We start from the raw sequence: 144179 nt of genomic DNA, 5'->3' as shown, positions 1-144179 counted from the left end.
CATTGGAAGGCTGCTGCACACGTCCACTTTCATGATTTTGTGGCTCTGACAACATGCAATCCATGGTAGGTAATCTGGGACACAGAGTTACCTACCACAATCAGATAGTCATCCAACCTTTACTAAGACCCAGGAATAATCCAGGATCTGCTTCTTAAAGAGGGAACAGTTGTCCAAAGGGACCACAGCCCAACCGTGTCACTCTAGGGACATGAGCTGTGATACTTTCCCTGGTCCTACCAGAGGCTCATTGCAGTGTCCCCGTCTGCCACAGACACTTCCACAGCCACCACATCTGCTGGGTTATAAGGATCAAGTGGCAGGGCATTGTATACCATAGTCTCGACTTGCTCAAGTCTTCTCTTGAGCAAGAGCTCAAGAGCTGAGCTCCACACAAAACTGACCCAGCGTCTGGGTCAGACCATCACCCCCAAAGGTGATAGATGTTGCCTCCAGAATCAAGAGGCCCTCAAAGCATGGTGTGAAGTTCAAAGTGAAGCAACTTTTCTCTCTCTTTAAGGGGGTTATCTGAACATGCACCGGTCCCCTGGATGTCCACAGGAGCATCAAGCCCCTTGCTGCATTTAATTCCCATCCTTTGACATGCGTGTTCTTTATCTAGGGTCCTGGCTACTGCTCAGCTCACCATGTCCAATTAAAATAACTTTATCAATATAGCTGACTAATAAGATGATCAAGTTCTGCCTGGACTGTGTCATGACAGAAACAGAATGGACACAGTCCCTTGGGTAAAACAGTTAAGGCACTAACCTCTCTGCTCCAAGAAGACAAACTGTACTCGATTATCTTTGGTGACAGCAATGTGCAAACATATATGATGAATCCATAGCAGGATAATGGTACTGGGTGGTAAGGTGCTCACCTGTGCCAGGAAAGATGCCATATCGAGAACCTCAACTGAGATTGGCACTACACCTGAATAAATAACCTACATTCTCCCAGACTCTCTGGCTTTTGTATTGCTCAAACAGATGAGTTACATGGTGAGATGGTAGGAATTACCCATTCCGTGTTTTTTCAAGATTTTGATTGAGTTACTCATCCCTCCCCCAGGGATGTGGTACTGCTTTTCAGTTGCTGTCTTGGGTTGGAGGTCTGGAGAAGAAAATGGCAACCCACTCCAGTATTCTTGCCTGGAGAATCCTGTGGACAGAGGAGCCTGGTGGGTTGCTGTTCATGGGGTCGCACAGAGTCGGACACGACTGAAGCAACTTAGCATGCACACATGCATGGGTTGCAGGTCAGGATGGGGAAGTTTTAGGAGATTTTATTTGACCCCTTTCTACCTAATGGCCTTCACTCTGTGGGTCAGGGAGCCAATATGAGAGTCCATCAATTTTGCCAAGTATATCTGTAACCACTCTACTACTTGGGACAAAGGAAATGAGCACAGGATGGGTCCAGGATGCCACGGGACCCATTTTGCAATATGTTTGGAACAAGATTTCATTGATCACCAAGACTCTGTAAGTCTCTTCTCAACAGGGGGACCACAATGACCTTTTCAGTCTCCAAAAATTAGCCTCATGTTAGAGCCAGTATTTAGTAACTCCAGGAAGGTCTGGGCATAAACTTTTTCTGTTGCATCATCACCCAATAAATGACTGCAGGTTTTTCCATGGAAAGTTTGTGGCCACATTTCTGAGTCCTTCTGTAATAGGTTTTAGGTCCTTCTCAATCAAGGGGTTCCAAAGCCTGTGGATTGTCTTAGATATGGAAACTGAACAAGAGACCAGGGCAGATGTCTGCCTACATTTTCAAGAATTTTTTTTTCTGCACATCAGGTCAAGCAGTACCTTAGACGTCTGTCCATCTATTTCACTCCTAAGGATACCACAATTGGCCACCATCACAGATCCCTAGAGGTCCTTGTTTCCTGTAAAGAGCCCTCCTGGCTTGTTGTAGTAATGTACCCTCCTTGTCTGTTGTTGCCCCCTTGCCCTCCATGTTCCCAGATTCCATTCTCCCCACTGCAACATCTTCTACCCTCATTTCCAGTCCACAGAGAACGGCCACCTCGGGACTTTTCAAAGATGCCGGTGCTTCTTTCACTAAGAATGTACTTCCTAATGTCTTAGGAAACAAGCCTCCTGGAGCTCTGGTTGCCAGTGGCTGTGTTCCTCACCCAAAGACCATAGCTCCTACTGGGTAGTGTTCTGGCAACATTGCCCCCCACCCAGGTCCAGTCGTAGAGGAAGCTGTAAATGTCCTGGGGTATATGATTAACAGGGAGATTCCCCATTGGCTCATCAGTAAAGAATCCACCTGTAATGCAGGAGACGCTGGTTCAGTCCCTGGGTTGGGAAGATCCCCCGGAGAAGGGCATGGCAACCCACTCCAGTATTCCTGGAGAATTCCAAGGACTGAACACCCTGGCAAGCTATAGTCCCCAGGTGAAGCAACTGAGGACACACACATCATCAACAGGTGGCTTTGTGGGTTGCACATAAACAATCTGTGGAAGCATTTCTCTCTCCGTAAGCCTCTGGGCTCTCTGTACAGTACTTCACAGAAGTTACAACGTATCATTCTCAGTGACTGCGTGTTGTTGATGAGTCCTGGCTTCAATAAATCATCACCACACACCAACAAGAGATGCTGCAGAATGCCGGCGACAGTGAGAAGCTTCCTCTACAACTGGACCTGGGTGGGGGGGCAATGTTGCCAGAACCCTACCCAGTAGGAGCTATGGTTTTTGGAAAGGAACACTGCCACTGGCAACCAGAGCTTCAGGGGAGAGAGAGCCAAGGAACCAACTCCTGCTGGTAATTCCACTGGGCCTTGACAATGCAGGGAAAGGGCAACGGAGCCCAGTAGATCCATTCCAAAAAAGGCAGCCTTCCAGGGACCAAAACAAGGCAGAGAGGGTGAATAGTGAATCTGGAGAGGAAAATAGACAATATTCAGTACATATGTCAATGTACAAAGAACTTCCTTTTTAACAGATGCATAGAATTTCACTGTAAGAATATACCAGTGAGCTACATGTGACCAGTCCTCTGCTGATGGTTATTAGGTTGTTTCCAATCTTGTTATTATAAACAATACTGTTATGGATACCTTACTGTAATGTGATGTAATATAAATAGTGGATAATATCATGAGTAACCTTGCACATAGGATTTTTTTATTGTGGTAGAATATACCCAACATAAAATTACATTTTAAGTGTACGATTCAGTGACATTGAGTACACTGACATTATTGCACAACCATTACCACACCCATCTCCAGACTGTTTCATTATCCCAAACTGAAACCCTATACTCATTAAACAATAACTCCTCATTCCTTCTCCCCAACAGGCCCCAGTAACCATTATTCTACTTTCTGTCTCTGTGTACTTGACTACTCTAGGTACTTTATATAAGTGGGGGCATATAATGTTTGTCCTTTTGCTGCTACTGCTGCTGCTGCTGCTAAAGTCGCTTCAGTCGTGTCTGACTCTGTGTGACCCTGAGACGGCAGCCCACCAGGGTCCCCAGTCCCTGGGATTCTCCAGGCAAGAACACTGGAGTGGGTTGCCATTTCCTTCTCCAATGCATGAAAGTGAAAAAATAAAGTGAAGTCGCTCAGTCATGTCCGACTCCCAGCGACCCCATGGACTGCAGCCCACCAGGCCCCTCCGTCCATGGGATTTTCCAGGCAAGAGTACTGGAGTGGGGTGCTATTGCCTTCTCCTTGTCCTTTTGAACCATGTCATTTTACTTAGCCATTTATTTATAAGCTCTGTGTGTGCGTGCACTTAGTCACTCAGGGTGTCCGACTCTTTGCAACCCCATGGACTGTAGCCCACCAGGCTCCTCTGTCCATGGGATTCTCCGGGCAAGAATACTGGAGTGGGTTGCCATGCCCTCCTCCAGGGGATCTTCCCAACCCAGGGATTGATCCCAGGTCTCCCACATTGCAGGAAGAATCTTTACCAGCTGAGCTACCAGGGAAGCCCATTTATAAACTACTTATGGCTAATGTAACTTACTCTATTGAGCCAGGGTTCATCCATGTTGTAGCATATATCAGAACTTCATTTCTTTTTAAGGCTGAACAGCATTTCATTGTATATGAATATGTGATATTTTGCATATGTTAACAGACAAATGATAGAAATGAAATGACTGGATCCAAGGATATATACAATCGTAATTTTTATGTTTATTGCTGAATTACACCCTCCCCCACAACCCACTGAAAAATTTGGACCAGTTTATACTCTCATCAGCAATGTGAAAGAGTATCTAATTCCCATATTCTTGCCAACACAGTGTGTTGACTTTTGGATACTTGTTAAGTGGATAGAGGAAAGAAAAAGAAAAGATAAAAAGATGGCATTAGAAGTCTCTTATTATCAGTGAAGTTGAGGATGGTACATTTTAGGTGGGCAGTGGGAGGAACTTTCAAGTACTAAATATTTACTAAATATTAAATAATGCCTGAAGGAAATTAGAAGAGGGCAATAAATATTTTAAAAATTCACCTTAGAGAGTAAAGATTTTATATGCTCCATTTGCAGGCTTCTGATTGTTCTATACTCCAACCCAAAAGGACTGGCACAACCCACAAGGCTTTCACACTGGTCCCTGACATTCTACTTGGGGGCCTGTCCACAGTGGCAAGTGCCTTCTGGGTAGCCCCCACCAGGGATCCCTCTTTTAGATATCTGACCTTTCTAAGGGAGAAAGAGTCTGCTGCTCCTTCCTAAAGCCTTCTGTCATGACTTTGGTTTCTGATCTGAAAAGCACACCATGACCAGGTAATCGATGCCATCAGCCTTCGAGTGAGAGGAGGGGAGTGGTTGGCAGCAGCTTCTGTCACCCCAGGACCACAAGGTTGATACTGCTGATCTAGCTCATACGATGCTATCGTCTTTCTCAAGGCTGCTCACGAATCTGCCCAAAGCTGGGCACGAACTTAGATGCAAGGGGTTAGCAGGGTAACCGTGTCTTAGCTGGAATCACAGACAACCCTGGCAGAGCAGTAATTTCATATCCTGTGTTTCCCAAACTTGCTTGATAATGAGAATCACTTGGGACATTTGTTAAAAATCCAGCTTGCCAGGCCCCTGCCTTGGAGATTCTGTTTTAGTAGGTCAGAAAGTGTGAGCAGCATGTCCAGGTCACGTGACTGGTGAGTGGCAGGGCCAAGATGCCGTGATTCCAAACCCCCACTCTTACACGCTCTTACTATCTATGTGTACTAGCCTATCACTTGTTGTTGTTCAGTCCCTCAGGGTGTCTGACTCTTTGCAGCCCCGTGGACTGCAACATGCCAGGCTTCCATGTCCTTCACCATCTCCTGGAGCTTGCTCAAACTCACATCCATTGAGTTGGTGATGCCATCCAACCATCTCGTCCTCTGGTCTATCATAGATGTCTACTATCATAGATAATAACTGGATAGATAAAAAAGTCTATCACTTGCCCAATTACTATCTACATTTGGGCAAGTCATTTAATAAGAAGAACAGCCATTTACAGCGAGCGTTGTATTTCATGAAACAATTTCACACCCATTATTATTTAATACTTGCAACCCTATGAAATTGATAAAATTATTCACATTTTATAGAGGCTCAGAAAAGTCAAGTGATTGGCTAAAGCAGGGGTCACATATTCAAATGCCTCTAGAGACCAGGCAGTTCCGTCCAGTTTTTAAATTATTGATTATTTATTCATCTCTGTAGCAAGGAAACATTCACTCATTCAACCATTTAAAAAGTACTTGCAAAGTACTGATGACCAGGCACACAGCAGTGAACTGTTTAAAATCTCTGCCCTCATGAAGCTTACATTTTAGGAGTGAAAACTAACAGTAAGCAATAAAGAACAATTAATAGGCTCATTTTAGACTGTGGTAAGTGCTACGAAAGCTATTAAACAGGGCTTTTGAGTTGGGAGGTGGGGGAGGCTTTGCCTAGGGTGTTCCAATATAGTAGTCACTAGCTTGTATGTGTCTATTGAGCATTTGAAATATGGCTCAGACACACTGAGATAAGTCATAAGTCAAGATACACACTGGATTTTGAAGACTTATTACCAAAAGAGAATGTAAGGTATCCTGATCATTATTTTTATCTTGATTACAAGATAAAGTTGAAGGGATATTTTAGACATACTGGGTGAAATAAAATAGGTTATTAAAATCAATTTCACCTGTTTCTTTTGACTTGTTGTTTATATGGCAATAGAAAAACTTAGAATTACATTTGTGGCTCCCATCGTAGATCTTTGAATGGTGCTGACTAGAGGAACCAAGGGAAGCAGCAACACTTGAGCCAAGACCTCTGTGAGGAGGAGGCAGCTGTAAGATCTGAGAGAGGAGTCTCCGCAGGAGAAGCTGGTGAAGTCCAGGTGCGAATCTGTAACAACAGGGAGTGAAGGAGTGTAGACAGAAGGAGAAAGTGTGTGCACCACAACCATTCCAACTCAAACTGTGAGACACTATGATGGACACCAAGGGAGTGGCTGAGTTATCTTCTCCCTGGGCCAGCCTGGTGTTTTTGCTGTTCAGTTGCTAAGTCATGTCCAGCTCTTTTCGAACCCATGGACCACAGCATGCCAGGCTTCCCTGTCCTTCGCTATCTCCCAAAGTTTGCTCAAACTCATGTCCATTGAGTAGGTGATGCATCCAACCCTCTCATCCTCTGTTGTCCCCTTCTCCTCTTGCCTTCAGTCTTTCCCAGCACCAGGGTCTTTTCCAATGAGTCAGCTCTTTGCATCAAGTGACCAAAGTATTGGAGTTTCAGCTTCAGCATCAGTCCTCCCAATGAATATTCATGGCTGATTTCCTTTAGGATTGACTGGTTTGATCTCCTCACAAGCCAAGGATTCTCAAGAGTCTTCTCCAGCACCATAATTTGAAAGCATCAATTCCTTGGCCTGGAGAATTCCACGGACAGAGGAGCCTGGTGGTCTAGAGTTCATGGGGTCACAAGGAGTCAGACATGACTGAGCCTGGTGTAGGTCATACCTTTCCCATCCTTAAGAGGAGGGAAAACCAGATCAGCCGGACCAACTCAGTCCACTCTGCTGAGGATCTGGGCAGCAGTCAGGCACCAAGTCTCCCTCAACCCCATCACACAGCCAGGAAAGATTTGGGTGCTTTTCTTTTGCTTCCAGATCCCACATTCTTTCCACTTAATCTATTTGGGACAATAGATCCCTTGGAGAATCTGATGAAACCATGGTCCATGTCTTGGAACTGTCATGGCACCTGTGGGTGTGTCACTTAGCTTGCTAATGTGTTACAGTGAGCATATACTGAGGTTCAGGCTCTTGTGGAAGTTGACATTCAGCCTGAAGCAGTCTTGTCAGGGTTGGAAATCAGTGGTGGGCACCGACATCATTTTAGTGACAAGTTTAGTGAGAGTGGAGGGGTGAGGATCACAAAGAAACAAAGGGAGCACTGAGACTAGTCCACATGGTTAGAGAGTCAGTAACCCAGGGAATCAGGCTTCCTGGGTGGCTCAGTAGGTAAAGAATCCACCTGCAATGCAGGAGTTTCAGGGGATGTGGGTTTGATCCCAGGGTTGGGAAGATCCCCTGGAGGAGGGCAAGGCAACCCACTCCAGTATTCTTGCCTGGAGAATCACATGGACAGAGAAGCCTGGTGGATTACAGTCCTTAAGATCACAAAGAGTCAAATGCAACTGAAATGACTACACATGCATGCATGCAACCCAGGGAATCACCTACTCTGCGTTGAGTCACAGATGGTTAAGTTGCCATTCTTAGTTGTAATGGCCTCTTCTCCAACTTGGCCAAGGAAAGGCTCTCTCCAGTGAAACAAGGTGACTGTGTGCAAACCCCAAAAGGCTTTTCTGCATCAGGAAGAGGGGAGTTTAAAAACACTGAATTAGCATAACCGGGCTCATCCACACACCGCTTCTGTGTGAGATCCTTGGAACACAAAGGACTTGAGTCACTTTGAGAATGAGGGTGGAGGTAGAGATGCAATTTGTTTTTGTTTTACTTTTCCGGGTTTTTTGTTATCTTTGGGGGGGGTGCGTTGTGCGTGTGTTTTTTTGTTGTTCTGCCCCTAGTTTGCCTGGCTAAGACCACAAGCTGAAAATTGTGGTCTTGACAGTCCCACTGACCTGACAATACAATCTGTAGTTATCTATAAACACTCCTCTGAGCACTTTCCCAAATCCCTGAGTCCTTCCAATCAATTTACTTCTGAAATATCTCTAAACGCCTTAAAAGTGTTACTTCATTTTCATAGATTTCCTAATTCAGATCTCCAGCAACACACACCATAGCCATCAACCTCAAAAGTTTCTTCCTTGTTTCTAGCTCTCCCCTCCACCTCCATCCAATGTGTCATTGACCTTCTATCAGAATCACCTAAGACAAGATCTGATCTTTTCACATCCCCAGTGAAAATCCCTCAGGGTCTCCCCATTTTTTAACTGATAAAGTAGTCCAAACCCTCAGCACAGAGGCACAGTCTGCCCCAAGACCTTATTCGGCCTCCTCCTCTCTCTGGCCCAAGTCCCTGTCCTGCCTTTGAGATGCCAGAGAGTTTCCATGTTTCAATTATGCTCAGCATCTTTGTTTCTCCACATCGTTATTTGTATGGTTATGCAATTATGCCTTCAATCCTTACATCTCCATGTCTGACCAGCACTCTTTGCATACTTTCAACTTGAGCTTAACTGCCCCTTCCTCCAGGAACCACTGCAACTTTTCGAGACCAAATAAATCCTTCCCTCCAGTCTGCTCCCCAGGCCCATCCCCCTACCGTAATTCTCATTGCTTTGGTCTTTATTGAACACTGTAAAGATATCATTTGCTTAAATAGTCATCTGTCCATAGAATTCTCCAGGTGAGAATACTGGAGTGGGTAGCCTTTCCCTTCTCCAGAGGATCTTCCCAACCCAGGGATCATACCCAGGTCTCCTGCATTACAGGCAGATTCTTTACCATCTAAGCTACCAGGGATGCCCTTTATGAGATTATAAAATCCTAATAATGAAGTTACACATATAATTCAACACATAATAATGTACTGCCTCAAACTATTTCCCTTTTTCTTATATCTTCTCCTTTCATCTTAGATTGTAACTTTAAGGAATCAAATCCTTCTATTCCTCCTTAACTTTTGCAGCTCTTGTGATGACCTAAGTTTACCTTTTATCTGTAAAGGATTGATTAGATCACCTAATGGGTCCTGTATCTTGATATAACATTTGGTCATTCTAAAAACAAACAGGAGGAACCCAAGAAGTACATTATACTGATTATACAAGGGCTGTTTAGGTGGTATTAATACTTCAGTTCAGTCTCTCAGTTGTGTCCTACTCTTTGCGACCCCATGAATCACAGCACGCCAGGCCTCCCTGTCCATCACCAACTCCCAGAGTTCACCCAAACTCACGTCCATCGAGTCAGTGATGCCATCCAGCCATCTCATCCTCTGTCGTCCCCTTCTCCTCCTGCCCTCAATCCCTCCCAGCATCAGAGTCTTTTCCAATGAGTCAACTCTTCGCATCAGGTAGCCAAAGTACTGGAGTTTCAGCATTAGCATCATTCCTTCCAAAGAAATCCCAGGGCTGATCTCCTTCACATTGGACTGGTTGGATATCCTTGCAGTCCAAGGGACTCTCAAGAGTCTTCTCCAACACCACAGCTCAAAAGCATCAATTCTTCGGCACTCAGCCTTCTTCACAGTCCAACTCTCACATCCATACATGACCACAGGAAAAACCATAGCCTTGACTAGATGGACCTTTGTTGGCAAAGTAATGTCTCTGCTTTTGAATATGCTATCTAGGTTGGTCATAACTTTCCTTCCAAGGAGTAAGCGTCTTTTAATTACATGGCTGCAGTCACCATCTGCAGTGATTTTGGAGCCCCCAAAAATAGAGTCTGACACTGTTTCCACTGTTTCCCCATCTATTTCCCATGAAATGATGGGACCAGATGCCATGATCTTCGTTTTCTGAATGTTGAGCTTTAAGCCAACTTTTTCACTCTCCTCTTTCACTTTCATCAAGAGGTTTTTTAATTCCTCTTCACTTTCTGCCATAAGGGTGGTGTAATCTGCATATCTGAGGTTATTGATATTTCTCCCAGCAGTCTTGATTCCAGCTTGTGTTTCTTCCAGTCCAGCGTTTCTCATAGCAGTTAAATAAGCAGGGTGACAATATACAGCCCTGACGTACTCCTTTTCCTATTTGGAACCAGTCTGTTGTTCCATGTCCAGTTCTAACTGTTGATTCCTGACCTGCATACAAATTTCTCAAGAGGCAGGTCAGGTGGTCTGGTATTCACATCTTTTTCAGAATTTTCCACAGTTTGTTGTGATCCACACAGTCAAAGGCTTTGTCGTAGTCAATAAAGCAGAAATAGATGTTTTTCTGGAACTCTCTTGCTTTTTCAATGATCCAGCAGATGTTGGCAATTTGATCTCTGGTTCCTTTGCCTTTTCTAAAACCAGCTTGAACATCAGGAAGTTCACGGTTCACATATTGCTGAATCCTGGCTTGGAGAATTTTGAGCATTTCTTTACTAGCGTGTGAGATGAGTGCAATTGTGCAGTAGTTTGAGCATTCTTTGGCATTGCCTTTCTTTGGGATTGGAATGAAAACTGACCTTTTCCAGTCCTGTGGCCACTGCTGAGTTTTCCAAATTTGCTGGCATATTGAGTGCAGCACTTTCACAGCATCATCTTCCAGGATTTGAAAGAGCTCAACTGGAATTTCATCACCTCCACTAGCTTTGTTCATAGTGATGCTTCCTAAGGCCCACTTGACTTCACATTCCAGGATGTCTGGCTCTAGGTCAGTGATCACACCATCGTGATTATCTGGGTCATGAAGATCTTTTTTTGTACAGTTCTTCTGTGTATTCTTGCCACCTCTTCTTAATCTCTTCTGCTTCTGTTAGGTCCATACCATTTCTGTCCTTTATCGAGCCCATCTTTGCACGAAATATTCCCTTGGTATCTCTAATTTTCTTGAAGAGATCTCTAGTCTTTCCCATTCTGTTGTTTTCCTCTATTTCTTTGCATTGATCGCTGAAGAAGGCTTTCTTATCTCTTCTTGCTATTCTTTGGAACTCTGCATTCAGTTGCTTATATCTTTCCTTTGTTCCTTTGCTTTTCGCTTCTCTTCTTTTCACAGCTATTTGTAAGGCCTCCCCAGACAGCCATTTTGCTTTTTTGCATTTCTTTGCCATGGGAATGGTCTTGATCCCTGTCTCCTGTACAATGTCACAAACCTCAGTCCATAGTTCATCAGGCACTCTGTCTATCAGATCTAGGCCCTTAAATCTATTTCTCACTTCCACTGTATAATCATAAGGGATTTGATTTAGGTCATACCTGAATGGTCTAGTGGTTTTCCCTACTTTCTTCAATTTAAGTCTGAATTTGGCAATAAGGAGTTCATGATCTGAGGCACAGTCAGCTCCTGGTCTTGTTTTTGCTGACTGTATAGAGCTTCTCCATCTTTGGCTGCAAAGAATATAATCAATCTGATTTTGGTGTTGACCATCTGGTGATGTCCATGTGTAGAGTCTTCTCTTGTGTTGTTGGAAGAGGGTGTTTTTTTATGATCAGTGCATTTTCTTGGCAAAACTCTATTAATCTTTGCCCTGCTTCATTCTGTATTCCAAGGCCAAATTTGCCTGTTACTCCAGGAGTTTCTTGACTTCCTACTTTTGCATTCCAGTCCCCTATAATGAAAAGGGACATCTTTTTTGGGTGTTAGTTCTAAAAGGTCTTGTAAGTCTTCATAGAACATTTCAACTTCAGCTTCTTCAGCGTTACTGGTTGGGGGATAGACTTGGATTACTGTGATATTGAATGGTTTGCCTCGGAAATGAACAGAGATCATTCTGTCGTTTTTGAGATTGCATCCAAGTACTGCATTTCGGACTCTTTTGTTGACCATGATGGCTACTCCATTTCTTAATTATACTCCATTAATACTTAGGAATTGAATAGTAATTACCCTTTTTAAGCAGGAAAGGGGCATAGAATCAATGAAGATCCTCCTCCTGCATGCTCCTGGTTACCGATGGCCAGGAGTGCCCAACACTGAGCTAGGCACCAGGGATACAACAGAAAACAGAGCCACACAAAGGCCTGCCTTCTGTGGAGCCTGCAGTCAAGGGAGGAGACAGAAAACAAAGATGTATATGGTACCATCAAGTGGCAGTGATGCTAAGAACCAAAGTAACACAGCCCCACTCTTAACAATAACAGCGATGATATAAAGCTGGATAAGGAGCTACAGGGTGATGAAAGATAGTGATATTTAGGAATGACAATCAGAGGGTCCTCTCCAAGGGATTGTTAATGTGTGCAGGAAACACCGCTGGGGGTACCCAAGACCATCCTCACCACTGTCTTAAGAGGAAGACTCTACAGTATGTATAGTTAGAGCTCAGAGCATGGCCAAGGACGGGGCAGACGAGATTGTGTGTCTAATAAAGGGAGAGCAGCCAAGAAGGTCAGTGGAGGGAATTCCCTGACTGTCCAGAGGTTAGGACACTGTGCTTGCACTTCAGGGGCACAGGATGAATCATAACCACTAAGAAGCGAGAGATGTGCATGCAAGTTTACCACTAGCGCCATCTGGGAAGCCCCCAGGGACTGGAAAGAAAACTCCCCCAGCTTTATCTCTCCTGCAGACGACTCAGAGGCCCAGCTCCTCCCTCCCTCTCCCTTCCCTTCCCTCCTCCTCCTCCAGCCTCAATGCCAGCCCAACCACCAGCTGCATCCCTTTGCACTTTATTTCGAAAGATCAGCCAGTGAGAATGGCTGTTGCTTCACAATTTTCCTGGCCTTACCTACCCTTTACTCCTCACCCTCAAGTCCTGGAAACTGCATTTCCAAATAAAGAGCCAGCACTTTTTTTTTTTTTTTTTGCCTCGGACTGCTTTCTAGAGGATCTGGGCTAAAATATATCTTAAAACAAAAAACAAGCCTTTTTTTAAAAAAAAATAAACAATTGCCCTGTAAGGTGGTTTTAGGAAGAATTCTCAGAAATAGATAAGGTCCTGTGTGTGTGTGTGTGTGTGTGTGCGTGTGTGTGTACATGTATGTGTATCCATGCTCACAACACATGAGTGTAACACCAACTTTAATTCCTCTTTTTCATTAAAAAATAATAAATGCTGGTTATAATTGTTTAAGCAATAAAAGAATCAAGGCTTAAAAACAAAAACCCTTGTACATACAGACGCCTTTCCTTCTGCAGACATACATGTAATTATATACGTAATTTGGTGCATGAAATATCCAGAGGATATTAATAGTGAAAATATTGGGTCAAGAGATAATGAATGTTAGATAAGTGTTACAATAAAAACATGCATATATCTCTTGGCCCAGTATTTATTTATCCTCTGGGTATTTCCTGGTAACTCAGCTGATAAAGAATCCACCTGCAATGCAGAAGACCTGGGTTCAATCCCTGGGTTGAGAAGATCCCCTGGAGAAGGGAATGGCTACCCACTCCAGTATTCTGGCTTGGAGAATTCCATGGACTGTGTAGTCCATGGGGTCACAAAGAGTCAGACACGACTGACTTTCACTTCACTCACCGAGTATTTCAAAACATGCACCAAATTATGCAGAAAGAGAAGAATGTGGCAGAGGATAAAATGATTGGATGGCATCACTGATTCAATGGACATGAATTAGGCAAACTTCAAGAGATGGTGAGGGACAGGGAAGCCTGGCGTGCTGCAGTCCATGCAGTTACAGAGTCAGACACAACAGAGCGACTGAACAACAACAAGAATATGAGAACTTCTATCACAAATAGATGCTGAGGACTTCCTTGGTGACTCAGTGGCTAAGAATCTGCTTGCCAGTGCAGGGGACACAGGTTCAATCCCTGGGTTTGGAAGATCCCCTGGAGAAGGAAATAGCAACCTACCCCAGAATTCTTGCCTGGGGAATCCCATGGACAGAGGAGTCTGGTGGGCTACCATCCATGGGATGGCAAAGAGTTGGGACACAACTAAACAAGAGCTAATCACCAAGAAGTGATGCACACAGCATAAAGCTTGACAGCCTGTGTTTGTAATCAAGAAGACCTGGGCTCAAGTCTTGGCTTTGCCATTATGGGCTCCATGACCTTGGAAAAGCCCTTAACCTTTCTTGTTCTACAAAATGGGGATTATCACTCTAGCCACCTTACAAGACTGTGATGAAGATGAAACACGATAAAGAACATTACAGTGGTTAACAAGGTACCCTGCATGTTGACATATTTGATTAATTTAGCTGTTATTATTGATTAATAGACAGCTATTGCTACTCTTCTTCACAATCATCTAAAGTAAGGGTAAAGAACTCTGAAATCCACAAGCTGTAGTTACCCCTACCCCCAAAGTGCTTATGCCCTCATCTTCTGACTCACCTTGGCTAAACATATCTCAAGAAGCAGGTCACAGATTCAGCACTAAGGCATTCAGATTCAGAAGTTTCAAATTTTAGAGAATATTTGCTATGCTCTACAATATTTTTCTGGCAGAAACTGAAAAACTTTTGAGAAAACACTACACAGCAAAACAGTGATTGAAACAAGAAATGTTTAAAACACATACCCAAGCTTTTCTGCCTAAATTAGCTATAAGAGTATTTAATGTCTACAACTGACAATTGAATTGACATGGGGTTGGGGGCCGGCTATGGATTTGGCGATGGTGGTAGTTGACATCAGAGTTAATTTCAGCTAATCAGGCTGTTCTTTACAGGACAAAAAAAAAAAAGTGTTCTGAATTTTCAGACATTTGTCTTTAATTATTGACCCATCTTACTTACTGAATTCCACAGATGTCAGCAAAGTTTAGAAATGATTTTTCTCTCTTCCCAGCTGACTCTGATAAGAACCTATCAGAGTGGCCACTTATATATGGTTTTCTAGAAACACAGTTGAAGTTGTAGGTCTGGGTTCCACTGACGTGGACATAAGCAATGTTTCAAAAAAGAAAGAAGGTGAGAGATGGTGGGTGATTTACTCTTTTAATTTCCTACTCCCTGAATGCACTAGTCTTTAATCCTAGCTGCAGCCAATCTTGAACCCTAGAAACATCTGGGTTTATATGAATATGCCTGCAGCAACTGGAGATTCTGAGCATTTGACCAAATGAGGATAAATTCTGTGAAAGTAATTTTTAAGGCCTGCATAGACCACTGCATGGATATATTTAATGGGAGGGCCGCAGGTGGGTCCAAGACTTTTATGAAACAGCTTCTGGCACAACTTAAAATTGCTCATTTCTATCCAGTCTTACATTAGAATAATCAAACTATACACTAGACTATTGAAATGAATTGGAAAAGTGGCATAATTCTCCCTCCTAGGCATCTGCTGTACTTAATGAAATGCGGCCAAAGGTCCATGCTGACCAGACACTAGGATTCTTGTATCAAGTAAATGTGTAACAGAGGGAAACACAAGCAACTCCAAAGTACAAGGCATTTGTTGTTTAAACATTAAAAATACACAAAATTTGCTAAGCAAAATTACAAAATTACAGTGAAAATTTAGTATGTTTTATATTTATAAACATACATACATGGGCTTCCCCAGTGGCTCAGCAATAAAGAATCTGCCTGCAATGCAGGAGACCTGAGTTTGATCCCTGGGTTGGGAAGATCCCCTGGAGAAGGGCATGGAAACGCATTCCAGTGTTCTTGTTTGGGAAATCCCATGGACAGAGGAGTCTGGAGGGCTACAGTCCATGGACTTGCAAAAACTTAGACATGACTGAAGCAACTGAGCATGCATAAATATATATATACACATATATATGTACATATATATGTGTATATGTATATATACATACTAAAGTAAATGTGTATAAATTATGTTTTTATAAACAAAAGAAAAAAGACAGGAAGGCAATAAAATAAAACATTAATAGTGAATTGTGATAGGATGGGCAGGTTGGGTTATTTTCTTCAAAATTTAACATTCTACAATTCTAGTTTTCTACAATGAATCTGTATTACTTTTTTATAAACAGAAACATACAAAAAGAAAGTAGAAATTTTTTTTAACTTAGATTCTTAAGCCAAACAGTTGGAACTAGCATACATTTAAAAGAAAACTCTTATACACTGTTGATGGGAGTGTAAATTGGTGCAGCCACTATGGAAGACAGTAGGGAGTGTCCTCAAAAAGTTAAAAATAGAACTAGCATATGATCTAGCAACCCCACTTCTGGGTATTTATCCAAAGAATACACAAACACTAATTTGAAAAGATATATCACCCCTATGTTCACAGCAGCACTGTTTGCAATAGCTAAGATATGGAATGTTCACCGACAGATGAGTGGATAACGAAGCTGAGTGAGTGGTAAAGCTGTGCTCTGTGACATCCTAGAGGGGTGGGATGGGGTGGGAGGTAGAGGCGGTTCAAGAGGGAGGGGACATATGTATACCACGGCTGACTCATGTTGCTATATGGCAGAAACCAACACAATATTGTAAAGCAATGATCCTTTAGTTAAAAATAAATAAAAGTCCAAAAACAACAACAATAGCAACAAAAAATAAGCTGTGGTATAAGGACCTCCCTGAGGGTCCAGTAGTTAAAACTTCACCTTCCAATGCACGAGATGCAGGTTTGATCCCTGTTTGGGAAACTAAGATCCCACATGCCTCAGGTGCAGCCAAAAAATAAATAAACAACATTGTAAATCAACTCTGAAAGAGAAGAAGAAACCGTAGTACATACGTACAATGGAATATTACTGAAATGAATGAAATCTTGCCATTTGCACACAACATGGATGAAACTACATGATGTCATGCTAAGTGAAATAAGTCAGACAGATAAAGACAGATACTGTATGATTTCACCCTTATGTGGAATATAAACATAAAAATGAAAAAAAATAATAGGGGGGTTCCTCAGTAGTCCAGGGGTTAAGACTTTGCCTTCTAATCCAGGCGTTGGTGCTTCAGTCCCTGGTGGGTAAGCTAAGATCCCACATACCTTGTGGCCCAAAAAATAAAACATAAAACAGAAACAATATTGTTATTAATTCAATAAAGACTTCAAAATGTGTGTGTGTGTTCCGTTGCTCAGTATCTGACTCTTCATGAACCCATGGACTGTAGCCCACCAGGCTCCTCTGTCCATGGAATTTTCCAGGCAAGAATACTGCAGTAGATTGCCATTTCCTACTCCAAGGTATCTTCCCAACCAGGGGATGGAACCCAAGTCTCTTGCATCTCCTGACTTGGCAGGCAGTTTCTTTATCACTGCACCACCTGGGAAGCTGGCTTTAAAAATGGGCCACATCAAAATCAATATTTAAATAAATAAACGAACAAACCAAACAAAAACAAACATGTAGATACATAGAATAGAGCAGTGGTTACAATGTAGGAAGGGACACAGAGGGGAGGAGGGGAGGGAGAGCCAAGTGGGAAGGCTACCAACAGTGGGTGACAGACGGAACTGTCAATAAATTTGGGGTGGAAAACATGTTATAGGGCATACAGAAGTAGAATATAATGTTGTAGACATGAAACTTGAGTCATAAACCAATGTTATAAGCCATTGTGACTGTAATAAAAAAATTTAAAGATAAGAGCAGACAATATCAACACTCTGTGTTGAGCAGATCCCATCCTGATCCTAGGTCATCTTGAGCATCCTCTCTGGGACACGGCAGCGGCTTTGGCTGAGAGATGCTGGGAAGTCTGCTTTGGCTTGTGGTTCCAGTTACCCTCCTAGTCCTGAGACAAAAAGCTGGAGAATACAGGTGTTACTGTTGAGTCAGAGAACGCTCATGTTGAAAATGATGACGCATCACTTCTCTTGAAGGGACACTGAGTCACACTTCCTAAGCTGTCTCACTCTGCAATTAATGATGTGCTGTTAGAAGCCAACCTCACAATTATTAAATAAAGCAAAGACAATGAAAACAAGACAAAGCTTATCATCGACCACAAAGAAAAAGAGCCAATAGAATCATGGGCCATAGTCCTAACTCTTATGATAAAAAACTCTTATGAAAACTCTTATGAAAAAAATATATATATACTGCCCAGCTGGGAGACAGGAAGCAGCTAGTTACTATGCAAAGAAAAGGGGAAACTGCAAAAAAGAATGAGAAGAGAAGAAGGCGTGTGGTTGAAAACATACGTTTGTGGTCAGAATGAGCAGGAGCTGGTGTAATACTTGATGCTGGGGGAGTATTTTCCTCCTCTGGGGCAATGATTGGATATTCTAAGGAAAAATGAAAAATTTTTTCATTTACAATTACAAACACGCACTAGTTGTAATTGCACCAGAGTCCACCAGGCATGAACTTCTTTCCAGGGGGAAAGAAAGGAAGATTTGCGCATGGGAGGAGATGGACACTGACCAGTTTGCTGCACAGCCTGGCTCTCATGTTCCACTTATCAGAGAACTTACCACTGACAGTTTGGAATAAAATGCATATTCGTTTTTATCAATAAACTAAAAAAGACAGTACTAAAAAATCAAGGAGTTGCAAAAGACATTTGTGAAAGTGCTCCCATTATTCACTGTAGCATTCACAGAAGCTGCACTTGGGACTTCCTGGAGGTTCAGTGGTTAAGACTCCATGTTTTGGGTGTGATCCCTGATCCAGGAATTAAGACCCCACATGCCCAGCAGTAAAGTCAAGGGGAAAAAAGAGAGAGGGAAGCTGACCTCAACTGGCAAGTTGCCTGGGAACTGATTGCGCCAGATAAAACCTACTGACTTGGTTATTTTAGATCATTCAGAAGCAGAAATGCTGCTGCTGCTAAGTTGCGTCAGACGTGTCCGACTCTGTGCGACCCCATAGACGGCACCCCACCAGGCTCCTCTGTCCCTGGGATTCTCCAGACAAGAATACTAGAGTGGGTTGCCATGCCCTCCTCCCAGGGGATCTTTCTGACCCAGGGATCAAATCTGAGTCTCCCACATATCCTGCATTGTCAGGCAGGTTCTTTACCATTGAACCACCTAGGAATTTCATATATAGTCTACAGTATGTCCAAATATTCCAAATAATCTTTGCCAATCTTTTTCTTCACTGTTTTTAGGCATGTATTTTCACCTACACATCTCATGTCATTCCCTAGGAATAAATTCACTAAGATTTTGGTAGTATATTCATTATACTTGGGTGCACATTGAGTTAACACTTACTAGATGTCTCTGAATTTGATGATTTCAATAGATATTTTTGGTATTTAAGAAACAAACATTTTTTAATTAAAAAAAATATTTTCCTAGCCTATCCTATTCTAACCATTTGGTCTCACCCCCAAAGGACTACAGTCTTTTCCTTCTTCAGGTCTGGATGGCTCCTGTACCTCTGTTACAAAATATTGTATTTCACCTTTTATCATTGCTTGTATTTATTCTCTTCATCAGCGTGAAAGCTATTAAAGGCAAGATTTGTCTTATTCATCTTTGTATGATCTCTAACACGTAACAAGTGGTAGGACCTCTGGAAATACATGTTGAGCTGAATTGAATATAATTACTTGGCATAAATGATGAGTTGTGCTGTCCTAGATAACTGGTACAAAATATCCAAAATTGCATTCATTATGTTCTTCACATCTGTCAAAAGCCTGCTTATTGCCCTGAATTTTTTTTTTTTTTTTTTTTTTGGCTGTGCCAAGCAGCATGCAGGATCTTAGTCCCCCAACCAGAAATCAAACATGTGTCCTCTGCATCGGGAGCACAGAGTCTTCACCACTAGACCACCAGGGAAGTCCCTGCCCTGAATTTTAGATAATGAATGCTACCAGACATTTCCAGATGCGCATCACTTTCATGAGTTCTGTCCTTCTGCAGCCACGTCATTCTGGGTGAATGGACCCACTAGCTATGGGTCCATAATTTCATTACAAATTCTGTGTAAACACCCTCTGATTCATCTTCTTCCCGTCTGGTGATTCCTTCTCACCACTGCCAAAGTAACTTCTTAATCCAGGTAGAATCTTATTTTTCCTCCTCAAAAACCTCAAAAAACTCTCAGTTACCCAAAACTTAAATGGCCTCTCCCGAAACCCTCTGCTCTGATCTCAAACCAGGCCTAAATGTGCAGCTTTCAGCTCCACGAGCCTCATTCTGGCCACATGACTCCGTGACCTGCTGTCAAAATTTTGCACACTTTTTTTCACTCTTTGTTGCCGAATTAGTTCCCTAAAATTCCAAAACTTCTTCTGAAGCTCAGATTTCTGCAGATTCAAGTTTAACAGAAAGAGGTAGAAGGGCCATATCAAACTTCTTTAGCTATTAGAGGTCACACATTTCTTTCACAGTAAAGGGACAGGACTAAAGCTACAAAGACACTTAACATCAGGCCTGGGGCATACTCCATAGGGGTGTCAAACTCCTAGAAAGAGAAAAGGTGCAGATGCATTTTGACTCTGGAAGGGCAGGCCTTTGTGTCTATTTCCTTCCCTGATCCCCAAACTCCGTGAGTGCCTTTGGTAAAGCAAAACTGGGTTCTCAACTCCCAGGACAGTTGGCCCTCAAACAACTGCCTTTAGCAGTTCAAACTGGGTCCACTTAAAGGCAGATTTTTTTCAATAGTCAATACCACAGTACTACCGATCTGAGGTTGATTGAATCCAAGGATGCAGAAGAAGCTGGGTTACAGAGGGCCCACTGTAAAGTTAGGTTTGGATTTTGGACTTTGGGGCATCGGTATGCCTGACTCCCTTCCTGTTCAAGGGTCAGCTGTATTTTGAATTCAATAGGTTTGGTTCAATGCCTGGACATTTGCACTGAGCACCAATGGCTAGGCAATGGCTGTGGTGCAGTCATTTAACAGACATTTTATAAAAAGATAATGTAGCAATGGAAAAACATTACTGTTAACTAGAAGGTTAAAAAAAAGTAGAGCCAGGGAAATCCCTGGCGGTCTAGTGGTTAGGCCTCAGAACTTCTACTGCAGGGGGCACAAGTTCACTCCTTAGTCAGGGAACTAGGATCCCACATGCCACGTGGTAAGGCCAAAAAAACAAAAAGGTGGAACTAAAATTGCACAACTGTGTAAAAGATGCATGTTCAAATTGAAAAGAAACATTCAGTTAGTTCAGTCGCTCGGTTGTGTCTGACTCTGTGCAAGCCCCTGGACTGCAGCATGTCAGGCTTCCCTGTCCATCACCAACTCCCAGAGCTTACTCAAACTCATATCCATTGAGGTAGTGATGCCATCCAACCATCTCATCCTCTGTCAGCCCCTTCTCCTCCTGCCTTCAATCTTTCCCAGCATCAGGGTCTTTTTCTAGTGACTCAGTTCTTCACATCAAGTGGCCAAAGTATTGGAGTTTCAGCTTTAGCATCATTCCTTCCAATGAATATACAGGACTGATTTCCTTTAGGATAGACTGGTTGGATCTCCTTGTAGTCCAAGGGACTCTCAAGAGTCTTCTCCAACACTACAGCTCAAAAGCATCAATTCTTCGGCTCTCAGCTTTCTTCACAGTCCAGTTTTCACATCCATACATGACCACTGGAAAAGCCATAGCCTTGACTAGATGAACCTTTGTTGGCAAAGTAATGTCTCTGCTTTTTAATATGCTGTCTAGGTTGGTCATGACTTTTCTTTCAAGGAGAAAGCGCCTTTTACTTTCATGGCTACAGTCACCATCTGCAGTGATTTTGGACCCCAAGAAAATAAAGTCTGTCACTGTTTCCATTGTTTCCCCATCTATTTGCCATAAAGTGATTGGACCGGAGACTATGATCTTGGTTTTCTGAATGTTGAATTTTAAGCCAGCTTTTTCACTGTCCTCTTTCACTTTCATCAAGAGGCTCTTTAGTTCTTCTTTGCTTTCTTCCATAAGGGTGGTGTCATCTTCATACCTGAGGTTATTGATATTTCTCCCAGCAGTCTTGATTCCAGCTTATGCTTCATCCAGCCCAGTATGTCACATGATGTACTCTGCATATAAGTTGAATAAGCAGGATGACAAAAAAGGTACAAGATCAATACAAAAGGACAGTTTGATTTGTTAATCTATAATATTGAGAGCGAATCATTGTCTTCCTTTTATATTGAGGGCTATAATGTTGCTTAGCTGATTTTTTAGACGTTTTTAATAATTTTATTTATTTATTCATTTATCCATTTTTGGCTGTGTCTTCATTGCTGTGTGGGCTACTCTTCATTGTGGTGCCCAGGTTTAGCTGCTTCGAGGTTTGTGGGATCTTCCTAGATCAGGGATCAAACCCGTGTCTCCTGCTTTGGCCCGTGGATTCTTTACCACTAAGCCACCAGGGAAGCCCTGCTTAGCTGATTTTAAAATCTGTATTCATTAAAACAGATGTGGATTTGGGAATTTATGAACACTTTAGGAAACAGAAACAGCCACAAACAATGGTTTCTGCCCTTCCTATTAAAGTTCTAATTAACACTGTTATGTAAATATTCACATGATTTTAGGAAGATGGCTTCTTATCAAGAGACAAAGACACAAGAAACAATACAAAACTATAACCATTAATTTTGCTCATAAAAATCAATAACTACAGTAACTACTACCACAAGTTTAGAACCCAGAAATGTTCACACCAGGACAGTTTAGTGTGAAGACACTGTAATCACATTACATATAATATCACTAGAGCTTTCCCAGAGCCACTTAAAAAGCTAAGGAACCTTGACATTTATATGACGTAGTTATTACTAGAATAAAAGGTTTAGATTATTCCATAGTCCCTTAGCATCTCTTGTTGAAATGTCTTCTCTGGCATTACAGATAAGAAGAAATGAGTCAAGAAACTTGCTGATTTATATAATAGTGATTTTTCATAGTCTCCTGTTTGGCGCCATATCTGTAAAGTTAATCTCAGACAATAGAAGCATTTAATAGGAATGCTTGTTCCCCATGCCTCATCGTTTCCCTGTAATGCTCACATCTTCCATTGAAGTGGGAGGTGATGGATGCTAGAATCATTATCAAGTTAAATTAAACCAATTGTTACTAAAGAGACTCCAGCCAAAGTTGACGCTTCTCTATTTTCAGATAACTACCTCTAATTCCCACATGGTCAAGAGCAAACATAGCCATGGAAGTAAAAGGGTTAGTCGCTCAGTGTGTTTGACTCTTTCTGATCCCATGGACTGCAGCTCACCAGGCTCCTCTGTCCACGGAATCCTCTGTCCAGGCAAGAATAGTGGAGTGGGTAGCCACTCCCTTCTCCAGGGGATCTTCCTCACCCAGGGATTGAAACCCCGTCTCCTGCATTGCAAGCAGATTCTTTACCGTCTGAGTCACCAGCCATGGAATGTCTTAAATAATGGACAGAAATAGCTTTCTTTTCAAAACTAACAAACAGGAATAATTCACATTAGTAACTCAAGGACTTGTGATATCTAAAAACATAATGCAAAGTCCTAGCCATGATCTGGCCATTACAATAGAAGTTAAGGGTAAAGTCCCATCAAAGACACGATTTTCATTGAGATTAGGATGTGAGAATTTGGGTAGTATTAAAAATATACTCCTTACCCATCCCCTCCATACCAGCAACAAAACAACGCTATAAACATTGGTCCAGGTACTGAATTTTGATAATTACTAAATAGTCAGACAAGGATATAATCTTAGACCGTACAGAGATCTTTAAAAAGAACTAAGCTACACTAATCTAAAAACAGCAATAGTGGCGGATTCACGTTAATGTATGGCAAAACCAATACAACATTGTAAAGTAATTAGCCTCCAATTAAATAAATTTATATTAAAAAATAAAAACAGCAATAAATATAAATTGAGAGGATAAAAACTTATTTGGTACAGTTTAGCATATACTATGCATCCGATTTCATTTGCACAGAGAATATCCCTGCATTTTTTTTGTAGAGTATTGAATTCATATTCTAGATGTAGAGATTTTTCTTCTGTGAACTTGGGTTTTCCCCCCCCATATTCCCAGGGTTAGAGTCAGTTTCAGCCCAACTCAGATGAAATTTTACTTCTGTAGATGCCTACATCATTCTGCACAGGCTGGACTTGGTGTCCAGCCCAAGTGATGGCCATCCTTAATCTGGGGCAAGCTCAAAGACTTGGACTGTTTCCTAAAGTGTGTGGAAGGCTGTAAGGATGTGCTGGTTGTTGTTGTTCAGTCGCTCAGTCCTGTCCGACTGTCTGCGACCCCACGGACTACAGAACACCAGGCTTCCCTGTTCTTCACCACCTCCCAAAGCTTGCTCAAACTCATGTCCAATGAGTCAGTGATGCCATCCAACCATCACATCCTCTGTCATCCCCTTCTCCTCCTGCCTTCAATCTTTCCCAGCATCAGGGTCTTTTCCAATGAGTTGGCTCTTCGAATCAGATGGCAAAGTATTGGAGCTTCACCTTCAGCATCAGTCCTTCCAGTGAATATCAGGACTGATTTCCTTCAGGATGGACTGGTTGGATCTCCTTGCAGTCCAAGGGACTTTCGGGAGCCCTATCCAACATCACAGTTCAAAAGCACGTGCTGGGGTCAGGCTTAAATCCCTGAGAACCCACAAGATCAGCCCCGCATCAGTTCTGGGCCTTGGCTCTCACACTGGCTTCCAAGTGTCAGCAATGCCCAACAGTGGAATTTGTCTTAACTGGTGTCTCTCCATCTTCTCCCATACCATTTGTCCTCAGGCCTAGTGCACATTCTGTGTTTGGGTCCTTACTTGCCCGGCTTCTGGGTGGTTGAAAACCTCACAAATAGGACACTGTTGGACACATGAAGACAGTCATTCTCCAAGAACATTCTTAAACTTAAAACAGTGCAATGTTTTGAAGAGTGGGTTTCTTTTCTCTTTTTATTTTGACCATGCCACTCAGAAAGCTTGATGTTAATTCACCAACCAGGGATCGAATCTGTGACTCCTGCAGGGGAATCATGTAGGCTGAACCACTGGACCACCAGAGAAGTTTGGAAAAGTGGGTTTCTACAGTTGAAGTATCAAGGAGTCATAACAAGTGAACCTTCTCACAGTTTTGTATAAAAGATCAAACATGTGGCACTGGTATAAATAGCCCCAAAGCTTAAGCTTCTCTTCAGAAGCCAGAACAGATAGAAAGCATCGCTATGATCACAGTGAAAAAGAAGCTCATGCTTGTGATTAACATTAATTGTGCCTCACCTATACCTCTCACCTCACTTGAGCCTCTTGCCTCAGATTAGAAAGCTCTTTCACCCTAGGTACTCATTTGATCCCATAACAATTAAGGAACATTACACTGGGCTTACTGTCAACTTATCCTGTTACAGTAAAGGAAATACTATCTGTAGAAGGTTCTCACTGCAGCCACAGAGGAAGCCCCACCTACATTAAATCTTACTGTGCATGCTCTCCTTCGACCCAGGCTTTTCCTCATATGCCTTTTTATACATAGCATATTCCACCAAATTCTAAATCCTTGGGTTCATCACTATCTGCTACCCTCCCGCCCTCCTTGTAAAACAGACTTCCTGGTGTCATGGACATTAGTGAACCCCTCATCGCAGAAATTTACTCATCCTCCCCCAGGGTTCCCAATTGTTTCACCTACTGCCATCTAATAGAACATAAGGAGAAAGCCACTTATATAATTTTAAATTTTCTAGAAGTCATATTCTGTGCGTGTGTGTGTTTTCAAATTAAATTGTAATTGGCAGATAATTGTTTTGGAAGCCACATTTTTTCAAAGGAAAAAGTAAAATCAATTTTTCAAACTGCATTGTGGTAAAGTATACACAAAATTCACATTTTGACCACTTTTAAATGTACAGTTCAGTGGCATTAAAGTACACAATGTTGTGCAACCATCATCGCTATCCATTTCCAGAACATTTTCATCATCCCAAACAGAAATTCTGTACTCATTAAATACTAACTCCCATCTCCCTCTTCCCTAGACCCCTATAATCTCTATTCTACTTTATGTCTCTATAAATTTGACTACTTATGTGAATGAAATCATATAATATTTTTCCCTTTGTGGCTGGCTTGTTTCACTTAGCATGTTTTCAAGGTTCATCTCTATAGTACCACGTGTCAGAACGTTATGCCTCTTTGAGGCTGAACAATACTTCATTACATACATCATATTTTGGTTATTGAGTCATCTGTTGATGGAAATTTGGGTGTGACCATCTTTTAGTTATTATGAATAATGCTGCTAGGAACATTGATATACAAGTATCTGTCTGGGTCCCATTTTCAATTCTTTAGGCATATTCTAGAATTAGTGAAACCAATTTTTAAAATATATTTTACTTAACCTACTATATCCAAAATGTTACAATTTCAAAATGTAATCAATAGGACAAAAGGAGATACTTTACAGTATTTTTGTGTGGGGGGGTTTCAAAATCCAGGGTATTTATCGTACTTCCCAATTCAGAAGACAAAATTTTCAACAAAAAATTGATCTCTGTTTAGATTTCATAAAATTTATAGCTGAAAAAGTAAGATTCACATACCCACATTGTTCTAAATATACTTTGTGTGTGTGTTAAGTCAAAATCGAATCATAGTTTGCTACTTTCTCCAAAAAGCATTCTGTGACCTAATTAACTCTTTGATCCAACTTTTCTGTACTCTGGTTGCCACAAAGACTGAAGTTCCTGAGCAAGGTCTGGGCAGTCCTCCCATATCCAGCCTGGCAATACTTAATTACGAAAAGGGATTTTGTTTCACGTCAGGCTAGGATCATAAAAGGCATCAGCTCACATGTGACCTAGTATTTCAGAGCTTCAAGGAACTCTCCTTCTACCTTTCAAAGTTCTGACACAGAAACTGTACTTCACAGAGTTTGCAAGCAATGAAAACCCAACTCTAAGAAGCGCTGGCACTGGGCTAGATGTGCCAACCTTAGCTAAGAATGCCAAAAGCATTAGATTCCTTTCTACCCTCCATTTATTATGGATTCCATCATCTGGGGGTGAAGAAGAGTGGAAAAGGGCCAGACTTTGTGACGTACAAACTGACTTTAGCCAGATTAATATCTGAGCCTGTTCTGATGTCTAAATAGGTGATAATATCTATCACAACAGACTGGTTAGGGGCATTAGGTGAGAAGTGAAAATATCTAGTGGCATTCGTGGTCAAACTGCTTTCTGTGCCTTAAGGTTTTGGGTGAGAGGGAGGAGAGAGGGGGAGGGAGGAGAGAGTGACCTTTGCCACCAACAGAAAAGCCACTGGGTTTCTTCCTAATTCTTCACCTAATGGTGAATAAGACATTACGGTAGATAGTTCAGAAGAAAAACAAAAGCCCATTTATGAAACATACTAGGAGAGATATTGTCAACATCATCAGTTTTTGAAGATACAAAAATAAATGTAACTTTACCTGAACAGAAGCAGCCTTTTGTTTTACCCCCACTTTCAGCAGCCTGGACAAGCATTAGCAAAGTCTACGATGCAGGCTAATTCCTGGGTTATAAAAGATGACTGTGAAAGATGCCTAAGAACTTCAGGCTTCTCCTCCACCCCTTCCCTAGCATCACACTTGGGATGAGCTGCCCAAAGACACGTTTTATTGTTCATTCATCTTCCCATTTTCTTCCGCTCCACGCAATTCCACCCAATGGCCCGTCTCAGGACTGGGAGCATCCTCTGTGCTAGTCTGGATGTTCCTCAGGGTTCTCTGGGTCCAAGGGGCATGGGACCACTGCAGTCAGGACTGAAGTAGGAAACAAATGGGACCCTGGGTGGGACAGCTGGTATTTAGTCAAGTGGAGTAAAACAAACTTTGTTCTCACCCAGATACTCCAAGAACAAAGAGAGTGGCAGAAGCCGAGCTCTGCTGAAGTAAAGAGATAAGATTACCACTCCTGAGGTCAAGGAAAACTTCCTTATGCATACATCCACAGGAAAGCTCCTTGGGGATCAAAATGGGAGAGGACACCACCCCATAATAATGGTGGACATACCTTCCCAGGCTTCTGTAGTGGGATCCATCTTAGCAAAAAGATTCACACTCATGTTGGCAAGTGTCCTAGGACTGGTCATGTGTGAAAAAGAAATAATTGGTCAAAGATAAACTAAGACCCAGAAGGATTATACTATATAAGGAATTTAAACCACCTCTTTAAGCTGCTGCTGCTGCTGCTGCTGCTGCTGCTAAGTCGCTTCAGTCATGTCCGACTCTGTGTGACCCCATAGGTGGCAGCCCACCAGGCTCCCCTATCCCTGGGATTCTCCAGGCAAGAACACTGGAGTGGGTTGCCATTTCCTTCTCCAATGCATGAAAGTGAAAAGTGAAAGTGAAGACGCTCAGTCGTATCTGAATCTTAGCGACCCCATGGACTGCAGCCCACCAGGCTCCTCCATCCATGGGATCTTCCAGGCAAGCGTACTGGAGTGGGGTGCCATTGCCTTCTCCGACCTCTTTATGGGACTACCCTAAAGATCCACTAGTTAAGACTCTGAGCTCCCACTGCACGGGGCATGTGTTCCATCCCTGGACAGGGACTAAGATCTTGCAAACCATGTGTCTCAGTAAAAAAAAAAAAAAATTTCCAATGTCTAACTGGGAAAATGAAATCCTTTAAAAAAAAAAAAGAAAGAAAATCATCTCTTTACTATGCTCCTCCTCACCAGAGAGGATGCCCATTCCCTTTTTCTCGGAGTATGTATTTCTGTCTTGCTTCTGACTTAAATAAATAAACTGCTTGTCTGTGTGCTCTCCCATATGTTGCACTGCGTCCCTAATAATAAACTTTGTACCTGTGTCTACAGTGTTTGCCTCTTTGAAACATTTTTTGCTTTGTGGGGGATGCGGGTGGGGGGACGAGGAGGCCAGGAGAGAGCCAGAACCACTGTTTCTAGCCTCCAGCCCTGGCGGTCCAGAGGCTAGGATTCCTGGCTTTCATCCAGGATGTCCATGTTCAACTCCTAAGAAGGGATCTAGGGTTTCTCTTGAGGGGCTGGCTGCTGCGAGATCAGGACCGCTTTCCATTCTTCCTCCGAGGCCCTAACTACCCTCAGAACCCAAGACCCCGCCTTCCAAGCAGCGCAGCTCTCCGCCTCCTCACCCCCACCCAAGTCCCCGCAGGGTCACCGAGGGGCGGAGGCTGGTCACTGCCGGGGAATGACCCCGGCCTGCACGAGCCCCGGCAGGGAGAGGACGAGAGCGCGCGCTGGGCGCGGCCCCGCCCCATCGCCAGATGTGGCGCCATGGGTGCGCGGTGATTGGCGGGCACGGCCGCTGGATGAATGGGGTGACCGTGGCGGCGGAGCTGGGCGGGGGATGCGGAGGGCGGAGGGCGCCGGGCGGGGGCGGCACCGCCCTGCGCCGTTGCGGGCAGTTAACAGTCCCCACGCCCTGCGAGTGGAGGAGGGGTCCGGGACGTGCTCTGGTCCCCGGGCCCGGAGAGGGTGTGGGGGCCCGGAAGTGATGGAGGATCCGGAGGGGGTGCGGTCCAGACTGGGGGGGCGGGATATTGGAGTAGCGGAGGAAAAGCCGCGCCCGCCCTCTTTGACTACACAGCGCCTGTCCACCCCCGAGGATCCCTCCTGGAGGCTCGGAGCACGTTGTGTAAAGATGGCTCGGACGGAGCTCTTCGGAGTTAAGAGCTACGTTAGGAGTCCATGTCCTGACACGCAGCGTTTTTCCATCCCTCCACCAGCACCCTGTTTTGACTTCACATTTTACACTGGGTCATCCAGCAAGTGTCTAATGAGCACATACTTTATGCCCGGCACACCCCAGTGAACAAGGCGGACTTGTTTCTGCCATCCCGAAGTTTAAAGGCTAATTGGGAAGGTAGGGATAAAATTAGTAAGCAAAACAATCGCAGGTTGTGTGAAGTGCTGTGAACTGAGTGTAAACTAGTGGCCGAGGAACAGCGACTCCTGAGGCGGGACTGATTTTAGCCGGGGTAATAGGAGAGATCTATCTGAAAAAGGGACTTATAAGTTGAGACGGGGAAAGGGGAGATGGGCAGTCTCTTAACTACAGCCTTTGCCAAGGCTCTGCTGCCTCAAGACCCTTTTCTCATTCTCTCCAAATCTGAATTTCTGTGGCACCTTTTTATGCAGTTCTTAAGGTACATCACCTTTTATTTTTAACCAAGTATTGTAGTTTTATTATCTCAATTTTTGGCACACACCATGTCCCCTAAAAACAATCAGTAAATATCAACTTAGTATCCACTGACTTTCAGATACCCTGATAAATGCCCCAGTTAATTTAAAAAGTGAACAGGCTATTCATGAATGTACCTTGAATATTCATTTTGTTCTTTCCTACTTGTGCTATACATTCATTATAGCACCCCCTAATCCCTAGTCTATGGGAATTTTTCCTGATTTATTTAACCACAACCCAACTTTCCAGGCTTTCAGCTTTCAGAGCTTAGTTACTTCTTAATTGACTGATCCAGTAAACTAAATGGGTACACTCATTAGTGAATGAAAGTACAATGCATTATTCTTTTTGGGGGGGGGGAGGTCTCAGATTGAAAACTTGAGATCATGCACCATCACACCCGCGGCTGCCGCTCGTCAAGCCCTTGTGTAGCTGGTTTTGTTGGATACTGGTCTGCTGTGCACTGCCGACTCTTCAGAAACACACTGACAGAATCCCATGTTGTCAGCTGCTCCATTACCCCATACACATGACTTCAATGCATTATTCTTACCATATAATGTTTGTGTTTGTTTTTGTGTTTTAATAGTAACCTGTAATGCCTCAATTCAAAGTTTTTGTTGCTCAATGGCCAAGTCATATCTGACTCTGCAACCCCATGAACTGCACCACACCAGGCTTCCCTATCCTTCACTGTCTCCTGGAATTTGCTCAAACTCATGTCCACTGAGTCGGTGATGCCATCCAAGCATCTCCTCCTCTGCCAATCCCTTCTCCTCTTGTCCTCAGTCTTTCCCAGCATCAAGGTCTTTCCCAGTGAGTTGACTCTTCGCATCTGGTGGCCAAAGTATTGGAATTTCAGCTTCAGCATCAGTCCTTCCAGTGGATATTCAGGATTGATTCCTTTAGGATTGACTGGTTTGATATCCTTGCTGTCCAAGGGACTCTCAAGAGTCTTCTCCAGCACCACAATTTGAATGCACCAATTCTTTGGCACTCAGCTTTCTTTATGGTCCAGCTCTCACATCTGTGCATGACTGCTGGAAAAACCATAGCTTTGACTATAAGGACCTTTGTCAGCAAGATGATGTCTCAGCTTTTTAATACGCTGTCTAGGTTTCTCATAGTTTTTCTTCCAAGGAGCAAGTGTCTTTTAATTTCATGGCTGCAGTCCCCATCTGCAGTGATTTTGGAGCTCAAGAAAATAAAACCTGTCAATATTTCCACATTTTCCCCAACTATTTGCCACGAAGTGATGGGACTGGATGCCATGATCTTAGTTTTTTTAATGCTGAGTTTTAAGCCAGCTTTTTCACTCTCCTGTTTCACTTTCATCAATAGATTCTTTTGTTTCTCTTTGCTTTCTGTCATTAGAGTGGTATCGTCTGCATATCTGAGGTTGTTGCTATTTCTCCCAGCAATCTTGATTCCATCTTGTGAGTCATCCAGCCCAGCATGTCACATGATGTACTCTGCATATAAGTTAAATAAGCAGGGTGACAATATACAGCCTTGACATATTCCTTTCCCAATTTTGAACCAGTCCCTTGTTCCATGTCTGGTTCTAACTGTTGCTTCTTGATCTTGTATGGTGGTCTAGTATTCCCATCCCATAAGAATTTTCCATGATTTGTTGTGATCCACACAGTCAAAGGCTTTAGCGGAGTCAATGAGGCAGAAGTAGTTGGGGTTTTTTGGGAATTCCCTTGCTTTTTCTATGATCCAACAGATGTTGGCAATTTGACCTCTTGTTCCTCTGCCTTTTGTAAATCCAACTAGTACATCTAGAAGTTCTCAGTTCAGGTACAGTTGAACCCTAACTTGATGGATTTTGAACATTATCTTGCTAGCATGTGAAATGAGTGCAATTGCACTGTAGTTTGAACATTCCTTGGCATTGCCTTTCTTTGGTATTGGAATAAAAACTAATTCAAAGTAATAAATAAAAATTGGAGGCACTTGACTAATCCCCTGATTTGAAAAAATGTTTATTGATATCAGAATGAAAATGAGGGTCTCTTTCCAGTAAGCCCTCGTTCAATGCAGTAGCAGTTTAATTTGGTTCCAGGATGACCTGTCTTGATCACTATCTCCTCCTTTTCAAATGTGGCAGCCTCTCCCCATATGTGTAAAATTGTTTTGTGTAATAACAGAAAACCATAATGGGAAAGGCAAGCTTTTGCAGCTGGAATATTGACCTAGTTATTAAAATGCTAGGCATACCTAGATTGTTCTGACAAGTAAAGTAAATAGATTTTATTTCAATTCTTCTGTCTCTGATTTCTGTTTTTAAAAGCAAACTACTGATGTTATCTTCACATGTACATGCTCAGTTGCTTCAGTCGTGTCTGACTCTTTTGCAAGCCCATGGACTGTAGCCCGCCAGACTTCTCTCTCCATGGGGATTCTCCAGGCATGAATAGTGGGGTGGGTTGCCATACCCTCCTCCAGGGGATCTTCCCTACCTGCGTCTCACGTCTGCTGCATTGGCAGGCAGACTCTTTACAACTAGCACCACCATAGGCTGCATACCTACTGCTTTGTAACAATTATCTCAAAACAGTGGTTTGAAATAACAGTTTTTTGGTTTTTTTTTTTTTCTTTTTTCTTTTCTGTCAAGCCACTTGGCTTGAGGGATCTTAGTTCCCCAACCAGGGATTGAACCCAGACCAGAGCAGTGAGGAAAAGAGGAAAAGGGGGTGACAGAGGATGCAATTGCTGGATAGCATCACCCATTCAGTGGATATAAGTTTGAGCAAACTCTGGACAATAGAGGACAGGGAAGCCTGGCGTACTGCAGTTCATGGGGTCACAAAGAGTTGGACATGACTTAGCATTTGAATAAAAACAACAATATGGCAGTGAAAGTGCCAAGTCCCAACCACTGGACTGCCAGTGGTCTCACATTTTTAATTCAAAGCTTCTATATAGGAGAAATCAGTGTGTTGCTTACTTAGGTGGGTTCTGTGCTCCAGGGCTTTTCACAGACTATACCCAAGATGCCTACAATCAGGATAAAAGATGCCCTCAGGGCCTGTAATCATCTCAAGGCTTCAGTGGGTAAGGATTCACTTTCAAGCTCACCCAAGTGGTTGGTGTCAGGATTCTGTTCCTTGTAGACTGTCACATCGAGGATTTGAGTTCCTAGTTGTCTGTTGGCTAGAGGCGACCCTTAGTTTCTTGTTATGTGAGCATTTCCAGCATGGTACTTGTTTCAACAAAGCCTGCAAGTCAGGAAGCTATATTTATTTATTTGGCCGTGCTGGATCAAAGTTGCGGCCCACAGGAGCTTCGATCTTCCTTGCAGCATATGGAATCATTTGGTTTTGGCATGCAAGGTCTTAGTTGTGGCATGTGGGATTTAGTTCCCTGACCGGGGATCAAACCCTGACCCCCTGCACTGGGGGCTTGGAGTCTTAGCCACCAGACAGCTGTGGAAATCCCAGAGGTCACTTTTTTCCTATCTAATCTTGGAAATGTCATTCCATCATTTTTGCCATGTTCTTTCTGTTAAGAGCAAGTTACTAGGTCTTTCTGTTAGGAGCAAGTTACTAGATCTAGCCCATAGACATGAATAGCAGGTGCCAGAGATTACTGGAGGCACTTTCAGAAGCTGCCTACTACATTATGACAGAATATTAAACTGCTGAAATAAACATGGGCCTCCCAAAGTCTCTCATGCATAGGCTGAAACAGCCTACTATGTTTTATTTGATGTCTTTATCATGAAGAAAGTAAACAGTCTTTGGAAATCTTGTTCAGTAAACATTGAATATCTACTATGTATCTGGCATAGCATAATGCTAGAGGAACAAAGATAAATGACACATCTTCTGGCCTTAAGGAAGAGAAGTATAAGCAAATGATTACAATATTAACATTATAAGTGATAAAACAAAGGCCTGTACAGAATGCTCTGATTACAGGGAGAATAGGAAAGAAACATTTTGTCCTAGGTCACATCAGAAAGTAAAAAGGGTGCAGGAAGGTGCAGAGAAAAATGAAAAGATTAGATACAGATTAAGACTATGTAGAAATTAATCTTACTGATCAGCAAAATACATAAATAACAAAATATTATTGCACTTCTAATTTTCTAGACTTTAAATAACTTTAAGTCTATAGGGTATCAATCTGACAATAGAATGTATTCATTCTACTGAAATACATCTGATGCAAGTCAATGGATCTTTTAAACATTCAGATCAGAAGACAATACTACAAAACCATTAAACCTGAAAGAGAATTGACTGAGTAAATCTGACATTAAGGAATATATGAAATTTTAAAAAAAAATATGCTTCAACACCAGATGCCAAGCAATAGTTTGCAGACATAACTACACAGCAACATATACTTAAGATGCCACATTCACTCTCAAGAAAATTCGAGATTGTGAAATGAAATGGCATTGCCAGTTTTTGACATGTTAAGAACACATCTAGCTCTGCAGGTACACAAAGGAATAAATTTTATGACATGTTATGCATAAAACTAATACATTGCATAACCTAGAACAATTAAACCAATTATAGCTAATGTTTGGGAAACTTGTTTTATAAATGTCAGAATTAGACCAAAGCATATACTATACTATATCACCAGCACCCAAGCCATCTAAAACACTTCTAGAACCCACTGCTCAAGTAGGACATAGTCCACACAAACATGCTCTTAACAACAAAACCACATCACTGCTCTTTGCCAGTTGCACATGGTTTTTAGCTAGAAGTGTGGTTATCATCTGCTTTTGTCTACTTTCTAGAATTCTTTAGCTCTTTCATATGTTGTAGAATGAAATATATCAATTAAGAAATTTCTCTTTCGATAACCAGAAAAGTAAAAGAGAAGCTTTTGAGAAGCTTTCCTGATACAAGATCGTGTCTTTAGCATAGCTCAGCTTGTAAAGATGTTGAGGACTGAGACCTGAATTCAATCTTAATTCTGCACTAACTGACTTTGCAATCTTGGGTATGTCACTTAACTCTTCTGTGGCCCAATTTTCTCATCTCATTATGGTGCTGAAAGGGTAAAAGGAGTCTTTAGGGCTTTCTATGTAGAGGATCATGTCATCTGCAAATAGTGAGAGTTTTACTTCTTCTTTTCCAATTTGGATTCCTTTTATTTCTTTTTCTGCTCTGATTGCTGTGGCCAAAACTTACAAAACTATGTTGAATAGTAATGGTGAATGTGGGCACCCTTGTCTTGTTCCTGACTTTAGAGGAAATGCTTTCAATTTTTCACCATTGAGGATAATGTTTGCCGTGGGTTTGTCATATATAGCTTTTATTATGTTGAGGTATGTTCCTTCTTTTCCTGCTTTCTGGAGAGTTTTTATCATAAATGGATGTTAAATTTTGTCAAAGGCTTTCTCTGCATCTATTGAGATAATAATATGGCTTTTATTTTTCAATTTGTTAATGTGGTGTATTACATTGATTGATTTGCGGATATTGAAGAATCCTTGCATCCCTAGTACATATACACAATGGAGTATTACTCAGCCATTAAAAAGAATACATTTGAATCAGTTCTAATGAGGTGGATGAACCTGGAACCTATTATACAGAGTGAAGTAAGCCAGAAAGAAAAACACCAATACAGTATACTAACACATATATATGGAATTTAGAAAGATGGTAACAATAACCCTGTGCACGAGACAGCAAAAGAGACACTGATGTATAGATCAGTCTTATGGACTCTGTGGGAGAGGGAGAGGGTGGGGAGATTTGGGAGAATGGCATTGAAACATGTATAATATCATGTATGAAACGAGTCGCCAGTCCAGGTTCGATGCACGATACTGGATGCTTGGGGCTGGTGCACTGGGACGACCCAGACGATGGTATGGGGAGGGAGGAGGGAGGAGGGCTCAGGATGGGGAGCACGGATATACCTGTGGCGGATTCATTTCGATGTTTGGCAAAACTAATACAATATTGTAAAGTTTAAAAATAAAATAAAATTTTTTTTAAAAAGGGTAAAAGGAGAGTGTAAATGGAAAAGGTTTTAGAAATTTATGAGTAGTAAAAAGAAAAAGAACTGGTACCAAATTTGACTTATCAGCTAAATGATTATCATAACAGTCTCTATTTCAAGAAAAAATACTTGATATTCAAGATAACTGATACATTTATAGAAGAATCAGTCAATCAGTCAGTTTAGTCACTCAGTCATGTCTGACTCTGTGACCCCATGGACTGCAGCATGCCAGACTTCCCTGTCCATCACCAATCCCAGAGCTTGCTCAAACTCATGTCCATTGAGTCAGTGATGCCATCCAACCATCTCATCCTCTACTGTCTCCTTCTTCTCCTGGCTTCAATCTTTCCTAGCATCAGGCTCTTTTCCAATGAGTCAGTTCTTCGCATCAGGTGGACAAAGTATTAGAGCTTCAGCTTCAGCATCAGTCCTTCCAATGAATATTCAGGACTGATTACCTTTAGGATTGACTGGTTTGATCTCCTTGCAGTCCAAGGGACTCTCAAGAATCTCCAACACCACAGTTAAGACATCTCAAATTCATACCAATTTAAGACAATGGTATGCCTTTTTCATCATAACCAGAGTTATAGTCTTTGTCCTCTTTTAAAAGGTTAGGTATTCTCATAGAATGTGTTAACTTTTCAGATTTTTAAAAATTTTATTTATTTGCTTATTTATGGCTGCGCTGGGTTTTCATTGGTGAGTGCACGCTTTCTCTAGTCGTGGCGAGCCCCAGGGGCTACTCTCTAGTTGTGGTGCTCAGGCTTCTCATTACGGTGGCTTCTCTTACTGTGGAGCACTGGCTGTTGACATGTGGGCCTCCGTAGCTGCGGCTCATGGGCTCTAGAGCACAGGCTAAATAGTTGGGGTGCATGCACAGGCTTAGTTGCTCCACGGCATGTGGGACCTTCCAGGACCAGGGATTGAACCCATGTCCCCTGCATTGGCAAGCAGATTCTTAACCACTGGACCACCAGGGAAATCCCTAACTTTTCAGCTTTTAACATTTCATAAAGGTGGCAGGAAAAAATTTCATAATGGGGAACAGAAAAATAATACCCATCAATAGTCATTTTAAAAATTATTGTACTTGGTATTTTTTTTTCTCTTAGACTTCATTTTTGGCCAAGTGGTAACCTAGTACAAACATATCTTACTGATCTGCGTTTCAGTTTTCTATTCATTTGTTTCTCAATTTATTCACTGAATAAGTGTAAGTGTTGCCTGAGGTCCTAGCAGGTGCCCAGCAGTGTTCCAAGTGCTGAGGTTTCAAGCAGTGGTGAAGAGAACAGTCTGTGCTCTCAGTAAGTTAATGGGGGGATGAGGATAAATAAATATTAAAAGTGAACCTATGCTATGTCTGATAATAAGTGCTAGGGAGAAAAAAAAAAAAAACAGAGTAAAAGCTTCCAGAACGGGAGAGGCAAAGAGGGAGATGTTACAAATTTAGAGAGTGATCAAGGAGAACTCTCTAAAAAGAGGACATTTAAAGAGATCAGAGTGAAGCCAGGGTGCAAGCCTTGGAGATTTCTGGGTTAGATTATTCTGGGCAGGATTTTGCTGATGCATGGAGATAAGATGTGAAACAGAGAGGAGTTAAACATAATTCTAAGGTGTTTGTTTTGAAAACACCCCAGAGGGAGCAAGTCTGGGGAAAAATCAAGAGCTCATTTTTTTTATTATTCTCCGTTTGAGATAACTTTTAGACAGACACCAAGAGAAGGAGTCACTAATAGGCAGTTAAGAATATAAGTCTGGAATTCAGGGGAAAGGTCCAGGCTGGAGAAAATACATTTTAGAGTTAGTAGCAGCAAAGCCATTAAAGGGGGAGTGAGTGATAACATCACCTGGGAAGTAAAGATAGAGATGAGGACACAGATCCTTTCTTTCATTATCCAGTTGCTCCTAGACAGAGTACTAAATACTCTAAAATGAAGTGGAGAAGACAAGACCAGAGAATCCAGAAATAGTTCAAATTGTTTACATTCGGCAGATATTTATGAGCATCTGCTATTTGCCAGAGGTTCTGCTAGTTGTTGGGTAGCAACATGGTAGCCAGGCATGGGCAGTGCCTTCCAGTAGCTCACATCCATCAAGATGACAGGAATAGAGATAAATCTGGGTACATGTTGACTAGCAATAAAGAGGAGTGGCAGCAAAGTAACAGTGGAAGCACGGAACTAATTCCAAGGTCTGAGAAGGAAAGGAAACTGCCTTTTAATCTCTCTCTCCAGCAAAGACAAAGCAGGCCAATGGGAACCCCACAAACAAGATAACAGAAAACACAAATTAGAAAAGAAGAAAAAAGTAGGATCACAGGGAAGAAAAACAAAAGGCAGAGATTGAATAGCGTCAACCTTAGCTATAAACTAGCTTATGAAAGTGAAAATATTAGTCACTCAGTCATGTCTGACTGTTTGGGATGCCATGGATTGTCCCTGCCAAGTTCCTCTGTTTATGAAATTCTTCAGGCAAGAATACTGGAGTTGGTTTCCATGTCCTCCTTCAGGGGATCTTCCCAACCCAGGAATCGAACCCAGGTCTCCTGCATTACAGGCAGATTCTTTACCATATGAGCTACCGGTTAACTAGCTTAGTGGCCTTTATTTTAACCAGAATTCAAATGTCTAGAGGCAAACAGGGGCTTATATTTTATTACAAAGGACAGGTTTCACTGAGTTGTGCAAATACCTTCTCAGCATATATAGTATTTCATCTTTAAATCAAACAACACTCCTTAGAATGGTATGCTGATGAAACTTTCAATCATATTTCTTAATTCAACTTCAGATGTTATAATAATAGAAAAAAATTTCCAGTATTTCTCAATACTGAAGCAACCTTCTGATACAAATGGAAGTGTATGGTTGGAGGAGGTCTGGGATCACTGAAGGAAAAATGTTGCCAGAATTTTAAAAATAGAGAAAAGCAGGAGGAGGAAGAGGAGAAGGAGTAAAATAGTCAACTATTACATGAAGGTAATTCAACAATCCCTTTTGGGGGTACTCCATGGATGCTTTATGGAACCAAGCAAGAGTTACAGGGCTTTGTATGGCACCTACTTAGGTTCATTTTTGAAGGGTTGGTTGTCAAGTTTGGAATGACTTCACCAAAGGGTGTAGGACCCAACCTGGCCAGGAAGTTGATTCTGACACTCACTAACATACTTTTCTTGAACCCTGGCATGGAGTCCTAGCCATTCTTTTGATTTTGGGGAAAAAAAAATATAGCCACAGTTAAGTTGGAGAGCCATTTCTTACAACTTTATCCATGAATGTGATGGTGCAACCAGAGGGAGTAACTCATACTGAAGTCATGGTAGCCAGTTTACACTGCACGGCATAAGATGAGTTAGGTGAGGGCAGAAGTTCCTCCCTGAATTATATATGTATTGGGAGCCCTAAGTCTTTGGATGGGGAGAGAATGAGAACACGACCTTACTAGCTTAAGTTTGAGAGGAGTCAACAGTCTTGGGACATATCTGTCTGACAGAGTTTTGGAGTTCAGGAGCAGGAAATGGAAGTAAGTACCAGTGTGATGATGGTGAGGCAGGGATAAGAGCTCACATACTTATTAAAAACATATTTACTAAGCTCTTATTATATATCAGGACTGTAGTAATATCTAAGAAAAAATAATGATCAAAATTCAACACATAGGAAACTCCCTTCCAATAGACTTTACAGTCTAAAGTAGGGGTCTTGAAAGTGGAGGAACAAGCACCCCACAGACTGAACAAGATGTGACAATCAGGAAGCTACAATGCAGAGTGAAAAATGCCCTAATGGAAACCAAGATACACAGATAGTAACTAAGGCATGTCTGTCAAGAGCATGTGAAAAGACATCCTTTGGGAGATAGGAATAAAATAAACTTTATATTTACTTTTGTCTTAAAATGAGAAAAAATATTTAATATTTAATGTATGACAATGGTTATATAAGTTCATGTGCATGCGTGCTAAGTCTCTCCAGCTGTGTCTGACTCGGTGTGACCCTATGGACTGTAAGCACATCAGGCTCCTCTGTCCATGGGATTCTCCAGGCAATAATACTGGAGTGGGTTGCCATGCCCTCCTCCAAGGGAATCTTTCCAACTCACAGATCAAACTCAGGCCTCTTATGTCTCCTGCATTGGCAGGTGGATTCTTTACCACTAGCACCACCTGGGAAGCCCATATAAGTCCATAATTAAAAATAAATACAGATTTGGTGGCTCAGATAATAAAGTATCTGCCTGCAATACAGGAGTCCTGGGTTCGATTCCTAGGTCAGGAAGATCCCCTGGAGAAGGAAATGGCAACCCACTCCAGTATTCTTGCCTGGAGAATTCCATGGACAGAGGAGCTGCGCAGGCTACAGTTCATGAGGTCTCAAAGAGTTGGACACTGAACGACTAATCAACAACAGATATTTTGATAGTATGGGTTTAAAACATTTTATTGATAGGTAAACACAATAAAAACAATTCTGTGTGGTATAAAACTTGAGATTTTTGGAATAGCAAGTTACATTTGAAAATTTTAAAACCTGGAAAGATAGATTTGGATAGGGTGACAGAGAGTTGAACCAGCTCTGGCCTTGAACTTCCAGCAGAAGAATGAAGAGTAAGGGATTCATCTTTGCTCAACTCTTCTATGCCTCTGACAGATGCTTTTTCACATGCCCCTTGACAGAAAGTGATTCATCAATTTATGTATCTTGGCTTCTGTCAAAGCAGTTTACCGTTCTGTACAGTAGCTGTCTCCTGACTGTATCATTTTACTTGGGGAGGGAATTCTTGCAGTTTTTTACACCAAGCATAATATTGCAAACTGCAGTCAGTGTTTGTGGAGTAGGATGGCAATCAGATATTAAAAAATCTTAGTTATTTGTGTATGTTTACATTATCTAATTTGTGTATAGTTTCAACATCTTAATTCTTAAGGCAATGGGCAATGGCTCAGTGCCTGGAACACACCTGGCACGTGATAAAAAGTATGTAAGATAAATTTGCCTGCATTAAATAGTTGGCTATGTCGGATCCATGGGCTTTGGGTAACAGAAATACAATTAGAGTGCACTGGGAGAAAGGTTTAATTTCTGAGACCTGACATGAAGAAAGTATAGGATACTAGGATGATGAAGGCCTTAAATTATCCAAATATCAATTAAAAACAGCAAGGATCTACTCATGCCCCAAACACAAAGCACTTTGTCTTATGTGCTTGTATTTGTCTAGTTGAAAAGATGTCACTTACTCCCTCACCTTATTTCCTACAAAAAGTCTTGAGGAGAAATGGAGTTGGCAGTGATCACTAAGGGAAAATCAGAATCCCTAAGAAAAATCACGGTAAATCTACCAACAGGGAGTTAAGTGCAGCACCAGTTTCCAGCGCTTTTTTTGTTGTTGTTGCTGCCCTATTTCGTTAGCTCTAGTACGTCCGTAGGCATTTAACCCTTTCATCTAAAACCAAGAACTGGCTCCCTTCCAGAGCCCGCGAGGAGACAGCACCACAGTGGGCGTCTGCCGTCCAAACGCAGCCACACAACCCTGCCAGGCCTGGCACTGAGAGAAACAGAGTTCAGGGCATCGGGAACTTCACCGGTGCTATTGCGCAGGCTCTGCGTTCCACGCAGGCTTATTAGGAAGAAAGCGGATAAAATTGTCCAGAGACACGTGAACGAGAGGGGACCAACCCGGACCACTGCTCTCCACTGCATCGGATTCTGGAATTTACAATCACGAAAGTTCTATTGTTTCACGATTGGCTCCCGGGCCGCATGACATCATAGCGCTAGATTCGGCCTCCGGACGGCGATTGGCTGGCCGCGCCATTGTGACGTCACGGTCAGCCCACGTTCTGATTGTAGATACCCGGCGCCTTCCTCTTCTCATCGCGGCTGCTCCTGCTGGCCGGTACCTCCCTCCAGCCTCCTCCTGGCTCGGCTGGTCCCGGGGCTCCGCCGCCACCTCCGCCTAGCCGCTTCTCCGAGCCGCCGCTGCGCTCGGCCTAAGAGGTAAGCGGGCGGCTCCGGAAAACTTTGGCTGGCCGCCGCTCGGCCATGACACCCGCGCCGGCGCGCAGCCGGGACCCAGGGATGCGACCCCGCTGTTGGGTTCTGAACCCGGAGCGCACGAGCGACTGCCGGCCCGGCCCGCGCTGCGCCCGCGTGGCGAAGGAGCCCGCCGGACCCGGGTCTCAGGGCGCGACGGCAGGCGCCCCGGCCGTTTCTGCGAGATGCTGTCTCACCTGTTTAGCGGTGGAAGCCGCCGGTAGACGGTGTGCCCACTGACTGGCGCGGCGGGAACGCACCCGGCTCGCCTACGGGAGGCAGGGCGGGTGGGCTCTGAGCTCGAGTTCACCCGCCCGGGTTAGATGAACGCGCGGCCGGAGATTCAGGGAAGAGCCCGAGAGCGATCGCGCTTCCTCGGAGAACAAAACCCGCGTGAGCCGGGAGGACCACGGCGGGGCCAGGAGGTCGCAGCGCGGGTCGGTCCCCTCGGGCCTTTCGTTTTTTCTCTTGCCCTCCCGCCTCTGCCCCCGCCCCGGAGGCGAGCCCGCTAGCCTGGGAACACTTCGGTTTTTATTAAAACCAGATAACTGTGGCCAGGGGTCCTCGGAGAGGATGAGGCCGGTGGGGAAGCGCGGGGGCGGAGACTCGGGAACCACCTGGGCTACTCTTGAGGGAATCGGGGCGCAAGGGCGGTGGGGTCGCGGGCTGGAGCGGCTCGCAGCCGGGTCGTGTCTGCTGTGAGTAGCAAGGAAAAGTCCTCTTTTACAGTTTAAACGCAGATAAGACTCGCCCCCCACCCTACCCCAGCGTTCGCAAGCCCGCCTCGGGGTGGTGGGAGTCGTGCCTGGAGCAAGACTTGTTCTTCAGAACTGTGTCTTGCCACCAACCGTTCCGTGCCCTTGCACTTTTAGGGTGATGGTTTCCCCTGCTCACGACTGTAGTTGAGCTCAGCTCTTGGCTTCTTGATTGCAAATGTGGATAATGCACTTGGCCCACTTTGGGGTGGGGGTGGGGAGTCCCGAATGGAAGAATCCAGTGCATGACCTACGAACTGGGCTGCGGAACCTAGGGTTGCGACGGGAGAGTGGTGGGGAGCCTTAATTCTTTAATAGCGGGACCGGTGGCAGGAAGTGCTTTCTTTATAGGGTGGCACGGAAGAGCTCGTGTTCCTTGTTAGGTTTTGTAACTTGTTTCCCTAACCACTCAGTAGATAACCTGTTGGGTGCGCTTGTTTTGCTTGCACCTCTCAGCCAACAACACTGGGGCAGAATCTAGAGATACGGACACAACCGGTTTGGCGTTCGGTGGCTGTGGATGAACAGTTTAACTTTGCATCCGCGGTGAGGGGACAAGCGCATCACTGTTTCAGTCCGCTTGGATGCTGCCTGGGATTCTCCAGGGAAAGCTCAATATTTGGAAGAGAAAAGTCATTCATGTCCCTTTTGCATTCTTACCCTAGATTATAACTTCTCATTGACAGGAAGTTTTTCCGGACAGATTCTCTTTTTCGCATTTCTTTTTTGTTTCTAACTGAAGACAAAAGGAGAAATGTTATTGATGGTTACTGATGGCTAGTTTTACAGAATATAGAATAGAACTTAGCTGAAAGTGAAAGTAGAAAGTGTATTAAAATTTGACGGTCAGATTTTTTTTCAAGAGAAGTACATTACTTCAGACTCTGTCCTCAGCTTCTTGACTCAATTTCGAAATCATTTCTGTTCAGGGTTTCATGTTCCAGAATTGCTAGGGATTCCATGAGATGATACAGCTGAAAGTGCCCAGCATGGGGGCTTGCCAAATAGTGGTTTGATAAATGTTTCTTCTTCACTTATTTTTCTTCTTGGGGAAGGGAAGTGAGGTTTAGGGGATGTGGCCAGGAATAAAGCTGGAGAATCTCAAATAACTGGGAAAATATTTAAAATTAGGTTTTCACAGACACTAATTCCAGTATTCCAACAAAGCTGTTTTTGAAAATGAGGTGAGTTATCTCTTTGCCTGGGATCTACTGAGCTTTTTCTTTGGGGGGAGTGGTGTCAGAATTCTTAATTTGGGGGTGTTTGCAAGGATCTCTTTGCCACTACCTCCTCGTTTTCTCTCAGCATAACTGTTGATTGTCCTCCTGTTTGTAGAAGTGAGTATCAGTCCTTGGGTGTCTTATTTCCAACTTGAATTACAGAAATCACGGCAAAGCTGTTTACCATCTTTTAGGGTGACTTTGATGCCTAAGTAGATAGTAGAGAGTATGAATGATGGTTTTACTTTTTACTCAGCCCCTTACTCGGCCACATCCTGTCCCTCTCCCCTAAGAAGACTTCTAATTATTTTTAAGCCCTCCTCTGTGCCTACCAACTCTTCTGTTACTGATGGGAACAGTTACTGTTTCCATTAGTTACCCAGTGGGTTTGTCTTTGCATACATTCAGTTTCAGGTATTACTGATGTGGGCACCTTCCTGTTAATAGTTGCTTTCCATAGATAATTCTTACATCCACCCTGTGGGAAGTTATATCCCCTACCTCTTTTATAAAGAATTGAGAACTGAGGCCTAGAGATGCCAGGTGACTTGTCCAAATCATGTAGATCTGTCTCCTGCAACTTACCTGCCCCGTCCTCTGTCCTTGTGCTGCTCGGATTTGTTCAGTGGGCTCTGCCCTTTATGTAACTCTGTTACTCTGTAACTTAAAAATCTAACCTCATGAATAAAGGTCCATCTTCAAGCCATCCAAGATTAACAGTTCGCCATCTTTCACATCTGTAAAGTCTGTTCCTTCCTTTTAGCCCACATTTGATTCACTCTTTCTATCAGTTTATTGGCTTGTCAGCTACTGAGTGTGTGCTGTGTGTGTGTCTTGGGGTTGTATACAAAGCTGAACAACACAGTTTCTGAAGTAGCTTATACTTTAATCCTTTTACACCTGTACTTAATCTGCACCTTATACTAGAAGGGGATCAGAAGCAGATTTCTGAGAGGGGGCTTTTCTCACTGTATCTGGGAAAGCTTTATGGCAGAGCTTGCCAGGTCATCAGCGCCTCACATTGCCTAGCTGGTTAGGATGCTTTCTGTGCAAGAGACAGAGAACCCAGTGCCAGATGGACTTAAATGACCACCTGACCTGAAAAGTCCCAAAGGCAGAACTTATGTTCTGTTTCTCTGAAGTCTTCCCAGATGTTTGTTAGGTCCATAGGCTGATCTTGCAAGATGACTGCCAGTTCCAGTCTAGACCCCCTATTACCATATTCACATATGGGAACTGCGGCCACCTTCCAGAGAGGGTCCTTGGCCTTGATTTAGGCCTTGGTTACTTGAAGTAATAACTAGAAGAGTGGAAATCTGATATCCTGGGACCTGTCCCAAACTGAGGAAGTGCATTTAAGTTTCACCACACCTACCTGGCTGCTAAACTACACCTTCAGGGTAAGTCTCTGTGGATATAGGGTGTGCCAGTATTGGCTATAAGGGCCACCAAGGATGTCAGGCCCCATCAAAGAGAGGATTGAATTAAATGAAACAGAACGGAATCCACATTTGAATTTCACCTTACCCATCATAGAGGAATCTTACAGGTGCACAGAGAACAGGCATTCTTGGAGAGAAAGTTTAGAGAGCCGACAAGTGCATCATTGGGCATTAAAGCAAGTAGCCCAGATGCATGAAGCTGACAGGCAGAAGTGGGAAGAAAGGTTAGTAAGACAAGTTGTTGATAATAAGGGCTAACTTTTATTAAACTATTACTACGTGTCAGACTCTGCATTGAGCTCTTACATGGATTTTTCTCAAGTACTATTAGTTGGTACTCTAAGCATTCCCACTTTACAAGTGAGGAAATGGAGGCTCAGAAGTTTAGACGCTTGCCCAAGGTCACAAAGCATTCTAGCCTGGGTGGTCTTGACCTCCTAGCCTATTGTCTTTCCTGAGATGTTGTCACAAGACCACTGAGGCTTTTGGACTGGAAGGAGTGTATCCTGAATGTTGTGCTCCAAGGACATGAGTATTGTCAGAGTGCGTGGGGTGGATTGGTGAGGATGGACATGGGGGATATGAGGGTGGACTGGGAGGCTGTTGGAGTAGGCCAGGCAGTGGTGAGGCCTCACCTGGAGCCACGGCCACGAGCACACACTGGAGCGAGCTAATCATTTGAGAATGTCTCTAGGAGAAGATCTACGCAACTTGAAGACCAGCCGGATTGAGGGCCAGCAAGAGGAAGGGTGCTCTCGGGCGTGGGGGTTAGAAGAACTGCAGCGTCATAGAGGGAGGGAGAGGAGGCTTTGTTCTCCATTGGAAACATCTCAAGGGCCCATGATCCATCCAGACAGGCTCTTTCTCCCGCTCTGGTCCCCATTCCTCTTTGCAGCCAGTGTTTGTCTGCCACATTAGAAAGATGTGTTTCCACCACATTTCATCCATTTTCAGGCAGTTTTTCACGTTTTAACATACCTGGGTAGTGATGCATCTTGTAATCAGTGGCATGGTAAAATCACACGAGCCCTCTTTCCTGTTTTAATATTACTGAAATCAGGGTGCTTGTGGATGAGAAAAGGAAAGTCTCAGTACTGGTGAGCTCATGGAGTCAGTTGCTGGCAGAGTAAGAACCAAGGCCTCTGGGTCCTCTCATCCACTGAATTACCTAAACTCACATAAAATAAACATTGCCTTGTAACACGGGATTATAGTAAAGCACATGCATATTCCTTTGTTTATTGAAACGGAAGTAATCTGAGAGGTTTGGAAGGTACAGTGGTTAGGGTAGGGTGCCTTGTCCTTGTATGGAACCCGGCCGCCCTGGTTTGTTATCCTAAACCTGCCTTCAACCTTAAATCAACTCTGGGCGTTGGTCCTTTAAAACTAAACAGTTATACCAAGGTGAATTTCAGGATCCTTTCAGAACGAAAATTTTTTATGTTCACTTTTGCAGAGAGCAAATCCTTTGCTTCTGTTTGATCAGGGATAGAGAATCAAAGTTGAAATCCTTTAGGTCTTTGAAAGGTAGATGTCAGAAATCAGGAATGGAAATTACAGTTTTCTCTTTAAGAAGTTAAACATAACCGCTGGAATTACTCCGGCCTAGCAGAGTTAGTTGTTCAGAAAGGTAGACCCTCCTCATATTGGGGTTTGTGTCATAGAATCGCCTTCCCACCCCACCCTGATTTCAACCCATAAACGTTACCATTACCAAGCCGCTTGGTTCCTTCTGACATGTTTCCTCCATGAGGATACTTTTATTTGACTCAAATACATTTGCTTTTAAAATTGTGTGGCCCCTGGATTGAAAATAGTCGTACTTGCTGAGCTTTTAGGAAGACTGAATCCTGTCCTCCCTGCCCGCTCCCCTTCTGGTCCTAGTTGAGCGCAGTGATGTGTGATAACCCCAGTGTTCCTTGTATCTTGTTAGACTTCAGTACCTTTTGTTTGATGTCTTCTTAATGACTGGGGTTTAGAGAATAGTTTTTCACTTAAGATTTCTAGTGTTGGGACTCTCATGCTTTCTCTGATTAGAATAACCATTTTCTTGAAACAACTGCAGCTTCAAATGACAATCCTGATACTAATTCATGCCCTCTTGTGAGCACATGCTGGTTACAGGTTCCATCCCTATGTTACAGTTCTTCCCCCGTTGTCAACAGTTTCACCCTGTCAGAGCTAACCTCTGATACGTGCATACTGCTGCTGCTGCTAAGTCGCTTCAGTCGTATCTGACTCTGTGCAACCCCATAGATGGCAGCCCATCAGGCTCCCCGTCTCTGGGATTCTCCAGGAAAGAACACTGGAGTGGGTTGCCATTTCCTTCTCCAATGCATGAAAGTGAAAAGTGAAAGTGAAGTCGCTCAGTCGTATCTGACTCCTAGCGACCCCATGGACTGCAGCCTACCAGGCCCCTCCGTCCATGGAATTTTCCAGGCAAGAGTACTGGAATGGGTTGCCATTGCCTTCTCCGGCGTGCATACTAAACAGACCTAATTAGAGCCACACTACAGAGTTGGCCACTCCGGTTCTTATCTTATCTGAGTTATCCTGAACCCTGAAGTACCTGTTCCTTTTGTCTTGGCACAGCACATGCTCCTACAGAGTAATTGTTGTCAATTTCTCCTTCCCCAAAGAATCGTTCTCATGACACCAAATTCAATAATTATTCATTTGCTTCGCTGGGAAGTTTCGCCATGTGCTGATGTCCCTTGGGGATAGTATTTAGGGTACCTCTGCTTCAGGCTTTGGCAGAAAAAGTACATTACCTGAATATTTATAGGGGCTGTTGACACTTGTATCTACCCTGTTTTTGAGCTGATATGTACCTCTGTGAAAGTTTGAGTTTACCTGTTACAAAACTTCCAAATGTTTACTATGGATCTAAAGTGCATTTATTAAAAGTATCTACTGCTGCTGCTGCTGCTGCTGCTAAGTCGCTTCAGTCATGTTCGACTCTGTGCAACCCCATAGACCGCAGCTCCAGGCAGAACACTGGAGTGGGTTGCCATTTCCTTCTCCAATGCATGAAAGTGAAAAGTGAAAGTGAAGTCGCTCAGTCATGTTCGACTCTTAGCGACCCCATGGTCTGCAGCCTACCAGGCTCCTCCATCCATGGGATCTTCCAGGCAAGAGTACTGGAGTGGGGTGCCATTGCCTTCTCCAAAAAGTATCTACTACATGCTTTTAAAAGTTAGCAAACCAGTAGGAAGGGGACTGGAGAAGAGGCCTTTCAGGTTAGCAGCTGCAGGGAACCAGGGGTCCAGCTCTGCCCTGAGAGCTGGACAGGCATTGGTGGGCCAATCACTCCACCTCTTTGAGACTTCTGTGCCTAGTTTGGGGTGGAGGGGCTGTTGAGACTATCAGTATTATACCTAAAAGTTAAGTAGGGGACTGACTGAATTTGATGAGCATCATTAAAAAAAAATCTCTCTATTGACTAGAATGTTCACTGAAGCATTGTTTATAATAGAAGATTGAGTCAGCTGAGTGATGTTCTTCCGAAGAATAAACGATGCTGCAGTTGCGCATTGTAATACTTCGGGACTTATGAAGAGGATGAGGCCTATCTGTGGGTGCTACATATACTACATGTTAGGTACTTTTCTAAGGTGCTTCACCACCAAGGCTCCCCCATGAAATCGGTACCCCCAGTTTTACAGATGAGGAAACTAAGGCACAGAAAGGTTAGGTGACTTGTTCAAGGCTTCCCAGCTAGCAGGTGGCAGAGGCAGGGTTCGCATCCAGCCTGGTCGAAGGCGTCCAGCATCAGTTTCCTTGTTTGGCCCCAGGCCCACCTGGGTTTGATCTACAAGATATGTAAAACCTGAGGGCTGTGGGCTGGGAGGGAAGGGCACCCTCATCCTCTAGGGAACCTCCAGATTGTCTGCTTCCCCTTGGGTAGAGATGTACATCGTGTGTGTTTTGAAACATCTAGGTCATTCTGACACAGGCCTGATTAAAGGCTGCTTGTTCAGGTTGTTGAGACTAACACCTTCCCCACCCCTTTAGTTCTCTTGGGATTCTTTCTCTTTTAGGACTTCTTAGTTTTCTTTCTGGGTGTGGGTCACTAGGCCTGACAATATTATGATGGCTCTAAGTACCATAATCCCTAAAATATGAGGATCACAAAATTCAGAGTGGTTTATATATTAGCATGGAATGTAACCAGGTGGTGAAATAACCGTTGGCTGTAGAGGAGATGATAGATAATTACTGGGTTGTGTTTGCTTTTAAATATGCCACATTGTAGGCTTTTTTCTTTTTTAAATACATTTTAACTCTGCCTGTTATTCTTTTCATCCCCCTCGCACCCCACACCCAAACAATTATAAAATGTGGGGGTTTAGATTGAATTTTTTTATATAAAAAAGAAATGTGTTTTCCTGTCATATCTATATTTATGTTACACTGTTTGAATTAAAATCTAAGACCTTTTCTCTCGAGGGGATGCATAACTTATCTTTGTTAATTATGTTCCTCCATTCTCTCTTCATTTCAGCTGAGGCTGTAACACTGCGTTTGTATATTTTGTATGAATTATCTTGGAGATCCTGATAATTTATTTTGAATATTCAAGTAATCACATCAGTTAAGAGGCTGCAGTCAGATTACAAGCAGCTGCTCACAGCAGCTGATGTTGCTTAAAAGCCTCTTAAATGTTTGTCTCCCGGCCACTTGCAATTGCAGTCTGATTTGTATATTAGAAATGGGGTTGCAGTAGAGCTCACTCTCCTGAAGCCGGGCTTCAAGGGACCAGTTAGAGACTTGCAGAGAATCGCCTGTCCTCATCAGTGCAGCCGTTGATTGTCTGCAAGTCTGCTTCATCCAAGAAGGTGGTTGCCTTAAAACAGGTCAGAGCTTCTCCAAATAGCCCCTTAAGTACAGTGTTTCAGGACTTCACGTCCCAGAGAATGCTTTATGTACTGTGCTTGTTATGGCAGCTCCTTTCTGTTTGCTTCGCAAGACATAGTAGGTTTGGAAGAGGCTCAGGAACCCACTCCAGTGTTCTTGCCTGGAGAATCCCAGGGACGGTGGGGCCTGGTGGGCTGCCGTCTGTGGGGTCGCACAGAGTCAGACATGACTGAAGCGACTTAGCAGCAGCAGCAGGGACCCCAGAGGAAGGTGGCTCTGAATGCAGAGTGATGGTGGGTGCCCTACATCGGGCCCTGGTACGGAGCTCCATGCTTGAGTGTACCATCGTTTTGCAAATGGGACTGGCATGTTATAAAGGACTTCCAAAATTCAAAATATAGATGAATCGTTGCAAAGTACTGTTGGAAACCCAATCTCAGTGGGTGATTGCCTTGCCCACGGATTCACGTATCCACCTGCCCACCTGCTGTCCATCTCAGACATTTGTTTCTTATCCACTTCTGTCTTGTGAGCTCCAGATTCATCAGAAGCTCCAACTTCTCATCAGCTGATTCACTTGGTCGCCCTCCAAACCTGTCTCCTGTCTGCCAGCATGACCTGGCGCATCCCCGTCACCAGTTTGCCCAGGCCATCAGTGCCAGGGTCCTTCTCCCGTCAACCACATCCTTCCTCCTTCCCTCCATCCGTCAGTCGCCAAGTGTCGTCCATTCGGGTTCTGCTGTGTCTGCTGCCGCCCTCCTTTCATAGCACGCCAGCCCTTGCAGGGTGCCTGGTTTCCCCCAGCTCCTTCCTGTGGAGATCTTCTGACCCGTCAGTGGGATCCATGCACTCCATACGAAAAGCTTCGTTTACTTTCACTTAGGGCCATCCTTGATCCCGCTTGACTTCCTGCCTGCACCTCTCACTCTGAACACCCCACATCTCCCCACGCATGCCCCGTCAGCTCCATCTCTGCTCTGCACCATCTGTGTCCGGACGCTTCCTCGATTGCTTCCCACTGACAAAAACACACGAAAGCAAACCCAGCTAAACAGAAAAGGCCCTGTTTCTTGTAAGTCAGACTCACACACCCTGGAACCTCTGATGCTATTTACTCAATTAGCTGTTCCTACCCCTTCCGGCTCTTGTGACCTCTGTGTGCGTCAGCCTCCTTCTCATCAGGAGGACAACTAGGGCTTTCCTCCCCTGTCTGCTCCGGGTTCCCTGTGTATCCTTGGTACCTGTGTGCTGTCTGGCATGTGGTAGGTATCTGGCAATTATTTGCATGAATGTTTCTCTCTCTGTACCTTTTGGGTATAATCAGTTCTGTAATCTGTGCTTATGGCTTTGTGAAGGTGAGTATGCCTCAATAGCCTGAGAAGCTTGAGAGTTTGTAACACTGCACAGATGAGCCCTCGCGGGGAAGCCAGCTCTAGAGATAGCAGCCTTAGGGGGCTGGATTCCCTGCTTAGGGTTGCTGTTCCCCCACCCAGGCTGAGGGAGTAGAGCAAATTGCAAAACGTCCCCCCGCCGTGTGCCAGGAGCAGAGGATGCTGTTTCAGTGTGCTGTGTTAAAGGGCCTTGCTTATTTGCATGTTACCTTGTAGAGCTTTTAGGTGGAATAAGCCAGGGATTTATTGTGGCACTGTGCCCAAGGAAGGAAGAGAACGCACGCTGCTGACTATGCACTCATCTATTTCCTGGTCAAATAATGGTCGAAAGTGACACTCTCTTTTTAACCTAATTTTGGTTGGCCTCAACACTGAGCCACGGAGAAGGAAATGGCAATCCACTCCAGTATTCTTGCCTGGAGAATCCCGTGGACGGAAGAGCCTGATGGGATGCCGTCTATGGGGTCGCACAGAGTGGGGCACGACTGAAGGGACTTAGCAGCAGCAGCAGCAACACTGAGCCAAGGTTAAGGCAGCCCGTGTAGGTTGGACGGAGCCTGTCTGCTTCAGTTGCCATGTGGTCATTGATTCACTGACCATACCCACTTACTCCCCATTGTGTTCTCTGCTGCCCTCTGCTCCAGTGCGTGGATCCTGCAGGGACATATGACAGTACACCTACTGACAGATTGTAACCCAGCTCGAGAGGTGAGGTGTGAACTTGATGCAGTAGATCGCTGTTGGTGCTGTGGGTAGGGCATTAGGTTTGAGTGCAGGTGACAGAGATCCCAAAATAATCATGGTGCCACTAATGGCATCTCAAAACAAGGTGTTACTTGTATTTTGCACAAAAGGGCTGGGGAAAGGGTACGGGGTGACCAGCTGCAGGCTCCTAGCTCACTGTGTGTTGGGCTCGGAGGCAGCAGGATGGAGAAGGAGACAGAGTAGACGGGGCCGAGGATTCAGTTCTGTTTTCTCTTAAGGCACGTTCCCAGAAACCAACCCCCGACAGTGTCGCTTATGTCTCCCTTAGCCAGGACTTTAAACATACAGCCACACGAATCTGCAGACAGACTGAGAAATCTCTTCTTGATTCCGAGTGGCTGTGGGCAGCTCAGAGTCCTGCTGACCTGGGCGGAATCCTGGTGACCGCCCCCCGGCCTGTACTAGGGTGGATGAGAGTGACTGTGCTGCCCATGTGGAAGTTGGAGTCTGTGGAAGAGACTGCCAGGGAACAGATACTGATACCATAGTGATGAGCACCGAGAGCACAGTGTGGGGTGCTGTGCGCAGACAGGAAGGGACCCCCTAAATTAGACCCAGGGGTCCGGGGAAGGGTGCCTGGAGACTGAGCAGACATCTGCCTGCTGGAGAGAGGAAGCAGGCATTCAGGCAGAGGCTGTGAGGGAGGAGGCAGGTAGCACATGAGGAACTGATTGTAAGGAGTAGCAAAGGAGGAATTGAGGCCGCATTGAGGGATCTGAGCATTGTCCTAAGAGCCTTTAACTGGTTTTGAGAGGAGTAATCTAGAAAGATGCTTTTTGGGAAGTGGGAAGCAACGCCAAGACCAGAGGCAGGGACCCTCCATCAGAAGGGAGTGCAATAGTTCAGCTGACATGATGCTGACCTTGATTAGATAGTGGGTTTCGGGATCGAGGATTTCCTAGAACTGGGCGCAGATTTAGAAATAGTTTGGGCTGCTCTTCACCTGACAGCTGATGAAAGCAAGGCGGAGAGGTCAGATGGCGGGCCCGGGCCGCACAGTCAGCTGATGGTAGTGCTGGGTCACCCGTCTGCCTGAACTCTTTGCGTCCCTGCCGAATGGCCAGCTGGGGCCACAGGGCTTTGTTGGGCATCGGAGAGGGCAGGTGGAGTGTGAGCTGGAGCATGGGGAGTGTCTGCTGGGGCGAACATGGTGCAGGCACTGAGAGTGGCACTGGAGTGGGTGTGGAGCAGAAGTGGGTGAGCTGGGTGCTCCCAGTTCTGCAGGTTGAGATCAGTGCTAGGGGACTTCAGGGAGGTCAGGTAAAGTAAGTCGCTCAGGAGTGTTTCGAAATCAAGGAAGGCTTCCCTGTAAGATTAAGTGGTTTAGGCTTAACTCTTTAAGCACTGGGAGCCAATTAACATTTGGTATTGAAGGACTGACTTGAGCTTGACGGCAGCCTGTGTTTAATGTTGGCCATGCCCAGGGCCTCGTATAAGGTGCTTGTGGTCAGCAGAATAAAGTCCCTCAAAGATGTGCCCCAGTTTCCCATCACTTGTGACTATGTGGAGAATTAAGGCTACAGATGGAATTAAGGCTGCCAGTCAGCTGAAGTAGAGTGTCCTAGGTTATCCAGGTGGGCTCAGTGTAACCAACCCCCAAGGGTCCTTAAGGGGCTTCCCTCCTGGCTCAGCTGGTAAAGAATCCACCTGCAAGGCAGGAGACCTGGGTTCGATCCCTGGGTTGGAAAGATCCCCTGGAGAAGAGAAAGGTTACCCACTCTGGTATTCTGGCCTAGAGAAGTCCATGGACTGTATAGTCCATGGGGTCGCAAAGAGTAGGACATGACTGAGCGACTTTCACTTTCACTTCTCAAAGGTCCTTAATGTGGAAGAGGCATGTGGGAAAGAATGAGAAGGGTGGGGTGTGAGGAGACTGGGCCCAGTGTTGCTGGCCTTCAAGACGGAGGAGGTAACTGTGAATGGACCAACAGAAGGCAGCCTGTAGAAGCTGGGAAAGGCCAGGAGAAGGGTCCTCCCATAAAGCCTCCAAAAGTAGCCATGCGCATGCCTGGATTTTAGTCTAGCGAGACCCGTTTTGGACTTCTGACTTATAAGATACACTTGTGTTATTAAAAGAACTTCTAGGGCTTCCTTGGTGGCTCAGACGGTAAAGAATCTGCCTGCAGTGCGGGAGACCCAGGTTCGATCCTTGGGTCATGAAGATCCCCTGGAGAAAGGAATGGCAACCTGCTGCAGTATTCTTGCCTGGAAGAATTCCATGGACAGAGGAGCCTGGTGGGCTGCAGTCCATGGTGTCACACAATTGGACATGACTGAGCGACTAATACAACAATAAGCCACTAAGTTTGTGGTGGTTGGTTACCTGACACAGCGGTCAGTAAGTGTGTGCTGAGTGAATGAGTTGTGCTTTAAGAGATCAGTGTGAAAGCTGTATGTATTGGATGGATTGGATGCGGGGAGGTTCTGGAGGCCAAGGAGTTCATAGGAGATGGTTCTGGCAAAGAGGTGATAGGACAGGACAGGGTGGGGGTAGGGTGACTGGAGTCACAGGGCTGGCCTGGGATCCATGCAGTGGGGAGCGTGCTTTCAGGACTGGGTTCCTGGAAGGTGACGGCAAGAGCAGAATCACCTGGATGGAGTCAGGAGGCAGGGAGGCTTGGCTTGTTGGGACTGAGGTGCAGACGTACCATGTATATGTCGGTGGCACGAGCACGTGGAAACAGCGCTTGAGTGTGGAGTTGGGGATCCAGGACTGGTGTCATTGGTCATGACTTATCTGTTCCCTTTCTCTAAAGTTTTTTATGGGGAAGAAACTCAGCAGCTCTTTTGAAGGATTTAATAGGTCACATTCCTTAACGTTAACAAGTTTTTCCTAGTGTTTTTTGCCTACATTTTTTTTTCTGCCACCTGAATTCTATGAACCTTTAAAAAATTTTAGTAGATAAAAATAAGTTAATACTAAATTATTGTTTTAAAAAACTAGAAATAACATAATCTTACCACCCTTGCATCGTTCACCTTGTGTCGCATGTCTCTTTCCCAGAAGCCTCTGTGGCTCCTGTTGGTCTGTCACTAGTGGTCACGGGGTTACTTCCCCCGCCCCCACGCACATACCCCGGGTCCTGACCCTGTCAGATCTCACCTACTGAGCTGGGGAGGATGGAGCCTAAACAAAACTTGGCTTGTCCTAGCACAAGGAAAATGGATGGTACTTGCTAGAACATTTCCACATCTTTTCCTTTTTTAATATCAATTTGCCAATGAACTATATATACACTTGTTTTAGACTTGGTTACGTCCTGAAAGTCCTTGATTTCTGAATTCCTTTGTTCTTTATAATGAACTTGGTTATAGTGATTGAAGTTACAGGTGTATTGACGTTAGAGGTGTCTTCCTGTAGCACCACACTCATTGCCTTCTTACCTGTCAATTGCTGCCGTCTTCCCTCTCTGATCACTGACCTTCTACTTGGTGGAAGTTGCACCATGTAATTTGCATTTACAAGTTTTCAGTCAAGATGGTGCTAAATTTAACTTAGCCTATAAGATGAATTGACCAATAACGGTGGTGCTAGTGGTAAAGAATCCGCCTGCCAGTGCAGGAGACATAAGAGACGCAGGTTTGATCCCTGGCTCCGATCCCTGGGTCGGGAAGATGCCCTGGAGAAGGGCATGGCAACCTACTCCAGTATTCTTGCCTGGAGAATCCCATGGACAGAGGAGCCCGGCGGGCTACAGGTCACGGGGTCACAGAGAGTCAGACACGACTGAAGTGAGTTACCATGCACAATGTCCATATACCACATGTGAAGAAAGTCAGTTTAATTTCCAGGAGTTCCATTTCATTCTCCAGAAAAGGAAATAAGATCATTTCCTTCTTATTCTTAGAATGAAGATCCCATTCATTCTAAGTTAACCAACTAAACTTTCTCTTCTTTCTTCCCTTTGCCCGTTGATTTGGTTAAATAAGACTCGTGGGTGCTATCTCGTGCATTGTCTTTCACATCAGTTGGTACGCCTCTAAGACAGAGTCCCCACAGTATCTGGGAAGTGTAACCAAGTACAGCAGAGTTAAGCCACGTTGATCAGGAGGCTGGAGAGGACGTGATGGTCCCAACCCCAGTGCCCCTTCTTGACATTTCAGCTACTGTCCCCTCAAAACAGTCATGATGTTTCTTTTCTCTTGAAATCAAATTGTTTCCCTTAATGAGACGGTCAGCTTGGCGTGCAGTCATTTTCTCTGATGTATTCCAATCTCAGAAAGCAAACAGAAAAAACATTTTATAGAGAAACCTGCAAATAGCTGTTCTGTGGCCATGACCTGAGGTGAATGCCCTGAGCTTTAGTCTGAAAGCCCTGGGTTTCTTCATAGACAGATGGGAGGGCGTGATGCACCTTTATAGCAACTGGGTGTTCAGCGGCACATGGATTTCGTTCTCTTGTTAGCACTGCTCTCTGTCAAAGGAATAACAATGGCAGTCATGCTTGGAGCTCTGAAATGTCACTCTCAGAGTCTTATTTTGGAGAGAAGGGCGCGTCCTGTAAATTTCTCCCTCTTACTCATATTCATTCTGTCTGTCTCTGCTGACTTGCTTTTCTCCATTCAGTGGGGACCTTGCTTTCCTGTTGGTAATTACATTCCCCAGGTGATGTCAGGGGCGTACCTGCCACTGACACACCGTTTAGAGGAAGAAGAAAGTGAACCACAGACAGGAAAGACAGGCTCCCTTGAGTAGGCTGGGAAACCTCCTGCATGAAGCTCCCTTGAGCCCATTAGCATCATGAATCAGAGAACTGAAGACCCAGTGACAACTGGACACCTGAGGTGATAGGCAAATGGAAAGTGTGGTTTTTTAAAAGGTATTTTGTTGTGGCAGAAAAATGCTGATTCTGAGCTCTCTCTTTCTCTCATATACATATGATACATATGTAAGTACTTCAGCACTTTAGCATCTGTATACTGGCTGACGAGTTAATACATTCTATTTGCAGTACTACCTAATGTGACTTTTCACCACAGAATGCTTAGGTCTTATTTATTACTTAAAATTTTAGGTTTGGGTGAATGAGTTTCCATGAAGAGTATCTTCTTTTGAAAGGAAAGTTAGTATTGTGCTAAAGAAACATTCAGTGTTTTTCACCCACATGATAATATGAAAATCAGCCCAGCCTGCTATATACAGTCTGATTTACTGGGAAATTGGTAAGAACTTACTTCACAGAGTGCTTTAAATCATATGTATTGTACGTTTTATTCGTTATTGCTAGCTTGTGCTTTTTGAGGTATATTTAGGAATTTTGCTTTTAAGTTGAGAAGCCAAATTTTAATGCCAGTTTAGAGATGAAACTTTACAGAGGAAGAGGAATTCTGTATGCGGTTTTTAATACAGCAGCTCTCAGACTTCTTGTTCTTAGGACTTGTACTTTTAAAAGTTGAGAAACTCAGAGAGCTTTTGTTTATATGGGTTTTACCTGTTGACATTCATCCCATTAGACATTGATTTTAAAATCACTTTGGATCTCTGAAGGTCACCTTCATATGTGAACTTCATCGAGTATACTGTTTTTGGTCAATTGAAGGTCTGTAAGTACCATCCTTAGGTAGGGTAATATTTCAAAGTAAATTTATATCCTCTGACAATGCTGGTTGCTTGCATAGATGCCATACTGGAGGACTGTCAGTTTTTAAAATAAAAATCCAGAGCAGAAAGGAGTAACTTAAGGTCTCGGTGTGGTGTAAATACCTTTTTCGATGTTCACTTTATTTATTTTTTAAATCTCATTCTCTTTCCCATCTGTACATTATTGTTTTTGGACCTTCAGATTGGCTGTCTTTTGGAATAGTTTTAAAAATAGCTAGTTTCTTTTCTGTTCATGTCTGTTTAATAGATACTTCTTAACTTTTTTTTTTTTTAATACTATTGATTTTGACAACGATTTTGCTTACCCTCTGAGCCATCAGGGAGGCCAAGCATCACATCCTCACATCTCCACCTTGTTCTTTTTAACCATTTAACCTTTATCGTTTTCTTGTGTTACCAGAAGGTCCTTCTGGCCTTTTTGTATGTCTGACCATGCAGCGTTCTGCTTTGGGGAGCTGTCGACACACATCCGCCTGCCCTGTCCTTTACCCTGGGGACTTCTTTGAGGCTGTTTATACCCTCGGTTTCTGTGATGTCTTGATTCAGGTGCCACTGCACAGTGAGCTGCTCGCTTCCACGTGCTCAGGTGTTTCTATGGGGTATGTTTTGCATTGTCCGGTATAGTAGTCACCAGTCACAGGTAGTAACTACAGCACTTGAAATATGGCTAATGCAACAGAGGTTTTCCACTTACTTTTAATTTTCCTTTAAATAGCCCTGTGTGGCTCCCGTCTCTCCAGAGGGTACAACTCCCAGGGAATCTGAGAGCTTCCTTTTCACTGACTCATGCCTGCCTCCATCTTGATCTCAAGAGTTTCTTGCAAGTTGGCCCATTCATTTTTATAGGAGTTTTGTGTATATCTTACCTGTCACTTTTAGAAGTGTTTTGTTGCTTTTTATGAAATCTTGAGACGGTTCTAGGTGACGTTCAAGGGTAGAATAGAGTTAAGAGAAGAATTTTAGGTTGGGGAGACTTGAACAGGCTTATCAACTACTAAAAAATTGAAGATAAAGGGGGAAGCAGAGTTGAGCAGTCAGTTCTTGAAGGAGGCAGGCAAGTAGGAGATGCTGAGCCTCCTTTTATGGATTGGGAGGGAAAGAGTAGCTTTTTTTTTTTTTAAGTATATGAATTTTTTTTTTTGAAGCAAAAGTCGTATAATAGGACGTTAACTTTTTTGAAAAAAATTTTTGACCTCACAGCATGGCATGTGGGATCTTAGTTCCAGTTCCCGATCAGGGATCAAGCCTGCATTGTGCCCCCTGCAGTGGAAGCGCACAGTCTTAACTACTGGACAGCCAGGAAAGCCCCTGAAATTAACCATTTTAAAGTGGACAATTCAGTGGCATGTAGTTCACCCAGACTGTGGTACCCCAGCCACCTCTGTCTAATCCCAAATCATTTTCACCCCCCAGAGGAGACCCTGTGCCCATCAGCCATTCTCAGCCTGCCCTTCCCCACCCCCAGCCTTTGGGCAACACTGATCTTTCTTTAGACCCTGATACTGGGACAGATTGAAGGCAGGAGGAGAAGAGGGCAACAGAAGATGAGTTGGTTGGATGGCATCACTGACTCGATGGACATGAGTTTGAGCTGCTGTAAGGACAGGGAAGCCTGGCGTGCTACAGTCCATGGGATTGCAAAGAGTTGGACACAGTTGTGCAACTGAACAACAAAGTCTGCATATTTCATATAAAGCGAATCATACAATATGTAGCCTTTGATGTCTGTTTTCTTTCACTTGGCATAATGTTTGGAGTTTCATCTTCCTGTAGCAGGTAACAAGCACCTTGACATTTGAAGGAGAGAGAGAGTTTCAGGGAATTCATACTGACAAGCCTGAATCTCAGCAGAACATGTCAGTTCAGCTAGTTAGATTGTCCAGGATTAAGGCTCCACAGGGGCAGATGTGGCGGCAAGAGTATCTGTGGGACGGCTGACTGAAGACACACCCCAGGAGGCAGCGCTGGGATGGAGAGGGCAGGCATCTAAGTTCTGGATCTGGTGATGGTAATCGCCACCAGCAAATTGGCTGCCAGGGGGGTACAGGGGGAAGAGTGGGTGGGGAGGAACCTGCCTTAAGAGGGGCAGGAGTGTCCTGTTTCTAACTGGGATAAATTTGGGGCCCTGAGGCAGAGCCCATCTGTAGCAGGGGACCGTCTTTCGCATACAGACCAGGGGCACCGTCCCGCCTGCTTCGTGAACCAGTGGACAGACCGTGCTTCTGAGCCGGTGAGGTGGAAGCCATGTCACCCTGCCGAGCTGGGTGACAAAGCAGTTCTGCTGGCTTGGGGGCTTCTCACACACCCCGAAGCAGGGGATTGGAAAGCAGATCCAGCCTTTTTTGCTGCTGCCCTTTGATGAAGGTCTTAAAGCTGAGTCAGCTGCCCTGGTTGGTGCTGGGAGCAGTGATGGAGACCGCGGTGTTGCCAGCGAGGCCACGCAGGACCAGGCTGCCTTTGCCCAATGACATAAAGGTCAGAGGACTTTCAAATCTTCCCATCTTGTCCCCAGTCTGCTCTCCAGCCCAGCAACCATGCATCACTCATCCATCCCGCCTATGATGGGCTCAGCGCCAAGCTGTGTCCCTGTGAACCTTGCCCTCGAGGGCTGATAGTATCTGGGCTGTGATTCGAGTGTAAACAGAGGAACTTCACCAAGCCTGGGGCTTTGGGGGAGAGGAGTCAGGGGGGATTTCTCTGAGTGAGGACCTTTATGCAGAGGTGAGGGTAGGGGGACGAGGGGCAGGAGGCAGAGGGAACTTTCCCGGCACAGGGCTTGCCTGCAGAAAGGAGAAGGTGGTGGGAGGTGGGTGTGGTCGGGCCATGGGCTGGGCAGGGCAGGGAGGGCAGCCTTGGGCTGGAAGCCGGGGTGAGCCAGTGATGCAGGGGCCCTAAGCAAATGAGGGGTTGTGGGTTGTCTGCAGAGAACAAGGCGCACAGTCGCCGAAAGGCTTCAGGCAGTAGCGGGCCTGTGGGTTTTGGTGGCTCTAGTGCACTGCGGAGATGGGGGGCAGGGGGCGGCGGGAACAGGGTGGATAGCTGAGACTGGCCATCTGGGAGAGCCAGTGGAAGAACACGGCCTGGGGTGGTGGTGCGGCTGGGAGAGGCGGGTGTGTGTGAGGCGCAGGGGGAAGCATCAGCGCACGCGGAGATGGTGGTGGTGCCCAGGTACACCGCCGCTCACCCCTGTATCCTTCCACGCCTCCTTGCATGCTGTGCTTCAGCTTGAAACAGCCATCCACATTCGGCCTCCTAGGTCTTTGACTTGTTAGCCCTTAGTAACCTGGCCCCTTGCCACTTGTATGAAGTCTGCCCTGATTCTGCCGAGAATCAATTCCTTTAACATTTACAGAGCGTTCACATGTTTCAGTATGCTTTAAATCATTGCTGTCAGCTTTCAGGTGAAGGCAGAATCATAGCCCATGTGACCGCTTCATCCTTCTCAGTCCATGGCAGCCCTCCTTTCCCTTCTGCTCTTGGATCGTGTCTTTCCTTTGGCATGAAGTGAGGTGAAGCATTAGTCACTCAGTTGTGTCTGGCTCTTTGCGACCCCATGGTCTGTCCGTGGAATTTTCCAGGCAAGAATACTAGAGTGGGTTGCCATATCCCTTCTCCCGGGGATCTTCCTGACTCAGGGATCAAACCCGGGTCTCCTGCATTGCAGGCAGATTACCATCTGAGCTACCAGGGAAGCCCTTTTCCTAAATCCCTTGGCCTAACCACTCCCACTGCTCTTTTAAGGATGGATCCCAGCTCCACTCCCCTGGGGAGGTCTCCCTGGATGCCCCAGCCCAGATCTCTCCCTCCTCCCCTCTGTGCTCGTCCCTTTGGTGCTGCTTCTCTTTTACCAGGTTCCTTGTGGTCTTAATTTTCTACATGTATGTGATTCCAGATAGACTGGACAGTTGTGGGTTCCTCCCAGTCCACTCCATCAAGAAGAGTGTATGTAAATGGTTGGGACGCTTGTGCAATCCACAGGGGGCTCCTATCCTCAATTCCTGTGATAGATGTGGGCACTGGAATAGATAAGGTTTGACACTTGGATGTAAGTATCATGTGCCTGGTTTGTGACTCAGTATTGGATGTCTTCATCTAGAATTTGTTCTGAAGAGTAATACCCGAATGATTCTTCAGTGCTGTAGTTTTTCTCCATGCATGGTTTTGTTCTTGGACAGGACCCTAAACCCCTGAGAGGTGAGAGGTTGGTCAGGAGTAGTGTGACACACATGGCATCCTGAAGGACCAGCTGGGCACCAGCCTTCCTGACAGAAATCAACCCCCCACTGGGATCTTTCCCTTGGAAACTGGGCCTGGGGGCAGAACAGTCAGGAGACCTGGCAACCTTTAGCATAGTGCCTTTCTGCCTTTTTCAAGGGAGTGGGGTTGTTGGTGTCCAAAACATAGTCCTTGGCCTCAGGTTAATCTGTACTCCCAGCCTTTGAGGGAGAGTGCTTATTTATGCAATATCCCACAGGCCATCTCTGCTGTTTGCACATCTCTGAAAGTTCTGTGTTACACCTCAAGCTATTTCTACTGTTTCTTGATCCTCTTCGTAGGTGGAAACATGCTGATCTGATAATAGAGCATTCCTCAACTTTTTCTCTTGGTGTAAGACTAGATCATTATCCCAAACTCATTGCTGTAGGTGTCTTTATTTTTTATATCTTCTACCTGTATATCCTTGTTTTAATAGACTGGATAGTTGTGGATTCTAAAAAAAATGTATATTTTTAATTGCATCAGTTGATGTAATATCTAGAGATAGATCCATAACTGATTATATGTGCCGTTGTTGTTGTTGTTCTCCAGTCACTAAGTCGGGCTTCCCTTGTAGCTCAGTCAGTATAGAATATGCCTGCAATGCAGGAGACCTGGGTTCGATTCCTGGGTCAGGAAGATCCCCTGGAGAAGGAAATGGAAACTCACTCCAGTATTCTTGTCTGGAAAATCCCATGGACACAGGAGCCTGGCAGTTACAGTCTGTGGGGTCCCAAGAGTCAGACATGACTGAGCGACTAAGCACACACAGTCACTAAGTTTGTGTCCAATTCTTTGCAACCCCATGAACTGCAGCGTGCCAGGCTTCCCTGTCCTTCACTGTCTCCCGGAGTTTGCTCAAATTCATGTCCATTGAGTCGGTGATGCCATCCAGCCATCTCATCCAGTGTCGTCCCCTTCTCCTCCTGCCCTCAACCTTTCGCAGCATCAGGGTCTTTTCCATTGAGTCAGCTCTTCACATCAGGTGGCAAAGTAAGGGAGCTTCAGCATCAGTCCTTCCAATGAATATTCAGGACTGATGTCCTTTAGGATGGACTGGTTGGATCTCCTTGCAGTCCAAGGGACTCTCAAGAGTCTTCTCCAACACCACAATTCAAAAGCATCAATTCTTCATTGCTCAGCCTTCTTTATGGTCCAGCTCACATATGTACATGACTACTGGAAAAATATTTTAAAGAAATTTGAGGATTTATTACTCATCTTGGCTCTAGAAACTGACCAGGGCTGCACATGGTAGACACATTTCTCATTCCATATTATGTTATCCCTCAGGGCACTCAAACCAGAAGTTTCCATGTGAGGTTTTTTTCAGTCATAGCCTCACTGAAATTACTTTATCACCTTTATTTGCTTTTCTATCATTTCTAAGCAGGCTTGCTACATGAGATTTGATAGGGCCACACTGATGCTGTGTGCAGGACACCAGACTTCTTTCTGGTTCATTTAAATAGGGAAGGAAAACAAAATCAGGTGTGTGGTAACCATGGGCCCAGTGACATTCTGCTTTGCACACCTCTGTCTTGGTGGTTAGGATGCCCTGGGCATAAGTCATTCCTTACAAAACCTTAGTTTGTTGCTTAGAACCCAGCAGTGTGTTATACGTATTTGCAGGTGGCTTTTGGATGCACTTTTGTATTTTCCTTGCAAAGTTAAACTTAGTCTGATTTTAGTTTGAGAAGTAGTTAAGAACTTAGTATGTATCCTCTGAAGCAAGGACAGGCTCTGTCATCATGTATAGAACCTTCCAGTGTGTGACCTCCGTTTCCTCCTCTGTAAAATGGGCAAAAGACCCTTTCCAAGGTTACAAAGATTTGAAATAAGTGGTGCATGTCAGGGTGCCTGGACTGACACTTAAACACACTGAGTGTTCAGTGTTAGTTACTATTCTCATGATCATCATTGTGTTTTTTATTTTTAATGATCTTACCACCCTGATGGCGCGGATTCTCTAAAGGAAGAGTATTATGATTTTTGTAACAAAATCCTCTTAACTCATTAGTGAGGCATTACAGTCTGTGACGATCCAAGGTTTGTTTGATCCTGGAACAAATCAGGCCAGAGTTAATGCTGTTTCATCCTATTAGACCTGGGGTGGCTTATCCCAATGCCCGCCTGACATTTTGTGGATCGAAGTTTTCTTTCCCTGGGGCTTCCTTCTCCCCACGGGTGGCACTTATCGTCAGGAGGATTTTTATGATGCAAGTAGCAGTTGGTTGATTCTCAGTTGAAGCTTTGGTTTCAACTTTTTTGTTCTGGGTGTGGGTGAGAGGAAGGACTCCTTGGGCTTCTCATTTGTATCCTGTGAAATGCATGGGGACGTTTTCTGTGAGCAAGTCAAGCTGTTTTTCTGACTGCTGACTCAGTGCCTCCACATGGGGTTTGAAAAAAGAAAAGCTGTATTATGATGCTTTTTACTGACAATAATACTAATGACATAAACGGAATTGGCTGGCTTGGCTACTAATGAGCAGACAATGGCCTGTCCTCTCCAGAATGTTATGTACACAGTTAAAACCACCTGGAAGCATCATCTTACTTAAAAGTTCTTAAACACAGAAAACATTTGGCTTTTTAAAAGCTAGTTTTGTGAGCCTCTGTTACTGGGTTTACTGGTGTTCTGTGGGGCTCCTTTGTGACTGGGTTTGTAGATTGTTTTTTAAGAAACAGCCCATGTCCCTGGGCAAAATAGATACTTAAACACTTGATGTGTACTTTGTTAAATGCAAGATCACTATTGTGTGTGTAAGATGCATGCTTCCCTGGTTTAAAAATTATTAGCTAGACTAAATTCCTGGCCTTAAGGGGGGATCTTTGTGGAATGCAGACAGTTCCATTTACTAATAACCTGTGTGAGTCACTCAGTCATGTGCAACTCTTAGCAACCCCATGGATTGCAGCCGACGAGGCTCCTCTGTCCATGGGATTTTCCAGGCAAGAATACTGGAGTGGGTTGCCATTTCCTTCTCCAGGGAATCTTCCTGACCCAGGGATCGAACCTGGGTCCCTTGCACTGCAGGCAGATTCTTTACCAGCTGAGCTACCAGGGAAGCCCAGAAAAACTTAAGTGACCAATTAAATACCAGCTTACATTCACAAATCAATCTTTCAGGAAATAGATGATATATAGAATTTATTATTCATTTTTCTTTTACAACCATTAGCCAGAAATGACTACATACATATATTTGATGTTTATTCAGCTATTGGGCTTTCTGTATGATTAATATTTTTAATAACATAGAACATGTTGTATCAGACTAAAAAAAACACCTCTTTTTCCTTCATAACATTATCCCGTCCTGGCCAGGATGCAGTTTTATAGACTACTCACAAATTTCCTGCAGGTGGGAACATTAACAGGTGAAAGTGTTTTGGAAAGAAATTTTGTAAGATATATTATATGAAGACTCTGACATAATTGGCCAACTTCTGGGAATCTCATTCAAGAAAATAATACACAATTAAAGTTTTATGTGCAAAGATGTTCATCACAATGTTATTTAAGAATGCTAAAGATTTGGAAACAGACTAAATGATTAATAATGGAATAATGAAAGCATTTATATAAATATTACTCCAAAGCTCAGATTAGATTTATGAAGAAAGTAATTGCTGCAGTGTTGAAATGCAAGATTATACAGATATATGCTTTGTTAAGGCCCAGAAAAAAGTGAAATATATTTATATTTCATTTCTATATTTACTATATAGTGTTAGTTCAGTTGCTCAGTCATGTCAGACTCTTTGTGACCCCATGGATCGCAGCACGTCAGGCTTCCCTGGCCATCACCAACTCCCAGAGCTTACTCAAACTCACGTCCATCAAGTCAGTGATGCCATCCAACCATCTTATCCTCTGTCATCCCCTTCTCATCCCTCCTTCAGTCTTTCCCAGCATCAGGGTCTTTTGAAATGAGTCAGTTCTTCGCATCAGGAGGCCAAAGTATTGGAGTTTCAGCTTCAGCATCAGTCCTTCCAATGAATATTCAGGACTGATTTCCTTTAGGATCAACTGGTTTGATCCCCTTGTAGTCCAAGGGACTCTCAAGAGTCTTCTCCAACACCATAGCTCTGTGCCAAATGCTATACACTAACCGTTTCCTCCAATTAGGTATTATTTGTACTTCCATTTGAAGGGAATACTTCAGGTGAGGCGATTGAAGCTTTCAGAGGTTGACTTGCCCAAGGTCACTCTGTTTGTAAATGGCAGAAAGAGGGACGTAGATTTTGCCACACTCTCAGAGGCTTTTTGTTTCTACTTTAAAATGAACCCCTTCCCCCCCAAAAAAGCACTCTTCGATTTTTTCAAGTTTCTGCAATAAGCATCCCTTTTTTATTTTTACTGTAACATAGGAACTAGAGTGATGGTTAAAAGAGCAGCCTCTGGAGTCAGTCTGCCTGCTATGGACGTGACCTTGGATAAAGGACTTAACTGCCCTCTGCCTCAGTGTACTCCCCTGTGAGAAGGGGATGTGGAAAGGGCTGGTGGGGGTCAAGTGAGGCCATCCTTGTACAATTATAGCAGAACGACTGGCACATAGTAAGGACTGTTAGTTGCCATTAGTATCATCATGCTGCTCTTCAGAGAAAAGGACTTGAAAATAAGAAAAATCGTTTGAAAAGGTGGGCTGGGCTATCCTAAGTGGCTTTCAGATTCTTCTGGAGAGATGGGATGGGGGGGTAACTTTGGAAAACTTTTTCGTAGCAGTCATTAGCACACCATTTAGTGGAGCGAAATAGCAATTTGCTAAATAATTAAACCTCCCTGAAGTGTGTAATTCAGGTTAGAGCGTAGCTGGCTTAGTGTTTTCTTAGCAAGAGCACAAATCCCTAAACACATGTGTGGCTTAGGTCCTAGCTTATTTAGCCTTGAACTTCTTATACTTAACATGACAGACTCAGTGCCCAGTTCATCTTGCAGATTTTTCTTACAAGAGAACATGTCATTACAGAGAACGTTCACTAGTTTGCCCTCGGTACCTCTCAGTGCAAGGCCTGCCTCCTGACTCAGCAGGCACGATGGGTCTGTGATGAATAAAATTAGTAGCTGGCAGCACATTTCTAAGATCCTCAGAACTTTCCCTATTTCCCTTCCCCCTCCTCTATGACTCTGTGCTCCCTGACTCATTGACTATCCTGTCTGTCGGGTGCAGAGTCAGAACCCGTGGGTTCCTCCTCTCCCTCACCTCGCCTTCCTGCCATCTCTCCTGTGGCCCCTGCCTGATTCCCTCCCCTGCTGTGGCCTCACAGTGCCTCCATCTCCTGCATGAACTATGTGGCAGTCTTCTGACAGCCTTGATAATCACCCTCTTTCCAGCCTTCCACCCGCCCCCAGTTTAAAAGCAAACACTAGCGCTCTTACCTGCTTCTCCAACATAGGTTTTCACTTTCCTCTCTCCTCCTCCCATCCCATGTCCCACTGGCAAGCCTCTCGTGCCCCCGCAACCCACTGGTCCCTGTGTAGAATCTGCACATCCTATGTCAGGGCATCTCCTTCAGCTTGTTAGTTACCTCTCCTCTCTCCCGTGAGACTCTGACTTCTCTGGAGGCGGCTGTACTGTCCTATGGTCCGTGTCCCAGTGCCTCCCACAATGCCGTGAGTGTATGTTTGATGATCATAAAAAACAGCTGCCACGTGTGTCTTGACAACTTGGAGTTGAATTGAGGTGCCCATGCATTGCCCCCATATGGCTCATATAATCTCACAAGAATCCTGTGGGATGAAGGCATTATTACACATGTTTATGGATCAAGAAACTTAAGTCTGTACAGCGTACCAAAGATTGTACTATAGTGTGAAAGTGTCAGAACCCGGAAGGTAGTAACTCACATGGCACACATATTACGCGAGATTATTTTCTTGTAGGGCTAGTTGGGCACTTCATTATGAGCTCAGCATTAGTTTAGGGCTCATCTGGAGACCTGTTAGCCATTTACAGCTAGGGTTCCTAATTTGGGAATTGAGGGTTCCTAGGATGTGGGAGACTCTGTCAGTTTTACCCAAACTCTCTGTCATCTGGGGATAGAGAGGAGGTCACCTTTTTCTTTTTTTTTTTTAACTTTTGCTTTAATCGTATTTTTACAATTGGGGTGAAATCCCCAAAAGGTCTAGAGGTACAAATATCACAATTTCTATGGAAAATAGAATACAGGAAATAGAATTTTCCAGATGACTAGTTTATAAATTAACATCTGGAACACAGGGCTTCCCATCGTGGCACAGTGGTAAGGAATCCGCCTGCCTATTCAGAGGACGTAAAAAAGACAGACTGAGCCCTGGACTGGGAAGATCCCCTGGAGAAGGAAATGGCAACCCACTTCAGTTTTCTTGCCTGGAAAGTTCCATGAACAGTGGAGCCTGGCAGGCTACAGTCCATGGGGTCTCAGAGAGTTGGACACGACTGAGGATGCACGGAAGAACATAAGCTCTCTGGAACGCAGCCCTTTTGTAAAGTAGAGATTATGTGTTTTGGTAACTTGAGGGAGTGAATGAATGAAAATGATTCGCTTTAGAGGCTAGGTTTTTTAAAAGTAGCAATTTTCTTTAGACTCTGTAAACAGTTATTCCCTTTATCTCTTAAAACCACCTCTTTGTTATTATAGACAGAATGTTTGTGTGCCTCCGTTCCACCCCCGCCCTCCCTTCCATGGTTCATATGTTGAAACCCTAACTCTCAGTGTGATGATATTTGGAGGTGAGGCCTTTGGGAAAGGTTTCAGTGAACTTTGACCTTGGTCTTGCCAGCCCCTCAAACTGTGAGAATTAAAGGTCTGTTGTTCAAACCATCTGTCGATAGTATTTTTGTTATAGCAGTCTGAGCTGATCAAGACACGCTCCCTTCCCTTCTCCAACCTGAGGGTATATATTAAATTCTTCATGTATATGAAGATCATCATTGGAGAAAGCCATAATACATTTTCAACATGTCACTGCTTCTGTAGTCCTATTAATTTTCTTCAAGTGCATTTATTTGGTTCTTTCTAGGAACATGTGATAATTTTCCCAGATCAAAGTAGGATATCATGTATTCTATCTGTCCCTTCCCCCGCCCCCCAGTTAAATGTCTTGTCTTGGAACATTTGTGTTTTTAAATGAGCTAAGAATGTTGAGTTCCAGCTAGACAGTAGCTCGATTTCTGATCAACGGACCACATTGCCTATCTCTGCCTTTACCATGATTCCTTAAACACATTTGATGCCCATGAAAGGCCTGTTGCTAAATAGTAATGTGTGCCATTTTACCGCCTAAATTCTTTTCTTGAAATTCCCTGATTGAGCTCTCCTGGAAAGATGTCTTGCAAATTCTATACATAAATAGTTTTTCTCCTCCTTAACTGTGTCCTTCATTTTCACTTTCAGACCTGTTAGTGCCTCTCTTTCCATGTTCTGGCTATAGGTGGGCACCTAATTGACTTGATGCTAATTCAATCACTGGCTTCTGAATCTTTTGTTACAGCAAAATGGCTTTTATGACAGCTTGGAGTTGAGTGCTGTTACTTGGGGAGAATTGAAATAAAGGGAAAATCTCGTTCTTGGCCAGTCAGAATATTCAGTTACACTCGTGTGACTTGCTGAAATACTTGGAGTTCCACTAAAATGGAATCACCTTAGGGCCTCATTCTCTGTATTTCACCTTTAATGGTCATCAAGGGGGTTTAAACACAGTGGCACAGTCATTGAAAGTAACACTTGGTGAAAAGGAGAAAAGCTTTGCTCGGAAGAGATCTAATCTTGCTGGAGAATTTCCAGAGAGGGTTACAGAAGTCCCCACAGCCCTTGCTGGCCAGTGTCTGTGCTCTGGGCAGCTGTGGGTGTAGAAGCCTCCTTCCCATCCAGGGGCACCAGGGCCCCCTGCAGGACAGGACTTGCCACCTACACCGCACACACCCAGGAAACTGGGATCCCAGAACGGTAGGACTCCTTCGCTTGATAAAAGTGCTTCTTCACCGCTTTGTGCTTTTCATTGGATTGACAAGAAAATGGCCCCAGAGATGGAAGAAAGCAGTTTTTATTTTTCATAATGGAATAAGCTTTTCTTGATATTTTAATCAAAAAACATCTAGAATGTGACAACTCGAAACTATATTGATACCTGAAGTTTTCTATGTTCTGTGTAGGAGAATAGAAAATGGCACAGAAATAACGGAGGACATGAAGTTCTTATTTAAACCAGACAAGCATAATAGATTTACAGATGTATCCCAGTTATCTGTGCCTGCTCATCCATGGTTCTGTTAGATGGGATGGGGCGTTCAGAATTCTGACTCTGGAACCCTTCAGGATCACAGAATGCCCCCGAATCATCAAAGCTTTGATTTTATTTGGGAAGATTTTATTTGGTATGCTTAATGATTTTCTTACTCTCTGAAAACAAGCCTGTGTGAGAGGTATGGTCCCTTGAAGTTAGTCAAAACATTAGACTGGGGACTTCCCTGGCAGTCCGGTAGTTAAGACTCCATGCTTCCACGGCAGGGGGCATAGGTTCAGTCCCTGGTCAGGGAACTAAGATCCCATACGCCTAGAGGCACTGCCAAAAAAAATTAAAACATTAAACTGCTCAAATAGTACTCCCATCACCTGCGTAGTCTCGGTAAATCATATTGGAAAGCTAAATTAGACAGATATGAAAATTAAAATAGTGGGAACTCCAACATTTAGGTGAAAGGTTAAGTTTTCATGAATGAGGTCATAGTTCACAGTGTTCCCTTCTGGCAGAAACTCTTTTAGGATGCCAGAAGGTCACAGCTCTGTGTCAGTGGGAGGTGCGAGGGAGGTGTTTGAATTTTTTAAACCGGTCGGTTGCTTACTGTTGTTTATTGGGTGGTGGTGGTTGTTTTTGCTCACTTTTGTGGATCTTTTAAAAAAATGTAATTTGTTATTTTTAGGTAATTTCAGGTTGATAAGCAGTTGTAAGAAATAACACAGAGATTCTAGATCCCAAGTACCCTTTATTTAATTCCTCCTCCCTGGTAGCATGGTGCAGAACTGTAGTTTGGTACCACAACCGGTTGCTGACATTGTTAGAGAGAAGTAGAAGAATGTTTTCATCCGCACATGTTGCCCTTTTATAGCCACATCCGCTTCTTTCCTGCCTTCACTCCATCTCTAACCCCTGGCAACCACTTATCTCTTTTCCATCTCTGTAATTTTGTCATTTCAAAATGTTATATAAGGGGGTTTGCTTTTTTCCACTCACATTAACTCTCTGGGGATTCATCTGGGTTGTTACATGTATCAGAAATGTGTTCTTTTTGTTGCTGAGAAGTATTCAGTGATGTGGATGTACCCAGGGTTTGTTTAATTACCTTTTGAGGACCACCTTGGGTGTTTCTGATTTGGTGCTGTTACAGATAAAGCTGCTCTGAGCATTCATGCACAGGCTTTTGTGGGAGCATCAGTCTTTTCTCTGGGATAAATGCCCGGGAGCTTCATTTTAATAACAACATACTGTTTAATTGTGTGCCTGTCCCATAATTTAGCAAATTTCTTTTAGATTGATATTTAAAAGTCCCCCCCCCCCATTTTTCTGCTAATATCACTGATGACAATCGTATAAGTAAGGATATTTAAAGATCCCCCCCCATTTTTCTGCTGCTAATATCACTGATGACAATCGTATAAGTAAATCCTAATGCACTTCTGCTTTTATTTTATTAGCATAAGGATTTCTACAAGTGAGCTTGAAAATGCAGAATTTTAAGGCTTTTTTTTTAAGTATTTCTGGTTTTTTTAATGTTTATTTTTAATTTTAAGTGCATTTAATTCCAGAGCATAGTCATTACCTCAAAAACCCCATACACATGGCAATTATTTCCCATCCTCCCCTCCCCAGGCCCTGGCAACCACTAATGTACTTTGTGTCTGTATGGATTTGCCTATTCTGGACATTGCCTACAAAACGGAATCATATAATATGTGACCTTTTGTGTCCAACTTGTGTAATTTAGCATAATGTTTTCAAGGTTCATCTGTGTTGCAGCATGTATCAGTACTTCATTCCTTTTTACGGCTGAAAAACATACAGTACTGCCTTTTATTTATTCATCAGTTGGTAGACATTGGGGTTTCACCTTTTTGGGGAGGCTATGATAAATATCGCTGCTGTGAATATTTGTGTGCAGATTTTTATGTGAACATCTGTCTTCATTTCTTCTGCGCTTATACCTAGGAGTAGAATTACTGGGTCCTATGGTAGCCATGTGTTTCACTTTTTTAGGGCCTACCAAGCTGTTAATGGCACCCCACTCCAGTACTCTTGCCTGGAAAATCCACGGACAGAGGAGCCTGGTAGGCTGCAGTCCATGGGGTCGCTAAGAGTCAGACACGACTGAGCGACTTCACTTTCACTCTTCTCTTTCATGCATTGGAGAAGGAAATGGCAACCCACTCCACTGTTCTTGCCTAGAGAATCCCAGGGATGGCGGAGCCTGGTGGGCTGCCGTCTATGGGGTCGCACAGAGTCGGACACGACTGAAGCGACTTAGCATAGCATAGCATAAGCTATTTTCCACAGCACATGTATGATTTGACAGTCCCAAATGATGTATGAGTGTTCCAGTTTCTCCATGTCCTCACCGACAATTGTGTTTATGATTACAGCATTCTGGTGGGTGTTACGTGGATCTTTTCAAAAGTGAAAGGGCCAGAGCTATTGGGATGGTACTACCTTGCTGATAGGTGGCCTCCTGACCTACCACGTAGGGAGATCCCTTGGGCACTGCTAATACAGGACTTGCCAGTGGTGTCAGCAGGCTCTCTCTGGGCTTGTGTAGAGGAAGAGGAGACTGTGGCCTTGCCTACACCTCATGCCAGAGCACCTGACTTGGGTGCATATCTGCAAGGGCCCAGGAGTCTGGATGAGGCAAGCAGTTGCCTACTCATCCTCTGTGGACCCAATTGCAGAAACTCAGGCTGAAAATTTTCCTTGCTGGATTTTATCATAACAGTAATTGTTTTACTTTTTTGCAGGAAAAAAGTCTTTCTTGGATCCTGTGAGATTAAAGGCTAGAAAGGCTTGTGGTTTTCTTTTTCACTGGTGACATTTCAAAATTCATTGCAGATCACAAGCTGTCAAAATGATAGCTTTTAAGAAGTACTTTAAAAAAAAATCATCTGTGTGGTGGTTTGCAGAGAGCACAAGATTCATGCATAGTAGAGTAACTGACTCTTATGCTAATGTGCCTTTTTTTTCCCCCTCATATTGACTCCCAGGAAACCAAGTTCCAATAAACCGGGACACTTGGCTGCTTTAAGTCATATAAACCTGCAGATAACTAAATGGATCTGTTTGTTGTTTGGCCAGGTTACTCAAAGTTTCTGAACTTTAATTTCCTCATGTAGAAAATGGGGATAAATCTCCACTGAGTCTTTGTAATCTGGGTGTGTAATAGATAATAAATGTTAGATCCCTTGTCTGTCAAGCTTCAGACTAACAATGAAAGTTTTATATACTCTTTTCATAACCAAATTCTATGCTTTAGAGTATACAGGCCTTTTCATTTCCTTCCCAGTTCTAGTTAAATCAAGGGGTGTGTGTGTGTGTTTTAGGGCCATGTTTCTAATTGGTGCCTCAGTTGAGTGTGGTAACCAGAAGGAAAATCAGCGAGGGAAAGGGGAGTTGGCTTTGACACACCCCCTCTAACCCCCACTGACCTGTCAGTTTACTCTATTGCTAAGTAACAGGTTACTGCAGAATTCAGCAGCTTAAAACAGCAGACATTTATTATCCCACACAGTCTCTGAGGGTCAGGAGGCCCAGAGAGGCTGAACTGGGTGCTTCTGGCTCAGGCTCTGTGATGAGTTGGCTGTGGTGCCGCAGTTACCGGCAGGCCCAGGCCAGAGGGTCCACTTCCTTACTCACGGGGCAGTCATTGGCAGAGGCCTGGGTTACTTTGTGCATGCCCCCCCACCGAGTAGAATGGCTCACAACAGAGCAGCTGGTGCCCCCCGGAGCAGCTAGTCATCTGAGAAGCACACTGACCACGATGCCAGTCACAGTGGCTCTTATAACCTCATCCCAGAAGTAACACGCCATCCCTTTTGCTGTGTTTCGACTGGTCACACCCACGGCCCCGGTCCAGTGCAGGAGAGGATCGCTGGGGACCATCTTAGGGGCTGCCTTCCGAAGATGCCAAGTTCATGTGAAGACACCTCAGTCCTCTAATCCAGGAAATGAAACCAATCGGAAGTGTCTGAGTATAGGACTGACAATAACGAAGCCTGAGCCCACTACTTGGCCAGGGTCCAGATTCTTCCCATTGTCCATCTTGCGTCCTTCCGGGCAGTATGTCTAGTTGGCTGTGGGCAGGTATGTGCTGTGAGTTCTGGCATTAGCAGCCACTCGGTGGCACCTCTATATTACCGAAATCAGTGTGACTAGGCATATGGTTACTGAATCCATCCTGTGCCAAGAACAGCTGCTGGGGGTCACAGGCAGCAAGGCAGATGCTCCCTGGCTGAGCCTTGCAGACCTAGCCACCATTGACACCTGTCAGCCTGGGAAGTGCTGCTTAAGGGCTTCCCTGGAGGCTCAGTGGTAAAGAATCCGCCTGCCAGTTCAGGAGAGTTGGGTTCAGTCCCTGGATCAGGACGATCCCCTGAAGGACGAAATGACAACCCACTCCAGTGTTCTTGCCTGGGAAATCCCATGGACAGAGGAGCCTGATGGGCTACAGTCCATGGGGTCGCAGAGAGTCGGAGGTGACTTAGCCACTGAACAACCACAACCACCAGCTACTGCTGGGGAGTATTCTTTATAACAGCATTCCAGAGTGGACAAGGATTTTACACTACTTAACACGTGCTGACTACATGGTATGTATACTGTGTGATACTGTGTTTTGAAAATATAACTGATCTCTAACTTAATGGGCTTAGAGATGACCTCCCCACCCCATCCCCTGCTTCTGCTGGTAGAGCTAGAACAAACAGGGAGTTGTAACTTAATTTGTAGTAATCAAAAGCATTTTGTCCTTGACTACTATCCTAGTCTAGACTGTCATTGTAATACATAATGTGGATACTGTCTGCCGCAGATTTCATTAGTGTCCAAAAGCCCAGTTTATATACACAGAAGTGGTTCCCAAAGAAGGTTACTCATCAAAATTACCTAAGGAACTTTAAAAAAAAAAAAAAATTTCTCAGTCCCTTGACTACTAAATCATTTTCTAGAAGTGGGTCCTCTAAAAATTTGTTTTTTAAAGCTTCTAGGTGATTCTGAGATGTGAGTTTATTCATTCATGTTTTCAGCCAGGAATTAGCAGTCTGTCAGGCATAGCTTCTCATTTGAAGATACAAATGAGAAGGCCAGAGGTTCTGCCCTTGAAGAGCTTGGAGTTTAATGGGGATTGTGAACAAATGAGCACATAATTACAGCGTGACTGACAGTCACAGCACTTTAAACATAAGCCTGTAATTTTATCACTGATTAAGATAGTGAAAGTAATGATGGGCATTTGAAAATGAGGCCAAGGTGAATTGCCACCATTTTCCCACTGACTTCCCAAATAGGTCTTGTATCTTAGTCGCTCAGTTGTGTCTCACTCTTTGCAACCCCATGGACTAGCCCTCTAGGCTCCTCTGTCCATGGAATTCTCCAGGCAAGAATACTGGAGTGGGTTGCTAGTCCCTTCTCCGGGGTATCTTCCCAGCCTAGGGATCAAACCCAGGTCTCTTGCATTGGCGGCAGATTCTTTATCGTCTGAGCCACCAGAAATTTCTAGGCTCTTTTATCCAAGCATCATGGGTGAATCTGCTTACCACTTTGTCTCAGGAGGGCAAAGGGATGTCCATCTCTGCCGTTTTCCTAGCAAGCGTACACTGTTTAGCACACAGTAGGTGCTTGTTAAGTATTTGTTAACTTAGCGAGTCAGCTGCCTTTCCAGGGACTGGTGGCATGAAGGGCAGTCGTTCTCAGCATCACTGGGAACACGGAAATAAAACCAGTCACCAGACGACCTGATCCCGACACTTGACCTTTTGCTTGTCTTCCCAAAGCCTTGTGCGGATTGATGAATTTCTGTTATCTAAGCTCTTTGGGGGAGCAGAGCTCTCCATCCGTCCGCAGCAGTCCAGTCTGTATCCACTGGCAAGGGGTTTCCTGTGTCTAGATTTGCTGTCTTCTTCTAAATGACAGTGTGCTTCAACCCAAGCCAAATGTCACCTGTCTTATTCTCCTGATTTCAAATAAAAATTAAGTCATCCAAGAGTAATTTTCTACAGTGAACCCTTCTCCAGATGCTTGTGGGGTAAGTGGGTTGGTGTGTGGGGTCTCTAGTAGGAGAAGAACTTTGATGATATGTTGTATTCTTTAGTTGTGAATAAGAATACCCCTAGAAGCTACCAGAGGCCAAGGGGCAGTCATTTGACATCTACCTGGGCCTTGGAAAGAGCATAAAGTCAGAATGGAGAGGAAGGACCACAGATGATTCATTTAAGAACAGAGCCCCTTCGTGATCCTCCACCGCTTTAAAAGAATGGAATGTCCTTCTCTGGCAATGGTTAGAATAGTGCTTTTCAGTTAACTGGGGGGCAGTCAAGGAGCTGGAGACAATGGAGGGGGCTTCCCTTTTAACCTAATTTTTTTTTTAATTAAAAAAAAAGTTTTTATAGTTACTTATCTGATTTAGATGGGTCTTAGTTGCCGCAGTCGGGATTTTTCTTTGCGGCGTGCAGGCTTCTCTAGCTGCCCCATGGCATGTGGGATTTTAGTTCCCTGACCAGGACTCGAACCCGTGGCCCTGGCATTGGAAGGCAGAATACTTGAGTGTGGCAGCACTTAGCTTCCCCTCGATTGTCCGTTGCACCAGAACAACGGCCTCAGCCTTCAACCACGGTGCGGCAGCCCGAATTGGCAGTGCCCCAGCTTTGCAGTGACTTGTCTGAAGCCCAGACAGAGCCATGTCCTTTCTCAGTGCACAGCCAGAGAAAACGACTCCATCAGAACATTAACAGGAGTTGGACATGCCCTTAGAACGAGGGTAAGAAAGTATGAGAAGCCTGTGGGGGAAGGAGAAAAGGCATAGATTCCTGAGTTGTCAGAGTGAGGAGGCTACTGTCGATGTGGCAGATAATTTCTTCCAAGCCAAGATGTAATCTGGAGTTAACATCTATTTAAGTGCCGGCTTTCTGAAGGGATTCTCTCATCAATTTGCTTTCCTGTCTGGAAGTACTTGGATGTTTTTCCCCCTGAGGGTCTTTAGGATCGTTTTATATTTGAACATTTCTGAGCAGGTGGGGTTGGCTTCCTCCTCTCACTCCTGAGCTGATTTTCTCCAGCTGAGAAAAACCTTTGTCAATTCAAGAAACAGTGTTGTGACGACCAAATTAAAGCACCATTTAATGTTTTGTGTTGTTGGCAGCGACCTGAACAGGATTCCCCTGCCTGCTTAACAGGAGTGGACTCTTAAGGGGGTAAATGGGTCGGAGAACAGAAAGCTGAGGGAGACCTCCTCCTGACCCCTGGGAGCTGGAAGCTTGGCTTAGCTGACTCATTTTTAGCCGGACCGTGAGATTCTAAATGAGTAAACAAGTAGAACAGGGCATGTTGAGGAAGTTAACAGTAGTTAAGTGTCTGCTGTAAACACATTTTTAAACCAGGAGCAGTGTGACTTGACTGATTTTTACAGGAAAGGGGGCTTTCAAAGCAGACTAGCTGCTCCCTGCTACAACTGCCTTGGCAGCAAGAGAAACCAAGGCTTGACCCTGAAAACAAGTCTTCACTGCTAAGCTTTAGAGTCACCAAGAAGCCTAGTTGTGGGTTTATGAAAATTAACCTCCTTTATTATAGTAATTTTTAAAAATCTCGGTTATCTTTTAAAGCAGATTTGCCTTAAGATCCTGGTACTTTTCATGTGCTCAGCAGCTTTCTCGCTTTCTCCTGCTCCAGGTATAAATGGCCAACATGATTAGTATTTGCACTCTAACTGAGACTCATAACTGCATCTCAAGAACTGTGACGGGAGCAGCTCTCTTTAGTCCCAGCCACCTTCCCCTGTGGCCACCCCCTCCGCCTTGTTTGCTCACAGCTTGTTGTCCCTCTCCAGGGCCAAGTGGAAAGCGAGAGGGGGGACTGGTTTGCTGGGAAACTTGTTGTAGTATCTTATTTCAAGCCTCCACCAATTCTGTGTGATTCTGGATCATAGTGAAAAAAGAATGCTTGTTCAGCCTCACGCAGGTGACTCACCTGGCACTTCTCCTGGGCAGAGCTGACTCCTGGACAGATGGATCGTCCACAGGAGCCCGGCTCTCTTAGGCGGTTCGGATTTTGGCCTTTTGTACTCTGCTGTCTGTTTCCAGGTTTTTTATATTCTGAGCTCTGGCAGTTTCAACACTTGAAGTTAGGCCTGAGGCTAACCTCAATCCTGAAATACTTAGCAGGTGTGCCAGGAACTTGGCCGGGGTCACAGGACTAATCCTTGATTTAGGTGAGTCAGTTCAGTTCAGTCCCTCAGTCCGACTCTTTGCAACCCCATGAATCGCAGCACGCCAGGCCTCCCTGTCCATCACCAACTCCCGGAGTTCACCCAGACTCACGTCCATCGAGTCAGTGATGCCATCCAGCCATCTCATTCACTGTCGTCCCCTTCTCCTCCTGCCCCCAATCCCTCCCAGCATCAGAGTCTTTTCCAATGAGTCAATTCTTCGCATGAGGTGGCCAAAGTACTGGAGTTTCAGCTTTAGCATCATTCCTTCCAAAGAAATCCCAGGGCTGATCTCCTTCAGAATGGACTGGTTGGATCTCCTTGCAGTCCAAGGGACTCTCAAGAGTCTTCTCCAACACCACAGTTCAAAAGCATCAATTCTTCGGCACTCAGCCTTCTTCACAGTGCAACTCTCAGATCCATACATGACCACAGGAAAAACCATAGCCTTGACTAGACAAACCTTTGTTGGCAAAGGAATGTCTCTGCTTTTGAATATGCTATCTAGGTTGGTCATAACTTTCCTTCCAAGGAGTAAACGTCTTTTAATTTCATGGCTGCAGTCACCATCTGCAGTGATTTTGGAGCCCAAAAAAATAAAGTCTGACACTGTTTCCACTGTTTCCCCATCTATTTCCCATGAAGTGATGGGACCGGATGCCATGATCTTCGTTTTCTGAATGTTGAGCTTTAAGCCAACTTTTTCACTCTCCTCGTTCACTTTCATCAAGAGGCTTTTAGTTCCTCTTCACTTTCTGCCATAAGGGTGGTGTCATCTGCATATCTGAGGTTATTGATATTTCTCCTGGCAATCTTGATTCCAGCTTGTGCTTCTTCCAGCCCAGTGTTTCTCATGATGTACTCTGCATATAAGTTAAATAAGCAGGGTGACAATATACAGCCTTGACGTACTCCTTTTCCTATTTGGAACCAGTCTGTTGTTCCATGTCCAGTTCTAACTGTTGCTTCCTGACCTGCATACAGATTTCTCAAGAGGCAGATCAGGTGGTGTGGTATTCACATCTCTTTCAGAATTTTCCACAGTTTATTGTGATCCACACAGTCAAAGGCTTTGGCATAGTCAATAAAGCAGAAATAGATGTTTTTCTGGAACTCTCTTGCTTTTTCAATGATCCAGCAGATGTTCGCAATTTGATCTCTGGTTCCTCTGCCTTTTCTAAAACCAGCTTGAACATCAGGGAGTTCACGGTTCACGTATTGTTGAAGCCTGGCTTGGAGAATTTTGAACATTACTTTACTAGCGTGTGAGATGAGTGCAGTTGTGCGGTAGTTTGAGCATTCTTTGGCATTGCCTTTCTTTGGGATTGGAATGAAAACTGACCTTTTCCAGTCCTGTGGCCACTGCTGAGTTTTCCAAATTTGCTGGCATATTGAGTGTAGCACTTTCACAGCATCATCCTTCAGGATTTGAAATAGCTCAACTGGAATTCCATGACCTCCACTGGCTTTGTTCATAGTGACACTTCCTAAGGCTCACTTGACTTCACATTCCAGGATGTCTGGGTCTAGGTGAGTGATCACACCATCGTGATTATCTGGGTCGTGAACATATTTTTTGTACAGTTCTTCTGTGTATTCTTGCCACCTCTTCTTAATATCTTCTGCTTCTGTTAGGTCCATACCATTTCTGTCCTTTATCGAGCCCATCTTTGCATGAAATGTTCCCTTGGTATCTCTAATTTTCTTGAAGAGATCTCTAGTCTTTCCCATTCTGTTGTTTTCCTCTATTTCTTTGCATTGATCGCTGAAGAAGGCTTTCTTATCTCTCCTTGCTGTTCTTTGGAACTCTGCATTCAGATGTTTTTATCTTTCCTTTTCTCCTTTGATTTAGGTGAAGGTACACTGAACTGTGTTGCATCCTGTTTTTAATACAGAGTAATTCCTAGCCCCAGTTAGTAATTTGTTTTCTTAGTACAGTTCAGTTCAGTCGCTCAGTCGTGTCCGACTCCTTGCAACCCCATGAATCGCAGCATGCCAGGCCTCCCTGTCCACCACCATCTCCCGGAGTTCACTCAAACTCACGTCCATAGGGTTGGTGATGCCATCCAGCCATCTCATCCTCTGTCGTCCCCAGAGACACAATTGTAATACAGCCACGTGGTTACCAGAAACACTCTAGAATTTGATAGTGGGAAGTAATGTTCAACAGATAGTGTCTTTTTGGAAAATGTGCGTAAAAGAGGGATTCTTCAAAATCTGTTCTAATGTACCTGCCTCTGTTTTTGACCCTTAGCATGTTTTCCTTATCATCATTTTGTGTGTGTGGCCCTTGACCTGATGAAGAACTTTTGGATACTGTCGTGGTTAGATTTTTTTTTTTTTTCTTTAATGGATCCGACCCCTCACCGTCATGACCTGTGGTTCTGGAAGCCCCTGTAGGTTGGGTGGGTGCTGGAGACTCCTGGTTAAAGAGGGTAGGGAGGTGATGCTTGGCTTGGTGTCAGCATGGTCAGCCTCCTGGGAGGACTGACATCCCCTTTTCCCGTCTCAGTGTGGGGAACCAGTCACATCAAAGAATGGCTTATTCTTTGCTGAGCTCAGGACCAGAGCTCCTCTAGCATGGGCCCAGTGCCTGGGCTTGGTCCCTGCCAGTACAATTGTCCAGAGCAGCTGTGTGCCTGCGTGGCCCAGCTCGCCTGGAGCCGCCAGTAGGATGACTCTGGTGGTGAAGTGACGTTCCCGGCCCACGGGTGGCTCAGAAGATGGGAATCTGCCATGGGTGGTCAGGCCGCAGACCTGGCCGAGCACTTGGACGTTGTGCAAAGTGGGTCATGCTGTTCCCGTGATCCCCGATCACCAGGCAGAGTGTCAAGGGCTTGGCAGGGCCCCGTGCCTCTCCTGTTCTTTTAGAACAGTACAAAAGAGTACAGCTCAGCCCACAGGCCGCTCAGCGAGTGCCCAGTTCACCCAGCGGGGCGGGCCACCCGGCGGGAGGAGTTCACTCGCTGGGACCTTTTGTCCTGTTCTGCAGTGGCTGGGCAGCTGGGGAGCTAGCTGTGAAGGGGATGTGGGGACAGGCTGTGAGCACAGCTAAGGTGCCGCCTCTCCTGCCAGCCTGTGGCCACATGCTCCCCACGCCTTGGGGTTGATTTCTGTGAACCCTGGTGGGCGGGGAGGTGGGGCACAGATGTCTCCGGGCCACTGCCCCCAGCCGGCCCTTGAACTGGAGTGCCCTTTCTCTTTGCTCTGTGGTTACCTTCTGCGAGTGGCAACTTCATTTTCCAAAGAAAATTTTTGCTCCACGATCCCATCCCCTTTACCGTGCTTTATTTTTCATGCCAACATTTACTTTACATATTTTACGCGTGTGTGTTCCTGCCCCAGCTGGAATTTTTGCCCCCAAGGGGCAATTATTTTCCACATGTTGCGGGTAGGAACATGGGAGGCACTTCTGTGGTGGCCCAGCAGTAAAGAATCCTCCTGCCAGTGTAGGAGATGCAAGTTCAGTCTTTGGGTCACGAAGATCCCCTGGAGAAGGAAATGGCAACCCACTCCAGTATTCTTGCCTGGAGAATTCCATGGACAGAGAAGCCTGGAGGGCTACAGTCTGTGGAGTTGCAAGCAAGTTAGACACAACTGAGCGACTAAACAGCAACAACAGCAGGTAGGAGGTTAAATAACTCCTATGGTCCAAGGTCATATTACTAGTAAGCGGAGAAAATGGGTTTCAAACCCAGATTGTCTGAGAAAGAGCCCACATGGAACCACTTAACCCCCTGCCAGCCTGTTGTGCTTCTCTGGTTGGGTAACTGCTGAGGGGCAAAGGTGGTGTGTCTCATTGTTGGCATTTGGGTGTGTGGGGAGCTGGTGGCTTCTTGGCTGAAAGGAGTCCGCCAGGTGACCTCCTGAGTCATCCCCAGCGAGGGACAGAACCCTAGTAGCTGTGGCTTTCAAGATGTCATTGATGGCCACGCCTGTGCCTCCCACAACCAGGCTGGGTTGACTCAGTTGTTTTAACTACTAGAATCCATTAGGGAATTCCAAACTACTTTAAGGTAGTTATCCATGAAATTAGACAAAGGATAAGACGTAGGCTTCAGCGTGGCCAGCTAAGGGAGAGCCATTGCATTAAACTGCTAGTTGATGAAACCAATTTTTCCTTTGCCCTTGGAAGGAAAAATACTTGTGGTTATTTCTATAATAGTAACGACCAAGACAGTTAAAAATGTGCCTCCTGACTTTCATATAGAACATATAGTAAATAAATGCACAGATGAAAAGATGCTTCGCTAACTTGTAAATTTCAAATGGGGGGAAAGTAGGGAGTTGTAAAATCTTTGAAGATGGAGGTGGGTCTCTAACCACTGTTATGAGACGATCTCCAAGATGTCATAATACATACAGTACTCAGTGTACATGTTTTCCCAACTTTATTCTTTTGTGCTTACCTCAGTAAGAATGTAGTTTACATCACACTCATAAATAATGGTACAAACATTGAAGGTTCATGGCAGTATTTATTCATTCTACCTAAGGACACAGCACTCTGATTATGGTGATTAGTTTGTTCTATTTAATGCGAAGTTGACTTGATCATGTATCAGTATTAATGGGTTGCGATCAACAGTTACAGAAACTCTCATTCAGCATGTGTCATCTTTTGTGCTTAGAGGAGAGAACCCTCCAGAAGTGTACCCCAAGAAATGGTACCAGTAAGCTCCTTCTGACAGTGGGTCTGAGGGATTGTGTTGGATCAGAATGATGAGATTTTTCTTACTGCCTCTTTTCATTTTAAATGTTTGAATTTTTTGCTTTGGACGTGAAGTATGTTAGGACAGTAATTAATAAAAACACCCAGCAGAGGAACCATTTTCTCCCCATGGCAGTCCTGTTTGCCCTGATGGACTTTCCCCCTTCTGCCCACTTTCTATCCGGTTCTGTCCTTCTCCCCTCTGAGATTTCAGCTTCACAGAGAGAATTTTTATGGAGCTGAGAAAAGCACAGAAAACTGGCGCTTCACTTATTTATAAAGTGAATTCACGGGATTGTGTCTTTCCTTTTGCTTTTCAAATGAGAACTTAGCACGTAAGTTACTTTTGTGAGTTTAAAAAAGAAGTTGTTTGAACATGAGGAACTTAACCTTGTCCAGAGTGTCTTCTCTGAAAAGAATTTGTTCTTGTTTTATGAAAAAAAAAAAAACTACAGAAAGCATTTTGAGTAGAGATTAATCAATGTCTCTTTTTCTTAATAGGTTTTAAAATGGAGCACTTTGATGCATCGCTTAGCACCTATTTCCGGGCATGGCTTGGCCCCCGAGGTAAGGTGGTTTTGAGTCTTGCTCTCCCATCCTTCCTCCCACTCCTTGTTATAGGCAACTTGTGAATATTGCATGAAGACAGTCTAGAAACCATGCTCATTTTCCAGTGATTAGATACCAGGGGCTTGGAGTCCTGAAGTCATGAACAGGCGCAAGGTCCCCTGACTGCTGGGGCAGAGACACAGGTGCTGGGAACCTCTGCTGACTTCAGTGGAGATGGGATTATGTTGCAAGCTTACAGCCTGAGCATGCCACAGATTTCACCACTGTTGGTGGCATGGGTTGCTCAGTTCTTGTGAGTCTCCAGCTGAATCCGATTTTCAAAATACACTGCTGCAATAGGGGTTTAAAACCCTTCCGGTTTTACAGTTTTAAGGGCTTTCTAAAGCCCTTTTTTGTGATGTATCACATCACTGGATAAGTATATGTGCCTGAGCTCACTTCTTACCCTCATCTTTCATTGTCCTTCAGGACAAGTAAGTCAGCTCCAGATAGTATACCTTCTTCTAATCTCATCTCTAACATGTCACCTGTAAAGAGGGAACTTGGGAGGTTCACAGAACAATTCATAGGAAAGCTCCCAGAGGCTTTTAAACAGATAGAATCTCCATTTGACTCATGGTTTTTAAAATATAAAGAAAGCAATAAAAGGAACTTCATCTGTTAGTAAGGCAGGGATGCAGTAAGGCTTATGCCATCTGTGATAATAGTGAGGAAGTGGAGAAAGTCTACCGGGGTAACCTCTCTGGAGGGCAGTTGTGTTTTCTGTTGAAATTAAAATGCATGTGCCCTTTGACTCAGCAGAGATGTGTATAAGGAGGCTGCTTAGTGGTACTGCTTGTCAAGACTTGTTCCATGGGGAACAAGCTAAATTACTGTGTGGCCCCTGGAAAAGAACAAGCCAGATCCATCTGTCTGTGCTCATGTTGGGATGATGCCTTCTTTCAGTGTTGTAGGATCAAAATTCTAATTTTAAATGGCTGAAACAGTAATAAAAATTATTAGCTTTCATTGGAAGGACTGAAGCTCCAATACTTGGACCACCTGATGCAGAGTCAACTCATTGGAAAAGACCCTGATGCTGAGAATGATTGAGGGCAGGAGGAGAAGGGGATGACAAGATGAGATGGTTGGATGACATCACTGACTCAGTGGACATGAGTTTGAGCTGTTGTAAGGACAGGGAAGCCTGGCACACTGCAGTCCATGGGGTCGCAGAGAGTCAGACACAACTTAGCAACCGAACAACAGCAATGGGAACATTGTGAGATCTGAGTTATTCTAGGGGCTCTGTGATGTTGCCCAAGGACCCTGTGCTTGTCATTTCCTACCTTGGTTCCTGAGTGTGTCAGCAGCTCTGTGCTCAGGTCAGGCCCCCCCCCAGCTTTTTGGTTGCAGATTGGCTGCTGAAGCTCCAGGCTGCACCTCCAGAGGAGGAGAAAAAAGTCTGATCTTTTGCATGGTTTTAAGAACCAGAAAACTCTTCCCCAGAGCACTTTACAGACTGTCGTCTCCTCAGAGCTCAGTGGCTGCAGTTGCTCCACATGCTCTTATCTGAACCAGTTTCCTGGGGGTGCGTTAGGGCTTCATGATTGACTAGCTCCCTAAGGATTTACCACCTGGGGTTAGGGCCAGCCACCCAGGAAATACTTGGTTACTTGGTGACGTAGGAAAGTGAAGATCTGTTAGAAAATTTAATTTAATTAAAATAAGTTTGCAAGATGCAAAACAGCTTTAAATAAAAGGAAATGGGAGGTTTTCATAGGGGCATTCATTGTGTTTGTGTTGTTATGTACACATCAGTTCAGTTCAGTCACTCAGTCGTGTCCTACTCTTTGTGACCCCGTGAATTGCAGCATGCCAGGCCTCCCTGTCCATCACCAACACATAAACATACATAAAGGTCTGATGTTACTTGCTAAGTAGGAACTTGGGTTCTCAGAATTGACTCAGGCCGACAGCTGAGAACAAAAGGTGTTAAGAATCCTCTTGTTACTAATAAGTTTGCTGGGGCAGCCACTTCCCTAAAGGGCTTCTGAGAAGCACAGATCAGTGAAACCACCATCACCACCACCCTAGCATCAGTGGGCAGAGGGTGGATGGAGTCTCCTTCTGAAGCCAAGAAAAAGAGACGCTGGGAGAATTTAGGGTGCGTCTGCAAGAAAGGAGACTGACAGTGGTTCCCCAAGTGAACGTGTGTTCTACTAAAGCTGTGCTTGTCCTGCAAGGTCAAGGGAGAGAGCCCTGGAGAGAGAGTAGCAAGATGGCTGAGCCAGGAGGTCAAAGAAGGGGCTGGTCCACTGTCCTTTTCCTCCTCCTTCCTGCCAAGGGGAGGGAAGGGGAGGCAGGAGGTCCTTCCTGCATCAGCAGTGTCCTTGAATCGATAATGTAGGTCTTCTCTCTCATGCTTCTGCTCTTCTCTTATCCGGTCGTTTGCTGCTTCACTCTCACTTTTTAAAAAGTTATCGCCCCTGCTTCTGTTAACCATGGCACTCCGCAGACGAGGCCTGTTGAATCAGAGATGATCTCTGAGCTGGCCAAGCGGCATGTTTTCTGAGTCTGCGTGCCAGACAAACTGGCTGACACTGGGCTGACATGGAGAGCTTCGGCGCTCAAAGATTGCCACCTCTAGGGTTTCCTTGACCCATGCATAATTCAGCAAGCCTGGTTAATCAATCCAGTTAGTGAAAAATTGAGCTTTCTCCTTGTTTTCTTTAAGATTCTTAAGAACAGATTTTATAAAAGTCATTTAGCAAAGCCCCTGGTAATATGCACATTACTGTTTAGAACATGAATGAGAGCCTCACCTTGAGCCTATGTATTGAAGACTCACAGTTCCTCTTTGAGTTGCTTTTTTGGCTTGGGAACATTGTGGTTAGAGAAAATTTTTTCATGTTCGAAGCACATTGTTATTATTTTTATATCTACTTTATTATCACTGAATGTTTTTTCTTTTACAATTTTCCAGATACTCGAGTAGAAGGATGGTTTCTTCTGGACAATTACGTCCCCACCTTGGTCTGTTCCATCCTGTACTTGCTAATCGTGTGGCTGGGACCAAAATATATGAAGACTAGGCAACCGTTCTCCTGCCGGGGGATTTTAGTGGTGTACAACCTCGGACTCACTCTGCTGTCTCTCTATATGTTCTGTGAGGTAAGTCAGAGGCTGACACGCTTCCCCTTGCTTCAGGGTACTTGTGTCACTGTCCTGGATCCCAGGCCTAAGTGGAAAAGGCCAGCGGTGGGGTGGGGGAGGGGAGGACAGGTACAGGAATGCATTTTGAGGATGTTCTAAAATCGATTTTTCAAAACACTGGAGTTATTTGTACAAATGTGCCTTCTGGAATATCTAAAATAGAAGCCTTTGCTATTCTTTTGTTATGTATGTTTTGTGTTACGCTCAGAATTAAACATTTTCAGAAACGTGCTCATGCAAGCAAAGTACAGAGTAGAAATTGAACAAAACGCAAAAAAACAGATCTGTGAGCATCTTATTAGGAAGCGTTTAATAAATGCCTGATTCTTACTGGGAGGCGGTGGGGGGAGGAAGTGGGCAGAGTCTGGGTCTGGTGTGTTTGTGGTCAGCCAGCCTCTCTCCACCTTGATCTGATCACTGTCAACAGCTTGGAGATTGGACAAGTTATTTTTATAAAAAGCTGAGAAGAGTAGATAGTGAGGTTGGTGTTTAGGGTTTGAATGGTCTGTGTAAGTTCAGGCCAGATTGTTTATTCTATAAAACAAAGATGTTGAAAACCAAATTTGATGATCTGAAAGGCTTAAGTAAGAGTGAACGATAACATCAGATCAGCACTTAAGCCTCCTGTTTAGACAGTACAGTCAGGCTTTAAAGTAGAAGGAGAGGAAAGCTCTCTCTGGGATAAGCACGATTTATATGCATTTTAGGAGCAGAACTACACTGTTCAGGTTTACAGCACAAAACAACTCCTAAATCTCTGGGGCGGAGAATGACGCCATACATAAAACAAACACTTTCAAGTACTCCTGCTTAGATTTTTAACCTTTCATTGTGACTTTAATTCTCCAAGGAGAGGAAAAGGAGAGAAATTAATATGAATCTTACAGTGATTTCCCCACCAGCCTCGAGCTGTGATGGGGGTCTGCCTGACTGTGTGGGTATGTGCGGGGGTCTGTGATGCAGGAGCTGGTGGGAACCACTGTGTCTGATGGTCAGAGACACTGCTGCAGAGGGAGGCCTGGGTTAGGTTCCCCCACGTAAATTTCATAAAGCGAGGTAAAGGTTTTATGATTAAGAATTTATAGATGCTATTCTCATTGCTTTTATGCCAACAGTCTGTGAAATGCTTACAACTCCTTTTTTTGCTTCTTTTCTGTCCTGTTCTAGAGCGAAAGCAGTTTAATTAGCCTCCAAGATGGAGATTGCAGGCCTGGAGGCAGGGGCAGTGACAGGCCTGGGCCCAGCCCTGTGCTCATCTCTGTGTTCCAGGGACAAAGCCGCAGTGAGCTGTCAGGTCTCAGAGTGAACCGCATACTTTCCCATACTTGATAGATAAGAGAGCCATTTCCTTATGAAGGCTCTTATAGAGTTAATTATTACACATAGCAATATTCTAGAGAAAAAATATTTAAGACCATTAAATCTTATAGAACTTAAGTTATCTGCCGAATATATTTCTCAAGCCGTAGAGATATAATCACAACTTCATAATTGAACCTCTCAAACAGCTAATTCACTGGTAAAGAGGGGAAGAAAGTGCTGGGTAAATCGCTGCCAAGTGCATGTGACTGGATTTGGGGGATCTATTAATAAGAGCGTTGTAATAGGAAGTACCAATTTTTCCTCCAAGACAGCTTGGTGGGAACATTAGAAAACGTTGAGCAGTATCTAAGCCCTGAATATAGAGATGGAGGAAATATACAAAGGAGGTTAAATATGTTTAACTCACAACTTAGAATACGTAGAGAAGTAATGGATACGGAGACAATAATCCTTAAATCAAGTTTATAAAAATAGAGCCAGAGCAGATATTCTTGAGTTGAAAATTAACCCTAGTATCCACATTAGATGATATTTACTTTGGATTTTGTCTGACTTTTTTTTTTTCCTGTACTTACATAAACCCTTCAGGAATATCCTGATAACGTATCTTTTGTCAACTTTTAAATTTCATTGTAGCTACTGGTTTTTCCCTTTTTTCTTTTCTTAGCATTTATAGTCCAGTGAATACTAAAACATAGGACAATTATGGGGTTTTATAACGGAACAAATTAAAGGGATCCTGGAGCCCAGCTGGGCCCCTCACTTCAGGGAAGTATGCCAAGAGTTGGATCCATTGCCTGTGGTCACACCATTGGTGTGGTCATGACCATTAGTCTTTATTTATTCTGCTTATCTGTGTATTTGGGTCTGTAAAGAATTTTAAAAATAAATATGTAACCATTGATATTTTTGTTTGTTTAATCCTGTGGTATGAATTCATACCTGTTTGGCAAAGTTCTGGTTTTTTTTTTAATATAAATTTACTTATTTTAATTGGAGGCTAATTACTTTACAATATTGTATTGGTTTTGCCATACAATGACATGAATCCCCCACTGGTGTACATGTGTTCCTCATCCTGAACCCCACTCCCGCCTCCCTCCCCATAAGTTCTGGATTAATATAAATAAAATTAACTGTTGCAAGTAGACAAGAGAAATCTTATTTGAAAGAGGGAGATGAAAATGAAAGGGGAGTCACTGAAGCTTTAAAATGACCTGAAGAAGGAAAATAACCAAATGACTATCTTAAAACTGTGAAATTCAGTTTAAGGTATAGCTTATGCACTTGGTAGAAAGGAAATCAAAAGGAGAGATATGGCTTAACTTTTTTTAATAATTAAATTTATTTATTTTTAATTGAAGGATAATTTTGTTTGTTTCTGCCAAGCATCAACATGAATCAGCCATAGGTATACCTATGGCTTTACTTCTAATTACCTCAGGAACTTGATGTTTATTTCCGGGGAAAAGGTCACAGATCTCTGAATTAGAAGTTTTGTATGTTTGAACAACAGTATGTTTTAGATTGGGATTAGGTGTTGTCTGAGATCACAGTCAGTGGTAAAGGCTTGAAAATAAAGTGTCAAGTTATAAAAGAGAAACAACTAATTTTGTATTACTTACTCAGCTTTGTAAAACTGTGTGCTTACAGTAGACATAAAAATCTTGCAAGCCTTTCTGCCAACCCTGCCCCTGAGGGGCAGGGCATGTTTCATCTGAATGGAAGCCCTACTGTGTTTTCAGATCATCCATATGTCTTTCCCTTCCCTCATCCCCAAGATCAGAGAATCCCCACCCACCAATGCCAGGTTGTGACTTTGCCCTCCTTATTCAGGGCTGCACTGGACTGGGTTTCCCCTGTTGTTCTCAGCCAGTAGAATAACTCCTTAGTTAACATCTCAAACACTCAGGTGGCTGCTCTGTCCTGACCTAGAACTTTTCTGGTGTGTCTGCCATGCTCTCCTGGCCTCTGGGCTCTTGTCACCAAAGCAAGGAGGATCTTACTGCTTGTTGTGTCACAGTCCAGAGGGGAGCATCCTGTGCAGAAATCTAGGACTCAGCAGTAGCAGCAGGAAGCAGTCAGCACGTAGACCTTGAACTTGAATGAAGAGAACTGCTGGCTGCCTTCCTGTACCCCATCCACTCAAACCCCCAAGACCAGGTTCTTCCTTTCTTTGGGTCTCTGCCCCCTAGAAACTCCCGATTTCTTCAGACCCAAACCCGCCTCAGTTTGACAGTCCCTGTCTCATTTCTGAGGACCTGTCTCAAGGTCAGTTCCTCTGTGTCCTCTTGAGGGCTTGGCTCTGAAGCAGTGATCCCAGCCTCTCCTGCCTCCTCATGGTCCCACGGAGCCTAATGCCTTCTCCCCCATCACGGTGTCCTGGGGATGTGCCCTCCAGCCTGTCCCTCACAGGCACCTCACTGGCTGTGGTTACGGTGTTCTTTGCACATCTTTTTTGTCCTGTTGTTAGCATGGCTCCAGCATTGAGACAGAAAAAAGCAAATGTTGGAACCATGTTTTATCAATACTTTAGCAAAGATAAATCACAGACTAAAAACACGATTGTTTTTTGAGTGTTAGTTTGTTTATTCCCTTGCAGTGAGAACTGTGTGTTGGTAAAGTAGTGTGAGAAAATTCAGTAACATGCAACAAAGATTCAGAACATTTAAATATAATTTTAGAAAATGATTGGTTGCCAACTGGATCGGTGATCTGAATTGGCATAGATTCAGAACTTATTCTTTTTTCTTTCCTTTTTCAATTTTTACTTAGAATTGTAAGTTTGAAACTACTTCAGAATATGGAAAATAAAATCACAAATAGTTCTCTAGGTACCTAACAAATATTGACATTACTGGTTTGAGTTTTTTGTTTAAAAAGAAAACATGACAAAAAGGCATCAGAGGTGTAGCCCCTTCACAGATGTAATGTTCTTCTGAAGTGCATGTTTCTTTCCTGGCTATGTTTCTATACATTTTCCACATATGTATGTATATATGTGACAACTTATAGGCTATTTGGAGAGTTGTTTTTTTTTTTAACTTACATGAGTGGTGTATGGCTTATATATACTCTTTTTCAAGTAGCTTTTTTCAGTCAGCATTATGTTTTGAGAAGATACTTTGAATCTTAGGGATTTCATTCATTAGTTTTAACTTCTCTTTATTACTTAACTGTTGGATCAGTCATTTGGTCCATTTTTCTTTGGGTGGACATGTACATTGTTTCCAATTTAACAGTGTGGAGATCCTTGAAGAATTATCTCCCAACACTATCTTTCTCTGTCACAGAAACTTCATTCTTGTTTTGCATTTTGTATTTTTCTGATATAGTACATAAGCACAGTTTCGTTATTTTCCTATTTATTCTCCTAGGCTGCGGTTCTCATGTGCTTTACTAGCTAGAAATAAATGTATATGTTGGCATTTGAGATAAAGGGCTTTTGCAGTTAAGAAGGAATTAAAAAGTACTTCTTTTCTCTCTGATCAGAAACCTCCCCCAAAACAAAAAACAATGCTGCATTGAATGTTCTTGGATGTGTCGCCTGTGCCCATGTGAGTGAGTGAGTGATTTTTGCCAGGCATACAGTTAGGAGTTAATGATTGAATCTTGACACTTTTAATGGGGAAATTTTAATCCATTTTCACTTAGTATGCTCATTATTATTTTAGAATGATTTCTATCACCTTTTGTGTGTAAGTTTTCTTTACTTTTTTGCTTTCTTTCCTGCTTTCTGTTGAACTTTTTTTTCATTTTGCTGATTTGAAAGTTACTTATTATTTAGTAGCTACTTGTAAGTTTTCAACATGCACCTTTGACTTAATAAACTCTAAAGTGAATTGCTGTTTCTACTCCTGAACATTGCAAGGATCATAGATGATTTGGGCTTTGGGCCCCCATCATCCATGATATTGTTGTCAGTGCTTCATTCTGCCTCTTTCTGAGACCCTAAACAGTCATCATTACAGTCCGTGCTTACTGTTTTTTTTTTTTTTTTGTACACTGTTCATCTGTGAAACCCATTCTTTGCTTTGAGCTTCAGTTTTCTTCTGAAGTAGTTCCTTTTCAGTGAAAGCTAAACTCTTAGTCCCTGAGTATCATCTCTGTGTGTGTATGCTTGAACATAATTTAGCAGGGCATAGAATTCTAAACTAGCAGTTATTTTCCCCCAGCACGTTGCAGATTTATTCCAGAGAAGTCTGCTGCAGTCCCATTTTTGTTTGTTTTGTAGGTAACCTTTTTCTTTAAAGATGTTTCTAAACTTGTGTTTAAGAATAAAAACAAAATGTACCTAAATAGTAGTTCACTCTTGTCTCAGGATTGTATGCATCCAAGTCATGGATTCATGTATTTCTTAATTTTGGAAAGTCCTTAGGCTTTGTCTTCTCCATACTTCCTCCTCCTCCATCAGTTCTGTCTGGAACTCCTGTTATATGTGTGGTGGACATTCTCACACCTGCGTACTCTCTCTCGAGTTTTTTGCACCTTTTTTTTCTTCTGCATTCCTCTAATTCACTTGTACTCTCAGTTGGGTCTAATCTGCTATTTCATCCATTTCTAGCTTCAGTTACTATGTATCAAAAATTCACTGCTTGTTCTTTTTCCCACTCCATAACCTGGAATTTTTTTTTTCATCCGTGGTTGGAGATGACTGGGTCTCAAACTTAACCATTTGCTGTACTGCTTTTTAAAATAGTCTTTAAAAAGTGTTCTTTCAGCTGTATCTGTGAGGTCATGCCTCTGGGATAATTGTTATATCTATTGTTGTTATATCTATATCTGTTGACCTTCTTTTTAAAAACAAAAACTGGACGATTTGTTGGCTGTCCTGTGTAAAGCATCTGAAGCTGGTGTCAGTAGGGTCATCTCAGGTAAATGTGGCGGCTGCGACCGGCGCACTAAGCGCAGGCGAAGCGTGGCCAAGAGAAGGTACCCCATGCCCGAAGGGCGGCGGCCAAGAGGAGCTACCCCACGTCCGAGGTCAGGGGCAGCGGCCGAGAGTGCCAGGCTGCGACGGCGCAGGAAAGGCTGAGAGGAGCTACCCCGCGTCCGAGGTCAGGGGCTGCAACGAGAGGAGCTACCCCACGCCTCCACGCCCGAGGCCAGGGGCGGCGGCCGGGAGGAGCTACCCCACGCCTCCACGCTCGAGGCCAGGGGCGGCGGCTGGGAGGAGCTACCCCACGCCTCCACGCTCGAGGCCAGGGGCGGCGGCCGGGAGGAGCTACCCCACGCCTCCACGCCGGAAGCCAGAGGCTGCAGCGGGGAAGACCAACCCCACACCCGAGGCTAGGGGCTGCGGCAGGGAGAACCAACCCCAAGTCAAAGGAGCCGTGGCTGCACGGGCACAGGAGGGCCTAGAGGAGCTATCCCACGTTTAAGATCAGGAAGGGCGGCGGTGAGGAGATAGCCCTCGTCCAGGGTAAGGAGCAGCGGCTGCGCTTTGCTGGAGAACCGTGAAGAGATAGCCCACGTCCAAGGTAAGAGAAACCCAAGTAAGACGGTAGGTGTTGCAAGAGGGCATCAGAGGGCAGACACACTGAAACCATGCTCAGAGAAAACTAATCAATCTAATCACACTAGGACCACAGACTTGTCTAACTCAATGAAACTAAGCCATGCCCGTGGGGCAACCCAAGATGGGCAGGTCATGGTGGAGACATCTGACAGAATGTGGTCCACTGGAGAAGGGAATGGCAAACCACTTCAGTATTCTTGCCTTGAGAACCCCATGAACAGTATGAAAAGGCAAAATGATAGGATACTGAAAGAGGAACTCCCCAGGTCAGTAGGTGCCCAGTATGCTACTGGAGATCAGTGGAGAAATAACTCCAGAAAGAATGAAGGGATGGAGCTAAAGCAAAAACAATACCCAGCTGTGGATGTGACTGATGATAGAAGTAAGGTCCGATGCTGTAAAGAGCAATATCGCATAGGAACCTGGAATGTCAGGTCCATGAATCAAGGCAAATTGGAAGTGGTCAAACAAGAGATGGCAAGAGTGAATGTCGACATTCTAGGAATCAGCGAACTAAAATGGACTGGAATGGGTGAATTTAATTCAGGTGACCATTATATCTACTACGGCAGGCAGGAATCCCTCAGAAGAAATGGAGTAGCCATCATGGTCAACAAAAGAGTACGAAATGCAGTACTTGGATGCAATCTCAAAAACGACAGAAAGATCTTTGTTCGTTTCCAAGGCAAACCATTCAGTATCACAGTAATCCAAGTCTATGTCCCAACCAGTAACGCTGAAGAAGCTGAAGTGGAGCGGTTCTATGAAGACCTACAAGACCTTTTAGAACTAACACCCAAAAAAGATGTCTTTTTCATTATAGGGGACTGGAATGCAAAAGTAGGAAGTCAAGAAACTCCTAGAGTAACAGGCAAATTTGGCCTTGGAATACGGAATGAAGCAGGGCAAAGTCTAACAGAGTTTTGCCAAGAAAATGCACTGGTCATAACAAACACCCTCTTCCAACAACACAAGAGAAGACTCTATACATGGACATCACCAGATGGTCAACACCAAAATCAGATTGATTATATTCTTTGCAGCCAAAGATGGAGAAGCTCTATACAGTCAGCAAAAACAAGACCAGGAGCTGACTGTGCCTCAGACCATGAAGTCCTTATTGCCAAATTCAGACTTAAATTGAAGAAAGTAGGGAAAACCACTAGATCATTCAGGTATGACCTAAATCAAATCCCTTATGATTATACAGTGGAAGTGAGAAATAGATTTAAGGGTCTAGATCTGATAGATAGAGTACCTGATGAACTATGGATGGAGGTTCGTGACATTGTACAGGTGACAGGGATCAAGACCATCCCCATGGAAAAGAAATGCAAAAAAGCAAAATGGCTGTCTGGGGAGGCCTTACAAATAGCTGTGAAAAGAAGAGAAGCAAAAAGCAAAGGAGAAAAGGAAAGATACAAGCATCTGAATGCAGAGTTCCAAAGAATAGCAAGAAGAGATAAGAAAGCCTTCTTCAGCGATCAATGCAAAGAAATAGAGGAAAACAACAGAATGGGAAAGACTAGAGATCTCTTCAAGAAAATTAGAGATACTAAGGGAACATTTCATGCAAAGATGAGCTCGATAAAGGACAGAAATGGTATGGACCTAACAGAAGCAGAAGATATTAAGAAGAGGTGGCAAGAATACACAGAAGAACTGTACAAAAAAGATGTTCACGACCCAGATAATCACGATGGTGTGATCACTGACCTAGAGCCAGACATCCTGGAATGTGAAGTCAAATGGGCCTTAGGAAGCATCACTACGAACAAAGCTAGTGGAGGTGGTGGAATTCCAGTTGAACTATTTCAAATCCTGAAAGATGATGCCGTGAAAGTGTTACACTCAATATGCCAGCAAATTTGGAAAACTCAGCAGTGGCCACAGGACTGGAAAAGGTCAGTTTTCATTCCAATCCCAAAGAAAGGCAATGCCAAAGAATGCTCAGACTACTGCACAATTGCACTCATCTTACATGCTAGTAAAGTAATGCTCAAAATTCTCCAAGCCAGGCTTCAGCAATACGTGAACCGTGAACTTCCTGATGTTCAAGCTGGTTTTAGAAAAGGCAGAGGAACCAGAGATCAAATTGCGAACATCTGGATCATCGAAAAAGCAAGAGAGTTCCAGAAAAACATCTATTTCTGCTTTATTGACTATGCCAAAGCCTTTGACTGTGTGGATCACAATAAACTGTGGAAAATTCTGATAGAGATGTGAATACCACACCACCTGATCTGCCTCTTGAGAAATTTGTATGCAGGTCAGGAATCAACAGTTAGAACTGGACATGGAACAACAGACTGGTTCCAAATAGGAAAAGGAGTAAGTTAAGGCTGTATATTGTCACCCTGCTTATTTAACTTACATGCAGAGTACATCATGAGAAACGCTGGGCTGGAAGAAGCACAAGCTGGAATCAAGATTGCCGGGAGAAATATCAATAACCTCAGATTTGCAGATGACACCACCCTTACGGCAGAAAGTGAAGAGGAACTAAAAAGCCTCTTGATGAAAGTGAAAGAGGAGAGTGAAAAAGTTTGCTTAAAGCTCAACATTCAGAAAATGAAAATCATGGCATCCGGTCCCATCACTTCATGGGAAATAGATGGGGAAACAGTGGAAACAGTGTCAGATTTTATTTTGGGGGGCTCCAAAATCACTGCAGATGGTGACTGCAGCCATGAAATTAAAAGACGTTTACTCCTTGGAAGGAAAGTTATGACCAACCTAGATAGCATATTCAAAAGCAGAGACATTGCTTTGCCAACAAAATTTTGTTTAGTCAAGGCTATGGTTTTTCCTGTGGTCATGTATGGATGTGAGAGTTGGACTGTGAAGAAGGCTGAGCGCCGAAGAATTGATGCTTTTGAACTGTGGTGTTGGAGAAGACTCTAGAGAGTCCCTTGGACTGCAAGGAGATCCAACCAGTCCATTCTGAAGGAGATCAGCCCTGGGATTTCTTTGGAAGGAATGATGCTAAAGCTGAAACTCCAGTACTTTGGCCACCTCATGCAAAGAGTTGACTCATTGGAAAAGACTCTGATGCTGGGAGGGATTGGGGGCAGGAGGAGAAGGGGACGACCGTGAATGAGATGGCTGGATGGCATCACTGACTCGATGGACATGAGTCTGGGTGAACTCCGGGAGTTGGTGATGGACAGGGAGGCCTGGCGTGCTGCGATTCAAGAGTCGGACACGACTGAGCAACTGAACTAAAGAAGAGAGATTTTTTTTTTAAAGGACTTGAATATAAGCTCACTTCCTCTTTTCTGAGTTCTTTCTCAGGGAAGCAGCACCTTATATCAGGGCTTCCCTGGTGGCTCAGATGGTAAAAAATCTGCCTGCAATGTGGGAGACGCAGGTTCGATCCTTGAATTGGAAAGATCCCCTGGAGAAGAGAATGGCTACTCACTCCAGTATTCTTGACTGGAGAATTCCATGGACAGAGGAGCCTGGTGGGCTGTAGTCCATGGGGTCGCAGAGTCAGACACGACTGAGCAGTTAACACGACACTCGCCTCACAGTTGGGCATCAGTGGTGCTGGAGCCCTTTGGCTGGTCCCTGTAGCATCTGTGCACTGTGCTAACAGCGGGGGTGATGGTTGTGCTTGGTCCGGTTGCCTGCACTGCGAGAACAGAAGTCATTTTTTCATTTGAATCTTCTCATCAAAACGTCCGGGACTTCTTTATAGGGAAGATGAAAGACATCGAGCATTTGATGGGACAGGTGTTTTATTTTCCAGCCTCTCTGTAATTGTGGAGTCAGTGCTGTCGACACGTCTCCCCAGGCACCTGCAGCACTGCCTCCCCGCCTCTGGCTTTGAAGGTCCTCAATAGAGCTAGAGCAGTTGCTCTGGTAACATTATATTCTAAACAGCCTTGTTTTTCTTTCCCTTCAGGCTTTCCTAAAATAGATAGGTTATTGTGGGAAAAACCAGATTTGGAAAAACACTTGAAAGACCTGGCAAGTAATTATTGCATTTTATTTAAAAATGATTTTGTTTACAAAAATATTTTGAAAAAGACATTTAGTACTCTTCTGCTTTTGCCTATTGAACAGAGGTGTAGAGAGGCTAAAGTGTTGGTGAGGTTAATACTTACAAGAAAGACCTGACTGTTGCCTCAGACACTTCTTACTCACAGTTCCCTGACAGCTGAAATTCCTTGCTCAGAAAGAAACCTCTCTCGAGGGGAAGCATTGCCTCAGTTACTTGCCCATCCATTCACCTGGCACTGCCCTAGAGAATGCCTGCAGTGGGCACTCAGAGAGAAGGATGCAGCCCAGACAGCCTCTGCCTGAGCTGCATACACAGGGGACGGGGAGGGAAGGCCTTTCAGTAGAGACGAAGCTTTGACGTTGGTCCAGAGCCAGGCTAGACTCTTCTTAACTGACCTGCAGACCTTGTTAACCCGGCCTTGCAGCTGCTGTTAACAAGCTGGTGGTGGGTTGTTCAGTCGTCATTTGGGTTGTCCAACTCTCCGCGACCCCATGAACTGTAGCCTGGCAGGCTCCTCTGTCCATGGGATTTCCATGAATCCTGGAGTGGGTTGTCATTTCCTTCTCCAATTCCTGACCCAGGGATTGAACCCTCATCTCCTGCATTGCAGGCAGATTCTTTACTGCTGACCCACCAGGGAAGCCCGGTATAACAAGGTACCAGTTACAAATGCTCAGCTAAAGCAGACTCAGTTTGCAAAGCAGGAGTCAGTAGGTAAGCTGGAAATCTCTCAGAGGATGCTCTCCTGGGGCTTCTGTATACAGCAAGACAGACCTAGTCACGAGCCTTCAAGTATTTGGGCAAGAAGAGCAGGCACTTGTCTGGAATCACAGCAAAGACATATACAGTACCTGCCTGTGCCTGGTACTGGTCCCGCTCACTCAGTGTTCGTCACATGGTTACTGACTCCATCCTGCAGAGGCAAAGTCCTGGTTGGACCTGGGATTCGAGTCTGAGATTCAGGCCATTGTGCATCACCTTCTCAGAACACTATCTCAGCTTGGGTTTTCTCTCCCAGCCACCTGCAGCCCCATAAAATACAAAATGAGTGTTCTTTGTGGGACGTGTGGAAGCAGCCTACCGGAAACCACCGCTCAGGACACTGAACAGTGAAACAAACTGCAGCGTAAGAGAATAGGGCCCGAGGCTGGGGGAGAATGCCAGACATACCTGTGTCAGGCTGCTCTGAGGACAAGCTGTTTGTTTCTGCTTTGTTCTGAAGCCTCCTCTAGTGCACAGAGCCTGTCCTTATGATGTAACCAAGAATATTGCAGTCAGCTGTAACCCAGGGGTGTTCCTGGTCCTAAGTGGAAAAAAGCACATTTGGAGGTCACGGGTATGAAATTATCTTAATGGGCATCCTTCTGCTCTGGACAGGAGAGATGTGAAATTCAAACCCACATGCTTTGACTTGACCCTGTTCCATAATAGCACTGCTAAGATTGATCAGCTAAACCCTAGAGAAAAGGTACTTTTCATTTGGGAGTATTCATGGTTCATTTTATTTTTTTAATTTTTTTAGACTTTTTGTTTTGGGCTATAGAGCTGCGATTCATGGGGTCGCAAAGAGTCGGACACGACTGAGCAACTGATCTGATCTGATAGTTGATTGACAATGTTGTGATAGTTTCAGGTGAACAGTGAAGGGGCTCAGCCATCCATATACATGCATCCATTCTTCCCCAAACTCCCCTTCCATCTGGGCTGCCACATAACTTTGAGCAGAGTTCCATGTGCTATACAGGAGGTCTTTGTGGTCATCCATTTTAAATATAGCGGTGTGTACATGTCCATCCCAAACTCCCTGACTATCTCTTTTCCCCCTCATCCTTGCCTCCTCCGGCAACCATAAGTTCATTCTTTAAGTCTGTGAGTCTCTTTCTGCATTCTAAGTTGATTTGTATCATTTCATTTTAGATTCCACATGTAAGGGATGTCATACGATATTTCTCCTTCTGTCTGACTGACTTTACTCAGTATGACAGTCTCTAGGTCTTCAGTTCAGTTCAGTTCAGTCACTCAGCCGTGTCCGACTCTTTGCGACCCCATGAATCGCAGCATGCCAGGCCTCCCTGTCCATCACCAACTCCCGGAGTTCACTCAGACTTACATTCATTGAGTCGGTGATGCCATCCAGCCATCTCATCCTCTGTCGTCCCCTTCTCCTCCTGCCCCCAATCCCTCCCAGCATCAGAGTCTTTTCCAATGAGTCTTTTCAACTCTTCGCATGAGGTGGCCAAAGTACTGGAGTTTCAGCTTTAGCATCATTCCTTCCAAAGAAATCCCAGGGCTGATCTTCACAATGGACTGGTTGGATCTCCTCGCAGTCCAAGGGACTCTGAAGAGTCTTCTCCAACACCACAGTTCAAAAGCATCAATTCTTTGGCACTCAGCCTTCTTCACAGTCCAACTCTCACATCCATACATGACCATAGGAAAAACCATAGCCTTGACTAGATGGACCTTTGTTGGCAAAGCAATGTCTCTGCTTTTGAATATGCTATCTAGGTTGGTCATAACTTTCCTTCCAAGGAGTAAACATCTTTTAATTTCATGGCTGCAGTCACCATCTGCAGTGATTTTGGAGCCCAAAAAAATAAAATCTGACACTGTTTCCACTGTTTCCCCATCTATTTCCCATGAAGTGACGAGACCAGATGCCATGATCTTCATTTTCTGAATGTTGAGCTTTAAGCCAACTTTTTCACTCTCCTCTTTCACTTTCATCAAGAGGCTTTTTAGTTCCTCTTCACTTTGTGCCATGAGGGTGGTGTCATCTGCATATCTGAGGTTACTGATGTTTCTCCCGGCAATCTTAATTCCAGCTTGTGCTTCTTCCAGCCCAGTGTTTCTCATGATGTACTCTGCATATAAGTTAAATAAGCAGGGTGACAATACACAGCCTTGACATACTCCTTTTCCTATTTGGAACCAGTCTGTTGTTCCAGACTGTTCTAACTGTCCAGTTCTAACTGTTGCTTCCTGACCTGCATAGGTTTCTCTAGGTCTTATGGTTCATTTTAAACCAAACATCTGCTGAAGGTAAAGATCCAGTGAAAGGTCTGATTTTCCATAAAATTCTTCATGGTTAGAGTGTCTCCGTTGTGTTCTTATTAAGGACTCAGAACAGACAAAGAAGGTCAGAGGAGCTTGGAAGTTCTGTTGGAGATTACATTTGAACCCAGAGTCAGATTTTCTTAGGTGCTGGTCCCACCAGTGCCATGTAGAAGCTGTGTGACTCTGGACCACACACGTCGCTACTCATGTTTCCTTAGTAAAAACATGAACTTGATCCAGGTCTAAAAAAGTACACACTTGTACACACCCACAGGGACAGTCAAATCTGTGAAGACGTCAGCCTCACACACTGTTGGTGGGGTTGCTCACTTTAGCAAAGTCCCTCGGGTCCTAAGATGGTTGAATTTTACCATGGTTAGTGTCTGTTCTCGTGTCTGTTCTCGTTACCTTTCATTCCATTTCTGCTTAGATGGATATAACCACACAGCTCATCAAACTCTCATCACTAAAACCATTAGCCCCTTTTCAAAAGGGATCATCGTGTTGCTCTGAGATCTTGGGATGTCGGGTGAGTGACTGATAAGGGCCACACAGGAGGACGTTTGTCTTCTTAGTGTTTCAGGTGACTTTGTTTTCTTGAGATGCTGCGGTAGCGTTTCAGTAAGTGCCATGGAAGTGGTTATCGTACTACAGGGTATGTGCCCTATTTGTGGTTAAATTGTGGTATTAGATGAGAAAAGTCATCTCTTACCCAGAAAATCAACTTGAAATGCTTCTCTCCATGAACTGCATCATCCAGACCCAGCAGTGATGTTCTCCTCAGTTTTCTTCTTTGAAAAGATGCATGAAACCCCCTTTGCTTATTGAATTTGTCTCATAAGGAGAGAAGAAAGCTTCTAGCTGGGCTTTAATTATAGCTCTGCACATGCTCCTGGCCTAACTAAGTTTGCTTTACTCCAAAGAAGGGGAGCAATGCTTTGCTGTGGTGCTGTTTATGTCTTGGTTACTTGGGAAAAGCCAGATGTAGGGTACCTGGTGCTGCCTCGGTCGCTGGAGGGATCAAGGACTGGGGAGGGTGGTGGCCAGCTGCTCGCCAATGCCTGCTTTTCCATTGGAGCACGGTCCTGCCCTCTCGAGGTGATGCTCAGAAGTCAAGGTTGAACCCTGCTGCCCTCACTTCCGGTACCTCGCCGCTGGCCCCGCCCCCTGGGTCCTCCCCCAGGCTGCAGGGTGCTGAACGTTCAGGGATGGACCAGAGCTGCTCTTGGGAGGAAGCCAGGCCTGTCGAGAGCTTTGTCTCCTCTGAAGCACTCCTCACAGGCTGGAGGGGAGGCCAGGCCTTGGCTCTGAGAGCTTCTGGGCTGTTACTCAGACACACTGTTTTCTTCTGATGGGAACAGAGAGACCAGGGTCCTGATACCGGCCACCTTTACAAAAGGTGCAGAGAGGCTTAGATAAATCAACTTGAACTCCAATGCTCAATCCTCATGTGTTAAATTATCCTGCCCCCTGCTCCCCACCTCCTTTTTTTATCCTATCCCTTTTGAAGCCAAGGATATTCAAGAATTAAAACTTAACATGTCCCCAGTAGGACATTTGATGAGGACTGGTTTTCATCTTGTGAACAGAAGACTTTTTTCCTGCAAATAAAACAGCAGGTCTAGATTTAAGGGACAAGAAGCAGCACCTTGAACTCTGTGGTTAGTTGAGCAGATATTTGTTCAGCATCTCTAGTGTATTAGTCCTCCCTCTGTTGGATTTTGTGGATGAGGGAGCTGCAGCCAGTGCTGCCAAGAACTTAGACAGCAGAGCTTAAGACAGAGCCAGTGACACAGGGCTTAAAGATCACGTGAGCAGATAGGTGTAAGTCATGGTAGGGTTGGCCCAGAGGCAGGAGACCAGGCTTGACCTGGAGTGCTCAAGAGAGCAGTCATGAAGAAATAGAATTTTAGCTGACCTTTGAAGGATAGAGAAAATTTTGAGAGCATTGCAGTTGAAAAGGATAAAGTAATGGTTGTTTCCAGCAGTTACTGTGCTTACCTTTTCTACCAGGCTGGGTGAGATAAGCCTTCCATACTTCATCTCATTAACTTCCCATGGCAACCTGAACAGGAGACAGTCTTTATCCTATTTGAGGAGTGAGGAAACTAAGACCTAAAGAGCTGCTGTCTGTTTTTGTAAATAAAGTTTTATTGGTTTCCCGTTTTATGGTATTTAAGTGCACTCCTCCCCCTCCCCCCCCCCACCCCCGCCATTGGTGATATGATATGAAAGAACTACAAGTTTCTTTTTTTTTTTTAAGTCTACCTTTATTTTGGGGGCTTCCCAGGTGCTGCAGTGAAAGAATCTGCCAATTCAGGAGACTCAAGTTTGATCCATGGGTCAGGAAGATCCCCTGGAGGAGGAAATGGCAACCCACTCCAGTATTCTTGCCTGGAAAATTCCCTGGACAGAGGAGCCTAGCAAGCTACAGACCTTGGGGTTGCAGAGAGTCGGACACTACTGAGCACAAGCACTAACTAACCTTTAATATTGTTGTTTTTTAAAATTTCTTTGGCTGGGAGAGCTCTTCATTGTGGCTTGGGGGCTTAGTTGCCCCACAGCATGCGGGATCTTAATTCCTGGACCAGGGATTGAACCACGTCCCCAGCTTTGGAAGGAGGAGTCTTAACCACTAGACCACCAGGGAAGTCCTTCAAGTTTCTATTTTTAAGAGAAGGCCTCTGTGAACAAAGACTTTACATTCTCTTCTGGTGTATTTGAAAACATTTGCCCCTTCTTACTGTCAAGGGGAAAAAGTACGCATACTTAGAGCAGATGCCCAGAAGTGGTGTTGAGTTTGCTTTGAACTTTCTACGCTGTCTCTACTCGCTGCACCTGTGATCAGAAACATCAATTCAGGAAACAGCCCACTGGGCTCAAGGTGCAGAGTGGGGAGGGGAGCGGTGTGCACTTTATAGAAGAAGAAACAGATTTTGCCCTTGGAGAATGTATCCCACCTGGGAGAGGATCACACCTGTAATCTGGGCTTCTTTGTCTCCATCCTTTAATCCAGTAGAGTTCCAAAAAGTTCTTTTTCTGTACCCTCCAGCTGCAGAAGATAATTTATCAGTTTCCTCATAGGAAAGAAGGAAGGGCAGCAAAGAACACTGAGTTGAGATGACACCTCTCTCCGCTCAGGTTTCCACCCTAGCACAAGTGCTACACACACACACTTTCTCTCTCTCTGTCTCTACTTTAGACTCAGGCTTTATTTCTTGATTGCTGGGACTTCTAATAGGTCTGTATGCAGTATGCTTAACTGGCATGACTTTAGAAAGGGAAAGACCAGAAAGATAATACACCTTCCAATAAATTCTCTGTGGGTCTGGTTTTTTGAAGATAGTATAGTTTACATGTGACCTGTTTTCAAAAAATATTAATGTAGTACTGTAAAAAATTAAAACAGAACCTTTGGAAATAATTTAATCCAGCCTTCTCCTCTTAGAGTAAAACATGATCAAGGGCTAGGGGAATTTAGGTGACTTGGTAAATTCTGCTCCCTACTCCTGGATTATTTTCGTTAGAAAATGATGTGCTCTGAATCATTGTGCTTGTCTTTGGCCACATAACTCGTGCTTTTTTCAGGTGCACAAGATGACAATGCAAAGCAAAAATAACAAGGGAAGTTAGTAGAAGGAAAGTCAGATTGAAGCAGGGTGTTGAGTGTGAGCACAGTGGCTACACCCACTGCTGGCTTCTATCTCTGAGGTCAGACTGGATGGAAGTTGACCTGTTTGTCTTCAGACCCTTGTGATCAGCTGACGTTCCCTGCATGCAGCCCCCGGCCCTAGTCATGCTCTGTGGGAGAACCTTGAGGTTCTGTTGTGTGTCAGTTACATCTTTCTCACAACACTGGTAGGTGAACTGTTTCTTGCTGGAATCAGATAGCATGAAACCAGTGGCTCCCACTCCTAGTTGCACATCCCACTTGCCTGAGTGTGTTGTGAAAGGCCCCACAGTGGCCTGGAGGAGGCCAGCCGTTCGTCATTTTTAAAAGTTCCCCCGGGAAGCCTGTCATACAGCTGGGATGGGAACCACTGTTTAAAGCCAGTGGTTCTGAAACATCAGTTGCCTCGAAAATCACCTAAACAGCCTGTTCTTACACCACGGAATTTCATACCCAGCAATGTCTGATTTGGTGGGTCTAGGGTTGGGCCCCAGATTCTGTATTTCTAGCAAATTCCTGGGTGCTCCTGGGAGAGGCTGCTGTTGGGTGGGAACCACACGTTAAAAAGCACAGTGTTAGATTCTCTGGGGTTTTGGTTCTGACAGTCCAGCTGGGGCCCTGGCATTTGCATGTCACTTGAGTTGCCTTGTGATGCTCGTGCATCTGGACTGGGGAACATGCCAAGAACCACACACTGAGGCCTGGGGGCCGGTTCCTCATTTGGGATCCACGGATGAGCTCAGGCATGAAGTAGACCACCTCTGATTTCTCCTCCCCTGCCCCGTTGACCACCAGAGGGAGGGCCACCAGGAACACTTGAGGACGCCAAAGCTTCAGAAGGAGGTGGTGAGCTGCAGTCTACATGGAGAAAGAGGCCCATCTCGTGGGTGTCTGGCTGGCTGGGATGCAGTGGGTAGACAGTGGACATGCACAGGGGCTCAGATCACACCTTCCCTCTGGAACAGGTCCTTAGGTCCCCCCCAGCAGGTGTTGACCTGGTATGGCAGCTGAGGCCCCCAGGGGGAGCTGGCGACCCTGCACTCTGCCCCTCACGTCAGGGTCCTCTCTGTGGCACTGCAGTGCCCACCCTGCCACAGATGAATTCTGCATTGTGGGCACAGCTCAGTTCTCAGAGGTCTGAGCCATGGATCTGCAGGTGATGCAGAAAACAGTGAAGAGGCTGAGGCTGGACTCAGTTGCCCCAAGCTGGCAGCAGTGGTTCTCTAAGTGAGGGCTCTAGACCAGCCTCAGGTTCACCTGGGAACCTACGAGAAATAGGAATTCTTGGGCCCCACCCCAGACCTGCTGGATGCCCATCCATCTGCCTTTCAACGTGTCCTTAACTTCATTCTGGGCCTACGCATTCAGGTTTGAGAAAGCCAATGGTTTCCCCCGAGGCCGTGGCAGGGCAGGACCCTGATCGGATCAGAGCAGGAGCCCACACATGTTTGGATCCCTTGGGCCTCAGGATTGGGGAGGTGCTTGTGACAGAGGGTTCTGAAGAAAGGCAGCGTGGCCAAGCAGGGCCTGGAGAGGCGGCTGCAGTGGCTCTGGGCCCACCCTTCAGGAAACTGAGTCCCTAGGCTTTTGAACTCCCCCAATTCACCCTCCCCTGTCATCATGGTTTTCTTGCCCAGAGCACCCTTGACCCCGCACAGCCCACAGTCTACATGGATTCTCAAACTATGAAGTCTAATTGCATAGGGCATTTCCTGATTCTGATTTTGTTGGTGACTGGCTTTTTCTCTCTTTTCCTTTTTTCCCCAGTTAGTGACGGGAGTATGGGAAGGCCAGTACAACTTCTTCTGTCAGGGCACACGCAGTGGAGGAGAAGCGGACATGAAGGTACTGGCTCTTTGTTTTCTTAATAAAGAAATTGTACCAGAGACAAGATGGCCATCCAGGTAATCCCTGTGGACATTGTTTAAAAAGAATTTTAAAAGCGGTGTGTGCCCATGGTAAGGGAAATTAAGCAGCCTGGAACGTATAGGAGGGGAACTAAAATCTCCCTGTCTGCAAAAGTGAGTCCTGTTAACATCTTCCAGGGAAGACAGCGTGCATGCGCTTACCAGTATTTGCTCTCTGTTTACATAAACAGGTTCATCAGGTGATGTCTTTAATCATCACCTCTGGGTGTGATCTATAGAGTCCAGCTTCCATACTGGAGTATTTTTCAGGGTTTTGTTTTAAATAAAAGGCTGCAGTCTACCCTCAGCCTGGCAGTCATTTCCTCAGAGCCCCCATGAAGAGCCCCCTGTACGGCATTTCACCAGGCACAGCACAGCACTGGACATCCAGGTTTCTTTCTCGCTCTGCCGTGTGTCCTGTCACCTGCTCCACGCCAGCCCCTGAAATCGGAAGTGCCTTTCTCGTGGTTTTCCTCCTCCGATGGCTCCAGAGGGAACAGGCAGCCTACAGGGATTTGTTAAAGAGTTGTGAAGGGCGTGAAGCCCTTGTAGAGCTTGCCCTGCCTTCACAACCCCCCACCCACCCCCCAGGTGTTCTGGTCAAAGGCCCTGCAGAGAGACTAGCTTCAGCGGGGCTAGTGGGGCGGTGAGGTCCCGGGGTGGGCGCACAACCCTGCGGGAGACGCTGACAGCCCCTTCGTCCTAGATCATCCGCGTCCTATGGTGGTACTACTTCTCCAAGCTCATCGAGTTCATGGACACCTTCTTCTTCATCCTCCGCAAGAACAACCACCAGATCACGGTCCTGCATGTGTATCACCACGCCAGCATGCTCAACATCTGGTGGTTCGTGATGAACTGGGTCCCCTGCGGCCACTGTGAGTCTGAACGTCTTTGGGGACAGGTGTGAGCAGAGAGGCTGAGTTGAAACTAAGGCTCTGAGGGGAAAGGTGCCGTTTCTGCAGGTTTCTGGGTCAGGCCTTTGACCGTGGTGTCCAGATTCCCTTTAATGACAGTCTGCGTGGCCTGTGCACTCAGCAAGCCGACAGATCCTTCTTCTGGTTTGGGGCACACCCTGTGCTAATGTGGCAGGATGAGGGAAAGACCAGATTCCAGTCTGGGGCACTTGAACAAATCTGGGCAGAATTTTCTGTTCCAGGTTGTTTATCCTTGTTTCTGTACACATTTGGAAGGTGTTTGACTGGCAGGGACAGACCAGGAAGATGGAAACGTGCCAAGGAGTGGGCTTCAGGGAACAAGCTTTCGCTGCAGTACCTCAAGGTGTCTGCACATCCTCTGACATAGTGACCCTCACATTCCTGGAGCATGTTTAGCTGGGCAGCTTCTGGGACAAGCACCAACATTTGAAGTAAATTCTCTAAGAAGGATATGGAAAGCTTGTGGTCTGGAAGTGTCCCGTAGTTCCCTATGATGAGGTTGTCCCCGTCGGGTTCAGCCCAGGAGGGCTAATATGTCCCGGTCAGAGTTCCTGATATCCATCACAAACTTGATCCTCTCAGTCTGCTCACGTGTTTTCCCCCAGGATAGCACCGCCCTTGATTAACTTGGCCCACCAGGATGCACACAGTTAGAGGAATCTAGAACCAGCAAGAGCTTTCCAAGTACAGCTCCTTCCACTTTGGGAGAACCCTGAGACAGTAGAAGGATTGGTAGAGCTCGCGCTCCCTGGCTGTAGGTTATCTGACTTAACTTTCTAATAGAAACGGCACCTGCCCACATTTTAAAGTGTGTTAGTCACCCAGTTTTATCCAACTCTTTGTAACCCCAAGGACTGTAGCCTGCCAGGTTCCTCTGTCCATGGAGTTTCCCAGGCAAGAATATTGGAGCAGGTAGCCATTCCCTTTCCCAGGGCGATCTTCCTGGCCCAGGGATTGAACCCGGGTCTCCTGCATTGCAGACAGATTCTTTTACCGTCCGAGCTACCTGGAAAGCCCCAATGGAAGAAGGCTTTAAATGTCAGATCCCGCAGAATGACAAATGAGAAACAACCAGAGAATGGATATGACTCGTCCAAGGTCACACCCCCAGTTACTGTCATAGCCCAGCCTGACCACAGAGGGAGGGGAAAGCTGGTTGCTTTGCTTGGTTGCTGGCTATGGGGGCAGAGGACCGAGAGTCTGAGAAAAGACCGGGTGATTCTACTGGAAATGACAGATTGTGACGTAAATAATGGATCTCTCATCTCTAAGGAACTGGGCTCTAGACTCTGTCTTACTGATAAGGATATATGGCCTCTGCACCACAGCCCTCCTCCCCAGACCTCAGCAAATGTGTAGAGACGGCCAGCTTTGAGCTTCCCACTCTTTGCGGCTGTCTTTCCCCAAGGCTTCAATGCAGTATCGGGGCACTTGGGCAGCATCCTCTGGGAGTGGGTGGCGGCCAGGCAGCAAAGCCTTTAGCTTCCAGAGCGAGGTGGGTGGTTCCTGACTCCTGGTTGGATGCCCACCTGATAGCTGACCCTGGGCTTGAAGCCTCTTGACGGCTGCCTGCCCGTGTGGAAATTGATTTCTGGTCACACGCCCGTGCAGTGCCAGCTTGCTGCTGCAGTGTTTGCCTGTTCAAAAACTTTTTTTTTTTTTTTTTTTCATTTTTGAATTTAAAAAGAATCTTGGATTTTGTTACCTGTCACATACAGGACACTGATGCATCCTCCTCACCAATTCCCTCTGTTCCTACAGCTTACTTTGGCGCCACACTTAACAGCTTCATCCACGTCCTCATGTACTCGTACTACGGGCTGTCGTCCATCCCGTCCATGCGGCCGTACCTCTGGTGGAAGAAGTACATCACGCAGGGCCAGCTGGTGAGTCAGGCAGCCTCTTTCTGCCAGCACTTGCCGCCTGGGGGGCACTGAGCTCTTCCTGGGCCGCCCTTGCTGCCCTCCTGGCTTCGGTGTTGTTGACTAGCTCCTGAGAGGTGCCTTTCCCATCCTTCCTCTCTCTCGATCCAGTTAAACACCTTGAAGTGAGCAGAGCGGAGAATTCCATCCATTTCAGTCAATGGAGACACCACGCCAGTGGGCAGGCAGCTAGTTGAATCGGGGAACAAAGACTAAACAGAATCCTTGGACTCTTAAGTTCAGCCCTTTCTTCTTAGTTTGTGCACAGAACATCCATGTGTGTCCGTGTTTTCTAATTATAATCCAAATCCAAGGTGCGTCTGTGTGCCTATGTTTCCAGGAGTGCCAGGATTTGCTGGGAGGAGCGCGAGTCCAGGCTGTGCTAAGTCGCTTCAGTCATGTCCGACCCTTTGCGCCCCTATGGACTGTAGCCCGCCAGACGAGCCCAGCTTGCCAGTAGGTTACTAGGCAGCAAGGATGCAGGTGCCAGGCGACCGCTCAGCCCGTGTGGTGGCGGGGATGGCACTGCAGTGCCCCAGGTGACAGCCCCTTCCTGGGCCCACGTCCCAGCAGCTGTTTGCACTTGATGGTTATTTCCCACCGTCCTTGTTAAAGCTTTCCTTGGTTGTCAGTATACTATATAGCCTTTTCTTCCCCCCTTGTGATTTCTTTCATAAACTGATTACTAATACTATCACTACTGTTCGAATGCTGACATTCCTTGAGCTTACCACGTGCTCATGTCAAGCGAGCAGTTTTACAGGGATTGTTCCAGTAGCCTGATTTTATGTTGTTATCCCCACTTTATAGAGGAGGATGCGGAGGCGATAGCCTAGGGCTAGCTGACTCGTTGACATTAGATACTAAATTCTTAGCCCTGGTCTTGCCTTCTTAACACATTCTTTTCTAAGGAAACCAAGCTGATTCAGATCCCTCTGTGTCAGTTGTGATTCTTCAACGTTGCAAAATAACCATCTGGGGAAAAAAAATTTGAGAAGAGCTTCTGAGCTGCTTCTGTGTTTGGTGTTTCATTAGCACCTCTTTGCCGGCTGCCGGACGATCCTTGTTGTGTCCCCTCACCCACTTGTGAGGAAGACTCACTGTTCATCCGCCTCCTCATTACACATGAGAAGTGATGCCAGGCTTGACTTGCTGCACGTAGTGTGGTTCTGCTGAAGCCACATGTAGAGCAGGCTGGAGAGCTGGTCTCCTGTTGGCCTCTGCCCTTTGAGGTGGACGATTGCACCTAGTTTCCCTGTATTTATTCTATGCGCCACTTACAGTTACTTCTCAGTCTAGAAAACTTACCTTAAAAAAAGGAAACAACAACAGCAACAACAAAAAAAAAACAGTTCCCTACATAGAAACACTGAGAGGTGGCCCGAAATCCCGTGGGCGGAGCCTCGTCCTCCACTCACTCCTTAAAGGTCCCCGTCCAGCAGCTGTCCCTTATCTTAACCCCTTCTCGCCGTTTCCCTGCTTCTCAAGATGTACCTGCCAGAAATAATCTATGGAATTAGCACTATATCCTAGGAAGAAAGTAAGTCTGTCTCCCAACCCCAGCCTTCACCAAATCAGAAGGTCCACGGATAAGGAGGGGGAAAGGGTCCCATGGGATTGCACACCCTGCAGTGAGGTTCCTGGTCCCTCTAAACATACACTCCATGCCCATCCTTCCTTTATGAAGAATTAGCAAAAAGTACGGTTGCATCTCCTGTACTGTATTTCTGAAGTGTGTGTGTGTGTTGGGTTTTTTAAAATGTTTTCTCTTTTTTCCTTCCTTCCAGCTTCATTGAGAGCTAATTCACATATAATACTGTATTAGTTTACAGTGTACAACATAAGGATTTTGATGTGTGTATGTTGTAAATCTACTCCCAGAACTTCCAAATATACAATGAAAGCGTTGCTGGCTATTCCCCGAGCTTTAGAGAAGGTGACTGCAGCAGTTGGAAAGGGAGGAGTGTACACATAAGACAAACACAGATGCATAAGAGGTTTGGGATATGTTTAGCATATGCTTCATGATTTTGAAATGACCTCTGTACCTACAGAAAGGTTAGTAAGTGTTCATTCCCAGACTCGGGGGTGCAGGGTACAGCGCCCATTTGGCAGACGCCTTGACCTTGGGCCATGGCCGCATATTCAGCTCTGTCTCCTCCCCACCCAGCTTCAGTTTGTGCTGACCATCATCCAGACCAGCTGTGGGGTCATCTGGCCGTGTACCTTCCCTCTCGGTTGGTTGTATTTCCAGATTGGATACATGATTTCTCTGATCACCCTCTTCACAAACTTCTACATTCAGGTAAATCTCACTCTTCTGTGGTGATTGGGATTTGGGGTCTTTGCAGCCAAGGCCCTCATTCATTCCTTTATTGAGAAGCCCCTGCCTTGGCAGGAGCAGGGTGGAGGTGGGGTCACTGCCACTGTGGAAGGTGCTGAAGTCTGGCCAGACCTTGGAGTTCTGGGGCTTTGGCACAAGAGGTTCCAGGTCTCTGTGGGAAAGCAGAGCTGTCCCGTTCTGCTTCCCTGGGGCTGCTGCAGACATGGCATAGATGAGTCTCAATCTCAGTCTCTCAGCCCCACTGCCCTGAACTCCAGGGCTAAATTAAATATCTGAAGAATTTTCCATTACAGTCCCCAGCTACAGAAAGAAATCAGCCTTTTTTCCCAGTTTTCTTACACTTCCTCCCCACACTGCTCAGGCTTGGGGGCGCAGATCGTTCCCAAGTGCATGATGTGGTGTAGGTTTCTGCCCACAGAAGGGTTTGTTCAGGGCTGATGCTTTGGGGGAGCCTGACCTGTGTGGTCACTGTTGACTCTCCTACTTCCCATTACCCCTGGGTCTCGTGTGTCCCTGCTCCGTGAGCTGGGCCTGGCTCCGAGCAGGCACAGGGGCTGGGCAGGAGCAAAATAAGAGTCCCTGAGCAGAGGCAGGAAAGGCAGATCACATGCAGCAGCACCAGCCCCCCTCCATGCCAGGGTGGGGGGTGCCCAGCACATTTGGCCTCCCTGCGCCCCTTCCAGACAGACACCTTTTCCCAGACATATCTGGGGTGGCAGCTCTGGGTTGCATCTTCCTCCTGCCTGGCTGGTAGCTCATGCTGCACTTCAGGGCAAGGACAGATACAAGGGAGGTTATTAAAGAAAAGATGGGGCCCAACAGAGCTGAAGTCATACCTGTTTTGACTGCCATTCATGGCAGAGTGCTGTTGTAAGTAAAGGGCCAAGACAGTTGCTACAGCCACGAGACAGTTTGAAGGCAGAGGATGTGAGTGACAGCGGGAGACAGCAGGGCAGAGCCGAGTGAAGTGTGAATTGTATTTTCAGTCTAATCATCAAACAACATCCATACCTCTGCCCGTGATTCAGTGAACATACCCAGGCTGAGCCTCAGAAAATGAAAGAATGATTGAAACCAGTGGCAAAAAAAAAAAAAACCCAAAACATTTTCCAGGTCGCTTGGGCACAGACATTCCTTCTTAATACGGTAGCACCGGTCCCCAGAGGCTCTTGCCCTGGCATTAGGGATGTGGCCGGGCCCCACCCCCACCCCCGCCGTGGCTCCCATCTGCCCTTATGTGTTGCAGACCTACAACAAGAAGGGGGTCTCCCGGAGGAGAGAGCACCAAAAGGACCACCAGAACGGCTCCGTGGCCGCCGTGAACGGCCACATCAGCAGCTTTTCTTCCCTGGAGAACAATGTGAAGCCGAGGAAGCAGCGGAAGGACTGAGGTCCGAGGGTTGGCAGCCTCTGAACCACATCGTCTGATTGTAAGCACATCTGAGTTGTGCCCGATGCTCGTTAACAGCTGCTGTAACTAGTCAGCCTACAATAGTGTGACTCACGTAGGACCTCTTCCATCAATTCCAAACCCCTAGAAAATGTAGACAGATTATCCAAGTAGGCATAAGATTTTTTAACATTTCTGGGCTCTCACCGACCCCTGCGCTAGACTGTGGAGGGCGTGTTATTGTAGTACACGACACTGCTGTTGCCTTATTAGTTATAACATGATAGGTGCTGAATTGTGATTCACAATTTAATAACACTGTAATCCAAACTTTTTTTTTTTAACTATAGATCATGCATGTGATTGTAAATTTGTATAATGTTGTTACAGTAGAGAAACACACATGCCTTAAAATTGAAAAAGCAGGGCCCAAAGCTTATTAGTTCAATTAGGGTATGTTTCAAGTTTTTATTCATTTCTTATAGCTCCGTTCAGAAAAATCAACAACCATGATTTATGAAACCTAACGTGTGACACAGAACTTCAGGTGACTTGTCTGTGTGAAATCGGCACCTTCAGTTTTTGTAATGTTGGCTTTAAATCAGGCAGGTTCAGATCTAGTGGAACAGTCAGTTTAACTTTTTAACAGATCTTATTTTTTTATTTTGAGTGCCACTATTAATAATGTAAAAAGGGAGGGAGGAGCTAAAGCAGTCTTGATGAAACTTAAATATATATTCTTTGTCTTCAAGATTTCAGGAAGTGTGTAGGATGAGTAGGCTGTTTTAAATGTCAGAAGTGTAAGTGTTTTTATACAGGAAACAAAGCCCATTTTGCTTTCCACTTAGAGAAGATATATACTTTTCAAGAGACATAACTGAATAGTTAACCATTTGACAGAGGCCCATAGATGAGCAGTGCGGGGACCAGTTGCCAGGGTCCAAATTCGGATTGATTTCTCTACTGCTATCTGTTTTGACACAAACTTCCTTTGAAAATGTGCCTAGCTTACCATAATGAATGGGGAAGGGTGGGGTGGGAAGGACTTTAGAAAAATTCAAGGTAAAATTAAACAGATAGCTGCAGCATGAGAAAACTGGAGAACTGAGTAGAGATGGTTTGGTTAATGTGAATCTAATAGCACCTGTAAGGTTTTTTTTTCCCTGCTCCGACTCTAAAGATTTGTTTAGAAACGCTTGTTTAAAAATAAGACTGCTTATCATAAAATCATGTCTCATACCCTAGAAGCAGGGGTCAAACAGATAGACTGTTTTGTGTGTGTGTCATTTTAAAGTGTTGGAATTTAGCCTCTGAATACCTTCTCCACAGGAGGAAAAATACATTCATTGAACCACTCGTGACACATCTGAGAAGGTCATTGACAATGTATAAATGAATGGTTTGATATTTATGTAAATATCAGTTTATCATGCTTTAATTTTGCACATTCATATTACAGGGAGCCAGTTGGGTTCTCTTAATTAGTCTTGTGGGTTTTCTGTTTGGAAGGAGTCACGGCATCTGTTTACATTTACCTTATCAAATCTAGAATGTGTATATTTGTAAATGTATGTCTTCCTAGGTACTAGTTTGAGAATGTCTTTACATATTTCAACACAGAAACTATAACATTCAATAGTGTGCTGTCAAAGTGTGCTTAAGCTCATCTGGATATACCCACAATGTTAAATAATGTCTAAAATTAATCATTAAAACGTTTTTGATTACCTGTGCTTGGTTTTACATTGTTAATATGCTGCTAATTCTGAAAGACTGGAGAAAAGTCTTCTTTTCTTCACCATCTAGAAGTCACCCAAAAAAATGATGTAAATAATTCAGTTTGGAAGGTTATACTGTGGCTCAGCTCACATTAGGAGGGATCCCCACATTGTTAGGCATGATGGTGGCTGCATCCCAGTTCCTTCCTCTAAGCCTTCCCTGGTTTCCATACTAAAGGCCCCAGCTCTGAGCCCACTCCTTTTTCTTCCCTCCCCTCCCCTCCCCCTTCCTTTCCCCAAGCTGTTACAATTACTTTCCTAGATCTAGACCAGAAGTCTGCACATTTTTTCTGGAAAGAGCCAGCTATTACCTGTCTTAGGCTTTGCAGACCACACTGCTCAACCACTTTTTGTAGAGTTCAAAAGCAGCCTAATACACAGATAATTACACAGTTAATATGTAAATGGTGGGCCCTAGCTATGTTCCAGTAGAACTTTATTTGCAAAACAGAAGACCTGTGGCTGTAGTTCTGTGACCCCCAGTTTAGAGTAACAAGGGCCCACCTTGTCAGTTTCTTTGCCAAAGACCATTGCACGTCCCAGGTCCTGCCCCACGCCACACCCCCCCCACCCCCCACGCCTTCCCCAGTCTGACTTACTGAGTCCGTCCATACCCATAGAAGTGAGGAAATGAACAGCCTATCGTCCCTTCCTCCACTTCATACCACATAGTTACTAGTGCAGGCCTGACCCTGGCTTTGAGTGTGTTCTGATTTGTCAATATCACCTTCAAAATGTCATCAGAAACTGAATTTAGTATTGGGAATATCATTTGAAAAGTGCAGAGGACTGTTGGGCTTTGGTGATAATGATTACTTACATCCTTGTCCTTCCCCTCTGAGTCCAGAACAAATTGAAAAGACATCAAAACCAGACTGATGGAAATCAGCATAGTTTATCTGTCACTGAGGAGGCTGGCTGGTGACACAAAGACAGCAATAGGGCTCTCCGAATACCCTGTTGACATACCACAGTCAGCTCCAGCTCGCTGATGGTTGTGGCTGCCCTAGTCTGTTGGTGTGGTGATGAACTGATGATTAAGATGTTTTGAATATCAGCCCTGGAATTTACCCAGTTTTAGCTACAAGCTCCCTTTCTGTGTCAGGTTGTGTCCTGATGCCTACGATGCTCAATAGTATCTCCAACTTGGGCGACCAGAAAGTCGCCCTCTTCCCTTTAGAGAAGTGAGTGAGTCAGAGGGCAGAGTAGGTCAGATGGTTTCCACCCTTTTCTCTCATCTGTATGGAAGTGGAAGGGCAAGTTCACACACCCGTATGGAAAAGGGAAGATTCCGTTACCCTTCTGAGCAGCCTTGCCATTTACAGGGAAGCACAGCTTGGAGGCCACACTGCCTGGCTGGAATCCTATCTGTATGACCTTTAGGCAAATTGTTTTATCTTGGCCTCAGTGTTCCCATCTACCCAATTGGGATAAAGTCAGTACCTACCTTACAGGCTCATTACAAGGGTTAAATAGATGAATAAAGTATACAAAGCTCTTGGAGCCACATCCAGCAAAGCGTGAACTCTGTTATCTATTACCTTTAGTCCGTACCACTGGTCTCTCTAAAGATCAGCTGTTGTTTTACTGTTAGTTCCTTGACTAGTTGCTCTAACAATCCTATCACAAAGGAGAGGAAGTTCTTGGGTAGGATACTTTGTTGAATTGAAAGAGTTGAAAAGTGGACTTCCCTGGTGGCTCAGTGGTAAAGAATCTGCCTTACAACACAGGGAACATGGGTTCAATCCCTGCTGTAGGAAGATTCCAAGAGGTCTGCATGCCCACAATGAAGATCTGATGCAGCCAAATAAAAACAATTTTTTTTAAATTTTATTTTATTTTTAAACTTTACATAATTGTATTAGTTTTGCCAAATATCAAAAGGAATCCACCACAGGTATACATGTGTTCCCCATCCTGAACCCTCCTCCCTCCTCCCTCCCCATACCATCCCTCTGGGTCGTCCCAGTACACTAGCCCCAAGCATCCAGTATCGTGCATCGAACCTGGACTGACATCTCGTTTCATACATGATATTTTACATGTTTCAATGCCATTCTCCCAAATCTTCCCACCCTCTCCCTCTCCCATAGAGTCTATAAGACTGATCTATACATCAGTGTCTCTTTTGCTGTCTCATACACAGGGTTATTGTTACCATCTTTCTAAATTCCATATATATGCGTTAGTATACCGTATTGAAGTTGAAAAGAAACCAGCAATTGTTGGGAGTACGACTGTATTATTTCAAATTTTGTCCGAGTTTTACCTTACACTACTATTTTGGAATTTCTGGAATCTGCTTTATTCCCTCTTGGGAAAATGGCAGGTTTATTGGTCTCTGGTCTGTCGCATCATTCCTGCAGTGCCCTGCTGGTAGTTCTGTGATCCATCCACAGACATGGGTATGTTTCACGTGAACTGATTTTAAACAGATGTCTCACACTCTTCCCTTATCAGTCCAGGATTTCAAATACTAATAGCTTCTCCTCTTCAGCATCAGTTTGGAGAATAGTGCCGTCCGTGGAGATGGCAGCAGAATAGTGCTTGCCTCAGTTTGCTCTCTGCTCTCACTAATTCTCATTCCAGGCATAGATTTAAAACTTACCTGTGTCATCCTTGACATTTTTATGAGCTTCATTTTCTCTCTTTCCCAACATATTTATGGTACTTACTCAAGGCGAGAAAGTTCCCAGGCTGACTTTTGCCATAGTTTGTGTGAGATGTTGCACCCAGCTTATGAAGACATCCTGGGCTCCGGGACGGAAGTTGTAGGAACAAGCAGAGTGGGACCCCGTGACTGGTGTGGTGACAGAGAGCCAATCGTGGTGGTCAGTGGGCATCCACTTTCTCAGATAATCCAAACTCTTTTGCCTAGTGCTCACCATCCCCTGTGTCTCCCGTGAGTGTGTTTTGTGTTGACCATCTGGTTAGCTGGGAGAGCACCTAGTGCAGAGGACTGAGGGGTATTGGGCAAACAGGGATGTGTGAGAAGTGCCAGTCCCCAGAGGAGCCGTTTCTAGACTGGGATCAGACATACACACAGATGACTCCCGCACAGGATGGTTTGTGGTGGGAGCATGACGTTGACAGGAGCCATAAGAGACCCAGGAGAGAGAATCCTTCTAGCAAGGTGACTAAGAAGAGCGCGTTCAATCTGAGTCTTCAGAGATGACCTGGATTTCGATAGATGGTGGCTGAAGGTTGCTAGGGAGACAGCATTCCAAGTTCAGGAAACAAGTATGGAGAGACACAACACATTTCACAGAACTATTGGATGTGTGGGAGAAGCAGCTTCTTTTTAAAATAAGAGGTAAAGTGGAAGGAGAGTGTAATTTGGGTGTTCCCATTGGTAAATGTGTAGAATGTCGCTCAGAGTTCCCAGGGTTCTTTCTCTGGAATTACGCCTGCCTTCCTTCCTAGTAATTAGCTGTAAAAGAACCATTGGTAGCCATGCCTCCTGTCCAGATGCCCACCTCCTCTTCTCCCTTTCGAGCAGAGCTAAGGAGGAACAAGAGGGTGATTACAACAAGAATTGGCACTCATGTTATAAAATGAAGGGAGTCATGCATGGAACTTCCCCGGTGTCCAGTGGCTAAGACTCTGAGCTCTCAATGCAGGGGGCCCAGGTTCAATCCCTGGTCAGGGAGCTAGATCCCACATGCCACAACTTAAAAAAAAAAATATATATATATATACACACACACACACACACATATATATATACAACTAAGATCCAGTGCAGCCAAATAAATATTAAAAAAAAAAAAAAAAAACCTGAAGGGAATCATAAGAGGGAGCAGACTCAAAGAGGACTCGGACCTTCTGAAGAATTCCTCCAAACCAAAGACAGGGCTTTAGAGTCTGAAAACTTAGGTTGTGGGCCTGATGTTTGAAGAATATATTTGAGAAAGAACTTACAGTATGTTTTAAATATATCTCAGTACAGAAAAGAATAGATGGGCAGTGGTTTAAATGTGGCACTTTATGAAAGGAGGTCAAGGATTCAAGTACCTGCCAAGTGTCCACACTGACCCAAGATCAAAGTGCATGTGTCTTGTGTCCCAAGACCTGCAGTGGGATCAGTGATGAGGTTTCTGAAGATGCAGAGGCAGAAGAGGCAAGTACAAAGTTCAGATTAAAAAGAAAAAGACACACCGATGGAATAAAAGCACCAGAAAGGGAGGACGGTTGTAGATGCAGCAGTTTCTCTTCCCATCTGAGCTGAGCAGCCCTGATGCTTCAAATCGCTGAAGGCACACAGCTTGGTTCAGGAGTTCTAGAAGGGAGTCAGGTGGGGAGCACCGCTGTGGTCTGCATGTCTGTGTCCCTGTAAAGTTCCTGTGTTGAAACCTAAGGCGGTGGGATTGGGAGGGAATGAGGTCATGAGGGTGGACCCCTTGTGATTGGGATGAGCACCTTTTATAAAGGAAAGCTTTATAAAAGCTTCCCAGAGAGCTTGAGCATCCCTTCTGCCAGGCTGCACCTTGGTCTCAGCCTTTCCAACCTACAGAACTGCCAGCAAGAAGTGTTTGCTGTCCTAACCCTGCTGGTCTGTGGTGGTGTCACAGCAGCACCAACCGGCTGAGACTTGAGCCCTGTACCTTGCGTCCACTGAGCATGAGACACACGTGCTTTCCTCCTCATGTCAGGTAGTGATGTCTGTCATCCCCACTTTACAAATGAGGAAGCTCAGACCCAGCATCCGTGACCTGCCCAGGTAAGCATGACATCAGAGCTCTAATGGACCCACCTGTTCCAAGCTGATGCACTCACCCTGCAAGGAGCTGACCAGAAGGCAGCCCCTCAGACCAGCTCCTAAAGCACAGGATTACAGCCACGTTACTCCCATGTTGGCTGCTTCCCTTCCAACCAGGGTGATCATTTAGCTCCACGCTACATGGGTGTGACTTTAAATTATTCGGAACCTACACATTGTCTAGTGAGAGGTTTCAGTTAATGGATTAGAGATTCTGGGAGAATTGTACAAAGATCCCCAAATATCAAACTATCTGATTTACGCTTATTATGTATATTTCTTCCTTCTGTGATGCCATTGAGTAAAGAAAACTGCCAAGTCCTAAAAGATAATACCAAATCATACCTATAAATTTTAATAAAAATTTTTGTCAGAAAAAAAATCACATTTTGCATTATTACTGTTTTTTAAAGAACTGACAATAGCATATATTTACTTAGATATCAATACAGCACGTATTTCATCAGCATTACCATAGAACTTTTGAGTCAGTTTCTCAGACACTGAAGACCATTCCAAATCGCTTTGGTCACTGATAATAAGTAAATGCTATCTCAGAAATATGCCCTTCCCCCCACCCTTACTGATGATCCAGCTCTGCTCCAGGCATTTTGCCAGTTGCTGGGGAAACAGCAATGAAAAGATAACCTCATTTTGGAGGAAAGACGAAAACAAGCAAACCGAATAATTACATATTATCATGACTGTTCTGAATGACACAAGTGGGGTACTGACGCTGAGAATATCTCGGGTGCTATTATACTTGAGATGGTGTTGAGGCATATGGAAGGATATTGGGGTGTCTGCCTATGTGTTTAAATCGGTGGTTCTTATTTTCTTGAGCTGAATAAGATATCACTGGAAGTTTCCCACATTATCTGAGAAGCCATCTGGAAGGTCTTGATAGAGCTGTCCTCCACCTGAACTGTGGCCCTCAGCGGAGGGTGAGTGAGCCCCATGCTGGGCTCTGACACTTCCTTGAGCACCCGGGGTTCCTGCTGCTCTCCACGTGCCTGGCAGGCTTCCACACTGATACCTTATCGTTTCAGCCCTGCACCATACTTCAGCCCTGCACCATACGGTGAGCTCTTGGAAGATTTTTTTAAGTGACAAGGATCCAAATTTAAGTGATATCCAACTGAATTGGCAATGGGTGATTTTCATGCCTGGCCGTGGCCCGTCCTGCCTGGCAGCTGCCAGCATCCTTTAATGAGAATAAAACAAATCTCCATTTCAGAAAATCTCAAATGGTGTGGGTGCGTGTATGGGTGGTAGAGACTATGTTACAATCTCATTCCTTTCTGGGGGATGCAATATGTTTTCTGAACAGCCCATTTGATTGTAAGACACTTGAAGGCAGGAATTGTCTCATGTCTAATCCCTAGTGTGTGCCGAGCATAGCACCAGACACAACAAACGTTCAGTGTTTTGATGAATGAACGGAGGACTCAGAAAGGACTAGACAACATGAGGTACAGTAAGAAAAACAGGCTCTCAAGCCAATTAGATCTGAGTTTACATTACATCATGTGTCATGGACTGAATATGTGACCCCAAAAAAGGCATATGTTGAAACCCTATTCCTCCTACCCCATGTGATGGTTTTAGGAGATGGGCTTTGGGAGGCAATGAAGATAAGATGAGGTCCTGAGGGTGGAATCCCCATTTATGGGATTAGTGCCCTTCTAAGAATCACAGGAGAGCTTGTTTCTCTACTTTCCATCATATGGGGATGCTAGGAGAAGTTGGTAGTCTGCAGCCCCAAAGAAGGTCTCACCAGAACCCGACCATGATGGCACCTGATCTCAGACTTCCAGCTTCCAGAACTGTGAGAAATACTTGTTTATCAGGAAGGAAAAGAGGTAGGGGAGGGTAAATTAGGAGGTTGGGATTAGCAGATACACATTACTGTCTATAAAACAGAAAAGAAGGACTTTATGGCACAGGATACTATATTTAATACCTTGTAATAACCTATAATGGAAAAGAATCTGGAAAAGAATAGATACACATATATGTTTAACTGAATCACTTTGCAGTACACTAGAAAGTAACAACATTGTAAATCAACTATACAGGTCAGTTTTTAAAAAGTCACTAAATGCCCCCAGCTTGTTGGGATTCAAGGTGGTCACCACTGGGTCCAGGGACCCCAGAGTGTGCAGTGAATGGCATTTGGAATACAGCATGGTAGAGCTGACCAAGGTCCCCTCAGGGTCACCAGCCTCCCCCTGCCTCAGGGCCACCTCCAAACAATTGCTCGCCAACAATAAAAATCTAGATCTTTCCCGTGGCCTGTAGGATCTCCCTGACCTGCCAAACTCCCTCAGGCCTCCCGCCACACTCTTGCTCAGAGCTTCAGCCACACTCCTCTTCACCGGTTCCCTCTCAGAGCCCTTACCATCTTGAGGCCTCTTCCTTGCTTCTTCATCCCCAGATAAGCTATTTCTGTGACTTGATCTTGCCACCTTAAATGCCACTTGCCTAAACTTGGAGGCCTTCTCTAAGTAGTCGTTGTTTAGTTGCTCAGTCGTATCTGACTTTTTTCGGCCTCAAGGACTGTAGCCCACCAGGCTTCTCTGTCCATGGGATTTCCCAGCAAGAATACTGGAGTAGGTAGCCATGTCTTCTCCAGAAAATCTTTCCAACCCAGGGATCAAACCCAGGTCTCCTGCATTGGCAGGCAGATTCTTTACCACTAAGCCACCAGGGAAGTCCCCTTTCCTAAGTAGCAGATCTAAAATACCTCCCCCAGACCCTCCTCACACACGCCTGTCTCAAGTTGGCTTTATTTTCCCTTGTAAGAGTTTCATTGTTATGTATGTATTTGTCTCCCACCTAGAAGACTGAGGGCTTTTTTTCTTGCCTGGCACATAGGAGAGTCTCAGAGGTTTGAATAAATGACTTTGTGAATGAATGGACAGGAGATGATAAGCGTGGAGGTCGCTCACACCGTCTCTGAGTGGGGTGGGGGGCTGCAGTCATCTTGTCCTTCACAAGAAGGACACCGTCCTGGAAGAGAATGTAAAAGAAGAACGTCTATGTTTATGTATATGTGTAACTGAACCACTATGCTATATACCTGAAACTAACATGACGTTGTAAATTGCAGGGAGCGAGTTCCGCCCCTGGCAAAGGTCATGAGGAAGGAGGCTTGGCATACGCAAAGGCGGGATCAAGCCTCAGGAGTCTCCCTGGAAATTCTCGAGCAATCTACCCCCAAAACCAGAGTCTGCCTACTTTCTGCTTTGTGCTTTCACCTACACCTCTGACTTTACGGGGGGCTGTCCCCCACTACCTCTCTCTGAAAAAAGAGTTAGCTTACAGCTCCAGTTAATAATTCCTGGGTGTGACAGTGTTTCAACCTACAAACTCCCTTGGAAGTCCTCTAGCCTGCCTGAATAGGTTTTTCCGGCCACATGTGATTTCTCAGAGCCTCCAAACTGAGAGGCATGAGATGTTCTAAACTGTCTAAATACAGATTCCTTTGAGCAGTTAAAAGATTGATTAGAAATTGTATTGGTGAAGGGATTTTCACTTGTTGGGCCAATGTTTGCTGCTAAGTCTCTATATCCCTTACCTGCTGTGTCCCTGGCAGTGTATTGATTAATATAATTGGTGTAAATAGTAGCTTTAATGTTTGTAACCTGGGACCCTTGAGTTAATTCTTTTTCTTGTTATAGCCCACCATACCTTTGCTCTGTAGGAATGCAACTTTATCTAATGCTTTTGGAGGGTGGCTCCTGACCAATCACCTTTAGAGAAAAATAAGTTTTCTGAAGAGAAGGTCTTAAAATGTTAACAGGCCTCCGGGCCAGAAGATGATGCAAATCACCTAAGCTTTTGCATATGATAAGTTTGCAGGAAGAAAGCCTGGCTTGCTGCAAGACTCCGCCCCTTCCCCCATTATCCTCTATGCATAACTTAAGGTATAAAAACTACTTTGGAAAATAAAGTGCGGGCCTTGTTCACCGAAACTTGGTCTCACCATGTCGTTCTTTCTCTTACCTTCTGGCTGAATTATTCAGCCTCTTTTCTCCACTGAATTTCCTCACTGATCTATCCTTATTCTATTACTCTTTATATCCTTAATTAACATTTAATTAAGCAGTTGTTTCCTGATCCTGGCCAACGCCGTCCCCGCTTCGAATTCCCTGGATCAGCCGGGGATGGTCCCCGGCAGTAAATCAACTGTATTTCAATAAAAAATTTTAAAAAGGCACTAACACGTATGTATGGAATCTAGAAAGATGGCACTGATGAATTTATTTGCAGGGCAGCAAGGAGAAACAGACATAGAGAACCAACCTATGGACACGGTGGGAGGGGAGGAGGGAGAGGATGAGATGTTTGGAGAAAGCAACATGGAAACTTACAATACCATATGTAAAACAGATAGCCAGTGGGAATTGCTGTATGACTCAGGGAACTCAAACTGGGCTCTGTGACAACCTAGAGGGGTGGAATGGGGAGGGAGACGAGAGGGAGGTTTGGGAGGGAGGGGACATTGGGTGTATCTATGGCTGATTCTTGTTGATGTTTGACAGAAAACCACAAAATTCTGTAAAGCAATTATCCTTCAATTAAAAAATAAATTTTTAAAATAAATAAAAGTAAATAAATGGGGAGGTAAACAAATGAAAAAAAAAAAAGTTCAGGAAAAAAAAAGCATTGTGGTTATCAATAAGCTATCTATGTCATCTCAGCAAAGTGGGCCCAAATGTATTTCCGAATCAAAAGTGGTAAACAGTCAAATCCCACCACTGTTAAGAATAAATGAGCTGTCTGTTGTCTTATGAACTTAATGTATAAATTCTGCTGCTCTGTGCTGTTCGGATTTAGAAGCGAAGACAAAAATAATTGTGAAGGTGAAGGACGGTGCTGGAAACTATTTTTAGAAGCCTGCAACCCAAGAGATTCTTTTTTTTTTTTTAATTTTAAAAGGTGCTCAGTTAGGCCTTATTTGATTTTATGACCTCTCCTCATCTGTTTCTTGAATTATAACTTGGAAATAATGATCAACCCAGTTGTTCTCCTTGTTATTAGAACTCACCAACTAATAGTACCCGATGAGAAGAAGATGTTAGCCTGGTCCAGCCAGGGAATGAGAGGAAACCCCAAGGTCACCTGTTGTTAATTACCCCTGGGCTTTCCGCCACTTGCCAGAGTGGCTTGGGCAGGGCAGGGGCTGCACCCACAGGAAAACCAACCATATAGTGATTTGCCGAAGAGTTTTGTGCACCTGACTTCAGATACCGTGACAAGGATCCCTCAAGGACGTGCTGCTCTTAGAAATAACTTTTCAAGCACTGAGTTGAGACACAGAAAACATTCATCAGCAGCCGGCGAGACCAGGAGGGCTGTGATGAGAGTCATCCCCACAAGGCAGGGACCAGGGGGAGCAGGGGATGACAGCTGAAAGCAACGGCGGCTCCAGAGGAGTCTGACATGATGAATAATGTGAAGGCCACGTTAGAGGAGCAGAACTGAGAGCACATCGGAAGGAGGGGCCCTTTACAGAGGAGACACTTGAAACCAGAGGCCTCACTTCTCTCCCTCGCCAACTGACAAAAATCAAGCTAATGCCTAATACCTGTCTATCTGCCCCCATTTTAAATTTTTTGCAAACCAACACTCAGACAAATCACTGGGTGAAAACATCACTAAATTTTTATAAAATCAAGGATGTCCATTGTGGAAGTTTAAAAAAAAAAAAGTAACAATCTAAAAATCCCTCCAATGGGTTAAATGAATTAGGTACGTCATTCATAGGATAGTATGCAGTGGATCAAACATGCTTTGAAAAAAACTGAATCGTGAGAAAAATGGTCATGGAAATGATAAATGAAAAAGCAAATTATTAATCAGTTTATACCACATTTTTTTCAGTTTCTTAAAAGAAGGTTCTAGGTGCCTGAAAAAAAGACGGGATATCAAAATGTCAACAGCAATTATACTGTTATCATTGTTATAACAATTATATAACAATTATACCTGAATGGGAAATTGCAGGTGATTTTTATCTTCCCCTTGGTGTTTTTCTAAAATTTCCAGAGTTTCTGCAATAAACATTATTTGTAAAATGAGAAAGTCATTAAAATTTTTTTGACAGAATCAGTCTATCACCCAGAGATTCAAATTATCTAACTAAAATGAGTGCTTTGCAACAACAACAACAAAAAAAGGTGGGGAGGGGTGAGAAATCCTCTTTCCCCTTGAGGATACTTCTTTTGATGTTTAAATTGTGATTTTATAGAAAAACATTTTGATTTTAGAGGCAGCAAGAAACTATGTGATCTTGCATGAGTCATTAGATAATTTCCAGGTGAACTGACAGTCCCTACTGTGTTAGAAAGACCCGAGTTCAAGGTCCAGGTTCCTGCTGGGCCCCTGAAAACCTGGGACAGGACGGTCCTTCGCAGTTTCCCCACGTATAAACAGCATGCTTGCTTTTCTGTTCACCTCACAAGATTGTTTTTGAGTCTCAACTCCTCACATTACATGGAAAGTAAGACAGGGCCGTTCTCCCAGAAACGCAGTCAGGACTTCTTTCGACATAGGGAATCTCTCACTGGAATGCCAGAGGGGAGGCTGGTTCAGAGAGATAAATCCCTGCAGAGATAAGCGGTGAGTCACCTGGTGAGTCACGGAGGCCAATGGCAGAGGAGGCAGGACCCACCAAGGTCTGCGGCAGGAATGTACATTCAGCCTCTTCCCAAACAGCGTGGGCCTCACAGTAAATATTTTGGCTGCTGCACCATCTGGCAGTATCAGTTCTCAGCCAGCCTGGTTCTGAACATCTCTTCTGAGAGATTCTTGGCCATCTCAACAAATAAGGAGTGAACTGCTTTGCCAACACCGAGCTTCAGGGTCGCAGATAGGCAAACTGGTCAAGCCACCATCACTTGACACCGGCACCGTCAAATTTCCTGCCTTTATTCTTTCCCCATCTCCCCTTGACCTGTATGCTTTCTCCATCTGCCCTGCTTTCCTGCCCACATTCCTGCCTACCTTCCCTCCTCCCCCCCAGCCCTGGCTGCCCCCAGGCAAGTCCCTTCCCTCTTACCTAACTTCTCTCTGAAGTTGCACAGAGACCCATCCCTTTTGCTTGAAGTCTTCCCAATGCAAATGTTCTCCAGAAGAAAACAGCTGTTCATTCTGCTTGAGGGTGGCAATAATACACAGAAGAACTATACAAAAAAGTCTTAGTGATCTGGATAATCATAATGGTATGATCACTCACCTAGAGCCAAATATCCTGGAGGGTGAAGTCAAATGGGCCTTAGGAAGCATTACAATGAACAACGCTAGTAGAGGTGATGGAATTCCAAGTGAGTTATTTCAAATCGTTAAAGATGATACTGTTAAGGTGCTGCACTCTATGACAGCAAATTTGGAAAACTCAGCAGTGGCCACAGGACTGGAAAAGGTCAGTTTTCATTCCAATCCCAAAGGAAATCAATGCCAAAGAATGTTCAAACTACCATACAACTGTGTTCATTTCACCTTCTAACAAGATAATGCTGAAAATCCTTCAAGCTAGGTTTCAACAATACATGAACCAAAAACCTACAGATGTACAAGTTGGATTTAGAAAAGGCAGAGGAATCAGAGATCAAATGGCCAACATCAGTTGGATCATGGAAAAAGCAAGGAAATTAAAAAAAAAAAAAACTACTTCTGCGTCATTGTTTACACTAAATCCTTTGTGTGGATCACAATAAACTGTGGAAAATTCTTAGAAATGGGAATACCAGACCACCTTACCTGCCTCTTGAGAAACCTGTATGCAGGTCAGGAAGCAACAGTTAGAATCTTACATGGAACAATTGACTAGTGCAAAATTGGGAAAGGAGTATGTCAAAGCTGTATATCGACACCCTGCTTACTTAATTTATATGCAGGGTGAATCATGCAAAATGGCTGGATGAATCACAAGCTGGAATCAAGATTACTGGGAGAAATTTCAGTAACCTCAGATACGTTGATAATACCACTCATGGCAGAAAACAAAGAGAAACTAAAGAGCTTCTTTATGAGGGTGAAAGAGGAGAGTGAAAAAGCTGGCTTAAAGTTCAACATTCAGAAACTAAGATTATGGCATCTAGTCCCATCATTTCATGGCAAATAGATGGGGAAAAAGTGGAAACAGTGGCAGATGTTATTTTCTTGGGCTCCAAAATTACTGGAGATGGTGACTGTAGCCATAAAATTTAAAGACACTTGTTCCTTGGAAGAAAGGCTATTACAAACCTAGACAGTGTATTTAAAAGCAGAGACACGAGGGGAGGCGCCAAGATGGCGGAGGAGTAGGACGGGGAAAACACTTTCTCCCCCACAAATTCATCAAAAGAGCGTTTAAACGTCGAGTAAATTCCACAAAACAACTTCTGAATGCCGGCAGGGGACATCAGGCACCCAGAAAAGCAACCCAACTCTTTGAAAGGAGGTAGGAAAAAATATTAAAGACAATAAAAGAGACAAAAGAGGGAGGGACGGAGTTCCGTCCCGGGAAGGGAGTCTTAAAAAGAGAGAAGTTTCCAAACACCAGGAAACCTTCTCACTGCCGAATCCGTGCGGAGCTTTGGAAGCACAGAGGGTAACATAACAGGGAGAAAAAATAAATAAACAATTAAAACTCGCAGATTGCGAGCCCTACGGTAACTCCCCCAGTGGAGAAGCAGCGCAGATGCCTGCATCCGCCATTAGCAAGCGGGGGCTGGGCAGGGAGGCGCGGCGTGGGCTGCATTGCTGAGAGTGGGAGTCTGGCCTGAATACCCTGAGCACTATCTGAGCGAAATAATTTGGGGTAGCAAACCAGACTGTGGGATATCTACCATGCGAAAAGCCGGCCCTAACCTAGGACACCGCCAGCCCGCGCATGGAGCAAAGAACTGAACAGAGATAGCCGGCTGCGGACCTTCCCCCTCCGGTGACAGGCAGCCAGAGCCAGAGGGGGGCAATCGCAGCCCCAGAGAGACATTATCTATAAAACTGGCTTCTTTGCTAACTAAAATTTATTGGGGGTCTGGACGGTCAACATCTGCCTGAGAAGGCGCGCCGGTTTTACACCCAGATAACCAAGTGGCGGGGAGGCGATAAGTCGCAGCATTGGCGCTCGCCAAACACCTCATTACCTGAGCTGCTCGGACCTGGGAAGAAAACAAAACGCAGGCCCAACTGAGTGCGCCTCTGAGGACTACCTGAGTGCCTGAACCTGAGCGGCTTGGACCTGGGAGGTGCATGCAACCCAGGGCCAGCCTCGGATTGTTCCTGGCGGAACAACCTAGAGCCCGAGCAGTGTGGGCAGGGAGGCTACACGCGCCGTGAGCGGGGGCAGACCCAGTGTGGCTGAGGCACTGCGGGCGCACGCCAGTGTCATTTGTTTGCAGCATCCCTCCCTCCCTCCCCACAGCGCGACTGAACAAAGAGAAGAAACACAGCTCCACCCACCAGAACACCAACACAAGCTTCCCTAACCAGGAAACCTTGACAAGCCACCTGTACAAACCCACACACAGTGAGGAAACGCCACAATAAAGAGAACTCCACAAACTGCCAGAATACAGAAAGGACTCCCAAACTCAGCAATTTAAACAAGATGAAGAGACAGAGGAATACCCAGCAGACAAAGGAACAGGATAAATGCCCACCAAACCAAACAAAAGAGGAAGAGATAGGGAATCTACCTGATAAAGAATTCCAAATAATGATAGTGAAATTGATCCAAAATCTTGAAATTAAAATGGAATCACAGATAAATAGCCTGGAGACAAGGATTGAGAAGATGCAAGAAAGGTTTAACAAGGACCTAGAAGAAATAAAAGAGTCAATATATAATGAATAATGCAATAAATGAAATTAAAAACACTCTGGAGGCAACAAATAGTAGAATAACAGAGGTAGAAGATAGGATTAGTGAATTAGAAGATAGAATGGTAGAAATAAATGAATCAGAGAGGATAAAAGAAAAACGAATTAAAAGAAATGAGGACAATCTCAGAGACCTCCAGGACAATATTAAACGCTACAACATTCGAATCATAGGGGTTCCAGAAGAAGAAGACAAAAAGAAAGACCATGAGAAAATACTTGAGGAGATAATAGTGGAAAACTTCCCTAAAATGGGGAAGGAAATAATCACCCAAGTCCAAGAAACCCAGAGAGTCCCAAACAGGATAAACCCAAGGAGAAACACCCCAAGACACATATTAATCAAATTAACAAAGATCAAACACAAAGAACAAATATTAAAAGCAGCAAGGGAAAAACAACAAATAACACACAAGGGAATTCCCATAAGGATAACAGCTGATCTTTCAATAGAAACTCTTCAAGCCAGGAGGGAATGGCAAGACATACTTAAAATGATGAAAGAAAATAACCTACAGCCCAGATTATTGTACCCAGCAAGGATCTCATTTAAGTATGAAAGAGAAATCAAAAGCTTTTCAGACAAGCAAAAGCTGAGAGAATTCTGCACCACCAAACCAGCTCTCCAACAAATACTAAAGGATATTCTCTAGACAGGAAACACAAAAATGGTGTATAAACTCGAACCCCAAACAATAAAGTAAATGGCAACGGGATCATACTTATCAGTAATTACCTTAAACGTAAATGGGTTGAATGTCCCAACCAAAAGACAAAGACTGGCTGAATGGATACAAAAACAAGACCCCTACATATGTTGTCTACAGGAGACCCACCTCAAAACAGGGGACACATACAGACTGAAAGTGAAGGGCTGGAAAAAGATTTTCCATGCAAATAGGGACCAAAAGAAAGCAGGAGTCACAATACTTGTATCAGATAAATTAGACTTTAAAACAAAGGCTGTGAAAAGAGACAAAGAAGGTCACTACATAATGATCAAAGGATCAATCCAAGAAGAAGATATAACAATTATAAATATATATGCACCCAACATGGGAGCACCGCAGTATGTAAGACAAATGCTAACAAGTATGAAAGGAGAAATTAACAATAACACAATAATAGTGGGAGACTTTAATACCCCACTCACACCTATGGATAGATCAACTAAACAGAAAATTAACAAGGAAACACAAACTTTAAATGATACAATAGACCAGTTAGACCTAATTGATAGCTATAGGACATTTCATCCCAAAACAATGAATTTCACCTTTTTCTCAAGCGCACGTGGAACCTTCTCCAGGATAGATCACATCCTGGGCCATAAAGCTAGTCTTGGTAAATTCAAAAAAATAGAAATCATTCCAAGCATCTTTTCTGACCACAATGCAGTAAGATTAGATCTCAATTACAGGAGAAAAACTATTAAAAATTCCAACATATGGAGGCTGAACAACACGCTGCTGAATAACCAACAAATCACAGAAGAAATCAAAAAAGAAATCAAAATTTGCATAGAAACGAATGAAAATGAAAACACAACAACCCAAAACCTGAAAAAAAAAATAAATAAATAAAAGCAGAGACACCACTTTGCCAACAAAGTCAAAGCTATGGTTTTTCCAGTAGTCATGTATGCATGTGAGATTTGGACCATAAAAGATGGCTGAGGGCTGAAGAATTGATGTTTTTGAATTGTGGCGGTGGAGAAGACTCTTGAGAGTCCCTTGGACTGCAAGAAAATCAAACTAGTCAATCCTAAAGGAAATCAACCCTGAATATTCATTGCAAAGACTGATGCTGAAGCTGAAACTCCAATACATTGGCCACCTGCTGTGAAGAACCAGATGATTGGAATTGACCCTGATGCTGGGAAGGATTTAGGGCAAGAGGAGAAGGGGGCAACAGAGGATAAGATGGTTGGATGGCATCACTGACTCAATGGACATGAGTTTGAGCAAACTCCAGGAGATAGTGAAGGACAGGGAAGCCTGGCCTGCTGCAGTTCATGGGGTCACAGTCAGACTTGACTTAGCAACTGAACAAAAACATCCTGCTTGATGCAAGTGAATTTATCAGATGCTTTCCTGGAAGCGGGCTTCGGTTTAGAGAAAGAAAAGAGGACGGAAGGTCCTGGGCTGGTGATTGTGTACAAGAGCCTCAAATAGGGGGAAAAAAAAATTGGTTCAAAAAGGTGGGATCAAGGGTAAGCTTTCATTTTACGAAACCAGAGCCCTCTGTCTGCTCTAACGCATCTCATCTCTTGGTCGGCTTAAAGATTGTGGGCAGCCCTGGCTCTGTCCTGCCCTTTCACCCTCAGCCCCTCAAATGCATCAAGAAGACATTGTTGGTGAGCACAGAAAAGGTTAGGCGAGCATTTCTTTATGGCTCTGGGTATCTGGGTACAGAAATGACCCAGGGTCAGTCTCTGGGCCTGGCTCTGGACTGGGGTCCCCTCTGAACTGTTCCCCAGGCAGGGCCCTAACTGGACACCACAGGAATCCCAAAGGATGGAGCCTTGCAGCGGTTGCGATCAAGGCTCACGTTCCCGTAATCAAGCACTGCTTGCTCCTGTGGGGCCTCCTGATCAATTGCACTTTCCTCTGTGCACGGCTTAGAGTCTCTGCCTCATATTTGGGTCAGAGCACCAGGAGGGGCACATGACTTGCTTTAAAATTAACTTCGAAACTCATTGTACAACAGCTCTCATTGCCACTAAACGGAAGGCTTCCTGTGAGGATAAGCACAGCGTTTGTAATGAAGTCTGTCTGGAGGTGTCATCTGGGAGAAAACTCTTTCGGTTCACCAGGATTCAATGTTTCCACCTGTAAAATGGGGTAGCTTTGTGTGAAAGAAAAGAAATAAAAGGCAACAAAATAAAAACGGCCATTTCATCCAGATCCCCTTCCCCCAAGCACCACCACCACATATACACACTCATACATACACACTCAAGACACATACTCACACATACTTACACATACACGCATATTATACGCATACACTCACCTATACACACTCATACACACGGTTATTGGGGTCATCAGCTGATAGAGGGGAAAACCCTATTTAATTCCCAAAAGATAGGGCAAAAGCAGAAAAGGAAAGAAATACTTTCTAAATCACGCCATCAGCAGTGTCCAGTGTTGACGTTCTGATAACGTAGCGAGCTCAAAGAATATATTTTAAGTCTTAAGAAAATAAACTTCTCTAACTATGTCTCCTGGGACATAGAGATAGTCTTCGCATGAATTCAAAATCAGCAAAAAGAAACTAACAAGAAACCATCCTGACGGCTGTCCTTCTCCAAGGACAGCTAGTTCCTCCAGATCTCTGATTCATCTTGGCAACATCTGCGAATAAACCCCAATGACCTAGAAGTTAAAGAGGTACAAAGAGCTATGTGTGTGCCTGAAATGTTTGTTTATAACAGGAAACGGTGTTCCCATGATTTAGCATAATAGTTGGCTGTAATTTACACCCCACTTCGAGGTGGCGACAAAGAGCTTTGGGAGAGGTTTAGGGTTTGGGGAGAGGGCGCTAGAAGAATTGGGCCTCTTTTGAAGTAAGGAGTCGGGGTGTGGGGGGTGGAGAATATATGACACTCAACCAGAAGCCACCAGACGAGGGCCTTTTCTCCAGGACAGCTGGATGAACCAGGCAAGGAGGCTTCCCTGAATTCTTAAAGGACGACTTAGGAGTCAGTCAGAACTGGGTCCAAACCTAGCTTATAAGCCATGCAGCCTTTGGCAAGCTCCTTTGCCTGTTTGAACCTCACTTTCCTCATCTGTAAAATGGGGATAATAAAAGCACTTATCTTATGAGGCTTAAATGAGATAATACTGGTTTAAAAAAATATCTCTTTAGCAGAGCGCCTGGCACATAACAGGCCAAAGAAATGCTCAACATGATTAGTAATTATTGTAACGAGCCCTGATTTCCTGGGGCTGTCATGACAAATTACTACAAATGTGGTGACTTGAAACACTAGAAAGCATCCTCTCCCAGTGCTGGGGCCAGAAGCCTGGAGTCAGGTATGGGCAGGGCAGTGCTGCTTCTGATGTCTCCAGGGGAGAATTCTTTCTTGCTTGACCAGCTCCCGATGACTGCCAGCTTTCCTTGGCTTGTGGCTGCATCACTCTAGCCTCTGGCCTTCCCACCTCCTCCCTCTGTCTCCTCTGTTTGTCTTATAAGGACCTTTGTCCTCTCTTACCCCAGGCCCTACAAGTGTTGGCAGCTGGCCTGACTGTGCTGAGTCTCCATCTATAACACGGGGCAGCCTCTGCACTTAGAGTTTTTTGATTTAGAATGTCTTTCTCAGGACCTTTGTCAGAATGATACCTCACTCATCCAAGAAGAGGATTAGCACTCCTGGTTTTCCAGGCTCATCGAAGGAAATTCACAGAATGCACACAGCAGACCATGGGTAGCTTTGGGGAACAGCATCTCTTAAACTCGGACCATCGGAAAGTGAAAATCAGGAGCACCTTCAGTGGTCTGCCCTCACTTATAAAAGTGCAGCGTATTATACAGAGTGTAGTAAGTCAGAAAGAAAAGCACCAATACAGTATATTAACGCATATATATGGAATTTAGAAAGATGGTAACGACAACCCTATATGCAAGACAACAAAAGAGACATAACGAACAGACTTTTGGACTCTGTGGGAGAAGGCGATGGTGGGATGATTTCAGAGAATACATTGAAACATGTATATGACCATGTGAAATAGATGACCAGTCCAAGTTTGATGCATGAAACAGGGCAATAAAGCCAGTGCACTGGGACAATCCAGAGGGATAGGATAGGGAGGGAGGTGAAAGGGAGGATTGGGATGGGGGACACATGTACACCCGTGGCTGATTCATGTCAATGTATGGCAAAAACCACCACCATATTGTAAAATAATTCGTCTTCAATTTAAAAAAATTAATTTTTTAAAAGTGCACCACTTTCACTCACCTCTGCAGCCTCCTCAACACCTAGGTCCTAAAGTTATAAATGGACAGGCTCATATACAGCCTCTTCTAGCTCTTTCCTTATTTCTAAACTACCTTTCACTCATTCCTACAGAATCATTGCCTTAGTTTCTGACCATGTGTTGTTTGAAATTCTAATTCTGCTGGTATACAGTTGAAGATTTCTCCCAGTTGGAGGCTCCCCAGTGTCACATCTGAGTCCCAAGGTTTTCACGTGTGAAGGTCATTCTCCTGGGACATGTGGGATGCAGAGTGGAAGGTGGAGCTTGGCTTCCCCATGATGGGGCAGCTGTTGGCTGGGCCCCCCACTGAGAGGGGTCAGGGCTGCAGATCATATACCAGCTGGTCTCCTAGCCCTGCTCCTGACCAGCCCAGAGGGACACTCTTTTCTAATTCACCCACCAAGGATGCATTCTTTTTGATCTTGACAAACTCATCTGTGTTGGCTTGAGGCAGCCCATCTGGAGCCTTCCATCTAGAGCCTCCACTGTCCTTCTCTCCCTCCTCTACAAACCTTGGGTCAGAAGGGGCTGGCATTTAGCCTAGATGAAGTAAAATAAGATAATAGCTCCCAAGCTGTTTATACTGCAAACAAGCCTGTCACCTGCCCAGGTGAGTTGCCTTTTGAAGCCTGTGCTTCCATAACAAATGAACAACAGCCAGAGTGCCACCCCTGAACAAATGATCCTGAGCTCTCCTGACCTGGAGGCCAACTTAGAGACCAATATGCACACCAGCTGGACGCTCCTGGAGGCTCCTACCAGCCCACGAGCTCCAGCCAGAAGTCCTGGGAAAGGCTCCCTCGCAGAGTGTACTGGCAGCCCAAGTTCTCTAAACGCGTTGTTTTTTTTTTTAATCTTCTATTCAGGGTAGAGTTGATTTCCAATGTTGTGTTAGTTTCAGGTGTACAGCAAAGTGAATAAGTTATGCATATGTAGATATCCACTTTTTAGATTATTTTCCCATATAGGCCTTTACAAGGTATTGAGTAGAGTTCCCTGGGCTCTACAGTAGGTCCTTATTAGGTAGCCACTTTTATATATAGTAATGTATATATGTCAATCCCAATCTTCCAATTTATTACTCCCCATTACCCTCTGGTAACCATAAGTTTATTTTCTATATCTGTAAATCTATTTCTGTTTAGTAGATAAGTTCATTTGTACCCTTTCTTTTAGATTCTACAAGTAAGTAACGTCATATGATATTTGTCTTTCTCTGTCTGGCTTCCTTCAGTTCATATGATAATCTCTAGGTCCATTCATGTTGCTACAAATAGCATTATTTTATTCTTTTTTTACGGCTGAGTAATATTTCACTGTAGGCTTCCCTGGTGGCTCAGGGGTAATGAATCTGCCTGCTAATGCAGGGGATGTGGATTTGATCCTTGGGTTGGGAAGATCCCCTGGAGGAGGACAAGGCAATCCACTCCAGTATTCTTGCCTGAAAAATTACAAGGACAGAGGAACCTGGTGGGTCGCAGTCCATGGGGTCACAGAGAGTGGGACATGACTGAGTGACTAAACAACAGCAACAATATTTCATTGTACATATGCAGGCTCTTGGGCTTCACCTACTGGCTTACCACTTCTCCCTTTCCCAGGCTACGCCAGTGGTTCTCCACTAGGGCATTGTTGCCCCCCTGAGGGACATTTGGCAATGCCTGGGGACATTTTTGGCTACGACAACCTGAGGAAAGGGTGCTGCTAGCATCAGATGGGTAGAATGCAAGGATGCAGCCAACCTTCCTACAGCACAGTCCCAAATGCCAACAGTGCCAAGGCTGAGCTAGCCTCCTTGTACACCCTGCACTCGGATCCCTCTGTTGGAGTTCAGTGCTTCCCATTTTACTGATCCCTGATGGACCGACATGTCAGCTACCCTTAGTCATAAGCCCACTCTCAACCTGGAAGTAAATGCCATGTACCTTTCCATTCCACAGCCTGAAGCCACTAAACACAGTCAAGGCTGCCCTCATCTTCCTGGTTTCCTAAAAATCCTTTCAAATCCTGTCTGGGGCTCTGTGATGACTTCAGACCCTCCTCAGTGACCTTCCACCCCTAAAAGCCAAGCAAGGCTCTGCAAGACTAACTTAATGCTATTAATAATACAGGCTTGCTTTGTAAATGGTGTGAGTTTTAGATATTTAGTTCCATTTTGTGAAAGGGTGATTCACAACAGAGGAAAAGTAATCTTACACTAAGCCTCCCCTCTGCTCAATGCTTCTAACACTGTTAACTAGCATTGTCCTATTTTTATTAATGTTGTAACTTATCTTCTTTCTTGGGTTTTTTTTTTTCACATCAACTCTCCCTACCTCTTTGTACCCCACAAATTAAGCCTAATTTCAATTTTTTTGTGTGTGACCTCCTTTAGTTTCTCAACCCATACACTTCTTTAAACAATAGATTTCATCCATGTGGTAGGCAGAATAATGCCCACCCCCCACTCCCAAAAATGTCCACACACTCATCCCTGGAACTTGTAATGCATTACCCTACATGGCAAAGGGGACTCAGCAGATGTGGTTAAGTTAGGGACCTTGAGAGGGGGAGTAATCCTGGAGTGTCTAGCTGGGCCCAACCTAGACACACGTAGTGATCACACAGTTCTTTAAAAAGGGAGACCCTCTCCCAGTTGTGGTCAGAGAGGAAGATGTGACAGAGAGCGTAGTCACTGAGATGCAGTGTTGCTGGTTTTGAAAATGGAGGAAGGGGGCCACAAGCCAAGGAATGTGTGGGCAGCCTTTAGAAACTGGAAAATGCACAAAGTGAATTCTCTTCCAGGGCCTCCAGAAAGGGACACGATCTTGCTGACAACTTTGCTGAGTCCTGTAAGACCCATGTCAGACCTTTGACCTCCAGGACTAGAAGATAATTAAGTTTGTTATTATTTTTTAATTTATTTGGCTGAGCTAGGCATGTGGGATCTAGTTCCCTGACCAGGGATGAAACCTAGGCCCACTGCACTGGGAGTGCAGAGTCTTAGCCACTGGACCACAAGGGAAGTTCCTTGCTGTTGTTTTTAAGCCTTGAAGTTTCTGGCGATTTTTAGGCAGCCATGGGAAACATTTGCCATCCTTCACACTCAGTAAGGTATTTTTTTCTCTTAAAACTATTCTTGATTTTTAAAAGACTTTTCTGGCTTAAGCCTTTTTCTTTCTTAAGCCTCCATCTCCCATTAGCAAAGATTTATCTAGACATCCCTCCCTAATGTTTCTAAGAGCTGTGAAGTTGCAGATTTTTAGTTTGTTGGGATACATCCTAGTGACAGCCTACAGTTCACATTCTGCACATAAGAGCGGGAACTTCAGTGAGGGCAAGCCCTTGTCAAGTTCACGCAGTTTCCAGACCAACACCACATCCCACGTCCTGACTCACCAACTGCTCATACTTTCAATTCCTTCCCCTTTGAAAAAATAAGACTATTCCACTGGTTCAAGAAGAGCATACTTGCTTCTTCTGCATCAGTTCAATTCAGTTCAGTTCAGTCACTCAGTCGTGTCTGACTCTGCGACCCCATGAATCGCAGCTCGCCAGGCCTCCCTGTCCATCACCAACTCCTGGAGTTCACCCAAAGCCATGTCCATCAAGTCGGTGATACCATCCAACCATCTCATCCTCTGTCGTTCCCTTCTCCTCCTGCCCTCAATCTTTCCCAGCATCAGGGTCTTTTCCAATGAGTCAGCTCTTCATCATCCCCTTCTCCTCCTGCCCTCAATCTTTCCCAGCATCAGGGTCTTTTCCAATGAGTCAGCTCTTCACATCAGGTGGCCAAAATATTGGAGTTTCAGCTTCAGCATCAGTCCTTCCAGTGAACACCCAGAACTGATCTCCTTTAGGATGGACTGGGTGGATCTCCTTGCAGTCCAAGGGACTCTCAAGAGTCTTCTCCAACACCACAGTTCAAAAGCATCAATTCTTCAGTGATCAGCATTCTTTATAGTCCAACTCTCACATCCATACATGACTACTGGAAAAACCATAGCCTTGACTAGATGGACTTTTGTTGGCAAAGTAATGTCTCTGCTTTTGAAGATGCTATCTAGATTGGTCATAACTTTCCTTCCAAGGAGTAAGCGTCTTTTAATTTCATGGCCTCAATCACCATCTGCAGTGATTTGGGAGCCCAAAAATATAAAGTCTGACACTGTTTCCACTGTTTCCCTGTCTATTTCCCATGAAGTGATGGGACCAGATGCCATGATCTTAGTTTTCTGAATGTTGAGCTTTAAGCCAACTTTTTCACTCTCCTCTTTCACTTTCATCAAGAGGCTTTTTAGTTCCTCTTCACTTTCTTCTGCATAGGGGGGCTCTAAAAATAAACCTACAATTGATACTGTATAGATCACAGTTTCCTGGCAAAAGACCCATGGAAATTAGCTCAGGGAGATACTCCAGGAAAATTGTTTAAAGCTTCTGCTGTCAAATAGCTTGGGAAGCCCAGCATATTTAGCCTTGTCTTGGAAAATCAATATATGCATAAGCATAATAAAACTTCACAAAGTGTTGTAAAAAGAAACCAGTTCTAACCCTTTCATATCTAAGCAGTTTACCCTTTCATATCACACCTGTTTACCTGCAATGAGAAATTCTCATGTAGGGATACCCCCCTTTGGCCTTTCAGCTATTGCATAGTTGGTTTAACTCAGTATGTGGAATTGGCCTGAATACACAGTGTGGGATCCTTTGGGAGTCAAGCAAGTGAATGCTGAAACAGATTGCTGATTACCGTTTTTTCCTCATTTTATTGGGTCAACAAGTATTGAACTAAAACTATTTGATTTCTCAAGCTCCTTTGAAGTTAAGTGTGACCATAGACACAGTTCCAGCCAATGAGATGGGAACAGAGTCTATAGAGAGGCTGCCAGAATATCTCCCACATGCATATCCTCTTTATCTTTCATCTTCTTCCTGCCTAGAGTATAGAGGCAATACCTGGAGTTCCAGCAGCCATCTTGTGACCATGAGGTCAATAGCCATTTACCAAGGGTGGCAGAGAAGAAAGTTAGCAAGAGCCTGAGCCCCTGATCATGTGGAATCATCTCATCAGCTTTGGACAGCTTCTGGCCTACTGGAGAATGTGAGAAAATAAGAAACTGTTACCAGGTTAAGCTTCTGTGGTCAAGTTTCTGTTCCATGTAGTCAAATGTCTTTCTAACTGAAATCAGGTTTCAATATTCATCTCTGAGTCTCATAGAATTTTGCTCTGTGAGTGTTGTGTTGGCTTTCTTTATGAAAGGCAATTAATTACTGGGGAGAGTATAAGAAGCTTACAAAGCAGTCCAGCACCAGCGTCAAGTCACCCAAGTCAGCCGTTCTCAAAGTGCGCCCCAGATGGGCTGCATCAGCCCCACTTGGCCTCTTACTAACAATGCACATTCTTAGGCCCCACCCCAGACCTATTGAGTCAGAGACTCTGGGGACGGGGCCCAGCAATCTATGTTTAGCAAGCCCTCTTGATGATTCCCTGGTGGTTCAGCCAGTAAAGAATCCCCCTGAAATGCAGGAGACCCAGATATGATCCCTGGGTTGAGAAGATCCCCTGGAGAAGGAAATGGCAACCCACTTCAGTAGTCTTGCCTGGGAAATCCCAGGACAGAGGAGCCTGGCGGCCTATGGTCCATGGGGTCACAAGAGTCAGACATGACTGAGTGACTAAACCACTGCCACTTGGTGATTCCCAGGTGTGCTGATCTTGAGAGTCCCTGACAAGTTAAATATGATAACTTCAGTGACTTCAGACCCAAGGCAGGAAACACTCTGAACAAAAGAATTGAGTCTGAACAGTAAGAGCCATGCCAACAACTAACAAAGCTCTCTGGGAAGAGGTGTCTTGTCATGCCCCGACAACTCAAACTGAGATAGAAGCAAAGATAATAACAAGAGAAAGCACCACCACTTGATAGTGAGGTTGATCGTGGTTCATGCCAAGGCCCCGCGGGGCCCAGCTGCAATTTGGACGGGAAACCTTCACCTTACTTTCCTCAGTTGGTCACAGTTTGTTCTCTTGCCTCCAACTATGGTCACAGGGCAACCAGATCAGAGGGCAGATAGGATGCACATTGCTGTTGTTTAGTCGCTCAGTCGTGTCTGACTCTTTGCGACTCCATGGACTGCAGCACGCCAGCCTTCTCTGTCCTTCACCATCAAGCTCGGCAATTTAAAATTTGCATACGTACATGAAAGCAGGGGTGGGATGAGGGTGTGATTAGAAACGATCAGTGTGTCTGGAAATGTTGCCAAGATGCTTCAGGGTCTAAGATGAGATCACTCTAAACTTGAAATCTCTAAACCCATTCTGTGCCTGCTTTCCCCCTTCAGTTAAATAACCAACAATACTGATCACTCTCAGTTTCCCAAAGATGCATACTCTTGTTTAATGAGAATCCCAGGAGGCTGATCTTTGTCGTGGACATTTGTTGACAGGAAGGAAGTTGACAGTACAGTAAGTCCCTGTACTGTGGGACCTTCAGGACACAGAAGCAGTTGAGAGTTACTCAGAGCAGCAGCAGGCTAAGTCACTTCAGTCACATCTGACTCACTACGACCCCATGGACTGTAGCCCGCCAGGCTCCTCTGTCCATGGGGATTCTCCAGGCAAGAATATAGGTGTCATGCTCTCCTCCGAGGGCTCTTCCTGACCCAGGGATGCAAGCTGCATCTCTTATGTCTCCTGATTGGCAGGAGGGTTCTTTATCATTAGCACCACCTGGGAAGCCCAGAGCAGCAGGGGTGGTGCAGAGAATTCAGCTCTGATAGCAACACTCAGGGTGCAATGGAGGTGATGTCAACCCCAGTTTCCCAACCAAACATATCCTGAGGCTTCAATTTTGCTTGATACTGCTTGTTCCCAGACCTCGCTTGATTTCTGCACATTTTAGGAGCCTCAGTATGTAAGCCTCCTTTCTACTATGTGAGTTGCCCCAAATTCACCCAATAAATTCCCCCTTTTGCCTAAGTAAGGCAGAGTCATCTTCTAACACTTACAACCAAGAAGTGTGACTAATACAGTTATTACCATCTTTTTCAGCTGAAGAAACTGAGACCCAGAGGTTAATCTACTTCTGAAACATGTGGTGACTAACCAGCCTCCAGGACGATCCAGATGATCCTTGCCTCTTGGGTGTTCACACTTTTGTGTAGTCTTCTCTCACCCTGAATCAGGACTGGTCTGTAGGGCATGTCACAGGTAAGCCTGCTTACCTTAGCTGCCTGTTCCTTCTTGTGGAAACCACAATAAAAACTCCTGTCCATGTGTCTTGTGGTCTCACAAGAGGAGGAAATCTAAACCAGAGCTGTCCATCCAAGCCACTTGCAAATTTGCCAAAGATAATACGTGGTTGGTGTTTTAAGTCATTAAGTTTTGAAATAATTTGTTCCTCAGTAACAACTTATAGGAAGTGAGAGTGGAAACCAAGTCCTCGTGACTCTAAAGCTGGGGCTTTCCTCCTTGCTTCTCCTGGGGGCAGGCATGAGCTACAGTAAGATACTTTTGATCTCTGATTCATACCATAAGACAAAAGTTTTTACCTCGCATACCAAGAATTCAAGAGGTAGCGGGGTTCCGAGGTTGATAAAGCAACTCAGCTACATCACCAAGGACCCAGATGACTCGTCTAAATATCTATACAGCCACTCCGCCCATCAGCTCAGCTTTCTCATCTTCAAAAGATGCCATGGCATCCATGGCATTGCATGCAGACATGACAACATGTGTTTCCCAGAAGTCTCTCAACCGACCACCCCCATTGGTTAGAGCTGCAGTACTTGTCCATGCCTGAACCAGTCACCAGTGAGGACAGAAGGAGACAGAGGCAGTGATTGGCTCTCAAGGGTTTCCGCTTGAGGCTGAGAGACCTTTGGAGACCTTCACTAAGCCCTCTGGGGTCTGGTCCACCCTTGAACAAAATCAGAGTTCTGGCAACAGGGAAGATGTTGCAGAAAGGTTGGAGTGGTGAATGATTTGGGTACATTATCTTCTATATGAGCCACCTTGGAGCCAGCTGCACAGCATCTTAGTTGCTGCACGGAGGATCTTTAGTTACAGTATGGGGGATCTAATTCCCTGGGAGTCTGGAGTTTTATTACACCCCTGGAAAAATTTTCTATGCCGAATACTATGCCATATCTATAACCTCATTTTCTGAAACACAGAATTGTTGGCTAAAATGTTCTAACAGTCCTTCATGTCTGGAAATAAGAACTATACTTGCTGTTGAGACCTTGATTTTCAATGTTGTCTAATTAGACTTTCAAATGCCACCCTTAAAGCATTTTATCTGGTGTTTACCAAAACAGGTCAAAAGTCCAGCTAATAATATTGTCATCCACTCAAGTTGCTCTCCAATAAGTTACACAGAAAGTTATTGAGAGTAATACTTTTCCAAGTGACAGGCAAAATTAGGGACTTCAAGTCTCCAGTTCAAGAGTTCATTGGACTCATTACTTCAAAGAGAGTATAAATAAGCTTCCTGGGATGATCTTTCTAAAATAACTCTTCTCTCTTAACAGCTGACTTGCAGAACTGACTTTGTACTCAGATCCACATGACTGGGTGTGAAGGACTTAACGGTGTTGGGAGAACATTCCAAGTTTTGTCTTCTTTGACGATTTTCACTCTTGATTTCTTGTTTTGTTTGAAGAAGTCAAAGGGAAGCTTCATATGCCAGCTGAGTGGGTCTCTTTTTCATCATTTTCTACAATTTTCTTTTACAAGATTCATTATGACTCTGGAAATGTGGTAACATCTGTCATAAGGGACTCTAATAAAAACAAAATCTGGTAAGATGGCTCTAGGGGACTCTGTGTGTGTGTGTGTGTGTGTGTGTGTGTGTGTGTGTGTGTGTGTATTGAGGGTGGGCAGAGTCGGGAAGAAGATAAATTTTGGAGTTGCAATTGGAACAAAAGAGGAGATTTAGTGTACACCTATAATTAGTGTGCATCTTCATCATTTTAGGTATTATTATCCCAAGTAGAATAATTTAAAGCATTCAATTCACAGGTTAAATAAATGATTCACAGATAAACAAAGGCAGTCTGTCAGTAACTATCATTACTTTCCCTACTAATTTTCAGGTTGCCAAATGACTATCAGGAAAAAATTTTTAATCAAGCAAACGATGTAAGATTTATTTGACCTCACCTCACTCCAGTACTCTTGCCTGGAAAATCCCATGGACAGAGGCGCCTCATAGGTTGCAGTCCCTGAGGTCGCTGCGAGTCAGACACGACTGAGCGGCTTCGATTTCACTTTTCACTTTCATGCATTGAAGAAGGAAATGGCAATCCACTCCAGTGTTCTTGCCTGGAGAATCCCAGGGATGGGGGAGCCTGGTGGGCTGCTGCCTATGGGGTCGCACAGAATCGGACACAACTGAAGCGCCTCAGCAGCAGCTGTAGCATCTAGGCACATAAGTGAATGAGCAAAGGTGGGC

General features: G+C 44.5%; 1 protein-coding gene across 2 annotated transcripts; it reads left to right on the top strand.

Moving 5' to 3' along the window:
• The first annotated feature begins 41860 nt into the window (after positions 1-41860).
• ELOVL5 (ELOVL fatty acid elongase 5) lies at positions 41861-115074 on the top strand. 2 transcript variants are annotated; one of them, XM_070778132.1, is made up of 9 exons: positions 41861-42029; positions 84009-84074; positions 87043-87230; positions 106614-106691; positions 107460-107631; positions 109453-109577; positions 111784-111918; positions 113204-113387; positions 114677-115074. In XM_070778132.1, exons 2-8 carry the CDS (start codon positions 84017-84019, stop codon positions 113345-113347), a joined length of 900 nt encoding a protein of 299 aa, XP_070634233.1. In that variant the 5' UTR covers positions 41861-42029; positions 84009-84016; the 3' UTR covers positions 113348-113387; positions 114677-115074. The 2 variants fall into 2 exon arrangements, with proteins under 2 accessions (XP_070634233.1, XP_019841549.2); XM_019985990.2 differs by having other exon boundaries at positions 41863-42029; positions 113204-115074.
• The last annotated feature ends 29105 nt before the right edge of the window (positions 115075-144179 follow it).

This window comes from Bos indicus, chromosome 23 (assembly GCF_029378745.1).
Source record: "Bos indicus isolate NIAB-ARS_2022 breed Sahiwal x Tharparkar chromosome 23, NIAB-ARS_B.indTharparkar_mat_pri_1.0, whole genome shotgun sequence".
In the NCBI taxonomy this organism is placed as follows: domain Eukaryota; kingdom Metazoa; phylum Chordata; class Mammalia; order Artiodactyla; family Bovidae; genus Bos; species Bos indicus.
This window is presented reverse-complemented; position numbering and strand designations above follow the sequence as displayed.

Excerpts from the sequence above, each read along its gene's own strand:
- ELOVL5 (XM_070778132.1), top strand. The coding sequence starts at position 84,017 with ATGGAGCACTTTGATGCATCGCTTAGCACCTATTTCCGGGCATGGCTT. Across the intron at positions 87,231-106,613 it reads CTCTCTATATGTTCTGTGAG|TTAGTGACGGGAGTATGGGA; the intron begins GTAAGTCAGAGG and ends TTTTTTCCCCAG. Across the intron at positions 106,692-107,459 it reads GAGGAGAAGCGGACATGAAG|ATCATCCGCGTCCTATGGTG; the intron begins GTACTGGCTCTT and ends CCTTCGTCCTAG.